General features: G+C 39.8%; 1 protein-coding gene, 1 long non-coding RNA gene and 1 pseudogene across 3 annotated transcripts; 2 read left to right on the top strand and 1 right to left on the bottom strand.

Moving 5' to 3' along the window:
- Positions 1-11,866: 11,866 nt before the first annotated feature.
- Positions 11,867-17,524, bottom strand: LOC131280580 (uncharacterized). Its single transcript, XR_011645613.1, has 3 exons — positions 17,424-17,524; positions 16,289-16,707; positions 11,867-15,092 (listed from the first exon to the last, which is right to left on the bottom strand). It is a non-coding gene; the product is annotated as an uncharacterized lncRNA (long non-coding RNA).
- On the top strand, positions 17,457-113,378 carry OSMR (oncostatin M receptor). Of its 2 annotated transcripts, none has more exons than XM_004449887.4 (18): positions 17,457-17,585; positions 40,326-40,411; positions 45,689-45,861; positions 50,575-50,746; positions 53,030-53,302; positions 55,009-55,138; positions 56,395-56,546; positions 74,885-75,027; positions 75,437-75,590; positions 80,608-80,684; positions 92,512-92,734; positions 100,605-100,790; positions 101,880-101,984; positions 103,532-103,705; positions 104,250-104,417; positions 108,379-108,460; positions 108,967-109,039; positions 109,370-113,378. In XM_004449887.4, exons 2-18 carry the CDS (start codon positions 40,339-40,341, stop codon positions 109,943-109,945), a joined length of 2,934 nt encoding a protein of 977 aa, XP_004449944.1. In that variant the 5' UTR covers positions 17,457-17,585; positions 40,326-40,338; the 3' UTR covers positions 109,946-113,378. The 2 variants fall into 2 exon arrangements, with proteins under 2 accessions (XP_004449944.1, XP_004449946.1); XM_004449889.4 differs by having other exon boundaries at positions 75,440-75,590.
- Positions 77,875-78,585, top strand: LOC139436395 (large ribosomal subunit protein eL14 pseudogene; annotated as a pseudogene).
- Positions 113,379-122,562: the final 9,184 nt, after the last annotated feature.

Genomic DNA, 122,562 nt, shown 5'->3' on the forward strand with positions numbered 1-122,562 from the left:
TTACAAGGCAGCAGAGGGATGAAGAACTTATAGGTCAGGCTGGGAAGATAGACTGCCGAAGAGCAGAGGACTACTCACTCAACCCTTGTTACCAATGCTGGCGAGTCATCTCGAGGCAAAGGAGCTTCTGAGACATGGAATTTCTCTGTCAAACCAGATACACATTTAAAATTTGGGTAGATTTTGCCCCAAGTGTGGAGGATACTCTTTGAAGAAAGAGGCACCCTTGACAATAAGACATGATCAATCTTGTAAATTTTTTCAACACAGTGGATTAAAAATACATATGAAGCACATTTTCTTGTTTTTGTTAGTCATCTGTATTTTGCCTATTCATATCCTGTCAATAACCTTTGCCTTATATGGATATTAAAAACATGATATTCCATGGTTTCCACAACTACTGCCTGTACAAAGGGAATTTGGTTTCCATGTAGTCCTTTCCTACCAGAATTGCCAAATGCCTTGACCCCACCTTCATTCTCTTTCAAACAAGACTGTTCACTGTTTTCATAGTTTTGTGACTGAGCCTATAGATATGTGAGGACTGTCTGCTTTAGATTAAAGCCTTTTAAAGGGGCAGACTGGGTTTGTGTATTTGTTTTGTCCAACAAAATGCACACTATTCAACAAGTGTTGCTATTGACAAAGGTGTTTCAGACATGGCTTTTGCTTCCCAAGGAATAAACCTAATACACTATTCTTACCACAGTTAATATGCAAAACAGGGAATTTGGCAAATATTTATGCTATGAGGAAAGACAAGCACTAAAGTAGAGGGCTGCCCTCTGCTGATAAGAAATTTACTAGCATAACTTCAAATTCATAATCTGTAGTAATTTATACCTCCTTTTCAAGGAATTTTAAGTGTCATCTTTAGTTTCAGAACATCTGTGGAGTTTTATTTTCACTTTTAAAAACTGGTTTTCAGATTATGCATTTCTTTCTAGAGAAATACGTGGTCATCAAAGAAAAAGAGCAATTTCTCCAAAAGTATAAATAATTATTATAACTCTCTTATTTAGAGATAATCACAAATAACATGTTTTAAATTCCCTTGTAATCTATATTTATAAGTGCAAATAGAAATGTATAGTTTCTCTCCAAAATTAGAAATAATAAACTCTGTATCTTGCTCCTTTAATTTATCATTGGCATATTCCTGTCATTAAGTACTCTTGAGGATTAGAGAGGCATAGGGCTCACTTCTCTTCCAGAAAAGTATCTAGAGAACAGGCAGAAGCTGTCTGGAAAACTGTTCTAGGGTTTAGAACACCAGCAAAAAGCTAAACACCACCAAGAACAGAGAGGGGTGAAGGAAAGGAGTATTGACTAGCTGTAAAAATCCTGTGAGTAAAGCTGCAATAGCAGCTGCTGGTGCCCATCCCCCACCTAGGGCAACTAGTCTGCAGCCTGCAGCAGGACTGAGTGGGTTGTAGGGGTCTTCTTTCCCAAGAATGAGGAGGGGGTGCTCACAGTCTACAGCAAATTCAGATTTGGGCCAATGAACTTGGTCTGTTGCATCCCAGGGGTCCCATGCTGCCAGGCTGGGTGGAGCCGTGACCTTGTTTGTCCTGAGATCCTGCAAGGAGCTAAAGAAAACCTGCCTTCTCAAACACCCTCCCTACTGCCCTAGACTGGTTGCTGATGACACAGAGGTAGGAAGGTGCAGCTGGCCAAAGGAGAACAGTTTCTGGGACAGTTTGTGAAGCCTGGCCCACCTTCAAGGAAATTACTTCTGCACCACCCACCCAGGTGGCGTCACAAAGAAAGCATTCCCCCCCACAGCATTTGGGTCTGAGCTGAGAGGTCTGCCAAAGAGGACTATCTGAGGGAAGACCAGGAAAGTGCACACAAAGAAAGGAAAAATAATAATAAACAAAAGAGGTGGGAAGTGGACTTGGCCCAGTCTACAGTCTAGGGCGTCCGTCTACCACATGGGAGGTCCGCGGTTCAAACCCCAGGCCTCCTTGACCCATGTAGAGCTGGCCCATGTGCAGTGCTGATGCGCACAAGGAGTGCCCTGCCACGCAGGGGTGTCCCCCGCGTAGGGGAGCCCCACACGCAAGGAGCGCGCCCCGTAAGGAGAGCCGCCCAGCGCGAAAGAAAGTGCAGCCTGCCCAGGAATGGAGCCGCATACATGGAGAGCTGACATAGCAAGATGATGCAACAAAAAGAAACATAGATTCCCGTGCCACTGACAACAACAGAAGCGGACAAAGAAGAACATGCAGCAAATAGACACAGAGAACAGACAACTGGGGTGGGGGGGAAGGGGAGAGAAATAAATAAAATAATAAAAAATAAACCAAAAAAAAAAACCCAAAAGAGGCAATCTAGCGCCTGTACTACTCCCTATCTCTGAGACCCTTGGAAAGTGGCCTGCATCCCATTACTGAGTCCTTAATCCTGTTTTGAGCAGTTAAACAGGGGAAATCCCAAAGATCTAAAACAAGTTGAGAACCAGCAAAATGGAGGTGGAGTAAGGAGCTCCTAGAGTCAGCTCCTGTTACAGGGCAGTTAGCAAACACCCAGAGCTCTCTGGAGCTAGCTGAAGCACCTGTTTGGGGGCTACAGGAGGCCAGAAGAGCATCCTTTTGGCCTCCTGCAATGTCCTTGGGAGAGTGGAAGGAGGAGACCGCCCGTCTGCAGAGAAGACTCATAAGTAGAGCGCTCCACGCCATGGAGGCTGGTGCCCATCCTCCACCCGAGGCACAAGCCGCCTCAGGAGCTGTTCTGCGGTTGGAAATGAAAGCTCCACTTCCCCAAAACGGGGGAGGAAGAGACGGTTGGGCTACAGTATGATCCTGAGAACAGCTAAAGTTTGAGCCTGTCCAGGTCAGAAAGGGGCTGGGAGCTGCCATCATAACTCTGCACCTGGCATGAGGGGAAGCGGGGTAGACTGAAAATCCCAGTGCTGGTAGGGACCGGCTTCTTCCCATCCAGATCATATTGCAGGTCTAGCCTAGGCCCCAGTGCCACCTCCATCAGGGAGGAAGCTGTGGGAACCTGCACCAGCCTCTCTGGGAAATTACCTCCAAGCCGTAGAGGCTGGTGATTATCCTACTCTGGTGGCACAAGCCGCCCAGGAGCTTCTCTGTGATGGGAATTGGAAGCTTCATTTCCCAGAAACAGGGGAGGAGACGGTTGGCTGCCAATTTCAGCTACTGATTGGGAGACTTGGTTGGCTAAGAGATAACCCTGGGAACAGCTGGGGTGAGAACCAGCCCAAGTCAAAAAAGGAACAGTGGCCACCATTTGGACTCCACCCCTAGCCTGAGGGGAAACCCAGCTGACTGAAACTCTCAGTGTCAGCAGGAATCAGTTTCTTTCATGAAGACCAGCCTGCAGCCCACCTAGGCTTCGGCCTCACCTCTGGCAGGGAGGAAGCTAAGGAGCCCTGCACCATACTGTATAGGTAACAGCAGGTAACTTTGCCTGGCACAGACTGAAAATCAGAAGTCTACCGGGGCAAATGCGATCATCTTGGACCTGCACTGCATAGATTGCTGCCCACACTTGCAGTTCCATCCCTGCCCCAGGTAGGGGAGAGAGGGATGTGAAGCTCCATCAGTCTCTCTGGGCAACTACAGTCTAGGCCTGCACATGATTATTCCACATAGCTGTGACTCTGTCCTTACCCCTGGCGACGGAGAAAGTTGGAAGAAGCTTCACTGGTCCCTGGTGCAATGAGGGCAGCTTGAGCCTCCACAGCTTACAGCACCAACTACATGCTTGGCTCCTACTGCATAACAAGCAAGGAAGAAATAACAGGAAGCCCTAAACTAGAGAGAAAAACTGCACCCAGAATAAATACTCTAGTAAGCCAGATGCGAAGACACCAACAAAAATTTACAATCCACACCAAGAAACAGGAAGCTATGGTCCAGTTAAAGGAAGAAGATAAGCCTCCAGATGACATAAAGGAGTTGAGACAACTAATTATGGATGTTTAAACAAATCTCCTTAATAAATTCAATGAGATGGCTAAAGAGATTAAGGATATTAAGGAGACATTGGGGGAAACGGACTTTGGCCCAGTGGTTAGGGCGTCCGTCTACCACATGGGAGGTCCGCGGTTCAAGCCCCGGGCCTCCTTGACCCGTGTGCAGCTGGCCCATTCGCAGTGCTGATGTGCGCAAGGAGTGCTGTGCCACACAGGGGTATCCCCTGCGCAAGGGAGCCCCACGCGCAAGGAGTGCACCCATAAGGAGAGCCGCCCAGCGCGAAGGAGGGAGCAGCCTGCGGAGGAATGGCGCCACCTACACATCCTGTGCTGCTGATGACAACAGAAGAGGACAAAGAAACAAGACGCAGCAAAAAGACACAGAAAACAGACAACCGGGGGAGGGGAGGGGAATTAAATAAATAAAAATAAATCCAAAAAAAAAAAAAAAAAGAAAAAATTGGATGAGCACAAAGAAGAATTTGGAAGAATACATAGAAAAATAGCAGATCTTATGGGAATGAAAAGTGTAATCAATGAAATTTTTAAAAACACTGGAATCATATAATAGCAGATTTGAGGAGGCAGAAGAAAGGATTGGTGAGCTTGAAGAAATGACCTCTGAAAGTGAAAATACAAAAGACGAAATGAAGAAAAGAATGGAAAAATTGAACAAGGTCTCAGGGAAATAAATGACAGCAAAAGGCATGCAAACATGCATGTCATGGGTGTCCCAGAAGCCAAAGAGAAGGGAAAAGGGGCAGAAGGAATATTTAAAGAAATAATGGTAGAAAATTTCCCAACCCTATTGAAGGACATAGATAGCCCTGTCCAAGAAGTACAACATACTCCCATCTGAAAAAATCCAAATAGATCAACTCCAAGACACATACTCATCAGAATGTCAAAGGCCAAAGGCAAAGAGAGAATTCTGAGAGCAGCAAAAGAAAAGCAATGCACAACATATAAGGGATATCCAATAAGATTAAGTGCTGATTTCTCACCAGAAACCACAGAGGCAAGAAGACAATGGTCTGATATATTTAAGATACTACAAGAGAAAAACTTCCAGCCAAGAATCTTATATGTAGCAAGACTGTCTTTCAAATATGAGGGTGAAATTAGAATATTCACAGATGAACAGAAACTGAGAGAATTTCTAAGCAAGAGACCAGATTTTCAGGAAATACTAAAGGGTGTGTTAGAGCCTGAGAAGAAAAGACAGGAGAGAGGGGCCTGGAAGAGAGTCTAGAAATGAAGATTATATCAATAAAAGTAACTAAAAGTGTCAAAAGAGTGGTGAAAATAAAATATGACAGATAAAACTCAAACAGTCAGGAATAAACTTAACCAATGATGTAAAGCACTTGTATTCAGAAAACTGCAGTTCAATGTTAAAACAAATTTAAAAAGCCCTAAATAACTGGAAGAACATTCCATACTCATGGACTGGAAGACTAAATATCATTAGGATGTCAATTCTACTCAAATTGGTATACAGATTTAACACAATCCCGATAAAATTTCTACCAGCATTGAAGGAAAAATTGAAAACACGATCATTAAACTTATTTGAAAGGGTAAGGAGTCCTGAATAGCCAGAAACATCATAAAAAGGAAAATAAGTGAACCCTCATCTCCAGACTTTAAATCATAATACCTACCCATAGTGGTAAAAACAACATGGTACTGGCCTAAAGACAGACACAATAGACCAATGGAATCAAATTTATGGTTCAGAAACAGACCCTCACAGGTATGGTCAAGTGATTTTTGACTACCCTGTCAAACTCACACAGCTTGGGCAGAACAACCCATTCAACAAATGGTGCTGAAAGAATTGGACATCCACAGCTGAAAGAAGGGAAGAAGACCCCTATCTCACACCTTATCCAAAAACTAACTCAAAATGGATCAAAAAAACAAAAATAAAAGCAAGAACCATAATACTTCTAGAAGAAATTATTGGAAAATATCTTCAAGACCTGGTGGTAGGTGGTGGGTTCTTAAAGGAGATAAGAGAAGGACAGAGAGGACTACTGATGTTTAATGTATGTAGACATTTTAATTAGCTTTACTGTAAAATTGTGGAAATGCATAGAGTGGATGGTAACACAGTAACAGCTTGTTTATAAATGGGGATGTGACTGAAATGGCAGTCTAGTTACGTAAATGCCAATGGACAGAATGCTTGAGAATAATCTAGGAACTGGATAGCACAGTAAACCAAGAGGTGGGTGAGAAGTGTGGTTGATGGTAGAGATGCAAGAGTGTTCTTTGTTAGCTAGAACAAATGTGCATCACTACTGCAGGGTGTTGAGAATGTGGAGAAGCATTGGAAAAATACAGATGGAGTGACGTATGGACTGTGGTTAGTAGTAATAATATTCTTGCATCTATGCAAAAGATGTACTGTGTTGATACTGAGGCAGTATGGAAAATGTGAGCCAAATGTACACTATGGACATGGCAATAATCAGATGATATTATTTTATCTATAGCAAATGACCCACCACATTGTGGTGTGCTGATGGAGGGGTGTTGTTTGGGAGTTCTGCATATGTGCATGATTGTTTTATAATTTTACAACTTCTGTCATAAAAAATATATTTAAAAATAATAATAGGGTAGGTTGGGGGAAAAACACACCAAATGTAAGATAAGAACTATGATTAGTAGTAAGATTTTGACAGTGTTCTTCAATAGTTTGTGACAAACATCTCATGACAATGCAATGTGTTGGTGGAGGGTTGATGTATGGGACCCCTGTATGATGTTATGCATGTTTGTTTTGTAAGTTCACAACTTGTTTATGTATGTTCATATGTAAATGATATAAAGGTAATAATAATTAGATTGGTTAGGGGAAAAATACTTTGTTTAGTAGTAATATTTTGACAATGTTTTTTTTTTTAATTATTTAGAGAATACTTTATTAGTTTCTGTAATCGAACCCATGTAGATAATACCTTACATATTTAATACAGTGCGTTACCCCTATACAAATGGGAAAAAAATTAAATTTAACGTTTCTAGACCAATATGGCTGTGAATTTCTGTACAATGCCAACTAAACATGCTACAACTGGGATACTTTTTCCAAAGTTGACAGCACAGTTAAAGTTTCCAAAAATTCAAATTATATCTATGTATATATATATTTATATATGTATATATATATATTTATAAAAAAAGACCAATAGCAGTATGTTATGCATCAATAGCAGCAACAGGATTTCCAGGTTCTGCAGTCACCTGAACAAAATTACAGAGACATCCAGCACACTCCGTTAAAAAAAAAAGAAAAGAAAAAAAAAATCCCAGAAAACAGCAAGTTCTGTTACTGTTATGGTACCTGGCACCATTTTTTATTAGTTTCTCAATCATTATCTGGAAAGAAAACATTCTAGAATAATGTCATTAAAAACAGATCTGACATATCACGGTCACTACTACATATCATAAAGCAGGTGCAAGATATTTTACATTCACAGAGGTATGATACAGTATTGTCCTACATCTATAATACTAGAGGATACAATTTAAAAAGGCATTATTTGATACTTGATTCTACTTTTCCAGCAGAGGGCACAAAGGATGGTGTGACACAACTCTGGTAAAGAAATGCACCTTCTTAGATAGGATTTTCTATAATTAACGGCACAGTTCTAAGGACATTGCTCTTCATGAACATCAGCTAAAAACTGTAAAAATCAAAAACAAAATACAAAACAAAAAACAAAAAACACTGGATTCATACAAAGATGACAGAGTGGTGGCAAGCAGGATTCAACCTAACTAGTATTTTACCAAATCTGTCATGTTTGAATGGTGAGAGCTCCATGGAAGAAAGGATAGGCCAAGTAGCAATTCAAAGCTTCGGGCCACAACCAAAACACAGCAGCATTTCAAATAGAAGCAATAGCCAAACACTGCCCATTTGAAGTTATTCAAGGATGCTGACCTCAATATTTAATCATCTGTTCACTCATCCAGGAAGAAGGGGAGATCAGTCATTGTACTTTGATTGTGTTCAACTAAATCACCATGTTACAAAAATAGAAAGCTGCCAGAATAAAAAATAAGGCTCCTCTATCCAGGACGAGTTATCTTCAGTTCTTCAAAAATGCTCTTTAATCATTAGTTAAAAAGAAAGAAAAGAGTTATAAGTAGTAGGGTGTGATGTTATATATGTTTGTTTGATGTTATATATGTTTGTTTTGTAAGTTCACAGCTATTATATTTATTGTTTATGTATGTTTATGTATGAGTGATATATTTCAATAAATTTTTTAAAAATACAAAAAAATGGAAAAAAAAAAAACCCCAAAAAACAAGTTGAACAAAGAATCAAAGAACATTGGTAGTACACAGCTACTTAAGAGTAAATTCCTAGGTCAGAGAGAGAAACTGAACATCAGAGGATATGCACCATCATAATCAGATGCCTAGACATCAGCAAAAAATTATAAGTCATACTAAGAAAAAAGAAGATATGGCTCAGGTAAAGGAACAAATCAAAACTCCAGATGAGACACAGGACTTGAAACAACTAATCAATGATTTTCATTCAAATCTCCCAAATCAAATCATGGAGTTAACAGACGAAATGGCTAAAGAAATAAAAGACAGTAAAAAGACACTGGGGGGAGTGAATAGCCCAGTGGTTGAGCACCTGCTTCCCATGTATGGGTTCCCAGGTTCAATTCCCAGTATTTCCTAAAAAAAACAAAGCAAACAAACAAAAACAACTCTCATTGGGGAGCAGATGTAGCTCAGTGGTTGAGTGCCTGCTGCCCATGTACAAGGTCCTGGGTTCAATGCCAAGTACCTCAAAAAGAAAAACACAAAGACACTGGCCGAGTACAAGGAAAAATTTGAAAACTTGAAAAAAATATCAGATCTTATGGGAATGAAAGACACAATTAAGTCAGATTAAAAATGCAATAGAGGGCAAACAACAGCAGATTTGAAATAATGGAAGAAAGAATCAGGGATGTAGAGGACCAACAGCTGAAACTGAAAAGAAAGAAGACCAGAGTGAGAAAAGAATGGAAAAAATTGAGCAAGAGCTCAGGGAGCTGAATGATAACATGAAGCACACCGTGTTATGGGACACTTGGTGATGGCCTCTCTTTTAGTCTGCTCTTCTGGTTTTCTTCTGACTTCTGACTTTTGGTTTCTTTTCTTTATAAGGTCTCCAATAATACAGATAAGATCTTAATTATAAATAATATCTTCAGAAGATCCTATTTATAAGAATTTATACCCACAGGAATGCAGACGAAGAATATGCCTTTTCTGGGGTACATAATTCAATGTACCTCACTCATACACACAAAACTTCAAATTGGGGTCTAATTTCTTTGTTAATAATCAAAAGGTTTTTTTCAATTTTAACTTTTTATTAAGTAATATACTTATATGTGTAACAATTTAAAATAGACAGAAGAATACAGTTGAAACTCTCCCCTCTGTCCCATCCTTACAGATTGAATCATTTCTCCCACAAAATGCATGTTCACGTCCCAACTTCCAGGCCTGAGGGTGTGAACCCATTTGTAAATAGGACCTTTGAAGATGTTATTAGTTAAAGTGTGTGCCCACACTAAATGAGGGTAAGCCTTAATCCAAATGGCTAAAGTCCTTATAAGTCCTTATTGGACATGGAGGAAACCTTGGGGAGCAGCCAGAAGCCAGAAGTCAACAGAACCTAGAGGATAATAGAAAAGACATTACCCTGTATATTGCCATATGATGGAAAAATCCACGGAAACCTAAAAACTATTGGCCAGCCAGAAGGAAGGAAGCCTTCTGGCCTGGGAAACTGTGAGCCAATAAATTCCTGTTGTTAAGCCAATCCATTGTATGACATTTGTTTTTGCAGCTAAAAAACTAACAACATCCACCTTGTTACCTTCTCCAGAAGCAATTAATTTTATTTTTTCCTCTAGCCTTAGATATTTTATTCTTTTCTCTCCTTTTTCACACAAACAGTAGCATGTTTTACATACTGTTAAACTTTTATCCGTTGCCTACAAAATTTAGTGCAGATCATCATGCAATATTAAAGACCTTTTCGTGTATCTGGTTCTAAACCTCTTTTACAAAGAATATTCCACTTGCTTCCAAAAGACACCTCTCCTTCTATTCAATGGGGCCTGGGAACTGTCTTTCCAATAAATCCCCTATTTACCTTTGCTTGGGTCTTTTTTCCAGCCTGGAATGCCCACCACAATCAAGTTGCTCAGCAGTCATTCAAAAATCTCTGGGTCTTCTTTGGCTATGGCAACTCATGTAGCTTCTACTTCTCTTGAGGACACTGGGAAGAGTCACCATCCTTCAGGCTCTGACAAGATTATATTGAGGTGGTGGACCTCCTCCAGATCCTCTGCAGCTCAGAAACCCACTCAGAAGTTGCTTATATCAGCACTTTCTCCAAAGACATCCAGAGGGATAGCACCAACAAAAGAGCAGGTAGAAGGGACATCTTAAAGGTTACAAAATGTCCTAATAAATGAGATTGCTGTTCCCAGGAGAAAACTTGGCCCCTTTCTTCCTGGGGAAGATCTTCTTTTCAACATTTCCTCTAGCTGAGTTTATATAATTCTGTAGCTATCTCCTAGGTGCTTATTTTTCCTTCCTTGGAGCTCTTTACTCCTCACCCTACCATCAGAAGCCATTAAATCCTCTGAACTTCTATAATAGCTCATTGCCTGTGCTTCTTACTAGGTGCTTATCATACACTGCTTTTACTGTTACAGTCTACAAGTGGATGGTAAACTCCTCGAGGGTAGGGATTATAGCACATGCTTTTCTCCAAATTACCCAAAGAATCGAGGAATGGTGCTCAGTGACTCTTTACTGATTGAGCATAAATTAAACACAGCATCCAAAATAAACAAATGGGGCTCCTCTAGCAAGACATTCTTGGACTTTTAAAATGACTTTTTAAAACTAAAACCACCCATGATAAAAAGTGAATCTATACAGACAGGTCAAAAATTAAAAGTACAAGCCTCCCGTACCCCTCCCTCTCATTCTTTGGCCCTCCCCGCAAGAATTACTCTATTTACCAATTTCTTGTAATGCTATTGAAGCATTTTATGCATATATCCCATAAACATACGCAAATTAAACAGAAGGGATGGACATACTATACATACATTTCTGACTCTTGCTTTTATCACTTAATTCCATATCTTGGACAAATTTCCATAACAGCACGTAATTATAATCTTCCTTCTTTTGAAAGAGGACTCATAAATAGTTTACCAGTTTTCTGTTGGTAGATTTTTAGGTTGTTACCATTTTTCCCATATTATAAACATTGTTCTTCAAATGAGGATCTGTGTATGTATGTGTGCTGTAATTTTGCAAGTATGGATGTTTGTAAGCCTACACTTTCAGAGGTAGAATATTCTATTTTTTCTGAGAACAGAGGAGATTTTCAGAAGAGAATACCTAACGTTTTGCTCTTCTCATACATTTATACTTTCATCTGTAGTCTTTATGCTCCAAAAACTTCTAGGAAGACAAGTTTTTATTATTTTTTGCTACAATATTTTTAAAAAATGATTTAATAACATTTCTTTCCCTCTTCCTTCATCCTCCCCCCCCCCCCTTTATTAGAGAATTTGTAGTTTTATAGAACAGCCAGGTATAAAATACAGGATTCCCATATACCACCCTATTATATGTTTCATCTTATTCTGTCTTATCTTGTTTGTGTTGTATTGAATTTTAATGAACATTTCTCCCATACCTGTTCCCACATAGTACCTTTGGGGTATGGAAATTTCCTGAGCAATATTCTAAAGTGACCAAGCATCATATGATTACATTTATTAATGGACAAATTAATGGCTTTTGTGTTAGAATTACATAAATTAATCTACATTGAAAAAGCTGACAAGGATGAATATAAAAGTGAGCACCTTTAAGAAGCTTTAATTTCAACCTAGATAAAATTAAGCACAAATGGGATAGCAAAGATAAAGACATAGCTGACTCTCTCTCCCTCAAATTTTTTGTTTGGCATTTGAACAAAGTTTAGAGGAAATTCAAAAACAAGTGTGAACACTCCTTTTTTTGTGTGTTTAAAACTCTTTCCTTTGCATAATACTGATTTTTATACTTATAACTCTTCATTCTAAAGTGATGTTTAGTCATAATAGATTAACCTTACATGATTTCAGCAGTTTTTAATCAATTTCTGATCTAATGCAACTATATTCTAATCTTTTGAAAAACTGAATTGTTTCCAAAAAAATAATTTAGTGGAGAGGAATATAATCTAGCAAAGGAAAGAATTTATAGTATTTTACTCCAATAACCTAGTCATGTAGCAGATCTAAGTACAATTAAGGGAATACCACTTCTAATCATAGTTGAGGAGTTCCCTTTAAACTGATCATCCTGCATATAACAACTATAAAACACCAGAAAAAAATACTAAAAAACAAAACACTTAAAAGCAGTGGAGAGTAACTGAATCAGACAGTTTCTAGAAGGTAATCAACATTTTGAAGAAGGGAAAAACATGGTGTGAATTTTCCAAATTTTTTGGCTCTAAGTCTGAGACCTGTCCAACTGTGCAATGCATGTTAGTTAAAATTCCTTAGAAAATATACAATATTTCAGGCTTGGCGAACCAGAGATTAGAGTTCAGTGCAATCACATCTTTTGGAACGTGAGAGAAGAAATCACAGAAAGGAGAGAACTAGTGAGAAAGAAGGCCAAATTCTGTGCTTAAGCTCTATGCAAATCACTGATTAATCCCTAAAACATTCTTGTGCCAGAAAAACTCAAAGTACCCAGATAAAACAAAAGAACTGAACTCAGATTTGAGCTTTTACTCCTTGCAAGCAAGATCAAGTTTGCAGTTGGCATCCAACCAAGTAAACTGCCCATTTAAAAAGAAATCAACATTGTTAGAGGAATATAACAGAATCCATAGTCATTCTTTTAGTTTGCTAAATGCAGCCAAAGCAACATACCAGAAATGAGTTGGCTTTTACAATGGGAATTTACTAACTTATGGGCTTACAGTTCCGAGGCTGTGAGAGTACCCAAATCAAGGCATCATCAGAGATGTTGTCTCCCTGAGCTGCAGCCTTGGGGAGATCAGGTACATGGCTGGGCACAACAGAGGTATCTGCTGGTCTCTGTCTTCTCCTTCAGGCTCTGTTCCTTTCAGCTTCTGGCTGTCTCTGGCTTTCTCTGGATCTTATTGCTTTAGCTTCTGGCTTCCTCTCTCAGCTTCTAAGAGTTTTTCTTTCTGTCTTTGAGGTCTTCTTTCTGTGCCTGTGGCTCTTTATTCCTCCATTTATAAAGGACTTCAGTAAAAGTTTTAAGACCCACCCTAGATCACACAATCTAATTAAAGACCTTTAACTGAAGTTATTAAATCAAAAGTTCTCACCCACAATAGAATTCCACACACAGGACTGGGTTAGATTTAAGAACATGATTTTCTGGAGTCCACAAAAGCTTCAAAGTGCCACATTTGTCAGAAACATAATATTTATAATGTTCAGGTTGCAATCCAAAATTACTCAACAATAAACAAACAAACAAACAAAAAACAGAAGAAAATGTGATCTACTCTCATAAGAGGCACAATCAATGGAGACTGACCTCAAGATGACCTACATGTTGAACTCACTGAACAATGCTTTAAAAGCAGCTATTATAAATATGCTCAAGGAGATAAAGGAAAATATGCTCATAATTATAAAAAGAATAGTAACTATCAGTACAGAAATAGGAAATATAAAAAAGAACAAACTAAAAATTCTGGAAATGAAATATAAAATATCTACAAAACAAAATTGAGTATATGGATTTAATATAAAGTGAATATGGACAGGAGGAAGAGTCAGTGAACTTAATGATAGGCTAATTGAAATTACCCAATCTGAGGAACACAGAAAAATACTGAAAACAATGAACAGAGCCTTAGAAGGATTTGGAACTATATCCAGTGGTCTAACATATGTGTAGTTGCAGACCCAGAAAGAGAGGAGAAAGATAATGAAGCAGAAAGACATGTGAAGAAATACTGACTGACCATTTCTAAAGTTTGGTGAAAGACATAAACTAAAAGTCAAGAAGCTCAGCAAATGCCAGGCAGGGGGGATAATAATAATAATTTTTAAAACCCCTTTATACATTATTCTCAAACTATTGACAACTAAAGGTAAAGAAAAAAATATTAGAAGAACCAGAGAAAAATGACACAATTATAAACACAGGGTAATAATGACTCAAACAACTGCTAACTTCTCATCAGAAAGAAAGGAAATCAGGAAACATATGGAATAACTTCTTTAAATTGTTGAAAGAAAAGCCATGAACATAGAATTCTACATCCAGTGAAAATATTCTCCTAGGATTAAAATGAAATAAGATTTTCTGATAAAATAAAACTAAAAGAATGTATCTAATAGATGTACATTAAAAGAAATGCTAAAGGAAGTTATTCAGCTAGGGAAATGAGTCCAGGTGAAAACTTAGATATTTCAGAAGGATTAAACAATACTGGGTAAGGAAAATGTGTAGGTAAATATAAAAGATTATTTTTCCTCTTAATTTCTTTAAAATATATATCACATGGTGGGTTTTATCATGTCTATAGATGTAATACCTGTTACAACAATAGCATAAGAATGGGTGAATGTGGTTAAATGTGAAAAGGTATAATATTAACTCAAGTAGACAGTGAAAATTAAGAATGTATATTGTAATCCATAGAGCAAACACTAAAAAATCATACAAAAAGGAAGAGCAAAAGGCCAAAAGGTAATTAAAATGGAATTCTGAAAAAATTCATGGAACCTAAAAGAATGTAGTAAAGAAAGAATAAAAGAACAAATATGAGAGGGAACAAAAGAGAAAACAAATAGTAGGATGGTAGACCTAAACCAACCTAACAATAATTTCCTTAAAAGTCAGTGTGCCAAATATTGCAATGAAATTAAAATGCAAGAACAGACAGAATGGATTTTTTAAGAAGTTCCAACTATATGTTGTCTATAAGAGATACGGTTTAAATATACATACAAGTGCAGGGAGTGGAGGTGGCTCAAGGAATTAGGCACCTCTGTCCCACATCAGAGGTCCTGGGTTCTGCTCCTGGTGCCTCCTAAAGAAACAAGGAAGACGAACACACACAGCAAGTGAAAAACAAGGGGGTGGGGAGAAATAAATACATACGTACATACATAAATCTTTAAAAAAAATACAACTGTAGACTTATTTTGGATCAACCTTAGGAATAATTTTCAAAGTCCCAAAAGTTCCCATCCAATTCCTCCAAAAGTACTTTGCTACTTACTGTATTAATGGTCTATCCTGTAGTATTAACTACTGTACTGTATTAATTTTCATAACCATATGCCAAGAGAATAAAAGCAATTATTTAGACGAACACATATTCAAATTTCTCCTAATGCCCATGGGTGGGGGAAGATCCATAAGGTTCTCCCCATTGTCTGATTCCTGGAACAAGGTGCAATCACAACGAAAACATCCAGGAGAGGTGAAATCATTGCAATGAAAAGGAAGATTCAAGAGTCATGATTTCACTGAAAATCATGATTTCACTGAAATCGTGAGCATCGATGTGTTCATTCAGGAGACTGAATAGATGAAGGGGGAAATGTCTAGGTTGGAGCCCATGGAAAGAAACCCTAGAAGATGACTGGGAAGTATGTTAGGGGAATGGGAAAAAAGGGAAAGGGTTGTGCTCCAACATTACAAGGAAGTGAGAGCATCAGAGAGGACTGTCAAATGCAGCAGAATAAATATGTATTTTTACCACACAATCTTGTCAATGCTAAGCAAGGATGGACATTTAAGTTCTTAGCTCAATAACCTATAAGACCCTAATGTTACTATAATAAATTTACAGGTGCTATAGCAACTAGCCTTTAGGGGGAAAAAAGGATAAATGGGGAAAAATAGAAAAGTGCACAATATAAATGAGTTTTATATTTTCTTTCTTCCTTAGTTTCCTTCAATTGCAATAAGAAGCCAAAGTAAGGTAAGTCTCAGTTTGTAGAAATTCTTCACCAGTGAGTATTTTATTTGGCATTTCATCTGCTATATGAGACACACATACCCCCCCCCCCCCATGAACTGTTTCAATCAAAATGAAATTAATGTTTTTCTCTCTCAGTGAAATACGGAATCAGAAAGCCTTTTTAATCTTTGGGAACTGGTTTGACCGAGTTTCCATAGTCGTACAAATGGCTACACTAATGGACTCTTATAAAACTTTTTTTTTTTAAGAAATGAGAAGTGTGATAAAGGACCATAAATTTATTTAGATAAAAGTACCTTTTCTTCATTGTCACGAAATATTTACTCAACACCATGGTCTTCACAGCACCATTAGGTATTAAGTGTATGATGTGCTAAAAAAATTCTTTCCCCAAGATGACACTGGGGCAGAACAAAAGGGAGGGGGCCACATTTAAAAGTAACATGTATGCTGATTCTGGCATTATTGTAAGCCATCCAGTCAATTCAAGAAGGGAGTTCTACATTACAATTTATGGAGGATCCTTCTTGCTCACTCGTGGTACTTTCCCCCGTGCTCTTCCATCTACAATCCTTTCGAGGGTCCCAAACACCAACCAGACCAGGCTGAGTTAAGCGGGAGACTGTCGAGCTGCTAAGCATCCAGGCAGGCGAACCTCGCAGACCTGGGTGGCTCCTGGGCCGGTCTGACCTCCTCTGTGGATCCCAGGCTGCAACTGAAGGGGCAAGTATGAGGATGCTTTCTATACCAACTCCAAAAGTTATATATTGTTCCACCATCTAACTATAAACATAGGGCAAACGGATTTCAAACGGATGGCATTTTAAGAGGAAAAGCAAGCCACGTAGCGGCGTACAGGCAGGGCTCTTTCTGAAAGGCAGGCTTCGGGACTGCGGCCGCAGACGAAACTTTTAAGTGCCTGACAGGACGTTTCTCAGGGAGGAGGGAAGTCCTAGAAAAATCAGTCCAAACACCTTTTAATGACCCGAACGCCAAACGAAAAGGAAGGCCAGGAGTTTGGCTGTGGAGCTTGTCTTTTGCCTGAAGATTTTCTGTTCCGCAGGCCAGGGGCTTCTCTCCCTAGATGGAGAAAACTAGCGGGATAACACGTGGCCCAGGGGACTAGCACTCGGTGGTCGCCTCGGCTTCCCTCTGGAGCACCGCGGCGGCCGCAGTGCTCGGTTTCCCCTCGTCCTTCCCAGGCCTCTCCCACTTCCTTTTCCCGGGTCGCTGCCCGCTCGCCAAGCCCCGGTACCCGAGGGGGCGCCTCCCACTCGAGCCCCGTCCGTCTCCCTCCGGCCCCAAAAGGAGGCGAATTCCTGCGGGTCCCAGGAGCGCCAAGAGTTCGGAGCAGGACGGGAAATTGCAAAAGTCCTCACCCAGATTCCCTCCCCCGTGGCCTTCCCGTAACTCCCGCCCCTCGGCGCTCACCCCGCAGCTGATTCATAGCCCGGGCGCGGGCGCCAGCGCCAGGTCGCCTCGGCGCGTCCCCACCGGCGTCCAGACCGACGTCCCCACCGGCGTCTACACCCGCGCCTCCCCCCACCCGCGCGGCCGAAGACGCGGCCCGGCTCGGAGCCCGACGCCCCCGGCGTGAGTACCCCAGAGCGGCCGGCGCCCCCTCTCGCGCCGCCGCCGGCCCCGCTCGCGCCCCGCCTCCCCGAGTTGCTTTTCCCACCCGCGGCGACCGAGACCCGGGAAACTTGGCGTCGCCTTCCCGGAGGGACGCGCCGGAAGCGCGCGCCCGCTGCCCGGCGTTTGCTTTCGCTCGCGGTGTGATCGGCTCCGACGCGGCGCTTTGCGGCGCCCTCGCCTCGGGCCCGCCTCGGTGGCGGGCAACGCTGAAGAGTGATTTATTCCAGAGCGCACCTCGCGGGATCCGCCGCGTTTCCTTCCCTTCTCCTACGGCCACCGTCCCGCCGCCTCTTCCTCTGCGGGCCGGGGAAACTTTACTGCCTGACAGTTCCCATTTGATCGGCCTTTGCCTCCCTCCCGCATCTCTGCCAGGGGAATTCACTGCTGTCCCCAAATGCCGCCCACCCCACCCGCCCTCGCGCCCACAGGACAGAGCCGCCCACAGGACCCGCGGACCCAGCTTTTCCCTGTCCCCGCGCTCCGCGCATTCCTGTTTAGACCCGGGCGCCGGGGCGCTCACGCTCGGGTGAGGAGAGGAACTCCCGGTGACTCGTCGGTGGTGCCTGGGGACGCCCCGCCGCTTACGCTCTCCTCCTGCCAGGTGAACCCAAGCAGCGCCTGGAGTCGGGTAGCAGGAGCCTTACGTTTGTAACTAACACCGCCCCCTGCCCGCCCCCTTTCCTAGACAAGAAACAGAGACCCGGAGGGCTTCAGTGACTTGTAAACAAGCCTTTTCTCCAGCTCAATTAAAAAGTTCTTTAACTTTAGGATCCTCAAAACTTCTTGTAAATTTGGGAGATGATATAGGCAGGGAGAGGATGGAACTGAATGTGATATATTTAATTCAGGCTAGAATGGACTCCGGTGGGGAAGAGAGAAGATTTGGGTCTTAGACCCAGCTCAATAACCGACTTTGGGACTTGGATCAAGTTACTTTTGTCCTCATGGTCTCCGTTTCCTTTTCTGCTCAGTGATAATTCATATTTACTATTCTAAGTGCTTTAGGTATGTTAACTCATATCAGCTCTCCTACGAGGTATGTATTAGTGTTGTCATCTTCATTTTATCAATGAGGAAACTGAGGCCCAGAGAGAGCAAGTAACTTGCCCATGGTCACACAGCTTTCAAGTGGCAGCGTCAGGATTTGGTTTTGGAGTCTCTGATCTTTACTACTATGCTGTACCGCAAACTCTGGTACTCTTTTTTGGAGTAGACCTGGGAGTGGTGCTTGTTTATTAACCAGCGTTATCTGTCTTCTGGGCTGCTTTAAAGGGACTCGGAAGCCCTTGAAGTTGAAGGGCCCCAAACTGTCATAGTCAGCAGGGGTTCCCAAATTAAGCATGTTCCAGAATCATTCCTAGGACTTTTCAAACATACACACCACTGGACCCCAACCACAGCTGCCTATTCAGAATCTTCAGGGGGGTCCTGGGTTTGTTCTTCCCCTAGTAGCATTAAGGACTGCTGGAATGCCTCCCGTGGCAGGGAGCTCACCACCTAACATTTCATTGCTGGACAGAGCTAATTCTCAATGCTAACTTGCCTCTTTTACATTTGGCCCCAACTCTGCCTCCCGGTTTCCCGCGGAATGTGTCTAACCCTTTCACACCAAAGGCAGCTTTGACAGAAAAGGCTGGCCTGGGATACCCAGCTGGGGAGTCCGGTACATAGGGTTTCTTTCCCTCCACGCTTTTCTTTAACCTGAGTGGACAAGGGGTGCACAGTGATATTCCAGGGTCCTCTGATGTTTCTTATAACCCTTTCCTCAGAAAAGGAACAACCCCTAATAGTTTTGAGAGAGGAGTCAGTGATAACGTGATTTGACAAGGAGTGGCTTTCCTAGTGGAAACTGGGGTGGGGCGTTGTTGGTGCCAGTAGAAGGAAATCTCAGTGACTGTTGTCAAGCTCGCTTACAGGAACAGTGAGCACTGGCCCTCCTTACCCTGGGGAAAAAATAAAACGTGTGAAATGGGGGGAAGAAACAGAACAAACAGAAATATGCTAGCGAAAAACTGTCCCTCCACGCAGCTACAGGAGAGAATTCTTTTCCTGCAGCAACTTGTCTTCACAGCCTTCCTTCCTCATGTTTGTTCTGCTGGCTCTTCAGCATTTATTTACTCCAGGTTGTCTTTGTTTTAATTTTATGGTTTAAAATAATACAAGTGATACCTGAATACATTCTCATTAATAAGATTCAAATGACATGGATGTATATGAAATGTAGGATTAAATTAAAAATGCATCACCTCTTAGACCCATTCAGAAGAGGGAAGGTTAAGTTTGGTAAATGCCATTCCAATATTTTTTCTTTTCTATCCAGTTGCATAATCTGTACAGATACATATATTTTAAATATATTAATGAGGTCTTAATTATACTGATATTGTGCAGCTTACTTTTATCATTACCCAAGACTTAGAGATCTTTGCATGTCTGTGCATACTTCTTTTGTTAATGGCTCTATGGAATTCTAAAATAAAAATATAGTTTATCCATCCTCTCCCTTCTTGATAGATGTATGGAGTTGTTTCAAATTATTTAGCATTAATAACAGTGCTTCAAGGAATATTGTACTTTCACCTTTGTGCTCAAATGTGAGTATTTCTGTAGAATGGAATCCTAGGAAAGGTATTGTTGGGTTAAAGGGCTTTTTCAATTTGATAGGTACAACCTTCCAAATTGCACCACTCTTTGCCTCCTTCTCCCACCCAGGATATACTAATTTAAACAGTGCAGGATAATTCCTTTCCCTTCATCCTTCTTAACATCAGCTCCTGTTCACCTCATCCTTCCTAACATCAACTGTTATCTTTTTTTTTTTTTAATTTTAAAATCTGGTAAATGAGTGAAACACAATATTGCATTTTAATTTGCATTTTGCTGATCATAACAGAGTTAATATCTCTATATTTATAGGCCATTTTTGTTCTTCTCTGAATTACCTGTTCATGTCCTTTGCCTTTCTCTTTCTTTCTTTTCTTTTCTTTTCTTTTTCTTTCTTTCTTTCTTTCTTTCTTTCTTTCTTTCTTTCTTTCTTTCTTTCTTTCTTTCTTTCTTTCTTTCTTTCTTTCTTTCTTTCTCTCTCTCTTTCTCTCTTTCTCTCTTTCTCTCTTTCTTTCTCTCTCTCTCTCCTTCTCTCCCTCCCTCCCTACCTCTTTCTCTCCCTCCCTCCCTTCCTCTCTCTCTCTCTCTTTCTTTCTTATTACATTCAGAAAATATGAGGTCCTCATATACCCCTCACCCCACTCCTCCCCCCATAGCAACAATCTCCTCCATCATCATGAGACATTCATTGCATTTGGTGAATACATCTCTGAGCACCGCTGCACCTCATGGTCAATGGTCCACATCATAGCCCACACTCTCCCATGTTTCATTCAGTGGGCCATGGGAGGACATACAATGTCCGGTAATTGTCCCTCCAGCACCACCCATGACAACTCCAAGTCCCAAAAACGCCCCCACATCACATCTCTTCCTCCCATTCCCCACACCCAGCAGCCACCATGGCCACTTTCTCCACACCAATGCCACATTTTCTTCGATTACTAATCACAATAGTTCATGAATAGAATATCAGTAAGTCCACTCTAATCCATACTCTATTCCTCCATCCTGTGGACCTTGGATTGGTTGTGTCCACTCCACATCTATATCAAGAGGGAGCTTAGATTCCACGTGGATGCTGGATGCAATCCTCCTGCTTTCAGTCCATTTTTCTACTGAGTTGATTTTTCATTTTCCTATTTGTTGTTGATGCTCTGTACATGTTCTGGATCTTAATCTTTTGTCTGTAATAGATGTTGTAAAAATTTATTCTAGTTTAAAGCTTTTGTTTTTAACTATCTTTTGTTGTACAGAAGTTTTGAATGTTCGTGGTCAACCCTGTAAACCTTTTCCTTCATGATTTCTGTACTTTGTGAATTTGCCTGGGGATCCTGTTTAAATGCAGATTTTTATTCAGTGTGGACTGAGAGTTTTGTATTTCTAACAAGCTACAAGGTAATTTCAATGCTGCTGGTCCTTTGTCCACACTTACTGTATAGAGCCCTTCACTGGTGTTATATTTAAAATTATGCTGCTAGTGATAGCCTTACCTGTTTCCATAAATGTGATTGGTAAGATTTGTAAATTACCATCTTTTAATAATATATTCTAAAGAACTAGATTATATGTTGTTTTTCCCTTCTGTTTCCCTTCCTTTCTTTTTTGAAAGGTAACAGGGTTAGTGAGAGCATGAAATATAACACAAGTTCTAGTCATTTGGATCTGATATCATTGAGGTAATTGTCTATGTGAATTATTTAAAACTCTTGCTTTAAGATGGAGACAGGTAAAATATATCCACTAGGAGTAGTAAATCTAAAGTCAATGGAAAGAAAAGCTATAATTGCAGGTGGTTTAGCAAATAGAAAAATGTAAGATGCAAGGAACACTTGGAAAATATAAGACCAAAAGAGCTCTTAGAAAACATGGAATGAGGTTCCACTGTTTGAGAACATAGTATGTACTAACTTTTGAGAAGATGTGTATCAACATAAGCCGTGCTTTCACTGAGTAAATTTTTCACACACCATGTTATCTCTTGGTCACTTGTCTCTACTCTTCAGTCTTCCTAACAGGGAGCAAGATGACTTCACATACCTCAGTGTGCCTATCTGTTAGAAGGGATGGCAGTATGTTTTTCTACCCAGGACATTGGCTATTTTCTGTATTTAGAAATGCATTAGTAAAGTACCTTCACTCTCTTAGGACCTAAGAGGTTACATTTTTGTATAGAAAGACATGACATCCTCATAGCCTGATGTAGTACCTAAAAGGTACTGACCTATTATCATGCCTGTTTGACAGCCATGGGCCAGTTTTTTGTTGTTGTTGTTGTTGTTTTTAGATTTATTTATTTATTTATTTATTTCTCTCCCCTTCCCCCCACCCCATTTGTCTGTTCTCTGTGTCTGTTTGCTGCGTGTTCTTCTTTGTCCACTTCTGTTGTTGTCAGCGGCAAGGGAATCTGTGTTTCTTTTTATTGTGTCATCTTGTGTCAGCTCTCCGTGTGTGCAGCGCCATTCCTGGGCAGGCTGAACTTTCTTTTGCGCTGGGCGGCTCTCCTTACGGGGTACACTCCTTGCGCGTGGGGCTCCTCTTTGCGGGGGACACCCCTGCGTGGCAGGGCACTCCTTGCGCGCATCAGCACTGCGCATGGGCCAGCTCCACACGGGTCAAGGAGGCCTGGGGTTTGAACCGCAGACCTCCCATGTGGTAGGCAGATGCCCCAACCACTGGGCCAAGTCCACTTCCTGTGGGCCAGTTTTGAATCCCCAAACACTGTCAACTAGTTTAACCCTAGTCAACAAGTTTAACAGTGTTGGGTTGTATGGTTCAAGTATGGAAATAATGGAATTGCTACTACTTGTATATACCTGTTTTAAAGAATGCTGTATATTGGAGAATTACATAATTTATCCATAATTCGCCTTATCTGGTCCACTTCCATCCCCCTATCCCAACTCCAAATCGATAACTGAATAGTTTGGGTATGCTTTTTGGGTCTGTTTTGATCCTTCAGGAAGAAGACACCAGAACAGAAATAGAAATGCAAGAGATTTATGGGGGGAAGTGTTGGTGAGGGATAAAGGGAAAAAAAGAGCAGAAGTAGGCAGAGAGGGTCGGCCTCAGACCCAGTGCCGGTCTGACATCTATGAAAGGGAAGAGGCAAGAAGGAAGATTAAGAAGGAAGAGCTTCTAGCCACAGTGCAATTCTGAGAAAATTTTGGCCAAGACAATAGGAAGGCCCTGATCACAGGTTGCTCATTAGAGGAGTCCCTTGTCAGTCAGAAAAGACTAAGCTCCATCACTGGCTGGGAGCGGCCTAGGGGAAGTACGGACTTAGGTGTGGATGTGCAGAGCAGCCAAAGGTGCAGCACTTGGAGGCTGTTAGTCAGCTCTGTGCCTTGTAGTATGTCCTTTTAAAGGGAGCTCTGAGTGGCAGAGCTGCAGAGTTGCTACATTTCTCTTCCAGAGATATTTTGGTACATGTATGATTCTGAAATTTGCTTTTTCATTTAATACCATTTGAATATTCTCCTATGTCAGCACATGGATCTATTTCATTTTTACATAGTATGCCTTTGTAGGACCACACTGTAATTACCATGTAATTTTTTATGGACACTTTGGTGGTTTTCATTTTCTCCCTCAATACAAATAATGCATATGTGTGTATATGTATAAATGTATGTGTGTGTGTATATATATATATATACACACACATATATATGCATACATGTATGTATGTGTGTATCCATATGTCTGTTTTTTTAGGAGGTACCAGGGATTGAACCCAGGACGTAGTACATGCAAAGCAGGCATTCAACCACTGAGCTACACTTGCTCCACTATTTATGTCAAATATATATTGCCAAATATCTCAATAAAATTGAACTTTTTCCCATTAGTGGGTTACAGTGCCTAATTCTACAAACTTTTACCAATTCCAGGTATTAAGACCTTTTTAAGCTTTGCAGTCAGATACTGCACAGACATACAGACACATGCACAGACACACCTGATGCTGTTTTGATATGCATTTATTTATTTTTAGTGATATTACTCAGTTTTTTCTTTTTTGTCTATTTGTATTTCCTTCTTTTTTGTGAATTACATATCATGTCATTTGCTAGTTTTTCTACAGGGTTGCGTTGTGCCTTTTTCTTATTGATTTCTGAGAGCTCTTTATGTATTAGGATACTAATTATTTGCCATATGTATTGAAACTATTGTTGCCAGTTTATTGTTAGTTGGATAAATTTATGTAATCATTGTAGCAAATCTTTATTGCTTCTGAGTTTCCTACCAGGCTAATACAGATTATAAACATATTCATCCATGTTTTATTCTAGTACTTCTAATGGTTTTATATCTTGCATTTATATCTTTGTTCATCTGAAATTAATTTTGCCGAAGGCGGTGACATAATAGTGATAATGATCCAATTAATATTAATTGAGTTTACTATGTGTAGGTTTTCATAATCCTATTAAATCCGATTCTATTTTATTCCCATTTTATAGAAAAGGAAATAGTTGCCTACAGGGACCAAAATAACTTATCCATGGTCATAGAGTTAATAAGTGCCAGAGCAGATATTTATCCCAAAGCAGTCTTATATCAGATCCCATGTATTTAATTGTTACAACTTCCTTTTCCCAAAAATATCCAGGCTATAGTTCCTGTACCATTTTTGAGAAGAATATTTCATTTTCCAGCTGATTTGAAGAATCATGTTTAGCATATTTGAAATTCCTACATGTTCTTTGGATCCAGAATATTACCTGGATCTAGGTTTATATTCCTTTCTTTGGTTTCACTTATCACTTAGAGACTCAACGTTAATGCTAATTGGTGTCACAAATTCCAGGAATCTCTAACTGAACATTGTTTGAAACAGGGGTTCTCAACCTTTTTTGTTCCATGGACCCCTTTGCCAGTCAGGTGAAAACCATGGACCCCTTACTAAGTCCACACTATACTGTGTATTATTTAATAAATATATCGCACCTGCACCAACACAAGAATAATGTTTTTTCAAAAATTTCAGTTCAAGTTCATGGACCCCATGTTAAGAACCCCAGGTTTAAAATAAAGATTAAAAAAAAAAAAAGGCATCTGTGCATGAGCCAATTCAGTCCCATAGATCAGGATGGGTATTTAATCTGATTAAAACACTTAACCATTAGCTACTGGGTTGTTCCAAAGGGAGAGGATGAAGAGCCTTCTTCCTGGGGGGCTTTCTTCCTCGTGGTGGTTACTTGAGGAGGAAGAGGTGATGGAATTGGGGTGAAAACCTCGTAGGTAATCAATCTTATGCTGTTAAAGTGGAGTCCCCTTTCACACAGGTTCCTAAATACAAATGGCTGTCCTCTTAAAGAAATTAAGATAGCTAAGTCCAAGAAATGTGGGGAAGCCTCCAAGAAGTGGCAAGGAACTTTTTGATGTGTCTGCAAAGAACTCTTTCACAAGCTGCACAGACCCAAGCAAATATCCTCAATGAACAACCTCTTTGTTTAAAACAGCATTTACACATGACATCATCGTGTATCCAGTCAGTTTTGAAGAGTTTGGCAACCCACTCATGTTCTTGGGAAGCAAATGGGGATTATCATGCTTCTCATTTCCAGTGGGGAAACTTCCCCAAAATAAATATTTCAGTAATGACAGAAAGAGAAGTGTGAGCGAAGGGCAGACTTACATACGTTTTAAAATAAGTATTCTGTTATCATATATCCAATCTAACATTTCCCCTTTTAATCATAGTCAAATATATATTTCAGTGCTCTTACTTATGTTCACAATGTGTGCTACCACCATCCATCACCAAAACATATCCATCATTCCAAATAAGAACCTTGTACATTTTAAGCCCTAACTTCCCATTCTCTATCCCCACCCCATCTTCTGGTAACCTGTACTGTAGATTCTGATTCATTGAGTTTGCTTATTTTAATTGTTTCAAATCAGTGAGGTCATGCAATATCTGTCCTTTCGTGTCTGGCTTATTTCGCTCAACATGATGTCTTCGAGTTTCATCCATGTTGTTGAATATATCAGGACTTCATTCCTTTTTACAGCTGAATAATATTCCATTGTATGTATGTACCATATTTTATTTATCCATTCAGTTTTTGATGGATGCTTGAGTTGTTTTGATCTTTTGGCAACTAATATATTTCGGTGACTAATATATGAACATCAGTGTACAAATGTCTGTTTGAGTCCCTGCTTTCATTCCTTTGGGTATGTACCTAGTAGTACAATTGCTGGGTCATGTGGTAGTTCCCTACTTAGTTTTCTGAGCAACTGCCAAACTGTCCACAGTAGTTGCATCATTTTACATTGCCAGTGGTAATGAATGAGTGTTCTCATTTCTCTGCATCCTCTCCAACACTTGTTATGTTCCATTTTTTTAAATAGCAGCCATTCTAATGGGTGCAAAATGGTATCTCAATGTGGTTTTGATTTGCATTTCCCTTATAATTAATGATGCTGAACATCTTCTCATTTGCTCTCTGGCCATTCATATCTCTGACCATCTTCTTTGAAGAGAGGTCTGTTCAAGTCTTTTGCCCATTTTTAAATTGGGCTCTGTCTACTTGTTGTTGAGTTGTAGGTTTTCTTTATGTATTGTGGATATTAAATTTTCATCAGCTATGTGTTTTCAAAATATTTTCTCCCATTGTATAGGTTGTCATTTCACTTTCATGGTAAAGTCCTTTGAGGTCCACAAGTTTTTAATTTTAATGATGTCCCATTACTTTTTCTTTTGTTGCTTGTCCTTTGAGTGCAAAGTCTAAGAAATCATTGCCTAACACAGTGAAGATGCTTTCCTACATTTTATTCTAGGAGTTCAGTAGTTCTGGCTCTCCTATATTTAGATCTTTGATTCATTTTTGAGTTAATTTTTGTATAAAGTGTGAGTTAAGGGGCCCCCTTATTTTTTTGCAAATGGAGATCTAGTTTTCCCAACACCTTTGTTGAAGAGATGATACTTTCCTAATTAAGTGGTCTTTGCCCCCTTGTCAAAAATCAGTTGGCCATAATTGTGAGGGTTAATTTCTGAGCTCTCACTTTGATTCCATTGGTCTATATGTCTGTCCTTGTGACAATAACATGCTGTTTTGATTACTGTAGCCTTGCAATAGTTTTTAGATTGGGACGTGTGAGTCCTCCAACTTTATTCTTCTTTTCCAAGATGACTTTAGCTATTCGGGGCCCCTACCTTCCATATAAATTTGATGTTTGGTTTTTATATTTCTGCAGAAATGACTGAATTTTGATTGGGATTGCCTTGAAACTACAAATCTCTTTAGATAGGACTGACATCTTAATGATTTTCAGTATTCCAACCCATGGACACAGAATGTCCTTCCATTTATCTAGGTCTTCCTTGATTTCTTTTATCAGTGTTTTGTAGTTTTCTGTGTATAAGTCCTTCACATCCTTAGTTAGATTTATTCCTAGATATTTGATTCTTTTAGTTGCTCTTGTAAATAGAATATTTTTCTTGATTTCTTCTTCTTATTGTTCTTTGTTTGTGTATAGAAACACTACTGATTTTGGGGTGTTGATAATGTACTCCCACCATTTTGCTGAATTCATTTATTAGCTTTAGGAGCTTTGCTTTGGATTTTTCAGGATTTGCTATATATCGGATCATGTCATTTGCCAATAGGAGACGTTTTGCTTCTTCCTTTCCAATTTTTATTTTATTTCTTTTTCTTGACTAAATGCTCTAGCAAGAACTTCCAGTACAATGTTGAATAATAGGGGTGACAGTAGGCATCCTTGTATTGTTCCCAATCTTAGAGGTAAAGCTTTCTTAGTCTTTCACCATTAAGTAGGATGTTAGCTGTGGGCTTTTCATATATGCCCTTTCACATGTTGAAGAAATCTCCTTCTATTCCTAGTGTTCTAAGTGTTTTTATAAAGAAAGGATGCTGGACCTTGTCAAATGCCTTATCTGCATCAATTGAGATGATCACATTATTTTATATTCCTTCATTGTGTTAATGTGTTGTATTATGTTAGTTGATTTTCTTTTTTTATATAATTTTTAAAGAAGCTTTAGATTACGTGTTACATTGAAAAAATAGGGGATTCCAACGTACCTCACCCCCTTTCATCCCCACATTTTTCTCTAATAACAGCATCTTTCATTAGCATGGTACATTTGTTACAATTTGATGGAAACATATTGAAGCATTGCTACTAACTGTGGTCTACACTTTACATTATGGTTTACACTTTGCACTACACCATTTTATAGGTTTTGCAAAAAAGTATAATGGCCTGCATCCATCATTGCAATGTAATGCAGAACAATTCCAATGTCCCCAAGGTAACCCATGTTACACCTATTCTTCCCTCTCCCGCCCCCCCAAACCTCTAGTGACTATTGCCTTTTTTTTTTTTTTTTAAAGATTTATTTCTCTCCCCTTCCTCCCCCCTGGTTATCTGTTCTCTGTGTCCATTTGCTGCGTGTTCTTTTGTCCGCTTCTGTTGTTGTCAGCGGCACCGGGAATCTGTGTTTCTTTTTGTTGTGTCAGCTCTCTGTGTGTGCGGCACCATTCCTGGGCAGGCTGCACTTTCTTTCGCGCTGGGCGGCTCTCCTTTGGGGCGCACTCCTTGCACGTGGGGCTCCCCTACACAGGGGACACCCCTGCATGGCACGGCACTCCTTGCGTGCATGAGCACTGCGTGTGGGCCAGCTCCACATGGGTCAAGGAGGCCCGGGGCTTGAACTGTGTTCCTCCCATGTGGTAGGCGGACACCCTAACCACTGGGCCAAGTCCGCTTCCGACCATTGCCTTTATGTCAGTGTTACAAGTTCTTTCATTATTAGAAAAATAATAAATCTACTTTAGTCCATAGTTGCATTCCCCCCTTATGTCTGTTCATTCCTTAATCTTGAATATTTTGGGATGGTGATGCCCATTCTGTTTCTGATAGAGAGGGAGCTTAGATGCCATAGGCAGATGGATGGAACTGTTTGCTGCAGTTGTAGATACCCTGTGTTTTTTGGGGATGGGCATGATCCATCATGACCCATCATCATCCTTTTGTTAGTTGTCCTGGGTGAGTCTGATGAACTGGTAAGTGGTTGTTGGCTGCAACTCTGAGATTCAGGGCTCAGCCATCATAGAAAGAGCCAGAAGAGTTAAGTCTCTGAGACAAATATATAATGAGTATAATGATTATTACAGGTTCAAATAACAGGGGCATAAGAGCCATGTGTAGGGAAATTATAAATAAGTCTAGCTCTGATACACTGGGGACATAGGTTATCATATATTCCAAGATAAGGTCCACTGACAGGGTGCTGAATTCCTGAGATTGTCTGCCCTGCCTGTAGTGTCTAGATAATTTCAGAGCCCTCAGGAGTTTGTCTGCTTGAGGCAATGTTTACTGTGGCAGTCAGTGATATCCTGCTGAGTCCTGCATAAGCATAACCTCACTGTGAAATCTCTTAGCCATAAAAACTCATTTGTATTTAATATTTCCCCTTTTGGTCAAGGTCTTTTTCCAAATGCATCACTAGTTGGTGCTTGGTAATAATCACTTGGTGCCTCCACATCTTCTCCTGCACTTGTAATTCTATGTTTTTTAAAAAATAACTGCCAGTCTAGTAGGTGTACGATGATATCTCATTGTAGTTTTGATTTGCATTTCTCTAATAGCTAGTGATGTTGAGTATCTTTTCATATGCTTTTTGTTCATTTGTATTTCCTCTTTGCAAAAGTATCTATTCAAATCTTTCCCATTTTTAAATTTATTTATTTTTCTAAAGACAATTTTATATTATATTTGTCATGAACATTTGCACAGTGTGGTAGTTTGATATTATTTATGAATTCCAAAAGAGATCCTAGTGATGTTTGTAAACTGGTCTGTTTCTCTGGGCATGATACCCTTTCATTGTATTAGATTCAGCTGAGACGTGTTATTAAATTGTGTTAAGATTAGAACTTTGATTCAATCATGTCATTAGAGTGCAACTCAGCATTGAGTCCCAGCCCTCTTGGGCCAATAAAACAGACCTTCATATGGAAGTAGACACAGAGAAGAAGAACACAGAGGAAGAGAGACAGCTCATTAGACATGGCAGAGGATCTTGCAAACTCGGGAAGAGAGATGAGCCTGATAGTCTGCAGCTGACTTTGTGAAGCAAGCAGAGCAGCTGAGCCTGGAAAGCATAATTGGATCATGTTCTACCCAAACTGTTATTCTAGATGGGTAAGGTGTGTAGTTTTTCTCAGGGTCAAAATGGATGATGGCCCCAAGTCTATGGGACTTCAAATCTGCCCCTGCCTCAGACGGCTGACCAGCCTGAGGATACAGCCTCTTGGGCTGAGTGGCTGCTGCCATTTGAAACTCTGCCTGGCCAACCACCATTCTCCAGCACTCAGTGCTTTAAAACCTCGTGGCAGGCCATATAATGCTCCTGGCGGAGTTCTTCATTATTTGCCCTGGGGATCCTTCAGAATTGCATCCTGAGTATGTATATGTCAAGGGTCCCAGTTCAGACTGAATTACTCTTGCCTTGGGTACTTTTTAAGAGGTTATCTTTATTTTTGAGATGTAGGATTTCATTATATATGCTGGATATTAGGCTCTTATAGGATAAATTGTTACCAAGGATTTACTTCCATTGAGTAGACTGCCTTTTCACTTTCTTGACAGACTCCTTTTAATTTTTAGGAGATCCCATTTTTCTATGTTTTTGTTGTTCTTGCTCATGCTTTGGGTGTAAAGTTTATGAAACCATCTCCTACTACAAGATCTAGTAGATGCTTTCCTACATATGCTTCTAGGAGCTTTATGATCTTGGCTCTTATAGGTAGGTCTTTGATCCATTTTGAGTTAATTTTTTGATGAGGCATGAGATGGTGATCCTCTTTCTTTCTTTTGGCTATGGATATCCAGTTCTCCCAACACTATTTGTTGAAGAGGCCATTCTGTCCCAAATGAGAGGCCTTGCTGGCCTTGCTGAATATCAGTTGACCATATATGTGAGGACCTATATCAGAACTCTCAATTCAGTTCCATTGGTCAGTATGTCTAGCCTGGTGCCAGTACCATGCAGTTTTGACCACTGGAGCTTTGTAGTGTGCTTTAAAGTCAGGTGGCCTTGTTCTCCAATTTTGTTTATCTTTTTCAATATGTTTTTGGCTATTTGGGGACCCTTGCCCTTCCAAATAAATTTCATAATTTACATTTTACAGTTCAGTAAAAAATGCTGTTGTAATTTTTATTGGGATTGCATTAAATCTGTAAATCAGTTTGGGTAGGACAGAACTCAATGATGTTTAGTCTTCCAGTCCAGGAACATGAAATATTCTTCCATTTACTTGGGTTGTCTTTGATTTCCTTTAACAATGTTGTGTAGTCTTCTCTGTACAAGTCCTTTACATCTTCAGTTCAGTTTGTGCCTAGATATTTGATTCTTTTAGTTGGTATTGTAAATGGAATTTTTTGCTTTATTTCCTCCTCAGATTGCTCATTATTCAGCTATACAGAAATGCTACTGATTTTTGCATGTTGATCTTATATTCTGCCACTTTACTAAACTCATTTATCAGCTCTAGAGACTTTGTTGTAGATTGTTCAGGGCTTTATGCATATAGGGTCATGTCATCTGCAAATAGTGAAAATTTTACTTCTTCCTTTCCAGTATGGATATCTCTTATTTCTTTTCTTTGCCTAAGTTCTTGAGCAACTACTTCTACCACATTGTTAAATAAAAGCAGTGACAGTGGGCATCCTTGTCTTGTTTCAGATCTTAGAGGGAAAGCCTTTAGCATTTCACTATTGGATATGATTTTTACTGTGGGTTTTTTATATATTCCTGTATTAGTCAGCCAAAGGGGTGCTGATGCAAAGTACCAGAAATCTGTTGGTTTTTATAAAGGGTATTTATTTGCAGTAAAACCTTATGGTTACAAGACCCTGAAAAGTCCAACTCAAGGTTTCTTCTTTACCAAACTCTGTTGCCACATGTTGAAGCCTAGCTACTCTGATGACGTCTTCCCGTAATTGATTTTCTTACATTGAACCAACCTTGCATACCAGGGATAAATTCCACTCTATCATGTTGTGTAATTCTTTTAGTATTCTATTGGATTTGGTTTGCTATATTTTGTTGAGTATTTTTGCATCTAGATTCATAAGAGATAACTTGCTGTAGTTTTCTTATATCTTTTTCTGGTTGGCCTTGTAGAATGAATGAGTGTTCCCTCCTTTTCAGATATTTGGAAGAGTTTGAGCAGAATTGGATTTAAGTCTTCTTGGTATGTTTCGCAGCATTCCCTGTGAAGCCATCTGGTCTTGGGTTTCTCTTTGTTGAAAGGTTTGCATACTTGTCAAAAGTTGTGTTTTATTACTCGTATAATACTTATACTGAGGAAGGTTCAAAGGCATCTTCACTGAGAATGAGATTTTGCAAAGAGATAACATTTGAATAAGAAGTTCTACAAAATAAATGGCAGTTTTACTTTTCTTTCCTTCCCTGCCTCTCCCCAGAAAGAAAGTCAACAAAAGACTATAAACTAGGCAATATTTGCATTAGAGTAGGAAGGCCTGAAAATGAATTTATTTTCATTAAAAAAAAATCAGAAAGCAAAGAAGGGAAAATGCAAGAAAATCGGTACAAATTTTTATTCCCTTACCAAACATTTATCAGAAGCAACTATTTTCCAGGACAGATTAACCTGAGGGATAACATACAGTCCTACCCTCCAGCAACGCATAGTTCAATCGGGAAAGATAGAGTTTTGAGAAGTTGAGCCAAATAAAGAACAGATTTGGGAAAGGACAGAGTGGTGTGGATGAAGCAGAAAAGTATCTTTTATTTTGTTTCTGGATTCTGCTACATAATACTTTCCTACTTCCTTTTCTTGTTGGATATTGGGAGTGGCAATGCCATCTGCTGATAGTTCTGGGGAAAGAAAGCCTATTGAAAGAATGAGAAGGTTGGGTGCACTTTTCCGTGTCAGAAGACCTGTGGGGTAAAACCCTACCCCCACTTTGTGGGCCTGAGCAGCAGGGGAGAAGGAGAGGGGCATCGGGCTGAGGCTGAGGGAACGCTGCAGGGAGCCTTTCAAGCACACATAGCCCAGATGCTAGAGGCAATGCAGGAAGGCCTGACCTAATCCTGGGTTTCCATTTTAACCTGCATCTTGGTTAAAGGGGCATCTTGTAGGATGTAGAGCTCTAGCCTCAGCTCTCCATCTTCAGACTTGCTCTCTTTTCTATCTACATCCCCTCTCTGTTGATCTCATCTGATCCTATGACTTTAAATACTATCTGTGGGCACCAAGGACTCCCAAATTTATATCCCCAGCCAGGATCTTGCCTCCAAACTTCAAATTGTCCATCTAGCTAGCCGCTTGACTTTGCCACTTTGATATCAAATGAATATCTCAAACTTTACACTTTACAAACTGGTATGTCCCACAAAATCTGCCCCTCCGACGCTATTCCAATGCTCCATAAATGATCATTCCATCCTCCAGGGGTGCAGGCCCAAATTCTTGGAGCAATCCTTCACATCTCATTTTCTCACCTACCATCTCTCTCCCCAAATCCACTTCTACTGCTCTCACCCTGGTCTGAGCCACCATCCTACTCAACTGGACTTTTGTTATAATCATCTCCTTGCTCTCCCTCCTTCACTCATTCCCCCTTTCGGTAGCTTCTTACTATAGAATCCTGTTAAATATGTCAGACCACATTACTCTGCTGGGTAAAATCCTCCAGTGGCTCCCATCTCACTCAGGGTAAAGGCCAAAGTTTAGAAAATGGGTTACCTCTCTCTGATATGAACTAAGCAAATCAAGCTGTCTCAGAGAGCTAGAGACTAGAAGGTAGGCTTACAGGAAATAGAGTGGGAGAGAAGGTTGTGAGCCGATGCCTACATAGGCGAAATCTACAACAAAGTGGAGAGGTAAGCAGTTGTGCAGTGAAGGGATAGGACGGGGCCATAGGGATAGTGCTGGGTGTGGCTTTGCAGGCTTGAGGGGAGCAAGGGTTGGGAGGATGGGTCAGATGGTCCATGGAATTGGGGGTAGGGTTGGGGGAGAGGTGAACCCTGGAGATTGTCAGGTATGTGGTTGGAACTATAATGTTGAGAAAACTCTTTAGAAAATATAATAAGGAAGGGTTACCAGTTTAAGGTATTTGACAGGGGGCATCTGGCACAGGGTGAACCTGGGGCAGGCTTTTAGGGAGTGTGTGAGTGCTCATCTTGTCATAGTGTGTTATATCAATGGGTGGAGACCCATACAGTGAGTGGGAAGGTGTTGTATCCCCATCCTGGGGAGCCCTGATATTCTCAAACAGAGGGGAGAATGTCTCTTGAGAGTATGGGTAGCTTCCAATGGGAGAGGACAGATAAGTGTGTCATACCCTCAGCATTGTTACTAGTATCTATGAATCTTGTCCTTCAAGTAGTGAAGCTTGGTTGTCACTGTGCGCTCCACGGGTAAGGGGAGAGAGGAATAGAATGGATGGAAGAGAGAGTAACTGGGGGGCAGTGGAAGTGTTCCACAAGAGAGTGCAAGGATGGATACTGGCCATGTTAAATTTCACCAAAATTTATAAAAGTGTATAGTCTAAAATGCAAACCATAATGTAAACCATAATGGAGCCATGGTTAGTAGCTATGTTTCAATATCTGTACATCAGTTGTAGCAAATGTAACATCCACATATAAAAAGATCATTGCTGGGGAAGGGGGAAAAGGGTTTGATGTTGAGTATATGAGAATCCCCTATATTCTATATGTGACTTTACTGTAAACTAAAACATTTTTGAGGACATAATAAAAATTTTTTTTAAAAAAAAGGATGTCGGCTTTGAGGAAGAAATGGAAGAGATTGCTTTGCCACCGTACGTACAGGGCAATACCTATTACAGTGATGAAAGGCAAAATGTCAAAAAAAATTTTAATGATTTTTTCATTTTTTAATACCCCTATTTTTTACTTTATTTTAGTTTTTCTAAATTATTATGTATTCTATTTCTAATCTTTAAACCTATCATTACTCTGTCATTTTCCTACTAATTGAATTTGGCAATATATTAGGCTTCATTTTTTAAGGAAGTTTTGGCTCACAGAGGGGTTCAACTATGGCAGAGGAGGAGGACTGGTGTGAGGTGTCATTGATGGGACATGTATGGATGTGATGAAGTTCTCCAGGGCATGCATATAGGGTATATAGATATGTTCAGATGTTCATTGGGTATTGTCATAGTGGGTAGAGTTACACACAACAACTGAGGAAGTGCTGAGTTCCCATCCTGGGGAGCTCTGTCGCATTCCCCAATGGAACAGCAACAATCCCCTACGTGCAAGAGCAAAGACCAGTGAAGAAGGATGGTCCAATGATGGGCCCTTGATGCTGATACTATGCTTATGAGCCTGTGTGCTTGAAATTTCAACTAGGCCTAGAGCTGCAGAGTGCCTAAGAGTTACCTCCTGAGAGCCTCCATGTTGCTCAAATGTGGCCACTCTCTAGCCAAACTCAGCAGCTAAATGCACTACTTTGCCCCCAGTGTGAGACATGACTCCTGGGGATGAGCCTCCCTGGTGCTGAGGGATTACTACCAAGCACCAGCTCGTGATAAATCTAGAAAAAGACTTTTAATAAAAGGGGGAAATAGTAAAGACAAATGAGTTTATATGGATAAGAGACTTCCAAATGAGTTGGAAGGTCATCAGAGGGATCATGCTTACACATGTCTCAGCAGGATCCCAGAAACAGCCAAAGTAGATACAATCCTAGGTAGTGATGCTCCTGAGGACTATGGAGACACACAGGTTCTGTGGTCATGGCGGATGGCTCTGGAGTTCATTGCCTTGCCAATGGCCCTACTTTGAAATTTGTGCTTCTGATTGTGATGCAGTTGGACCTCTCTACACATGCCTCTTCTGTCACTTTTACTGAACTGTGGTTGGCACTGGGGTTAGTGTGTGCTCAGGAGACTTGAATCTCTGGACTGTCCATGTGCCAGCTGGTCCCTGAGCCTCAGCAGAGTTGTAACACACACTCTCTGGTTCGTTGGACTTACCCAGGTCAGCTAACAAGGAGGTGAGGATGGTCACCACCACACCAGGGAACCGAGAATCTACAACTGCAAGTAGAAAAATTACATCCATCATCCATGTGGGATCTAAGCCCCCTCTCAATTTAGAGGTGGGATGTACATCACCATCCCAGGGTCCTTAGGATGAGGAATAAAATATGGATTGGAGTGGACTTACTGGTATTCTTCTATAGAGTTATTGGGACTCTAGCAATGGAAGAAACTGTAGCATTGATCTGTAGAGAGTGGCCTTGGTAGTTGCTGAGGGCAGAGAGAGGGAAGTAGATGGGTGATATGGGGGCATTTTCAGCACTTGGACTTGTCCTGAATGATATTGCAGGGACAGACGCAGGACATAATATAGCCTGCCATAACCCACTGAATGGACTGGGGGAGAGTGTAAACTACAATGTAAACTATAATCCATGTAGTATATCTGTGCTTCAAAATGTATTCATCAAATGCAATGAATGTGCCACACTGATGAAAGAGGTTGTTGATGTGAGAGGAATGGGTATGGGTGGGAGTGGGGTATATGGGAACCTCTTATATTTTTTTTTCATTAAAAAAATTTTTTTTTTAAAGATACATAGATCACACACTGTATGTGGGTTACCTGGTCTGCTCTCCCTCTTGGGTACCCTCTGGTTTCATCTCCTATTACCTCCATGCTCACCCCACTCTAGCCACACTGGGCATCTTGTTCCTCCGAGATGCCAAGCACAAACCCACCTGGGGGTCTTGGCATAGGGTTTTGTTTTTTTCACCTCCAGGTTTTTCACAGTGTTAGAACCACTCAGGAAATAGTTGGTACCCTCAGAGTAGGGTAATCTGAGGATAACTTATTTACAAGGTGTGGAGTAGGGGTCCACCCGGGGCTTGGTAGCTGCTGACTTGTTGGTGTCTGTCTTTCTACACAATGTCGGCAGCCTCTGTGCCCCAAGGTGCACTGTTCTTGTGGCATTTCTCAAAGGATATGTTCCAGAGGGATGGAGTCCTCTGGAATATTCTCCCAGCTACTCACTCCTGCAAGTTTTGATGCATTTTATTGCTTTTACCAGGATGTTTTCAGATAGGAACTCAGACTCGTATTCCTTCTGCAAGTGAGCCTTCACTCGTTTGTGGTCTGAAATCTCAAGGGTGGTGGTTGTGTAGTCATATCACTGGAAATTGCCCATTTCCACATGCACAGGCAGTGATCACCATATCATGATTGCCCCCTGCCCAGCATGTGTAAAACTCTGGGCGTTAGAGCTGATGAAAATCAGTAAACCTGAATACCTGCTGAAGCACAGCCTCCTCAGACAAACCATACAACACGTGTGTGAGAGATGGCGATGAAGGGCAGGAATTCAAGATAGGACTCTGGCCTGGTGATTCTCAGAACATACCCTATGATACCTAAATCATAGAAATATGTCTTTTGCAAAATCTCTTGTTTTTCCGTTTTAGATACATGACAGTTTCTATTCTTTATTTTAATTTCTGATTGCCCTTTATTGGCAATTGACTTCTAAGATTTAGTTTTAGGTTTCCCTTCCCCTATGACTTGTCTATGGTTTGTGACATGTAAAATATTTGGTTTACTAAGAGAACTCCATATGTATAGAAATATTTTACATAGAATTTTTGTAAAGAGAACACTCGACAACACATACATCACTCTGAACAATCTGGATTTAAACTTATTTGATTTCTTCCCAATGGTGGCACTTTGTATTCCTCAGATGATGTGAATCTTAAGGAGGACGGACCCCCATACCCATAGAGTAGGACTAAAAGGATGTTAAAATTTCACAGCAAGTTTCAGACTTTTCACTTTGAACATTTTTCTTTTTCTTCCCTTTGGCTTAAAGAAAATATTTTTGCTTAAATTAGTTTCTTTCCTCCTGCTTTGGCATTCAGTTGTGACAGGATCCTATTTGCAGTTAAATGTAGAGATTTGGGGGAGGTAGTATCACCCTTTTGGTCAAATATTAAAAGTAGGGCTTAATAAGGGCTGTCATTGAGTAATTTGCTTCTGCCTGAAATTGAGCTCAGTTGCAGGCAGGTTTGGCTCCCCTAAAGTAATTTATTGGTATATTTTATCCACTTCCTGTCTTTACTCTCATTCCCATTTTACTTGTAAAATACTATTTAAAAATTAATACATAGGGGAGCAGGTGTGACTCAAACAGTTGGGTGCCTGCCTCCCACATGGGAGGTCCTAGGTTCGGTTCCCAGTGCCTCCTAAAGAAGATGAGCTGATGCAATGAGCTGAGGTAACAAGCTGACACAGTGAGCAGGCTCAAGAAGCAGGGAGTGGATATGGCTCAAGTGGTTGAGTTCCCGCCTCCCCCATGGAGGTCCCAAGTTCAGTTCCCAGTGCCTCTTAAAGAAGATGAGTGGACATAATGAGCAGACACAGAGAGGAGACAACAAGTGCAAATAGTGAGCAGAAACAATGAGCAGACATATGAGAGAGCTATCTTGGGGGGGGAAATAAATGAACTAAGGCTTATAAATAAATAAAACCAGCCCCACTCCAAACATAGGAAGGGAGGGAGGGAGGAAGGAAGAGAGGGAGGGAGGGAGGGAGGGAGGAAGGAAGGAAGGAAGGTAGGAAGGAAGGGGATGGGTAGTGAAAATTGATCATTCGATTCACTGAATTTCTGGCTTTTGATGAAGTACATATGGCTAGACAAAGGCAATAATTGACTGAATTGTTTCCTTATTCCTCTCTGTGTTGAGTCAGAGTTTAAAGTAGAAAAGCGAAATTTGACACTTCCCCTGACTAACACAGTTATTATTAAATTAAGAATATATTAGCTTTCTTGAGGTCATCTGGACTCATTCTTTGTGCCCTCAGTTGTCTGGTGGTCAAAGTACCCAATGAGTCAGTGTCCAAAGTACAAGCAAGGAACACTGGAAATTACTTTGAACAATGAAAAACCGACCATCTACATTGGTGGAATATACAAATTTTTCCTATGTTAAACTTTAAGGAGGGAGAGAAGGAAGAGTGGAGACCTCCCCCATAGGTAATTAATTTAAATTTAGCTTTTTTCATACTGTGGTATTTGTTCTCTTTCTAAACAGAGTCAGTTTTTTGTATATAACTCTTTTTTTTCCAAGCTTTACTTGGTTTGAATTAATTGGCGTATCATTTATCCATTGCCTCAAAACCTCAGTGGCATACAGCAATGAGCATTTATTGGGCTCACATCAGGGGTCAGCTGATTTTGGCTGCGGTTGGCTGACTGCTGGCTATTCCAGGCTGACCTCAGCTGTGGTGACTCAGCTCTACCTCATGTGTCTCCTAATTCTCCTCTTTATTCCAGTAGGGTTTAGTCATGGTTTTCTAGAGAAGCAAAACTGACAGGAGATATCTGTAAATATTATAACATTTTTTAAATAAGAAATTTCTCCCTTGACTGTGGGGAAGGGCAAGTCTAAATTCTATAAGGCAGAAGGCAGGCTGCAAGCTGGGCACTCCAACGAAGGGTTTAGGTGGATTCCCCAGGAAAAGATGGCTAGAGATGGAAATTCTCTCTTCTGACTGCTGAAATATCAACTCTCTTAAAGCCTCCAGCTGATTGGATGAGACGTCATCGTTGAAGGCAGTCTCCTCAGTTGACTGTAGATGTAATCAGCTATAAATGCATGAAACTCACTGATGATTTAAGTCCATGAAATATCCTCACTGTAACAATCAAGCCACTGCTTGCTTGACTGAAGAGCTGAACACCATCACCTGGCCAAATTGGCACATGAACTTAACCATCACAAGTAGGGTAGCCCAGGAATGTCCTTTTCATGGCAAAGGTGGAAGCGTAGAAGAGCCAGCAGAAACACAAAGTCACTTGAGGACTAGGCTCTTATCTCTTCTTCCCTATTTATGGGCCTAAGCAAGTCTTATGGGGTTTGGAAATGTATTCTTCCTATTTTGTGAAGGACTCCAAAGTCACATGATAAAGGGCCTTGGTATAGGAGGAAGAATGGGGTCCTTTAATGCAATCATCTATTACACTTGACTCAAAGAAAATTAAATTTCCCTTCCTTATAATTTATCTTTTTCAGAAAACCAGAACCTATGGCTCTCTTTGCAGTCCTTCAGACAACATTCCTCTTGGTAATTCTGCCCCTGGAAACTTATCAGAATAAAGGTAAGAAGTGGAAAGAACAGTAAAGAAAAATATCAAAGAGGAAAAAAAATGAGGAAATTGATGTTGTGGAGAAAAGTGAAGCAATTGAATCTATTTTCTTTGAACATTACTTGGAATTGAGTAGCTCACCCGAGATCTTTCATCCTCTCAAAGCAAAGGTTGCCTTTGTCTTGACCTCCCTGACCTTGATGGCTCACACCTGAACCCTGATTTTCTGGTCAAAGCCCTGGCCATTAGGGCACTTGTGAGTAGGACTTCACAGTTGACCTGCTTTACCAGGGTAGCTCCTTCTACACCTCGCTGGGTAAAGACGTGGGACATATCAAACCAATCTTGCCCCCTAGGTTAGAACAAGTTGTGATGTACCTCAGCTACTGTCTTTGAGAAGCTGTTAGCTATAAGATAATATGCTAAATGCTGAAATGGTATTTATGGATAAATATAATTAGTCACTTAGCTACTTCCCCTAGTAACAGATATTTTGAGATAAATTAATTTCATAAGTAAGGTCAATGAAAATTCAATACCTCTAAAATGTTTACATGTAATTAGATTATTGCTTTGAATCCACTTTGAAAGTAGATTCTTAGACTTGAGAGAGGTTTTATTGCTTAATAAAGGTTTCATTGCTTAAGCCATATTTTACAAAGCTTTAAATTTTCCTCTTTTCATGTTTGTTCTTTGTTGTAATCATAAGAGGGAGTACTTGGAGGGATACCTGTAGCATTTCACATATTCTCTTAAAACTCTATGAAAAGATATTTGGAAATAGAATATTTTGTTCTCATAATACCTCACTTCTCCATCTGATATTTTTTAGGTCTGGGCTTATTTCTTTTAGGTTCAGGGTATATGCTACTTATGTTCAAGATAGATGCTACTTTTTCTAGCTTCTTAAAAATCATGATTTGCTTTGATGAGAATTAGGATTCCTCATTTGTAGTAGGTACACCTTTGCTCTATCTCTTGCCTGCTAAAGTTTGAGCACAATACAACTGGGCTGAGTGTGTAGTCTGGAGATAAGAGTGTTTAGCCTCAAGGACAGCTCCTGATTCCCACACAGGCACACCACTCCGACTTCAGGCTTCCCAGGAAATTGCAGGCATTTAACTCCAAGCTTTTGACGCAGCTCATTTCCCTAGTGGAGTTTCAGTTATTTGATCCAACAACTATTTCCTGTGTGTCTTCTACATATAAGGCCTTCTGCTCTCCAAGCAAGCCCTGCTGCTCACCCTTCCAGCTACTCTTGTTTAGATCAGACGTGTATCTACCTGTTTTCCCATCCATAGTCTCCATTTCTGCTTCCTACTTTCTCTGCTAAGCACGCCTGGTAAGTCATCCTGCTCTGTCATCACCTGCATGGTTTGGATTTCTTGTCTCAATTTCTGCTGTATCTGACCAAGTATGTACTAAACCTCCACTCAAACTAGTTGGCCTCCCAGATGGTCAACCAGCCAGGCTCAGGTCTGAGGATTATTTCAAAGAGCCTGGCTTAGCTTCTCCAGACCTACAAGACAGCCAAAGGCCACTTCTAGTTAAAGCTGCACGCACGTCTGCATCAGTCAGGCATCATGTCTGCAGCATTTTTTTTTTATTGTGGTAGAATATATATAACAAGAAAATAATTTTAACTATTTTTAAGTGTACAATTCTGTGACATTAAATACAATTGAGAATGTTCTGTAACTTCCATGATATTTTACATCTGTTTTCAGGACATTTTCATCATCCAAAACAGAAACTCACATTTTGTTGTATTTTCTTCTGATCTTTTGTGTGTATATATACATATAGAGGTAGAGATGTAAAATAAATATATTAATATATATAGGAATAAAAGTGAAAGTTTTCTATGTGTATATTGTTTTCTGTTGTTATGTAATACAACATATGATGAATGTTTTCCTCGGTTATTAAATGTTCTAGAAACAACATTCTATTCAATGGCTATATGGTATCTCATTTTATGAGTGGACTGCAGATTATTTCTTCAGGTGTTATTGGGGCAGTCAGGGAAACAGGATGGAGAAAGTGGGAGGAGTGTCCATGGTTCTAATCTGGGGTTGTCTGATACCTATTCCTGACTTCTGGGCCATGCTCCACTGCAGCATTATAAAAACAGAGCTGGGCCAAGAGCCAAGAGCTAAGAGCTTTGGTCTGGTTGGGAAAGCCACTTCCCTTTTTTAGAAACCTCAGTTTCCTTATTTGAAAAATAATGGGATTAGGTTAGTAATTGCTAAGGTCCTTTCATCTCTCTGACCTCACCTTGGTATTTCCCATGGACAAACCTAAATTGCTTTAGATCAAATTATTTCTGACTGATGTATAGGTCACTGAAGTAGCTGAGTCATTCAGTACAGCTGATAGCACATGTTAGTATAAAGTAGTTCCCTTTTTTCTAAAATAGCTTCCAGAAATAATTTACCTTGGGGGTTTACTCATTCATTCAGCAACCAATCATTGTCTGCAGCTGTGACAGGTGCCTTAATGGTCCTGGTTTCACTGAACTGAGTAAGACTTAGTCCTGCCTTTGGTAAGCTCACCGTCTACAGAGGGACAAACACAAACAGAATATTACAGTGTCTTAGTTTCCTTGCTGTTATGACAAATGACACAAAATGGGTTTGCCTATGCAACAGGAATGGTTTCAGAGGATGGAAGGCTTGCTCCCTCCTGGGGTCAGTAGCATTCTGGCTGGCCGTCCGTCCTTGGGTTTCTTGACTTTCCCATCATATGGCGATGTCCTCTCCTTTCCCGTCCAGGTTCCACTGACTTCCAGCTTCTGTCTCCTCCCCATGGTTTTTCTCACTGTTTCTGAATGTCCTCTGTTTATAAACACCCATACTCAGTTGGGCCACAGCTTAACTAAAATGAACATCTTCCAGAGATCCTACTTATAGTGGGTTCACCCCCATATGAATGTGAATTAAGGCAAACAACATGTCTAAATTTGGGAGACATAACTCAAGCTATCACATACAGCACAGTGTGATCAGTGTGCAAAAAAAGGATTAGAAAGCAGCCACGGGGGAGAAGCCAGGAGGGACCATCCAGGTGGGAGAGGAGCTGTTGCTTGTCAGGCCCTTGAGACCTCCTGGATCTCTGCTATGGAAGATCACTGTCTGCTAAGGGAAAGATGCAGTGCTGAGTTCTGAGGACAGGAATCCATCCAAAGATGCAGAAGGCTCAGCTTCTGTCCTCCAAGAAATTACCATCTGCAGTGTGAGACTGACAACCGAACCACAATACAAGACAAAGTGAAATGAGGTCTAGGAAAGGATGGAATGATTTTGCAGGTACCTCTTTCACTGGTGCCGTTGGCTCCGCAATTATTAAAAATATTTCTCCTTACTCCATAAGGAAACTGCTCTTTCATTTTTCCAAACCTCCTTTTGGTTAACTTAAATCTTTTTGGAAGACTCGCCCAGCTGCTATAGGTTTAGGGAGAGGTGAATAACTGGGGCTGCCTAAGAACTGAGAAATTTCATTCAGAAAAGGGATAACAAAATCACTAACCAAATAACAACAGAGAATTATAACCATATTTTGGGCTTTGTGTGTTCTGGATTTCCAATTTCATTTACCTTTGAGTGAATGGGATCTGGAAAATGATCTACTCTGCCTAAACTCTTGGTAAAAGTCAGAATACCAGTTTATTAATTTTCAGTGAGAATGTGGCAGGAACGATAACTGAGGCTCAGCCTTTTGGTTTCTGTCCACTCAGAAGATGAAATTGATGCATTCTGAAGGTGCATTAGGATCATTACAGTAGAGGAATGTAAATACAGTAGAGTATGTGATTTTGAAAGTAATACATGTTTTCAGTAGAAGATTTATAAAATACAGAATATTGTAAAGAAGAAAATTAGAATTAGTCAAACCCACCACCCAGGAATAACAACCATTAGCATTTTAGTTCCCTTTACAGGTTTTGAATGTAACGTACATACTAAAAAATAAAATTAAAAATTAAAAACATTTAAAAAATTAAAACGGATTTAGCTAAGTAGATATTGTGCAATTTTTAAAGTCACTGTCCTCTGCAAACCTGTTTCATGTGTGAGTTCTATTCTTTTACAGATTTTAACACATCACTAATCTTACAATCTCTATTTCATATGAGATTGTGTGTCTCCAACTAGGTTCCTTTGTTGACCAAGGGATCTTTTTTTTTTTTTCTTTTTTTTCTTATTTTTTTTATTTTTATTTTTTTTTATTGACTTTGTAATAATATTACATTAAAAATATATATGTGAGGTCCCATTCAGCCCCCCCCCCCTCCCCCCCCAACAACACTCATTCCCATCATCATGACACATCCATTGGATTTGGTAAGTACATCTTTGGGTACCTCTGCACCTCATAGTCAATGGTCCACATCATGGCCCATACTCTCCTCCATTCCATCCAGTGGGCCCTGTGAGGATTTACAATGTCCGGTGATTACCTCTGAAGCACCATCCAGGGCAGCTCCATGTCCCAAAGACGCCTCCACCTCTCGTCTCTTCCTGCCTTTCCCCATACCCATCGTCCACCATGTCCATTTTTCCCAATCCAATGCCACCTCTTCTATGTGGACATTGGATTGGTTGTGTCCATTGCACCTCTATGTCAAGAGGAGGCTCAGATTCCACATGGATGCTGGATGCAATCCTCCCATTTTCAGTTGTAATCACTCTAGGCTCCATGGTGTGGTGGTTGTTGACCAAGGGATCTTTTCATAGTTCTTTTTCTTCCTGCCATGTGCCTAGTATGTTGCTGGTCTCATCCAAAGAGTTCAGCGAATTCTTGCCAGAGGGGTTTAAAGTGGAAGGCAGTGATATGTGAAAGACCCTGTCCAGGCATGGGATGTGTTCTCCCTGGTAGCCATTAAAATATCTGTGAAATATTGACTTCCAGAAAGAAATCTTTCAGGTTTGATTTCCAGAAGTATGAGTTTTATAGCAAAAAGTCCTCTTTTTTTAATTCAGCCTTGTTATAAATTTCCAAACTAGTTGTTCAATAAAGGATCTTTTTGTTTTGTTTAACCATCTATCGATGTATTAACTTGCCTGTATGGTTGAGTAAGTCATTCTGTTGGTCTAGGTCTCAATTTTTTTATCTACATATTGATTTATAAATTCCCTTCCTACTTTTTGAGAAGTCTGATTCTAGGATGCACATATGAGCTTTTTCTCCTAAAGCTGAACAATGGTGATACTGTACAGTTTAATTATCTGTGAGTTTTCAGTCATACTCCCAGTAAATGTTATTTCATGCCTTGTTTTGGTCTTTCAGTCTTGCCTGAACCTTTACCATTGACTCCTGAATTACTTAATGTTTCCATCGATTCTGCACAGCAATGTTTGAATTTACAGTGGCGTGTCCACAACCTTGATAATCATCAGGAATTAAAAATGGTTTTTCAGATACAGATCAGTAGAATTAAAACAGCTAATATCATCTGGGTGGTAAGTATGTTTTTGCTCAATATTTTAAAAATCTTTTCCTGATGTCATGATTTATCTTTTGTAACATCAAAAAACAAGTCCAATATGTAAACATTTTAGCAGCTCAAAACAGTTTTCCTAAACAATAACCTTTTCTTGTCTTTACATAAGAGGGTTCATGACAGTGTAACCTGATAACTTTGGTTTGGAGTAGAGGATGGGATGGGTTAAGAAAATAGATGATTTTTTTCAGCTCTGCTTTCTCAACCTCTGAGGGGCCTATTGGACCCATCCCCATGAGTCCTGGCTTCCAGAGATCCGGGGGGTTAATCATCTCATTCCTCCCCCCTCTTTCTTCTCCGCCCATCATAGACATAAGATGTAATAACTTGGCACCACTTTTCTTGCCAGTGCAGTTTCCTGTCAGTTGCTTTGCTTATACTTGCTGAAATGGAAGGAAAGTTTAAGTGTTCTATATCATAGCCAGCAATGAGGTTTTCCATGGGCCATGTTAGCGAGTAATGTACTATGCCATTTGTTGCCTCATATGTGGCCTTTTCTATAAGAAATTAAATTAATAAAATCCCTCGTTTCATGCTCTTTCTGTCTTCGAATTATTTGGGACAGATTCTTCACTTGTCTTGGTTCAAATACAATTGTGTCTGTTTTGCCTGATGGTTTCCCATCTAGTGCATTGGGACACTTTGTTGGTTTCTTTCTGTTACCATTTCTGGTCATAGAACTAGATAATCATTATCATGGGATGTTTTAGTTACAGTGGAACATTTTCCCTTTGAAGCGGAACCTGGGACTTCTCCTGGAGGCAAGAGATGCCCAGGACTGTGCATTGCTTGGCACCCTCATTGGCTCAGCCAGGGTCCACTCTGCTCTTGGGGTGCAGGCCTGTGTACAGGGGATCCAGGATGCTTAGTTCCTATGGTGAAGCATAAGGTCTCTCAAATAAGTCTCCAGTTACTTCCTAGTCTTCCATATCCTTTGTTACATTTGATCTCTGAACAATGGCCTAAGTTAAATAAAATTCTGACTCTGTTTATTCAAGACTAATAGCAGGTCTGTAATTCTGCCCCATAAAAGGGAGTTTCTCACAGTGAGAGTTGTGCTCTTATTTTAAACACTAGTGATGCCATGTGCAGCTGTTCCTCTACTATCAGCACATCTGTTGACCTCATACTGTTAAGTCTCATTTTTTGTATTTTTGTTGGATGAATTGGTTGGAAATATAAAGCCCAGTAAAACATTTAGCAAATGTTGAGGCTTAACATTGCCCAACACAAGAAATTTCAGGGCAGCATTGGAGGAATTTGGTGGAAATCTAGCTCTTGGCACCACTAGAGAAAATAACATTAACCTACACCAATCTGATCCTTTTCTTTATTTTTCTGAAAGATGGTTCATATCTGTTACCATATTTCATGCGTCTGTTTTCTTTGCAAGTTCAAGCAGCTTGCGTAACCTACTAGGGCTTAAGATCCTTAGGAATAGAGTTTTGTCTTGTTTGTTGTATTGCCCTCCACAATACTCAGCACAGGTGAGACTACAACAGATGAGAGCACAGAGACACAGAGAGATTTGTTGTCTTGCTGAAGAAAACAGAGCCAAGACAGTACATCCTTCACCCCAGGACCTGATGGGGGTGGAAGCCACACACGGCTTCCCAGAGAACAGATGATGTCATGAGAAGCTCTTGTCTGAATCGCTCAGGCCTGAAGTTAAAGAGACTTAAGATCCTCCTCCAGTTAAGAGAAGGCCGTGCCTGTACCACCCTCTCCCCCGCCTACGGCAGTTCCCTGTAACACAGGCCTCACTGGCTGTCCTCACTTGTGCTGGAAGAGGGCAGCTTCCAGATTCAATGTTTCCACAGCAATATATTTCCCAAACCAGCCGAAGGAAGAGCATCTTCAGCCAGGTGCTTGCTGCTGGACCAGGGGCACCGAGCTACCCCTTAGACGGTGCCTAGGTGGCCGTCATTTGTACTCATGATCCCACCTTGGCCAAGCTTCTGCCCTTCTCTTCCAGCCACTTCCTTTAAGATTTTGTAAATGATGGGGCGGGGGAGAGAGGGAGGCGGAGGGAGCAACAGCTCAAGCTTGGCGGGAGGCCTCGAGTGTGAGTCAGTCTAGGGATAAAGCCCACGTCTTTGTAATGAGTCATTGACCCCACTTGGACTTCTATGTAAATGTATGTGCCAATTTCTTGTGATTCACTAATGTCTGGGAGGGCCAAATTAAACTTGCCACTTCAGTGAATGAAAATGGCCCGAAGACAATTGGTCACATTAAAAAAGAAAAAAAAATCACTGAATTGATGCATTCAAGGAAAGTTTTATCGCCTCCATTTATAGGGCTTTCAAGACCACAAAGCACAAGTTGACCTTAGGCATAATTCATATAAATAGTGTCTGGGAAAAATAAAACCCACTGCATATTAATGAATTGATTGAATAATTCAACACATCTTATTAGACTGTGGACCCAAGTCCAGGCATTGTACAAGTGGTAGAGATTGCAGTGGTGAGAATACTAGCACACCCAAGGAAAACACACCCAAATAAGTATATTCTAAGTAGACTAAGTACTGTGCAGGTCATACACAAATTGTTGCGGTTCTGGGGTAGGAATGGCCTTGTCTGGTCACTTGGAGAAAGAGCTGTTTGGCCAAAATATGAATAAGAATTGAAGTTAACTTAGCAAAGGGAATGGAGAGAAGGACACTGATGCAGGTGTGAGCCGAGGCCCTGATGAGGGACTTCCAGGCTGGAAAGCAGGCTGTGGACTGGAACACTGAGCCCCCAGGGGCAGGTGTGATGTAAGGCTGGAGGAGGGACTGGGTCAGACCGTGCAGGACCTCCGGGGTCAGGCTCAGCCTTTGTTTTTTTATCCTGAGAGTAATAAGAAGAGCGACAAAAACTGATCTGAGGGTTTTCAAAAGCCAATCTGGCTGCACAGCAGAAAACAGTTGGGGAGCTAGAAAAGGTGAATATGGCCAGAACGAGGGGGGCCGTTTGGCATTGTTCCAGGGAATAGGATTCTGGGGCAGGTGGTAGCAGTGGGGGTGAGAAGTGGATGGATTTGAGAGACATGCAGAGGGTAAAATCCCATCTGTGGATTGCTGACATTATAGCAAGGTCACATTATTAATATAATTCTTGTGTGTGTGTGCTCCTAAGTTAAAGAATATTTAAGCAAAATGTGCTTGAGATTAATCACATCAAATAGTAAAAGTTGCATATATCAGGAGTCTAAGATGTGCACAATTAAACGCCAGCCCAGCCAGTGTAGATGAGTGTTCGCACTCTAGGGCATTGTCTAGTTCTGCCGTGGGTGCTGCTTAAGTTCAGCAGTCTGGAAAGGGGCGAGGCATAGGCAGAAGGAAGGCTTATTTTGAAATTCCCCTTCACCAGTTGAGATGCATGTTGTCCCATCCTCTTCACTATAGGACTTACGTTTGCCCTTAGGCAATGCCCTTGGACAGTGACAGGATGTGGAGTCATTTTCTCCCAGTAGGGCAAGGTATCCATCACTCCATCTCCCAGCTGTGGGAGCAGAAAGCAGGATCCTGGAGGAGGCCCACCAGGAGCATGAGTACCTGGAGTGATAAGAGACACGAAGCAGAATGTATCACCATCTGCTATGTGCAGGCCAAGCCCTTATAGGGACACAGAGACAGAGAAATACAAACAACTAAACACCATATACAAGAAGGCTTCAGGAGAGGGGGAAATGGAAGGAATTCAGAGAAAAGGGCAAAAACCTTCATGAAGAAGATGGGGTATGACCTGGCTTGAAAGATGGGGCTAATTCTCAATGCAGAGGAGACATGGGGGACACTAAAATGGGGAAACTGCATGAGAAAATACTGAGGTGAGAAAGCACAAAGTGTTTTTCAGAAGTGTGGGGTAGACCACTGTGGAGGGAAGATCCCTGTGAGGCAGAGCCATCAGGGAGCTCTGCAGAGGTAGGTTAGTGCTGGAGTGTAGAGGGTCTTGAATGACAAGGTAAAGAATCCAGTGATAGCTATTGAATTAGGGAATGGAAAAATTAAGACTAAAGGCTGCTCCAAAAGACCAAATTATAGCCAAACTTGGCAGGCTTCCCATAAAACAGTGTACAACCTTCTTGTGTGATTGACATCACTAGATGCCAAAGATTCTGACACAGAGAGCTCAAGGAAAGGGATTCTGGTCCACATGGCCACCATATCTGAAAAGACAAGAGAAAGAAAACCAAGGGCCACCTCGTGATTTCCAGCAGGCTTTGGAACTCCCAGGATGTCATGAAGGACTGTCATCTTCTACTGAGATTTGGCTAACTTGATCTGACCCTAGCTAAAAATGAATATAAAAAAATACTCAACAATCTCGCAGATTTTTTTGCTCTAGTTTGCAAGAATTCTCTTAGCAGGTTCAATGTGATGGGTACTGTGAACACCTTCAATCTCTGATTCTTTCCCCCAAGACTTGTGTAGCTTCTACTTTCTCTATCACCTACTGCGCATGAGCACCCTGGAACTGGAGGGGCATGGGCATTGGGAGCTGAATTTTCTGAAGACAGGAGGCTCTGGCCAGCCCACTACTCAGATAGGGAAATTGACTGGTTAGGAATGGATCGTACTTGTGACATTGTAGAGTTAGGTTTGTGCTTTGATTAAGTCTAATCAAGCTCTTTTCCGGGGCAAGATGGCAATATATTTCCATTGTTTTTCCTTTATTTCTAGGGGAATTATAGCACCTCTGTGAAGGGGAACCAAGTTCTGCATTGGAGCTGGGCATCCGAGCTTCCTTTGGAATGTGCAAAACACTCTGTAAGGATAAGGAGTGTGGTGGATGATGCCAAATTTCCCGAGTCAAGGTTCTGGAGCAACTGGAGTTCTTGGGAGGAAATAGATGGTAAGAACTGATGCAGTTAAAAGAGTAAAAAGTTCTCTTTTAATATTACTTGGGAACCAATGGTCAAATAGTGGAAGTTCCCTTTGAGGAACCCTGGGTAGATGCAGACATTACTTCCCTTTGACTCCTGTTAGAACTAAAAGCATGGTTTTAAAACTTGTCACCCAGATATAGACATCTTTGGTTTTACCTCTAAACGTATTCATTGAAATAATTATGCAAGTTCAGACAATTAATATATTTGTTTTCCAAATGTGTGTATTTATTATAGAATGCTGAGTGAACATAAATTGTGCATACGTTTTAACTAGAACAACATAAAATATGTATACCTTCAGAATGGGCCACAAAACTTTTTCTGTCAAGGACTAAATAGTAAATATTTTAGAATCTATAGGCCATATGGTCTCTGTTGCAACTGCTTAACTCTGCCATAGATAATATGTTCAAAAGCAGCCACAGATAATATGTAAACAAATGAAGCATGGCTGTGTTCCAAATAAAGCTTTATTTATAAAAAAAACAAATGGCAGCCCTGGCCAATCCCTAATCTAGAGAGAATGTGGAAATATGGAAAAATGAAAGCAGAACTTCATTAAAGTGATCAGTTATGGATAAATGTGTTTTAAGTAGCCTTTAATTTTGTAATTAAAATTTGGAATGTATTTCTAAATTTTATTGTAATTAAAATTTAGAATGGGTTTTGCAACACTTTCTCAAGCTCTGGTTAAGCTATGGGCTAGTCCTAAGGCCAGGGTACAGATAGAGTGTTTGTCTGTCTAATCTATGTTCCCTACCAGATTGTCTGGAAATTCCTGCCAATAAAAGCATTTCTTCATTAAGCACATATGCACATTTATTAACTCAAACTAATAAAACAATAACCCATGGGTAGCCTAGTAATTACTTTAATAATAATAACAGAATTAAAGGTATAGGGCACTTACTGTATATTCCAGTCACAATTTGAAGCACTACACATATTAATTAATTTACTCCTCACATTAGCCCTATGAAAGGTACATTATTCTTAGCCCCATTCCATAGATTATGAAATTGAAGCACAGTTCCATAGATTATGAAATTGAAGCACAGAGAGCTTGAAGAACCCATGCATGACCATCAAGCCACTAAGCAGTAGAGCTGAACTAGAATTCCAACCAGAAAATCTGGCTCCAGAGGCCATGCTCTTAACCTTTACATCCTACTGCTGAAAGAGGGACACAGGGAAAATAGAGATTAGAAAGAAGTAAGAGAGAAAATAAAACCATTATAAATAGCTTTTATAAATAGCTTTGATAAAATGGACAGATTTCTCAAAATATAACCTCAAAACACACTCAAGAATAAATGAAAAAACCTGCAAAGTCCCCAACCACACAAGCTCAGGCTCTTAACCTTGGTTTCACATTGAAATCACCTGAGTAGGTTTAAAAAAAAGCCCATATCCAGGCTACACCTCATGGGTGAGGTCCATGGTGGCAATTTTTGTGGCCAGGTGGCAGCAACCTGACTACAGTGGGTTGAGGAGTGAAGACGAGGTGATGGAACCTGAACAGCAAGTGTAGGCAGCTTTTTCAAGAAGGCGGACCGTGGAGCACAGGGTAGAGAGGGTGGCAGGAGGAGGCATGGGCAAGGTGGTGGATTTGCTGTAAAAAGGAGAGCCTGAATGTTTGTGTGTGCCAATGGCCCACATAGAAGGAGAGACTAAAGCAAGGAGGGCGGCAGGTGATATTTGAGTGACTGGCATTTCTGCGTAGGTGAAAAGAGAAGTGAACTACAGTGCAGCCTAGAGGTTAGGAGGGGCACTTGGCTGTTAGCTGGGCAAACATGGCAGGTCTCAATCTGGCTTTGCCACTTACTAGGTGAGACAACTTGGGCATGGTCCTACCTGTCCCATTGTGGTAGGCAAGTAAGGATTCCATGAGATAATGTGCATAAGCTCTGAACTCAGGGGCTGCCCACATGGCCAGGACTCAGTAGAGAGCAGCTCCTGCTGATGGAATGACCAACAGTAGCGGTAATAAAATCATCGGTAGTGGCAGTAGCTCTAGTAGTAATGGCAATAGTGCTGATATAAGCAGACCATGGGAATAATGGTAGAAATGTGTTGCCTTCTGTCCACCAGTGTTTACAGGTTAGATGTAGAAATTTAGACTCCTGTCTTCTGAGGAAAGTAGAAGCAGCTAAAGCTGTCTGCTAAGAGTGAGCTAGGAGGTGGCTGGTTTGAATAAGAGAGATTCTCACTGAGCTGGCTTTCTTTTTATTTTTTCTGTGTTACAGTACGGGATTCCCTTGGACATGATACATTCTTTGTTTTCCCCAGAGACAAACTGGTGGAAGAAGGATCCAATGTCACCTTTTGTTCCATTGCTAGGAATAATCAAAATAACATATCTTGTTATTTGGAAGGTGAACAGGTACATGGAGAAGAACTTGATTCAAATGTACGCACATTCAACTTGAATAATGTTCGTTTTCTTAGGATCAAAGGGACAAACTTCTATTGTGAGATAAACCAGGAAGATATAATAGGCGTTGTTCTTTTTGTCTCAAGTAAGTATGCAAATTCTTATGTCCCCCTCCTCTCATTTCCTGTGGCATATACTTGAATCTCCTTTCCCAGAAGACAGTAAACATTTCCACTCATGAGCTCAGTTTCCTTCTGTCTTCCAAGTCTTTTAGCAGAGACTCTGGAAAACATATCTTGAAGCAATACTTCCAGGATTTCCTGTCCTCGTTGACAGTTTTTCCCCTAGAAACCAACATTATTAAAGGGGAGAAAGTTCAGGTCATGATCCTCACCACTGGGAAACTACCCTGCTTAGTCTTGCTGGAATTATCACAGGATCATGAGGGAGGAGAAGGGCTGCAGGTCAGGTGACCCCAGAAAGGCAGCCAGGGTTTGAATTGTCTTCACATCATTGGCTGTGTTAGGAACCAAGTCTCCTAGCCTCTCTGGGCCAGCTTCCTGTGAAAAAAAGTTGGGGGATTAATGAGGTAACACCAGGGCAGTACATTTCCCTGATACGATAGCTGCAAGCAGTAGGATTCAGCAAGCAGAGGCTCTTACTGTTCCTAACCATACATGGGAAATGTCAGGTGCCATCACTGGCAGTTGCTGGAGAGTAGGCCTAGCAGAGAGAGATTTTAATCTGCAGGTAGTTCTGTGTGTGCACTCCCAGTGACCCCCTGTGCTTTGGAGACTCCCCCTCCCCTGTGCAGTTAGGCAGTACCTGTGGCTTTTCCCTCCCTACTTCCCCTGCCCAAGGAGATTTCCAATCTCCTGGACACTTGGCTCATCTGGGCCCCTGGGTGCTGCTGCTGAAGAGCGGCAATAACTCAGCACTTAACCAGTGATTCTTCATTCCTTTGAATTCTTAGTTCCTGGCTGCTGAGGTTATCAGGTTCACAAAGTCTGATGAACTTTCTGTGTCATTGTAAACTATGACTCCACTCATTCCTTCATTCAGTCTGTCTGTCGGTGGGAATATTTATTCAGTGCCTACCAGCAGGTACTGGGGATACAGTTCTCTGCAGAACACCTACCACCCATCCTCATGGTACCCCATAAAATCACAGGGGAAGGAAGGTAGGAAGGGGTCCCAGATGAGGAGGTGATAGGAAGTCTCTCCATTTGCTACAGAAGTGTGACTTCCAGAGCTGGCCACGTGAAGGCATTGTTCAGAGAACTCTGACTTCAGACTCCAAACAGAGCATCTTGTTGACTTGTTTTCATTTCCTAGGGCTACCCCAAACAAATTACCAAGAACCCGATGGTTTAAAACAACAAAAATATGTTTATTCTCTCGCAGTTCTGGAAGCCAGAAGTTTAAAATCAAGTTCATACCAGGGCCGTGCTCCCTCTGCAGGTGATAGGGAAGAACCCTTCCTTGCCTCTGCCAGCTTTTGATGGTTCCCACCGTCCTTGGTGATGCATGGGTTATAGCTGCAGCATTCTGTCTCTGACCCTTTTGCCACATGGCCTTCTCTGTGTGTCTCTCTGTCCCTCAGTATCCAAATCTCCCCCTCTTTTCTCTTATGAAGATACCTGTCATTGAATTTAGAGCCTACCTGAATTCAGTATGACCTAACCCTTACTTGGTTATATCTGCAAAGACTCTATTTCCAAGTCAGGTCTTGTTTACAGGTTCGAGGAGTTAGGACTTGAACGTTAAGCCCACTACACATGTCTTCAAATAAAAGGGCTTAACCAGATCTTTCTTTTGTTTTTGTTTTTTGTTTTCTCTTTGAATGGACAGAAGTAATTGAGGAGCCCAAAGACTTTTCTTGTGAAACTCAGGACTTCAAGACTTTGAAGTGTACCTGGGATCCGGGGAGTGGCCCAGAATCTTTTATACCTTCTCCTGCAAAATACACTTTATTTGAATCGTAAGTTAGCTCTGGTTACATTATTGACAGATTTCACCCTTCCTTGTTTAAGGTCCTTATGGCAGCACAACAAACACTACACTTAAATGCTGCAGGAAATTTGCACAAATATTTCAAAACAGCCCTGCCCGTGTCGGGAGAATCTTTAAATGGTCACAAGTGCACAATACTTTCAGCCTGAATTTTGTTGAAGAAAATGTAATATAAAAGCAATAAGAGGGAAAAAAATTAAAAATATATAAAAACGCTAAGAGGGGAGCAGATGTAGTTCAAGTGGTTGAGCACCTGCGTCCCACGTACAATTTCCTGGGTTCGATCCCTGGTACCTCCTAAAAACAAACAAACAAAAAACAATTCTTGGAAAGTGGATTTGGCTCAACTGATAGAGCATCTGCCTACCATATGGGAGGTCTAAGTTTCAAACCCAGGCCTCCTGACCTATTGGTGAGCTGGCCCACACGCAGTGCTAATATGCACAAGGAATGCCGGGCCACACAGGGGTGACCCCTGTGAAGGGGAGCCCCATGCACAAGGAGTGTGCCCTGTAAGGAGAGCCGCCCTGTGCGATAAAAAACACAGCCTGCCCAGGAGTGGCACTGCACACAAGGAAAGCTGACACAGCAAGATGATGCAACAAAAAGAGACACAGATTCCCAGTGCTGCTTACAAGAATACAAGCGGACACAGAAGAACACACAGTGAATGGACACAGAGAGCAGACAATTGAGGCGGGGGGGATGGCGGGAGACTGAGATGGAGGGGAGAGAAAGGGGAGAGAAATAAATAAAAAAATAAAAAGCATATAAAACTATTCTCGTCAGAGAGCAGATAAAGCTCAGTGTTTGAGCGCCTGCTTCCCATGTAAGAGGTCCTGGGTTCAATCTCTGGTACCTCCTAAAAACAAAACAAAACAAAACAAAACAAAACTCTAAGGAAGAGAGTTAATGGTGAATCTTGATGCAAAAAGAATTTCACCTGATGACCTGAGTCTACCCAGTTTCTGACTCTTTAAGAATACTTAAAATAAATTGAAAGCTATTCTTACCATCCATAAGAGTGAGACAGCAATTCATTGCTGCACATTTAGCCACATAAATCAAATTTCTTGAAGCAATATTTTCATTATTAGTATTTGGTGGTGGTCAATGCTTTCCAGTGGAACATAGCTTGAAAAGTACTGAGTGTGCCCCTGTGTAAGGGGATATGCCTGCTTTAACAGAAGTGTAAACCCTGTAATTGGTTTTTATTTTTTAAAGATTTTCCCAGAAAAAGGAAGTTTGTAAGCACAAAAACTGGTGTACTTGGCAAGTAACTCAAGACTCACAAGAAATATATAACTTCACACTGATAGCTGAAACCAACTTAAGGAAGAGAAGCGTCAATATTCTTTTTAACCTGAGTCATCGAGGTGAGACTAGAATTGTCATAGTCTTTAGTGGCCAATGACACATCTTTGTTTGACACAGTGAGTGTTCAAGTAAATGTACTATGGATATTTGCCTAATCCACGGCTTGAGTGAAAGTTTTAAATTAGAATTTGATTTGGATTAATTATAAACTCTTATCCGTGCCTCACCTCTTCTCTTGGATGCATGTGTGCATATGACCCCTATTATTTCTTTGTTTTAATCACACAATAAGTACCAGTGAAGTCATTAACCAACTTAAAAACTAGAACTTTGACAATAACTTATTTAAGTTCCCATTTGATACTCCTTCTCCCGTTGCTTCCTCCAAGATAGCTACCACATTAAACCGTGTCTGTGCGCTTATTCTCGTCTGGTATGTAATCCTAAAAAGAATAGGTTTTATTTTGTTTAGTCTTAATGTAGACAAAAGATATCAAGCTGCATGTGTAATAATATAGTAATTACTTCCCTAACATGGTGTTAAATTTCTAAGATTTAGGCAGAATATTGGGTGTGGCTGTAGTGCATTCATTTTTCCTACTGTTTATTATTTCATTGTGTAAACATACCCTATTTTATTCATGCACTCTCCTTTGATGGGTTTTCAGGCTGTATAAAGATTTGTTATTATGGACATTGCTAATCTGAGCATTCTTCTGTATGTCTCCAGGATACCTGTGCAGTTGGTTTTCTTGGTTGCACAGTATGTACACATAGAGTATGTGACTGTTCAACTTATGAGATAATGCCAAATTATTTTCCGAAGTGGTTGTACCGACTATATTCCAACCCCGTGGATTCACATTTTCTCTCCAAGTTGGCCTTGTCATGCTTTTTCACTTTTGCCAATTGAATGTAAAATGGTATTTCATGGTGGTGTTGATCTGTACATCCCTGATCACTAATGAGGTTGACCTTCTCTTCCTGTGGTTTGACCACATCTGTTTCCTCTTTTATGAAATTCTTTTTCATGTCATCTGCCCGTTTTTCTATGGGTTGTTTATGCTTTATCTTTTTTATTTGTAGGAATTATTTATCAATGCTTGATACTGACCCTTTGTTGTTGATTTGTTTTGCTAACATCTTCTAACAGTTTAACTTTTACCTCTTTAATGTGTCTATTGGTAAAGAAAAGTTCTCAATTTTTTTAAAAATTAAAAATTTTTACCACCCAAAACAGAATCTTGTAAATATACCAATCTGTTTTTCTAAAGAAATCGTTCCCTACCCCAAAATTGGCAAGATAATCATCTATAAATTTCTACTAAGAATTTAAAATGTTTTTGTTAGACAATTAAATCCTTGGTCCCTCTGGAATTGATTTTTATATACTGAGTGTGGTAGTGATATGACATTGAACTTTTCTTGTTAATAACCATTTTCCCATTTCTATTTCCTGAATAGCTTTCCTTTTTCTACTGATTTGACTAGCAAACTCTTTCCTTATTACAAAAGTGTAAGTCTATTTCTAGACTCTTACTGAGTTCCACTGATCAGTTTGTCTGTTCTTGCACCAGTACCATACACAATTAACTGAAGTTTCAGAAGAATCTTGATAACCAGGTAAGGTGAGTGCTCCTCCCTGTTCTTCTTCAAGAGCTCCTCACTGTCTTGGTGTTATCTTCTTCTATATAAATCTTAGAATTTATCAAATGCAAGAAAATCCCTGTTGTGATTTTCATTGGATTTGCATTTAATCCAGGGATTTTTGACGTTTTTTTCCCCATGAACCCCTTTGCCAGTGAGGTGAAAACCATGGACCCCTTACTAAGTCCACGCTACACTGTGTATTATTTAATAAATATATAACACCCGCACCAACATGTCCCCACACGAATAATGTTTTTTTTGAATTTCAACTCAAGTTCACAGACCCCTTGTTAAAAACTCTGATTAATCTATAAATGCATTTTGGAGAGATTGACATCTCTATTTTACTAAGTCTTCTTAGTAAATCTTGGTATATCTTTATATTTCTTTAGATCTTTGTTAATGTCTCTTCATAAAGTTTAAAATTTTTCCTAAGTATATTTTTGACACATCTGTTGTATTTCCACTACCAAAACAATGACCAAAAACAGTGTAGAATTTTTAAACATATATTTTCTCTCTCACCATTTAAAATATTTTTTTATTATCTACCCCCATTTTAAAAAACCAAACTATATCTGCATTATCAAAATATATAGATCTTACATACTTTACCACCACCCTTTTAAACTTTATTTAATCGTAGATCTATAAGAAACTATATAGGCTTAATACCACCATCAGTCCTTTAGTATAAACTTCTTTAGTCATTTCAGTTATCTGAAGTTCATTCTCTAGTACATTCTTTGGGAAGTACATAGGGAATTATTGGATATAAATGAAAGTCTGACTTTAAGTATGTAAGTTTATATACTTAAAGGTCAGTTTGGCTGGATATATAATCTTTCCCTTACATTCCTAACTCCATTTTCTTCTGGAATAAAGCACGGCTGATGAAAGCCTAATGGTAATGGTAATCTAAGGTTTTTTTCCTTCAGCAGTCATTTGGTCTCTTTTCCTAGATGCTCAAAGGCTGTTTTGTTGTTGTTGTTACTAATGCTGTTTTCTTTTTCTTTAAAGTTCAATGATTTTACTAGAGTTTTTTTTAGCGTTGGTATTCTCAAGAACTTGATATGTTCTTTCAGTATGCAGTTTCAAGTTTGCTTTCTTATTTCAGAAAAGTTTTTTTGAATTATAGTTTTTAAGAATTTGTTGTGTTACCTTTCTTTTATTTTATTCCTTAAGAACTCCTATTATCCATATATTGGAAATTCTTTGCTTTGTTGTTTTGTCATTTTCTTTTGAATTATTTTTATCTCTTCATTTATTAATTTAAATTATTTTTATTGTGGTAACATATCTAATATTTGCCATTTTTAAATAAGCAATTAGTGGCATTAATTTCATTTACAGTGTTGTGGTACATCACCACTATCCATTAACAAAATTTTTTACCACCCAAAAGAGAAACTCAGCTCATTGAACAGTAACTCCCCATTTCCCCTCCTCACAACCCCTGGAAATGAATAATCTACTTTCTGTCTCTATGAATTGCTTATTCTGGATATTTCACATAGGAGGAAATCATATAATATTTGTCCTTTTGTGTCTAACTTATTTCACTTAGCATAATGTTTTCAAGCTTAATGCATCTCGTAGCATGTATCAGAACTTTATTCCTTTTATGGCAGAACACTATTCCAGTGTATGTGTATATCACATTTTGTTTGTCATTCATCTGTCAATGGACACTTGGGTTATTTCCACCTTTTGACTGTTGTGAATAATACTACTGCAAGCACTGGTATACAAATATCTGTTTGAGTTCCTGCTTTCAGTTCTTTTGGATATATACCTAGGAGTGGAATAGTTGAGTCATATGGTAATTCTGTTTAGCATTCTGAGGAACCACCAAACTGTTTCCCGCAGCAGTTGCACCATTTTACACTCCCACCAGCAGAGCATGAGAGTTCCAGTTCATCCACATCTTCAACACTTATTATTTTTCCTTTTTGAAATAATAGCCATCCTAATGGGTCTGAAGAGGTCTTGATTTGCATTTCCATAATGCCTAATAGTATGGAGCATCTTTTATGTGCTTATTAGCCATTTGTGTATCTTTGGAGAAATATCTGTCTTCATTAATATTTGATTTTAAAATTTTAAAACTTTGTCTCCTTTTTATTCCTTTAGTTCCTTCTATTCATTTATGGGGCCATCTGTTGTGTTTATTTGCTCTTGTGCTCTTCCAGTGAGAGCTTCAGTTTTGAAAAGAATTTTTGGCTTGTATCTCTTTCTTTCCTGAGGTCTATCACCTAATATAAGAGGTTTTTTTTTTTTTTAAGATTTATTTATTTATTTATTTATTTATTTATTTATTTATTTATTTCTCTCCTCTTCTCCCCCATCCCCCTGCCCCGGTTGTCTGTTCTCTGTGTCTATTTGCTGTGTCTTCTTCGTCCACTTCTGTTGTTGTAAGCGGCACAGGAATCTGTGTTTCTTTTTGTTGCATCATCTTGTTGTGTCAGCTCTCCATGTGTGCGGCGCCATTCCTGGGCAGGCTGAACTTTCTTTAGCGCTGGCCGGCAATCCTTACAGGGCGTGCTCATTGCGCACGGGACTCCCCTACGCGGGGGACACCCCTGCGTGGCATGGCACTCCTTGCGCACATCAGCACTGCATGTGGGCCAGCTCCACACGGGTCAAGGAGGCCCAGGGTTTGAACTGTGAACCTCCCACGTGGTAGACAGACACCCTAACCACTGGGCCAAGTCTGCTTCCCTATGAGTTTTTTAAAAATCTGATTTATATTGCTTTTAGTATCCTGTACCATTTAGTCTGTTTTGAAATAGTAAGCTCTTATTAGTAATCTCACTGATTTCTACTTTGCCTGTGGTTCTGTGTTCTTTTCCATTCATAATATTATTTATATGTGCCTTTGCACTCATTAATCAGCTTTGCTATAAGTTTAACTATTTTGCTAGTTTTTTTAAAAAACATAATTTTTGGTTTTTAAATATTCTTTTCATTGTATCATTCTTTCTGTGTTCATCGAATTGCCTACTCATTAACTGTTTTCTCCTACTTTCTTGGATTTATGCTATTATTTGTTTTATTTCCTTAAGGTGGATACTTGCTCACAAATGTAAACATTTAAAACTATAAATTTCCCTTGAAGGGAATACATCCAACAAATTTTGGCATGATAATACCTTCACTATAATTAATTCTGAGCAAGACCATCTCTATTGCTGGATTATTTGTGTTTGAAATTTTTAAAATAGAAGAATTTTTTGCCTTTTTGTTATTAAGTTCTAACAAAAATTACACTGTTCTCAGAGATGCCTGTGTGATATATATTTATTGAAATGGTTGAGGTTTATTTAATGGTCTTGAACCTTGCTGTTAAAATGTGGTCTTTGGATTGGAGTATCAGTATCACTGGGAGCTTTGTGTAAGTGCAGAATCTCAGGCTTGACCTCAGACCTACTGGACTTGAATCTGCGTTTTAACAAGTCCCCCAGGTGATTTTTATGCACATTCAAGTTTGAGAAGCATTGATGTAGTATATGATGACTTGTAAATGCACTTCTTGCCTGTTAGGTTAAGTTTGTTGCATTGCTGAGATATACTCTATGCATCTATCAATAATTGAGGAGTGTTAAAATCACCCACTATGTTGGGATAATTATTCCTTTCTCCCTGTAGTTCTATAAATTTTTACTTTATATACTTTGAGGGTATTTTTTTAGGTTCATAGTTTAGAACTATTGTATATCTTCTTTATGCTAATACTTTGACTTCCAATGTCTCTTTTATAATGTTCCTTTTGCTTATTTCAATTGTTGGCCTGTCTGTCTTAATACTGCTGCTTCATTGCAATCCATAAATCACTTTGTTGTGTTTCTCCTGTTATACTGATACTGCTCAGAAATTTCATTATTTTGGCTTGTGAGCTTGAATTCGTCTGCAAGTATTGACTATGATGAAAGGCAATAAATATCAGAGAAAGGCTAAAAGGCCGACCTCAGTGTTGTCAGCTCAAAGTCTACAGCATAGCATGCCCTATGGGGGTGAGCTGAGCATGGAGAGCTTCAGACCCAGAAAAACACAATTAACCCCTCCTCACTGTACCAAACCATCCTTCAAGACAGGACTCTGTGCCCTCCACCTGGTCCCTCTCACTCCTCAGGAAGCAGCATTAGGTGGTCAGATTGTAATCTACTAGACCTGAGGAACTGGGGGAGGGGGTAGGGTAGAGACACCCCCGCCCCAGGCAGTTCAGTTCCATCTGTTTTCCTCTGCTCTTGCCTCTTCAGGGCTCCTGTTCTGCCTGCTCCAGCAGTCTGAATTTCCACTGCTGGAGGGAGGGGGGGAGGAGTGGACTGGCGGTGCAGAATTCCTTAGTTTTCTCTGAATCTTAATGTTCCTATACTTCTTTCTCCATTGATCTAAGAGTTGGAGTCATCATTATGCCCATGTTTAGCAACTCCCTAGTAGTGTTCCTTTTTTTTTTTTTTTACCTCCTCTGTTATCTTCTTTTCCAACTACCATAGATAACATTTGCATTAGGCCCCCAAACAGGCCCTACATTTTATTGCATACTGCTTTCAACTATAACAGAATCATCATAGAGTAATTTTGTTATGTTTCCTTCCCTCAAATAGAGAATTTGACTCTTTTTTCCTAGATCCCAAACAAGGCTCTTTTTTTATATAGGTAGACCACTCTCCTGGTTTTATTCTTACCTCTCTAGCCACTGCATCTCTATTTTCTTTACAGGCTTGTCTTCCTCTATTCAGATACCAATATTTGTAGTTCTTCAAGCCCTGACCCTAGACTTCCTTTTCTCTTTACTTGATCCATACTCATGACTTTACTAAATTCCTATTTACAGATGCCACAAGCTGTCTTTTCTCAGCTATAGATCTATATATCTACCTCCTTGACATCTCCTCTGGGATGTCTCAAATGCCTCTTATACCCAGCTTTTTCAAAATTGAATTCATGACATTGCCCCCCTCCTCAAATTTGGTTCTTTTCTATCTCCACGAATGGTATGACCTACAAATCCACTTTAATGTAAGTCATTTACTTAGAAATCATCTTTGGAACCTTTCTTTCACCATTCCCACTCACTCAATCAACAATTATCTATTTTTTTCTCCTAAGTGTTTAATGAATCCACCTACTTCTTTCGATCTCCACAATTTCTCCCCTAGCCCACTCCACTGCCCTCCTTACTTCAACTATAGATATAGCTTCTCCCCAGGTCTACCATTATCTTGATATTCTGTCCACCTCAGTACAGGTCATCATTGCAGACCAAATATGATCATATCATGTCCCTGCTTCAAAAGCAACAGAGCATTTCTCTTAAGATATAAACGACACTGCTTAACATGACCTATATGGCCCTGCACAGGTTGGCTGCTACTTGCTTCTTTGTCCCTTGTTCTCTGGCCTTAAGTCCTTGGGCCTCTGACTCTCCTACATGTTTGTTGCAAATTGTATTTTATTTTTAAAAAATCAATTTTATCAATACATATTAAAAAGCACACAGTTCATCCAAAAGTTACACTCAATGATAAGCAATTGTTTTTTTAAAAAGATTTATTTATTTATTTTATTTCTCTCCCCTTCCCCCCACCCCCACCCCCACCCCCACCCCAGTTGTCTGTTCTCTGTGTCTATTTGCTGTGTCTTTTTCGTCTGCTTCTGTTGTTGTCAGCGGCATGGGAATCTGTGTTTCTTTTTGTTGCATCATCTTGTTGTGTCAGCTCTCCAAGTGTGCAATGCCATTTCTTTCCAAGTGGGCAGCTCTCCTTACGGGGCTCACTCCTTGCGTGTGGGGCTCCCCTACACGGGGGACACCCCTGCGTGGCACAGCACTCCTTGCACGCATCAGCACTGCTCATGGGTCAGCTCCACACGGGTCAAGGAGGCCCGGGGTTTTTGAACCGTGGACCTCCCATGTGGTAGACGGACGCCCTAACCACGGGCCAAGTCTGCTTCCCCAGCAAATTGTTTTTAATGCAGAATCTTTATACATGTTGTTTACTTTTCCTAGACTGCTCCTCCTTCCCCTTTTACCTTCCTTACCCCTCTATATATTTTAGATGTCAGCTTAATCATTACTTCAGTCAGCCAACTATTTACTCAGAGCCTCCAATGTTGCAGAAACTGGGGTTCCAGCAGTGAAACAGATTGAGTAACTGCCCCTTATGAACTTCCATTTATCATAATATTTGTGTTTGGGGAGGGTAAGAGTCAGGAGTGGAGATGCACAGTAAAGATGTATAGTCAATAGAATAGTTTCAGGATTGGTTAATCCTAATAAGAAGATAAAATTCAAGTAATGGGGTAGAGAATGCCTAGGATGTTACTTCAGTTTTGATGGTTAGTGAAAACCTTTTGGAGTAGACTGAGTCCTAAAGGATGGGAATAAGGCAGTAAACATCTAGGGAAAGAGAATCTGAAGCAAAAGAAAAGAATACAAAAAGGTCATGGGATAGGAACAAGCTCTGGGTTTTTCAAGGGACAGAAAAAAGGTCCTTGTGTCTTTACTGTGAGGAAAAAGAAATTATCTAATCTTATAATGTCCTCTAATTGGTGTGTTTAAACCATTTATATTTAATATAATTATTGATATGGTTAGATTTAGGCCTATCATTTTATTATTTATTTGCTATTTGTTCCCTCTGTCTTTTGGTTCTCTGTTCCCCCTCTCCTGCCCCCTTTTGGATTATTTGAATAATTTTTAGTATTCCATTTCAATTTGTCTATTGGCTTTTTGGCTACATCTCTGTGTTCTTTTTTTTTTTTTCAAGGAGGTACTGGAGATTATTAAACCCAAGACCTTGTACATGGGAAGCAGGTCCTTATCCACTGAGTTACATCTATTTCTCAATGAGAGCTGGTTTATTCGTTTGTTTTGTTTTTAGAAGGTACAAGGGATTGAACCCAGGGCCTTGTACATGGGAAGCAGGCAGTCAACCAACTGAGCTATATCTGCTCTCTCTGTGTTCTGTTTTAGTAATTTCTATAGGGATTACAATATACGTTACTTACTTTTCTCATTTTTCTTAGAATTAATATTTTACCACTTCAAATAAAATGTAGGAGCTTAATAACCATATAAGTTCCTTTACTCTCTCCCACTGAAGAGGGTGATTGCTTGTTGGAGCATTTTGTAACAGCTGTTTTAAAGTCTTTGTCAGACAATTCCAATCTGTATCATCTTGTTATTCGCATTTGTCAATTGTCTTTTTTCATTTGGAAAAACCATTCCTGGTTTTTCAAATGCTGGATAATTTTGAATTTTATCCTAGACATTTCGTGTATTATAAGACTCTGAGTATTTAGATCTTATGGAGAATACTGATAGTTTTGCTTTGGTAGGCAACTGATCTGATTAGGTTCAGGCTGCAAGTTTCAGCCCAACTCTTGTGAGCTGTGGCTCCATTGCCAGTTTAGTGTTCAAAGCCTTTGCAGTGCTTTTCAGATCTGTCACACATGTGTGCCACCCCGTAGCCTGCTTGGGACCTAGTCAGTAGTCTGTTATTTTCTCAAAGTCTTTGTTGTGCTGGTTATGGTCAGATCAATACATGCCTAACTTGGGAGTAAGCATACGATTTCATAAACAGCTTTTTGGAGTGACTTTTCTAAGTACCTCCCTTTCCATGATTTCCCTCCCTGGAACTTTTTCACTTTTTGGAGCTCTCCTTTTTTATTCTCTGACCAGAAATCTGGAACTTTAGTTACCCCCCACTCTAGCACTCATTCTACAACTGTGCCTTCGCTCTAGGACAAGTGTTGGGAACACTGATGGGGAAAAAACAGAAAGTAAATTCACTGCCAGTTCAGTAGTACTTCAAGTCAAATCATGAAAAAAACAAAAAGTAAATTCACTGCCAGTTCAGTAGTACTTCAAGTCAAATCTTGTTTATCTCAGAGAGTATTCAAATCACTGTCCCATCCGTGGTGTACACTGCATTCAGTGGATGGACAGGATAGAATGTGCTTACTCACTCTTTTCTAAAAAAGGAACCCCATCCAATGAGGTTTTTTAAATATTTCAGTTTTTAAATTTCCACTGGGTTCTCTCTTTTTTTTTACCTTTTTTTCAATTTTATTGATACATCTTAATAAAGCATAAATCCATACAAAGAGTACAACCACAGTCACATATTTGTACATTCATCACTCTAGTCATTCTCAGAGCACTTTCATTACTCCAATAATAATAAATGAAAAACAAACAAAACAGATCAGATCTCAATATCTCAATGCTTCACCTGCCATACATAGTTCCTATTCTTTTTCCTTCTCTCTAGTATATTTGTATTTACATTTTGTAAAAACAGTCTTTTATATGCAATATCACCTGTATTCATATTTTACATGAGGTTTTACTATATTATATAGTCCCGTGTTCAGTTTTTAGCTTTCCTCTTGTAATATACATGACCTTAGACTTTCCCTTTCAACCACTGTCATACCTATACAGTAGCACTGCTAGTTACAAATAACATGATATGCTTTATCCATTTCTATTCATTTCCAAAGATTTACAAACAACCTTTTTACCAGTTCTACACAGATTAACCCTCAGTTTCCCATTCTCTACCCTCCTATTTTCTGATGACCTATATTGTAATTATTCAATCTGTGAGGGTACACAATATATTTAGTTCATAATAGTACAATCATATGGTATTTGTCTTTTGTATCTGGCTTGTTTCACTCAACACAATGTCCTCCAGGTTCATTCATGTTGTTATATGCTTCAACTTCATTTCTTCTTATATCTGCATAATATTCCATCATGTGAATGCACCACAATTTTTTTATCCATTCATCAGTTGAAAGACACTGGGTAGTTTCCAGATTTTGGTAATCATGAATAATGCCACTATGAATATTGGCATTTTCTCTGAGTATATACCTAGTAATGGTATTGCCGGGTCACATGGGAAGTCTAGATTCAACTTCCTTAGGAACTGCCAAACAGTACTCCAGAGTGCTGTACCATTCTACATTCGCACCAAAGTGAATTAAGTGTTCCTATCTCTCCACATCCTCTCCAACATTTACAATTTTCTGATTTTAATAGCAGCCAGTCTAATAGGTGTAAAATGATATCTTTGTAGTTTTGATTTGCATTTCCCTAATCACCAGTTATGTTGAACAGTTTTTCATGTGTTTCTTTGCCATTTGTATTTCTTCGTCAGCCAATTGTCTTTTCAAGTCTTTCGCCCATTTTTTAATTTGGCATTTTGTCTTTTATTGTTCGAGTTGTATGATTTCTTTGTGTGCATGGTTTCAGGTGAGAAATCAGCACTTATTCTTATTGAGCTTCCCTTGTCTGTGATGGTTCTCTTTTCTCTTGCTGCCTTCGGTATTTTCTCTTGAGCATTGGAGAGTTTGACAAGTATATATCTTGGAGTAGGCCCATTGGAATTTATACTGTTTGGAGTGTGCTGCACTTCCTGGACATGTACATCCATCTCACTCAATAAGGCTGGGAAGTTTTTGGCCATTATTTCTTCCAACATCCCTTCTGTCCCCTTTCCCTTTTCTTCTCTTTCTGGGATGCCTATAGTGTGCATGTTTGTTTTGTTTTGTTTTTTCTCTCCCCTTCCCCCCCCACCCCAGTTATCTGTTCTCTGTGTCCATTTGCTGCATGTTCTTCTTTGTCCACTTCTGTTGTTGTCAGCAGCATGGGAATCTGTGTTTCTTTTTGCATCATCTTACTGCATCAGCTCTCTGTGTGTCAGCACCATTCCTGAGCAGGCTGCACTTTCTTTTGCACTGGGCAGCTCTCCTTACAGGGCACACTGCTTGCACGTGGGGCTCCCCTACACCCTGCATAGCACGGCACTCCTTGCACGCATCAGCACTCTGCCTGGACCAGCTCCACACCGGTTAAGGAGGCCCGAGGTTTGAACCGCGGACCTTCCATGTGGTAGACAGATGCCCTATCCACTGGGCCAAGTCCACTTCCCTAGTGTGCATGTTTTTATGTTTCTTGTTGGCATTCAAATTCCTAAGTCCCTGTTGGATTTTTTTCTATCTTTTTATCTATCTGTTCTACTATCTGATTTCAGATGTATTATCTTCCACATCACTAATTCTTTCCTCTGCCTGGACCAGTCTTCTGTTGTGTGCTGAGAGTGTATTTTTGATTTCTTGGATTGTGCCATTCATCACCATCATATCTGTTATCTTTTTATGTATGTTTACAATTCTTCAGTATGTTCTCCAGTGTTTTCTTAATATCCTTAATCTCTTCCTTCACCTCATTAAGTTGGTCCATGATCTTTGTTTGGTCAGCTTTTATTAGTAGTTTGATGTTCTGCTTCTCTTCCTGGTTTTTAGTTTGTTCATTGGATTGGGCCATGTCTTTCCGTTTCTTGGTGTGGTTTGTGATTTTTTTGTTGCTGTCTGGTCATCTTTTTATCTTGATGGGTTTATTCAGTTGATTAGCTTTTCCCTCTACTCTAGGGTTTTATTTAGTTGCTGTTTTTGTGTATGTGTTAAGTTTTCTCTTTGACATTTTGTTCTTCTTATGCTATTTCCTTGTAGTCTGTGTTCCCTTGAAGGAAAAAGATTAGGGCCAGAGAAAGCAAAGAGGTAAGAAAAGAAAAACGATAATAGTAATAATGATAGTAAAAGTTAGAAGAAACAACCATGTAAGACCTAGGAAGATAGAGTAATAGGAATAAAAAATTGGCATATCTACAATGAAATGGGAAACCAAATATAGAGAAGTATATAGAATGAATTAAAAGGCCAGAATGATGAGGAGTGAGGGAAGGAGAAAAGAAAGGAGAAAAGAAAGGATGAAAGAAAAAAGTTGATAAAAGAAAGAAAACAGAATAGAAAAATTAAAAATAAAAAACCAGAAAAATTGGGGACTAAAGAAAGAGAGGTGGAATGTAAGAGCAACAAAAGAAAGCAGAAGATAGAAAGATGTAGGAAGAAAGAGAGAGAGCACTGTTAGCCAAAATCGGTATACACAGAAAAGAGGAAATCAAGGAAGAGGAAACACAGCAAATAAGAAACAGGCCAGCTGCACCTTATTTTTAAAAAAGGGAGGAGGAAAAAGAGGAAAGAAAGACAAGAAAACAAAAACAAGCAAAGAAACCCGCAAGCAAGGAGTCAAACAAAAAGTAAGGAAAAACAGCCTTCTCTCTGAGGCCCCTGGGTAGCTTTTCAGGCTGCTGGTGTTGATCAGTCAATTACCTTGAAGCCTTCCCTCTTCAGGTTTTGAAGTGGATTTTGGAAAAAGATAAATTTTTAAAGTAACCTTTTTTTTTTTAAGGAAAAATAAGAGACCCAAGAATAATGTCTATGTTTTCCCTATCCTAAAGTATCAGCTGGATGTTTAATATCCTGGTAGGTCACTACTTTAAGAGGAGCCTAGAATCAAACTAGGGACCTTGTGTATTCAAGGTAGACACTCCTCCACTGAGCTAAACTTTCTCCTTGGGTCAGCTAGCTCCTCAGAAAGCTATCTAGTCACTGTCCGCTGGGCAGATTTGACTCTTTGCAATTGGATAAATTCCTGCTGATTAGGAATCTGTCCTTGCCCCCTTTCTATTCTTATTGCTTTCTCTCCTAGGACAGCAGGATGCAATAGCCTGTGTGAGCATTCCCTTTTGAAATTCAAATGGAACCCTGGTGACTCACCACAGAAAAAAATGACTCTCAACACTCTTTGAGAGCACCACCTACTTCCTAAGTAGGTTCTTGGAAGCTTATTAAGTGCTTTATTCTGCCTGCCTCCCTTAGTGGAGTTGAAATTTTGTGCATTTTTCAGCACCGGACTAGTTAATTGCCTGACTCTGCCTTCTCCCAGTCCAATTTTCCCTATCCCAGGGTGGTTAGATAAACCAGGCTGCCTCAGCAGACTTTCCTCTCCCCAGTTCCTGATACCTACTGGAGGCAGCCGGTATGCTCTTCACAGCTCAAAACGGGGTTCCAGGCAATCAAACCCACAGAAAGGAAATGCCACTCCACCCTACCACCCTTGGAGAATGAGTTGGAGCTCCCCACAGCTTCCTGCCCTGAGGGTGCAGCTTAGCCACCCTGCAGCTCCAGCCTCAAGGGCTAGAAACTCATGGTTTTACCAGGGGCAATCAATCTCTTTGTCACACTCTCTCCAGATTGATGCCCTAAAGCCTCCTGCTTTGTAAATTCCCAAAACAGCTTACTCAGGCAGGATATTGCCCCCACTCAGCTGTTTCTTGCAAGAGAGGTTATGAGTGTGCGCTTAATGCCATCTTGCCCCTTCCCTCCTGATTTCTTTGTATATCATGGATATTAGACCCTTATCAAATATGTGATTGCCAAGTATTTTGTTCCATTGAGTTGGCTGCATTTTCACCCTTTTGACAAGGTTCAAAATTTAAGGTTCAAAAATGTTGAATTTTGAAGAGGTCCCATTTATCTATTTCTTTCTTTTGTTGCTCATGCTTTGGGTGTAACATTGAAGAAACTGTTGCTTATCACAAGATTGTGAAGAAGTTTTCCTACATTTTCTTCTAGGAATTTTATGGTTGTAGTTTTTATATTTGGGTCCTTGGTCCATTTTAAGTTAATTTTTTATAAGGTGTGAGGTGGGGTCTTCTGCCATTCTTTTGGATATGGTTATCCAGTTCTTCCAGCACTTTCATTAAATAGACTGATATGGTCCAGCTGGTTGGGCTTAACAGCCTTGTCAAAAATCACTTGACTGTAGATGTGAGGGTTTATTTCTGAGATTTTGATTCAGTTCCTTTGGTCAATTTGTTTGTCTTTATGCCAGTAGCATGCTGTTTTTACCACTGTAGCTAAGTAATATGCTTTAAGGTCAGGAAATGGGAGACCTCCAACTTGGTTCTTTTTAAAGACATTTTTGGCTATTGGTATTAAGGTGATGTTGGCTTCATTGAATGAGTTTGGTAGCGTTCTTTCCTTTTCAGTTTTTTGCAAGAGCTTGAGCAAGCCTGGTATTAAATCATCTTTGAATGACTGGTAAAATTCACCTGGGAAGCCATTTGGTCCTGGGCTTTTCATCTTTCAAAGTTTTTTGATGACTCTTTCAATCTCTTCACTTGTTATTGGCTTGTTGAGATCTTCTGCTTCATCTAGGACCAGTGTAGATGGTTTGTGTGTTTCTAGGAATTTGTCCATCTCCTCTACATTGTCTAGTTTTTTTGGCATACAGTTTCCATATTATCCTCTTATGATCTATCTTATATCTGTGGGATCATTCATAATGTCCCCTCTCCCATTTCTGATTTTATTTGCAAGTTCTCTCTTTTATTCTTTGTCAGTCTAGCTAAGGGTTTGTTGATTTTATTGATCCTCTCAAAGAACCAACTTTTGGTTTTGTTGATTCTATTGTATTTTTGTTTTCAATTTCATTTATTTCTGCTCTGATCTTTACTATTTCTTTCCTTTGACTTGATTTGGGATTAGTTTGTTGTTCTTTCTCTAGTTCCTCCAGGTGTGCAGTTAGATCATCAATTTTAGCTCCTTCTTCTTTTTTAATGTAAGATGTAAGCATTGAGGGCTACAAATTTCCCTCTTAGTACTGCCTTTGCAGTGTCCCATAGGTTTTGATATGTTGTGTTCTCATTTTCATTCATCTCAAGATATTTGCTGAATTCTCTTGCAATTTCCTCTTTGACCCACTGATTATTTAAGAATGTGCTGTTTAATATCCATATATTTATTAATTTTCCCTTTTTCTGTCCAATATTGTTTTCCAGCTTCATTCCATTATGATCAGAGAAATTGTTTTGTATAATTTCAATCTTTTTAAATTTATTGAGACTTGTCTTGTGACCCAACATATGGTCTATCTTGGAGAAGGCTCCATGAGCACTTGAAAAGAACGTATATCCTATTGTTTTGGGGTGAAATGCTCTATAGATATCTGTTAGGTCTAGTTCACTTATCATATTAGCCAAGTTCTCTATCTCTTTATTTGTTGTCTGTCCAGATATTCATCCAAATACTAAGAGTAGTGTAATGAAGACTCCAACTATTATTGTAGAGACATGTATTTCTCCCTTCAGTTTTGTCCATGTGTGCCTCATGTATCTTGGGACACTCAGGTTAGGTGCATAAATATTTAGTAGTTATTTCTTCTTGGTGAATTGTCTATTTTATGTGTATAATGACTTTCTTCATCCCTTTAACAGTTTTGCATTTCAAATCTATTTTGTCCGATGTTAGAATTGGTATTCCAGCTCTTTTTTGGTTACTATTTGCATGGAATACCTTTTTCCAACCTTTCACTTGTAATTTGGTTGTGTCCTTACATCTGAGGTGGGTCTCTTGTAGACAACATATAGATGGCTGTTATTATTTTATCTATCAGTCTATGTCTTTTGATTGGGGAGTTCAGTCCATTAACATTCAGTGTTATTACCGTATAGACATTATTTACTTCATCCACTTTGTCCTTTGGTTCTCTGGTGTCATATTGTTCTATTGTCTGGCTTCTTATTCTTTAGTTTACCCTTCCTAATGAAATTCATTTCTAAACTCTTCTCCAAATCTCTCACCCATGTTTTTTCCTTTCAGGCTTCAGCACTACCTTTATTATCACTTATAATTCTGGCATTTTGGTAACATATTCTATCAGTTTTTGTTTGTCTGTGAAGACTTTGAACTCACCCTCATGTTTGAAGGACAGTTTTGCCGGATACAAAATCTTGGCTGTCAGTTTTTCTCTTTCAGTACCATAAATACACCATACCACTTTCTTCTCTCCTTCGTAGTTTCTGATGAGAGGTTGACACTTAATCTTATCGTGTTTCCCTTGTATGTGATGCTTTGCTTTTCTCTTGCTGCTTTCAGAATTCTCTCTTTAGCACTGATATTTGTCATACTGAATAGTAGATATCTCAGGTAGGTCTGTTGGGATTTATTCTATTTGGGCTGCATTGTTCTTTTGGATATTGATATTTATGTCTTCCATAAGGGTTGAGAAGTTTTTGTTCATTATTTCTTCAAATATTCTTCTATATTCTTTCTTCCCCTTTTCCATTCTCTTTTCCTTCTGGGATACCAATAATGCATATGTGCATTTCTCATTGTCATTCAGTTCCCTGAGACACTGTTCTATTTTTTCCATTTTCTTCTCTTTCTGTTCTCTTGTCTTTTCCAGTTCAAATATTCTGTCTTCAAAATCACTAATTCTATCTTTGAGCAATTTTGAGCAATTCTGAACAATTCAAATCTGCTCTTATGTGTTTCTAATATATTTTTGATCTCATCCTTCATGTCTTTCATTCCCATAAGGTCTGTTACTTTTCCTTGCAGGCTTTCAAATTCTTCTTTATGCTCACCCAGTGTCTTCTCAATATCCATTATTTCTTTAGCCATCTTTTCTTTAAATTCTTTGAAATGATTTAAGAGAGTTGTGTGATTATCACTGATTAATTGTCTTAAATCCTGTATCTCTTTAGGATATTTGGTTAGTTCTTTTGACTGGGCCATCTTTCCCTGTTTCCTAGTTTGGCTTGCAATTTTTTGCTGATGTCCAGGCATATGAATATGTTGGTGAATTTCTCTGATGGCCAATTTCTCTGTCTTGCCTATTTTTTTCCACAGCTCTTCTTTGACTTTTTGTTCAACTTATTCTAAGTCTTTAAAATTGCCTGGCTTAAGTAATCAAAATCAGGTCAGTGACTCAGTAGCAGGGTGCAGATTTTTCTCCCAGAGATAGTATATAGAGAGAACAGAGAACAGTTTTTGTCCATGCAATATCAGACCAGCCGGTGGGGTGGTACTCGTCAGCACACCTTTCCACAGAGGTGTTTCATTCTGGGCTTTCCTGTGTCCAATCTCCAGAGTGGAGATTCAAAGCATGCTCTGCTAGCTGAATTCACTGAAAAAAGTACCCCAACTCCCCCTCCTTTCTCCCTTGAAACAGCTGACAAGGAGGAAGTTATGTGTTCCCCTCTCAGTTGGCTGCAGTGAGCCAGGCTTCTACCCCAGCTGAATATCTTGAGAGTGGGGGAGAGGGGTCCTTCCTGGCACCACAAGGGCTTGGTAACTAACATTTGTTTGAATTCTTTTTCTCTCTATTCCTCACCCTTCTGGGAGTTGTGTAGCACCTGTCCTGGTCTGCTGACCCCCAAAGCAGGTCCATCAGGCAGCTTTTGGCTCTTTCTCTGTTGTTTTTGTGAGAGCATTGAGCTCTGCCTCGTAGTCCAACACCATCTTCCCACAATTCCCTTGGTTCTCTTTTTTATTGTTTCTATTTCTGTGATGGGAAAATTTATCCTTATCTTCATTTCTAGTGTTTTAACTTTTACCTCATGGATTTGTTTAATAATTTCAGCATTGTGGATCATTTGAGTTGACATCTGTTACTGTTTTTTCCTTGGGAAATGGTAACATATTTCTGGTTCTTTGTATGATGAGTAATTTTGGATTGTATCATTGACATTATTAATATTTTGGTTAGCCTCTGAGTTCTGTTATACTCCTCCCTCAGTGGGTCACTTTTCCATGTTTTGACTTCCCTCCACAACCTGCCTGTTTTTGTTTAGTTTTAATTGCTCTCTGGTAGTTGCTTTTTGTATTATATTCAGAGTTTCTAATTATGATCAGTGAGATATAGGTTTGTTCACTACACATCACCGTAAGTCCAGTTTTGTTTGCTAAAAATCTCAGACATATTTTAAAAAATATTTGTTGAATAAATAAATGAATAAATAAAGTCCTATTTGCCAGAGTCTTCTTGGACCTGTGCTTGAATTTTTCTTTCTTTCTCACTCTTGTTTTTTTTTTCTCTCTGCAGTTCATCCAATGCCTCCACTTAATGTCTTCCTTGAAAATATAAGGGCCACAAATGCCACCATGACCTGGATGGTGCTCCCTGTTGGGAAGATTTCCACATTTTTATGTCAGGTTGAACTTCATGGTGCAGGAAAAGTGATCCAAGTAAGAACATGGCTTAAATTTTCAATTTTCAAAAAGCCCTTTATGCCCTGAACAGAGAATCTGCTAAATAAAATCACTTTACAATCTTGTTTTTTAGTAGGTTCATATGGTGGGGTCATTTGTTAAAAAATGTCCATGAAATTATTCATAGACTTTTAGAGTTGGAAGGAGGGTCTTCGAGAGATTTTTCAAAGAATTGGTTTTACTCTAAATCAGGATTTGCTGTTGGCCTAATTTGGCTTTACAGTGAGGTATACTTACCAGTATTCTTTTGTCTTCTTCTTCATCATCTTTTTATCTTATCTCTTTCTTTTTTTTCATTCCTCCCTTCCTCCCTTCCTCTCTTCCTCTTTCCTCACCCCCCTCCTCTCCCCTCCCTTCCCTTTCCCTCTCCTCTTTTCTTATCAAGCAGCACAATATTTCTGTCAAGGTAGATGCTGAGTACTTCTTAAGTAAACTGGAACCCAACACAGAGTATTTGGCCCAAGTACGCTGTGCTGATGCCACCCACTTCTGGAAATGGAGTGAATGGAGTGGTCAAACATTCACCACACTTGAAGCAGGTATGTTCAGTTTCTTGGCATATAACCCAAGGATCTAAACTGACTCACAGGAAATAGGTTGGCTTCCTTAAAAGCTCTTAATTATACCAAAAACAAAGGAGAGAGTATTAAAACAAGCTGGGTGCCATCTTTCAAAAAAAAATCCAGATTAAATACCAAATGAGACATGAGTGGACTGTCAGCCACCTAAAACATGACGTTAGTATCATTTCTACTGAACATTTGCTTTCTGACCTTTGAGTTTGCCAAAATGGTTTCTAAGCTAGTCTTGTTGCTGGATTCATACTTGATCTGGGCTATATAAATTAGTTTTAACCTTTAATCTAGGATTGGGGACAAATCAAAGTATCAATGCCAAGGAAAGCATTAGTCTCGTACTAAGAAACTTCAGGCTATGTTTGGAAATGCAATGATGTTTACTAACTTAGTAAATCATCTGTTCCAGCGATGGCAGATTGTAAACCTTCTCCAGCATGTTGACAATGGCAGAAGTTCCTCAATATTGTCTGCACAGAGTCTTTTTCTCCCAACCAACTAGATCTCAGAGCTTAAATAGGGCTCAGGAGATTAGATGACCCAGCCCTGCTTCTTTCTCCCTCCAAGTCAGAATAGTAAAGTACTACCATCACCATTTGACACTTGAGGGGACTTGGGCCCATAGATTGAAGGGGCTTGTCTGGTTTACAAAGTTAATAAGTGACAGAGACATAATAGCATTAATAATAGATATAGCAGCTAACATTGATTGTGTGTTGAGTATGTAGTAGGAATAGCTCTAAGTGCTGTCTCTGTTTTTGTCTTTTAACCCTCAAAGCATGCAGTAGGCACTAGAATTACTCCCATTGTATAAGTGGGGACCTTGAGGCACAGAGAGGTGAAGTACTTTAACTGGCTGAGTCGGGACGTGACTAAGCTAGGGCTCACACTCAAGCAGTCCAACTCCAGGGCTTGACGGTCAACAGAGCTAGATCCTGTATTCTATTTCTTGGTGATGATATTACAACTCTGAAATCCTCAAAGTCAAGTGCTGACTATTATATGCCAAATGAAGGGTTATATGTCTTTGTTTTTTTTCCCATTTACTGTTTATGTTTGCAGGCTGGCAGAACTCTTTCTCTTTCGTTCTAGGAGGGAAGATAATTTTAAATCAATGATTCCAACTGGAGGGTGACCAGGGCAGCTGATAGGAATCAACACATGGAGGTGGTGACTAGACAAACTCAGCAGGGCTCTGGTGTTCCCATGCATCCTCATGCCCCCTTAAATTCCAATCATTTTTCCTCGGGGTACAGCCCCCTCAAGAATCCCTGCTGTGGAAACCCTGCTAGGAAGGTGGTTTATTCCCCAGTTGTGTTTCATTCAAGAATTTTTATTTAATAATATTGTTTTTCTTTGTTTTTATTTTTTATTTTTTGGCAGATCCATTCCAACATTCTTAATAAAATGAAATGCAAAAGGATAGACTTTTTAGTAAATTGTGTTTATTTTCAATTATAGTATAATAAACCTGAAATCCTTAACTTTGCTCTCAGTGATGACAAGAAAATGAGATGAATCTACTGATGATGAATCTATAGATATTTTTACCTCTGAGAATGCTTTGCTTAATGCTGGGAAACTCAGTATTTATTTGTATTATGATCATATTTATGTATAATCATGGTGACCAAGCGTGGAGTTAAAGGATACTGTGATAAAAACGATGTTGGCTGTGATGCTATCAACTGTATTACACCACGCTTTCATTTCAAGTAGGAATGTACAGAGCAGCTCAAGGCTTTGCATTGAGCTTGAAGTCCAATGTTGAGCTTGAGTATGTCAACAAGTTTTTAATAATGTATTGGCTTCTCTGATAGCTTAATTGTTTAGCAAATTGAAATATGCTTCAATAGATTTTTAAAAATATATATGATCACCTTTATGTTGATTATAAAATGCTGACAACTGAAAGAAAAAAAGGACTTACTTAAATTTCAATTACTGGGGGATGATAGACTTACATTTTATACAAGAGAGATAAATCTTTATGTTATATTCTAAAACAATTCTTCTTGTGTAGAAATGTTTCTCATTGGATCACAAACAGCTGACCTCTCTCACGCACAACTAAGAACATGGAAAAGTAGCTTTTCAATATTTGAAACAAGATGAAAACCAGACAACAGCATTATTAAATTTTGTCAGTTCTATTGCAGAGGCTATCTAATACTTTTGCTTTTAGTAGCCAAAATTTTAAACCACTTTAGGATGAAGAATGCATATTAAAAAATAAAAGCCATGTAGGAGATGCTATTTTAAGATTCAGAAAGCCAAAACAACATTTCAACACATTTCTGCTCACTGGACACTGCCAACATGGTGTTCAGGTGCTTCATGGAGGTTGGCTGAGTGGCTCCTTTGGGCCTCATGCCGGGAAGCTGGTCATGATTGTGGATGAGATTGAACAGAATTGGGCTTTGGTTGATGGACCTTGCACTCAACTGACTTCATCCTTGGACTCCCACCCAGTGCTGGCTAGAAGCATGTCTGACAGGACTGGGAGAAGGCAAATATCAGTACAAAATGGGTGGCCACAAGATGTGCCAAGAAGATTGAAACCAGAGAAAGGAAAGCCAAGATGACAGATTTTGGTAGTTTTAAAGTCATGAAGGCAAAGAAAATGAGGAACAGAATAATTAAAGCATGAAGTTAAGAATCTTCGAAAGGCAGCTTTCCTGAAAGCTTTTCCTAAAAAAGCATCTGCTAAAGGAATTGCCACAGCAGGCGCTGCTAAGGTTCCAGCAAAAAAGATGACCACTGTGGACAAGAAGGCTTCAGCCCAGAAAGTTCCTTCAAAAGCTCAGAAGGATCAGAAAGCACCATTCTGAAGACATCTGGCAAGAAAGTACAAGAGGCTGTTATAAAAGTAATAAAGGGAAAGTGGATGTGGCTCAAGCAATTGGGCTCCCATCTACCATATAGGAGGTCCAGGGTTCAATACCCAGGGCTTCCTGGTGAAGGCAAGCTGGCCCATATAGCAAGCTGGCCCACGCAGAGTGCTGCCCCATGCAGGAGTGCTGGCCCACACGGAGAGCTGACTCAGAAAGATGACGCAACAAGAGGAGAGATAATAAGAGATGCAGGAGACCAGGGAGTTGAGATGACGCAAGAGAATGATCGCCTCTCTCCCACTCCGGAAGGTCCCAAGATCAGTTCCCAGAGTCACCCAATGAGAATACAAGCGGACACAGAAGAACATACAACAAATGGACACAGAGAGCAGACAATGGAGGGAGGGGGGTGGAATAAATAAATCTTTTAAGAAAAAGTAATAAAGGTTCTTTTTGAAATGTAAAAAAAAAAGTCAACACTTTCACAAAATGTGGTTGAACAGAGAAATGGTTTAAGACTAGATTGCAAAAATGAGTTATGTTTTCATGACCCAGTTGCAAAATGACACCAATACCTGTGAGTCCTTTTCTTGTTTTTCTCCACAGAAGTCCTAAAATAGTGTCATCTGTATCTTCTGCAATTAACATTCTGTGCTTGAAAATGTTAAATTCTCTTGGGGTTTTTTCCCATTGTTCTATTCTTGTGAAAGTCTTTTTACATGACAGACCTCTGCTGGGAGAAAATTTGGTTCCTTGAATAATACAGAGTATGAAGCAAATCTTATATAATAAAGGACAAATTTTAAAACAGCAATTTTTTTTTTGATGGTATCAGGGCTGGAGAATGAACCTGGGATTTCATGATTATCCATTTTCCAAAGGCTATAGAGTAATGGTTAAGAGCCTGACCATGTTGGGTTCAAATCTTGACTCTATGCTTACAGCTGTGTGATTTTGAGCAAGTAGCTTAAACTTTCTGGGCCTTCATTTCCCCATCTGTAAAATGGGGAATATAATAGTACCTATCTCATAGGGTTTGCTATGAGTATTAAATGAGTTAATACATGGAAAGCACTTGGAACTGACCTGGCACCTGGTTATGCTTATGTAAATGTCAGCTAGTATTACGTATAGATGAGACGCTCAAACTGTTTTATGTGCAAGTGCCCATAATTGATTTGGATTCAAACACTGACCCTTCCTACCAGTAGGCTGACTGAGCGAGCACAGATTTAGATGGAAAAAAGAGAAGAAAAAATTAGTTTGCATAGAATTCTGAGCAAGGCCTGGAGACAGGAAAAGAGTGGAATATGTGTGCAGGCTGTCTTTTGGGTTCTTCTTAGCTTTGTGTTTATTCATCCAAAAAAGTGTTTATGGAGCTTCACTGTCAGGCACTGGGCCAGGTACTAGATGTTCAAAGTCAAACGAGACAAGGCCTCTGCTCTCAGGGATCATACAGTTTATTGTTAAGAAAGACAAGTGTGCAGAGCATTCCAGAACAGTGTGGTGGGAGCCATGGTGGAGGGAGCTGTGCAGAGGGCTCCCTGAGCGTCCATTGCAGGCAGCTGGCCCAGGTGCAGGCCGGGAACAGGGGAAGGAGGAGGAGGTCTGCCCAGAGAAGGTGCTGGCCTGCTGAGGGCCAAGCAGGTGTCCCCAAGCTGTGCCTCCAGCAAGAGGGCCAGCCTAGCGGTGTGACACCAAGGAGGCCAGGAAGAGGGCAGCGAGCCTGTAGGTGGCTCCCCACTTGCATCCTTCTGTTGCAGTTTTCACAGATGGCACAAAGAAGTAGCAATGGTCTGCTGCTCCAAGAGATTTTTTTTTTTAAAGACCTAGAATTGGTCTGAGAAATGATTCCAAGAATCTTTGCTGGTTTTCAGAAGCTCTGCAGCTTGATATTCATAAAAGCTTTCAGTTTGATGTCCTGTTCAGAGGCAGGTGACCCTTTTTAAGCACCTACTCTGTGCACCTAGAGAGGTGTGACTCGTGTCTGAGCACTAGTGGGTAGAAGTGAGAGAGAATGACAACATGAGGAACAGGTCTCAGACAGGATAGGTAGTCATCATTTCCTTGAGCGAACTAAAGAGAGATTGAGTGAACTGCTTTATATGTGTACTATGACCCAAGAACTTTCCTCTGGTTAATTTCAGCTCCTTCGGAGGCTCCTGATGTCTGGAGAAATGTGAAGTCAATGCCAGGATATTATATTGTGACTTTATTCTGGAAGGTAAGATGCCCTTCCAGAAATGATACCTATTGTACAGTCTTTGAGCTGGGAGGGATCATAATGCTAATCCAATAGGATTTCTTATCCAGCAGAGGAGTCTCTGCTAAATATCCGTATCCCTAACTCCAGAAAACTGGTGAAGGAATCTACTGTGTCCTTGACAGCTCATTCCACTGATGATCAGTTCTGATTGATAAAACCTTCCTCTCTGTAACTTCTACTCAGGTCTACCCCTAATTTTATTTTTAATTAGAAAAGTTGTAGGTCTGCAGAAAAATCATGCAGAAAATACAGAGTTCCCATATATTCCCTTCATGCACACAGTTTTCCCTATTTATTAGCATTTTGTATTAGTGTGGTACATTTGTTACAATTGATGAAACAATATTATTATAATTATACTATTAGCTATAGCCCATCCATAGTTTACAGTAGGATTCAGTTTGTGTTGTATAGACCTATGATTTTTCCTAATAATTTTATTCTAGTAACACTATGTACACTGTAAAAATATCTCCTTTTAACTATATTCAAGCATAAAATTTAGTGTTAATTACTTTCACATTGTTGTGCTGTCATCACCAACATCCATTACCAAAAGTTTTCCATCACCTCAAACAAACTCTGTACAATTTAATCATTAACTCTCTATTCTTATGCCCTCCCTAGTTCCTGGTAACCTGTATTCTAATTACTGACTCTATGAATTTGCTTATTCTAATTATTTCATATTGGTGAGATCATACAATATTCACTCTGGCTTATTTCACTCACTATGATGTCCAGAAGGTTCATCCATGGTTGTCACATGAATTGAACCTTTCTATAGTTTAAATAATATTCCATTGCTTGTATACACCACATTTTGTTTATCCATTCATTTGTTGACGGATACTTGGGCAGCTTCTGTCTTCTGGCAATTGTGAATAATGCCCCTATAAACATCGGTGGGAAAATACCTGTTTGAGTCCCTGCTTTCAGTTCTTTGGAATATATACCTAGAAGTGAATTTGCCAGATCATATGGTAATTCTCTACTTAACTTTCCGAGGAACCAAACTGTTTTCAACTGTAACTGTACCATTTTACAGTCCCACCAACAGTGAATAAGTGTTCCTGTTTCTCCAAAATCTTTCCAACACTTATTATTTTGTTTTTTTATTTGTCTTTTGCCCATTTTTAAATTGCGTTTATCTTTCAGTTATTGAGTTGTAGGAATTCTTTATTTATTATAGATATTAAACCCTTAATGGATAAATGGTTTCCAAAATATTTTCTCCCATTCTGTTTTATTTTCATGTTGAAGTTCTTTGATGCATAGAAGTTTTTAATGTTGACGAAGCTCATTTATCTATTTTTTCTTTTCTTGCTCATGCTTTGGGTGTAAAGTCTAAGGAATCATTGCCTAACACAAGGTCCTGAAGACTCTTCTCTTTGTTTTCTTCTATGAGTTTGATAGTTCTTGTTCTTATATTTAGGCCTTTGATCCATGTTGAGTTAATTTTTGCATATGGTGTGAGGTAGCAGTCCATCTCATTATTTGCATATGGATAACTGGTTTCCCCAGCACCATTTGTTGAAGTGACTATTCTTTACCCATTGATTGGACTGGGGACCCTTGTAAAAAATAAATTGACCATAGAAGTGAGGGTTAATTTCAGAACTCTTAATTCTATTCCACTGCTCTATATGACTACCTTGTGCCAGGAACATGCTGCTTTGACCACCGTAGCATTGTAGTAAGTTTTAAAATAGGAAAGTGTGAGTCCTACTTTCCATCTCTTATCTGTATTGTGGATGATTTCTTCAGCTCTATAGTCTACTTCCCTTTTCAGCTTTGTCTGTTAACTGCTTAAGTTGACTAATGGGTTTTTAGTTTCAGTGATTACGTTTTTCATTTCTAAAAGTTTTTTTCCCATACTGTTTTATGTTCTGCTGTATTCAAATTCCTTCTTTCATTTGCTTTATTATTCAACTCTCTGAATTTCTGGGGGTCTAATTCCCTATCCACTCCCAAAACTTTATTACATGTTTCTTACTTCTGCTTGCCATTGGTCATGCTGGATTATTAAGTAATTTTATATTATGAGTTCATCTTTATCAGTGCTTTAGCTGTGGGGACGGTGGTGAGTGTGTGTTCCTCCCATGTGGTTTTCTTCTGCCAGGTATTGTAGAGAGGTCACCACTCTAGTAGCTATTTATATGTTAATTTTTGGCTTGGGGGCTCCTGGATCCTCATGTGGCATTGATCCAGAATTGAGTTTCCAATGAGGGTAGTTTTGGGGGTTTTTTTCTCTCCTTACCGGTTTTGCCTGTACTCTGGTTTTGTTTTGTTTTTTTTCTACTCAGAGTCTAGACTTCAAGAGACAAGCTTCCATATCATCTCCATATGCTAGTTGAGAGATACTTTTCTATTCTACCCTTTTATTGTGCATTATATGGGGGGAGGCTGTGAGAGTCTCAGTTTCAGCTCTTTTCTTGACACAGTCTCAAAGTGTTTTACTTGATCACCATGTGCACATTAACACCCAATTCCCTAGATTAGTCAAAGTATAAGCAATCCCCACCAACCCAGGTTTAGTGGCCACATCGGTATACTCACTCAGTGCTCTTTTTTCCAGTTACCTCTTTGCTGGTCCTTCGGTATTTCAGTTATTTGGCGTGAACTTAGCTATTCATTTATGGGGATGTGTTTTATCTGGCAATTCTCCTCTTGGCTGGGCAGAAGTTAATTTCTATTGCTACCCCCAAACCAAATGATAGCTGAATGTTGACGTCAATGGCAGTGGAATGTTAGAGCCTCTGCAGATCTAGCCGAACTCTTAAGTGATAATGGATTGCACTGACCTTTTACATCATTCTAAAAAGAAATTATATAAGTGATCCATGATAACTTCTTGCGCCATAGTAGGTAACCCCTCCACATGAATGTCTCTATATCTGTTCAGCTTCTGACGTCTAACACCCCACCAACCTTTGTCAACCCACTTGGCTGCCATCCTGCTTTGGGCAGACTCCTAGATCCCACCCCTAACTTTTGCAGGGTCCAGGGCAAAAGGATAAATGGAGGACCACATTCTATACACAAAACTTATACTAATATTTAAATACCCATAATATTAATATTTAAAATTATGAATCAGGTTAAAAACCTGTAATGTAAGTATATTTTATCCTTGGCTTTGACTGATAATGATCAGGTTTTTATGAAAATGCCAGGTTTGTATCTGGAATTCTCAGATTCCTTGTGGCAATGCTGGTAGACTTAGCCCCAGTTAGAACCCACCCTGCTTTTTTTTTAATGCAGATTTTTAAAGATGTATTTACTTATTTATTTATTTCCCCCTCTCCCCCCACTCCCCCCCCTTGTTGTTTTTGCTGTCTGTGTCCATTTGCTGTGTGATTTTCTGTATCTGTTTCTCTTTTTGTCTTCTCTTTTTGTCTTTCTCCTCTAGGATTCACCGGGATTCAATCCTGGGGACCTCTGATGTGGAGAGAGGTTCCCTGTTAATTGCACCCCCTCAGTTTCTGATTTCTGCTGTGCTTCACCTTGACTCTCCCCTTTGTCTCTCTTTTGTTGCATCATTATCTTGCTGCGTGACTCACTTGCGCAGGCACTGGGCTGCCACACGGGCACTTGGCTCACCACACGGACACTTGGCTCACTGTACAGGGCACTCGACTTGCTATGCGGGCACTTCTTTGGGCACTCGGCTCACTGTGGTGTGGGCACCCAGCTCGCTGTGCGGCCACCCACATGGGCACTCGGCTCACCATGTGGACACTCGCTCCCTGCGCAGGCACTCAGCTTGCCACACAGGCACACTTTCTCTTCTTTTTTCACCAGGAGGTCCCAGGAATGGAACCTGGGTCCTCCCATATGGTAGGCGGAGGCCCTATCACTTGAGCCACATCCGCTTCCCCCACCCTGCTTCTCTTCCCACCTCCAGTTTAGTCCACTCCTCAAGGATCCCCGTGTACTCACAAATGGACACATCACTTTGAATGCTTAAGTTCTGCCCACATCCCATGCAGACATCCATTCTTGCCAGTACCCAGGTCCTGGGGTACACTGGCCAGTGGTATGGCCTGTCCTGGGAGAGGAAGCCAAGGAGCAGGCTTGGAAGTTGAGACTATTTAGGCAGGAATTCTAGGGCCTCTGAAATCTGGAGCATTGTCTAGAAAAGGAAACATAGACTCTGGTTATAGGGAAGAGTTTAGCTGATGATGGGGAGGAGAGGACAGGACTGCCATCTAAGGATGGTCCTGTTTCTTCTTGTAGGTCTTCTCCCCTTGGGCTATTCCGCAAGTCTTTTTATTTTTTTAATTCAGCAGTTTTACTGAGATATACTCACAGATCATACAATCTATCCAAAGTATATAATCAATGACTTTTAGTATAATCACAATGTTGTGCATTCATCATCACAAAAAATTTTAGAACTGTTTCATTACTACAAAAAGAAAAACCCCACACCCCTTAGCGTGCCTTCCCCAGCCCTATATAGCCACTAATCTGATTTCATCTTTTTTTTAAAGATTTATTTATTTTTTATTTATTTCTCTCCTCTTCCCCACCTCCTGCTGCCCCCCCCCCCCAGTTCTCTGCTCTCTGTGTCCATTCGCTGTGTATTCTTCTGTGTCCACTTGTATTCTTGTTAGTGGCACCAGAAATCTGTGTTTCTTTTTGTTGCATCATCTTGCTACGTCAGCTCTCCATGTGTGCAGCACCATTCCTGGGCAGGCTGCGCTTTTTTTTTCACTCTGGGCAGCTGTCCTTATGGGATGGATTCCTTGCATGTGGTGCTCCCCTACACAGGGGACACCCCTGCGTGGCACGACACTCCTTGCGTATATCAGCACTGCACGTGGGCCAACTCATCACACGGGTCAGAATTTGAACCTTGGACCTCCCATGTGGTAGGCAGATGCCCTATCTGTTGGGCCAAATCTGCTTCCCCTGATTTCATCTTTATAAATTGATTTATATTTACATTTTATATAAATGGAATCATATAATATTTTAAGCAATATATTTAGTTTATAGTGCACAATCATACAATATTTGCATTTTGTGTCTGACTCACTTCATTCAATATAATGTCCTCCAGGTTCATCCATGTTGTCATATGTTTCAACTTCATTTCTTCTTACAGCTGCATAATATTCCATCATGTGAATACATCACAGTTTGTTTATCCATTTATCAGTTGATGGACATCTGGGTTTTTTCCACCTATTGGCAATCGTGAATAATGCCTCTGTGAACACTAGTGTGCAGATATCTGTTTGTTTCTCTGCTCTCAGTTCTTCTGAGTATATACCCAGTAGTGGTATTACAGGGTCATATGGCAAATCTATATTCAAGTTCTAAAGGAACTGCCAAACAGTCCTCCACAGTGGCTATACCATTCTGCATTCGCACCAGTAGTGAATAAGTGTTCCTGTCTCTCCACATCCTCTTCAACACCTGTAGTTCTCTGTCTTTTTCATAGTGGCCATTATGATAGGTATGAAATGATATCTTGTAGTTTTGATTTGCATTTCCCTAGTCATTAATGATGTTGAACATTTTTTCATGTTTTTTTTTTCCTGTTTGTATTTGTTCTTTGGACAAATGTTTATTCAAGTCTTTAGCCCATTTTTTAAATTGGGTTGTTTGTGTTTTCATTGTTGAGGTGCAAAATCTCTATATATCATGGATATTAAATCCTTATTGGATACCTGATTTCCAAATATTTTCTCCCATTGTGTCAGCTATCTTTTCACCCTTTTGACAAAATCCTTTGAGGTGTAAAAGTATTTAATTTTGAAGAGGCCCCATTTATCTATTTTTTCTTTTGTGACACATGCTTTGGGTTAAGGTCTAAGAAACCACCATCTACCACAAGATTTTTAAGATGTTTGCTACATTTTCTTCTAGTAGTTTTATGGTCCTGGCTTTTACATTAGGTCTTTGATCCACTCTGAGTTGATTCTTATATAGGGAGTGAGATAAGGTCCTCTTTCATTCTTTTGGTTATAGATATCCAGTTCTCCGAGCACCATTTGCTGAAGAGAATGTTTTGTCCCTTTAACATGGACTTGATAGGTTTGTCAAAACCAGTTGACCATAGAGATGAGGGCTTATTTCTGGGTTCTTAATTCTATTCCACTTATCAATGTGTCTATCTTTATGCCAGTACCATGCTTTTTGACTACTGTAGCTTTGTAATATTTTTCAAGGTCAGGCAATAAAATTCCTCCCATGTTGTTCTTTTCTAGAATGCTTTTGGCTATTCAGGTGCACTTTCCCTTCCAAATAAATTTGCTAAGTGCCTTTTCTATTTCTGTAAAGTAGGCTGTTGGAATTTTGATTGGTATTGCATTGAATCTATAAATAAATTTGGGCAAGATTGACATCTTCACAGTATTTAGTCTTCCAATCCATGAACACAGAATGTCTTTCCATTTTTTTAGGTCTTTATTGATTTCTTTTAGTATTGTTTTGTAGTTTTCTGCATATGGGTCCTGTACTTTGGTTAAATTGATTCCTAGACTTTGAGTCTTTTTGTTGCTATTATAAATGTGATTTTTTTTTTCTAATTTTCCCCTTAGATTGTTCAGTACCAGTGTATAAAAACATTAATAACTTTTGTGTGTTTACCTTGCTTCCTGCCACTTTGCTGAACTTATTTATTAGCTCAAGTAGCTTTGTGGTAGACATTTCAGAATTTTCTAATATATGATCATGACATCTACAAATAGTGAGAGTTTTACTTCCTCTTTTCCTATATATATATTTTTTCTTGTCTAATTGCTATAGCTAGAACTTCTAGTACAATGTTGAATAACAGTGGTGACAGTGGGCATCCTTGTCTTGTTCCCAATCTTAGAGGGAAAGCTTTCAACCTTTCCACATTGAGTATGATGTTAACTGTGTGTTTTTAATATATTCCCTTTACCACATTGAGGAATTTTCCTTCTATTTCTATCTTTTAAAGTGTTTTTATGAAGAAAGTAGGCTGGATTCTGTTGAATGCCTTTTCTGCATCAGTTGAGATGATTATGTGTTTTTTTTTCCTTCAGTTTGTTAATGTGGTTTATTATGTTGATTAATTTTCTTATGATGAATCAGCCTTGCATACCAGGAATAAACCACACTTGATCATGTTGTATAAAAATTTTGATATGCTGTTGGATTCAGTTTACAGGTATTTTGTTGAGAATTTTTGAATCTATGTGTATTACAGAGAGAGATTGGACTGTAATTTTCTTTTCTTGTAGTGTCTTTATCTGGCATTGGTATTAGGGTGATGTTTGTTTCATAAAATGAGGTAGGTAATTTTCCCTCCTCTTCAACTCTTTGGAAGAGGTTAAACAGGATTGGTGTTTTTCTTCTTGAAATGCTTGGTAGACTTCACCTGTGAAGACGTCTTTGTTGGGAGATTTTTGGTGACAAATTCAGTCTCTTTAAACGTGATTGGTTTGCTAAATTCTTGTATTTCTTGTAGTGTCAGTGTAGGAATTCTTTCATTTTAACTAGGTTGTCTAGTTTGTTGGCATACAGTTCCTCATGATATCCTCTTATTTTTTTTTTCCAAATTCTACTCAATTTATTCATTTTTTAAAAAGATATTACATTAAAAAAATATGAGGTCCCCATTTGCCCCCACCACCCCCACTCCCCCACTCCCCCCCAATAACACTCTCCCCCATCATCATGTCACATCCATCGCATCTGGTGAGTACATCTCTGGGCATCGCTGCACCCCATGTCCCGTGTTCCACACCATAGCCCACACTTTCCCATGTTCCATCCAGTGGGCCATGGGAGGACATACAACATCTGGCAATTGTCCCTGGGACACTACCCAGGACAACTCCAAGTCCTGAGAATGCCTCCACATCTCTTCTCTTCCTCCCCTTCCCCGCACCCAGCAGCCACCATGACCATTTTTTCCACATCAATGCCACATTTTCTCAATTACTAACCACAATAGTTCATATGATATCCTCTTATGATATTTTTTATTTCTATGGGCTCAATCATAAACTCTCCTCTTGCATTTCTGATTGTATTTATTTGCATCTTCTCTCTTTTTTTCTTTGTTAGTCTAACTAGGAGTTTGGCAATTTTATTAACCTTCTCAAAGAACCAGCTTTTGATTTTTAAAATTTTCTTTACTGTTTTTTTTGTTCTCAGTTTCATTTATTTTTGCTGTAAACTTTATTATTTCTTTCCTTCTGCTTGCTTATGATTGGTTTGCTGTTCTATTTCTTCAGTTGTTCAGTTAGATCTTTGGTTTTTAGCTCTTTCTTCTTTTTTTATATAGGCATTCAGGGTTATAAATTTCCCTCTCGAGGCAGCCTTCTCTGTATCCCGTAAGTTTTGATATATTGTGTTCTCATTTTCATTCATCTCAACATATTTACTGATTTCACTTGCAATTTTTTCTTTGACCCATTGATTATTTAGGAGTGTGCTGTTTAGCCTCCATACATTGGTGAATTTCCCATCTATTATTTATTTCCACTTTCATTCCATTATGATCTGTGTAATTGTATAATTTCAATCTTTTTATATTTACTGAGAGCTTCATTGTCACCTAATATGTGGTCTATCCTGGAGAAAGATCCATGCATGGGCACTCAAGAAGAATGTATAACCCAATGTTTTGTATATGTCTTTTTTTTTTTTTTAAGATTTTATTTTTTCAAATTTATTTCTCTGCCCCTCCCCGCTCCCCGCCCCCTCCAGTTGTCGGCTCTCTGTGTCCATTCACTGTGTGTTCTTCTGTGTCCACTTGTATTCTTGTCAGTGGCACTCGGAATCTGTGTCTCGTTTTTTTATTGCGTCATCTTGCTGCATCAGCCCTCCATGTGTGCGGCGCCATTCCTGGGTAGGCTGCACTTTTTTGCGCTGGGTAGCTCTCCTTACAGGGTGCACTCCTTGCGCATGGGATTCCCCTACACAGGGGACAATCCTGCATGGCACGGCATGCCTTGTGTGCATCAGCGCTACACGTGGGCCAGCTCATCACATGGGTCAGGAGGCCCTGGGTTTGAACCTTGGGCCTCCCATGTGGTAGGTAGATGCCCTATCCGTTGGGCCAAATCCACTTCCCTGTGTATGTCCTTTAAGTCTAACTTGTTTATCGTATTGTTCAAGTTCTCTGTTGCCTTGTTGATCTTCTGTCTAGTTGTTCTATCTAATGATGTGAGTGGTGTGTTGAAGTCTCCAACAATTACCATAGAGATGTTCGTTTCTCCATTCAGTTTTGTCAGAGTTTGTCTCGTGTATTTTGGGGCACCCTGCTTAGATGCACAGATATTTAAGACTGTTTTATCTTCCTGGTAGACTGTCCCTTTTATTAATACATAATGGCCTTTATCTTTTAACTTTTTTGTATTTAAAGTCTGTTTTGTCTGATATTAGCATAGCTACCTCTGCTCTTTTTTGATTACTATTTGCATGGAGTATTTTTTTCCAGCCCTTTCACTTTCAGCTGGTTTGTATTCTTGAGTTTAAAGTTAGTCTCTTGTAAGCAGCATATGGATGGCTCATGTTTTTTTATCCATTCAGTCAGCCTCTATCTTTTGACTGGGAAGTTTAATCCAGTCACATTCAGTGATATTACTGTAAATGCATTTTTTACTTCTACCATTTTTTTCTTTGGTTTTCATGTGTCCTATCTTATTTTCATCTGCCTTTTCACTCTTTTGGTTATCCTTTGTGCTGTTCTTTCTTCTGTGTTCTCCTCCAAGCCTCTCTCTCCTGTCTTTTTCTTTCAGGCTCTAAGGCTTCCTTTAATATTTCCTGCAATGGTGAATTCTTTTTTACAAACTCTCTTAGTTAGTGTTTGGTTGTGAATATTTTAAACTCACCTTCATATTTGAAGGACATTTTGCTGGATAAAGAATTCTTGGCTGGTGGTTTTTCTCCTTTATTATCCTAATTACATCATACCACTGTATTCTTGCCTCCATGGTTTCTGATGGGAAAACTGCACCAAGTCTTACTGCATGTCCCTTGTATGTGATAGTGTTCTTCTCTCTTGCTGCTCGCAGAATTTTCTCTTTCTCTTTGATATTTGACATTTCTTTCTGATATTTGACATTCTCTTTAATATTTGGAGTAGGTCTGTTCATATTTATTCTGATTGGGGTACGCCGTGCTTCTTGGACATGTCAGTTCATTACTTTTACGAGTGTTTAAAATTTTTTCACCTATTATTTCCTCAAATAATCTTTCTGCCCCTTGTCCCTTCTCATCTCCTTATGGAACTCCCATAACACATATGTTGTTGCATTTTGTGTTTTCATGCAATTGCCTGAGCCCCTGCTAAGTTTTTTCCATTCTTTTCTCTTCAATTTCTGCTCTTCTGCCTCTGGTACCACTTATTCTTTCTTCCATCATTTCAAGTCTGCTGTTGTATGCCCTAATGTGTTTTTTATCTCACCTATCATGTCTTTCATTCCCATGAGCTCTTTTAGTTTTCTATTCACATTTTCAAGTTCTTCTTTGTGCTCATTCAATGTTTTCTTGATGTCATTTATCTCTTTAGCCGTATTGTCTTTCAACTCATTAATTTAACTTTGGAAATTTGTATACATCATGTTAACTTTTTGTCTCAAATCCTGTGTTTCTTTTGGGACTCTGATATATTCCTTTTCTTGGGCCTTGTCTTCTATTTCCTTAGTATGGCTTGTAATTTTTTGCTGCTGTCTACGCATCTGATTAAGATGGAAAGTTTATTCAGATGTTCAAATTCTCTTTTTTTCCTAGGGATTTAGTGGCAGTTGACTGTGTGTTATTGCTGTTCTTTGATTCTTGTTTCAACCTGACAGCCTTCTCAGTTCAGTTCCTGGTTGGAGTGTGTTCACTGCAAGATGGACCAGACCTGATCAATGTGATAGAGAATCCTGCCTGGAGGCTAAGAGCCTTGCAATTCAAACGTTCTTAGAGGCAGTTCTCCAACTTTCCCTGGCAGCCTCCTCCCTTTTCCTGGGTAGGAAATAATTCCACTCCCCTTTGCATCCTCAACAATCAGTCCTGGTTAGCAGAGAAGGAGATTGGGAGGGTCGATCTCTTTAGTCTCTTGCTGGTTCCCAACGCATACAGTGGTGTAGCCCCACCTGGCCTGAAAGGGCTCATGGGACACAGCAGACCAAATTTTTGGGTCAAAAGCTGAGTCAGCCTTATACTGTGTCCCTCTCTCTCCCCTTTCCAAAGGAGGTGGATCCCTAGGGCCCCCTATGTCTGTAGCAGCCACTGGCCAGAGGCCTGAGTATTCAAAAATGTCTTTAGTGTGGAGGAGAGTGCTGGCAGTAGCAGCTTTGGCTTTTCACTCAGTTTTGCTGTTGGAGTTCTTTTCCTTTGTCCCTCTCTCTTCTAGGCAATGTCTAGCCTTCCCCTGGTGTCCTAAACCCTAGAAGATTTTTTTCCAGCCTGTTTCTGCCTGACCTCAAGCTATTTTTCTGGGAGGGAAGAGGATCCTTATCTTTCCAGTTCACCATCCTCCTGGAAGCCCCCAGGTCCTTTTTTCTCAGCTAGAGAGTCTCTCCTTCTTTAATTCCTGGGATGGTTACCCTTCCTTTGATATGTTGGGCTCTGAGTATCTCATCCCCAATAACCCTCTTCTATACTCAACTGCCTATTTTTAGATTAGAATGCCTGATTATTTTCTTTATTAAACTGTTTGGATTTGCTGGTATATGTGTGTGTATGTTTCTATCTGAGGAAAACAGCTGAGAGATAAGAGGGATGAAAAAGGAATTATACAAACTCCTTTCAGAGTAAAATCCATTTTGAAATGATTATCAATATTTTCCTCCTTTTTTTTCAGCCATTATCCCAATTTCATGCCAATGGCAAGATTCTGTTCTATAACATAGCTATAGAAAATCTAGACAAAGCATCCAATTTAGATCTCCTCTCCATTCCTGCACCAGCAACTGACAAAGAAGTAACCCTTGCCCAGTATTCCTATCAGATTCACATCACAGCCAATAACAGTGTGGGCACTTCTCCTGCTTCCATCATTGTCATCCCTGGAGACCCTGAAAATGGTGAGCTTTGCTCTGTTTTGTTTTCATTCTCTAAGAAGATGTTGATGATGTCATTAGGTAGAGATGATACATTGGAAAGATGATAACTTGGGAAGACAAAGTCTAGCTGCCATACACTGTTAGTCATTCTCTTTGGGTTCAAACATGTCAACAAGCATTAGCGGGGATGATCCTCCTCAGGGTGGGAAGAATGAGATTTCAGCTGGTGCACATGCCATGCCTGCCCCTGGGATTCATCAGCATACTTGGTAAGTTATCCCAAATTTATTCAAGTAAAGGTAACACTGACAAACAGTCCTCACTGAGAACTGGGGTTGGTATTTAATTACTTTGTAGATTGTAGGAGATCATTTATTGTGTTGTAAATCACTTTGTTAGTCTTTCTTCTCCATAAAGGGCCCATTAACATTTCCAGTGATCACAATAATTGGCATCATCCTTCAAGAGGGGCTTAGCCAAAGTGTCAGAATAAAAGATGATAAATGGCTAATCTCTTGGCCTGTGAAATACCAAACAAGGTGGAAATGGCCTTACATTTAAGATCAGTAGTGATGTTAGTTTCCTTCTTAGGAGAGCTGTAAAAAGAAGCTGGATCAGTAACGGCCAACATTGAACGCAAGTTGCACATTCGGACCTAATGAAATTAGTATTTGGCATAATAAGGCCATTCCCTGAACCTTGCGATAATGTCGCCCTGCAATTAATGCTGTTGAAATTTTCAGACCCTGCATATGGGGTTATGGCTGGTTATATGGTACCTGTCATTCAAAGTAGGCTTAAATCTGGGGGGAGTGGACTGGATTTGAGGTGTTTTGTTTTGTCTTTTAAGAACTATCTAGGGAAGCGGATTTGGCCCAACGGATAGGGCATCTGCCTACCAAATGGGAGGTCCAATGTTCAAACCCTGGACCTCCTTGACCCATGTGGAGCTGGCCCATGCACAGTGCTGATGCACGCAAAGAGTGCTGTTCCACACAGGGGTGTCCCCCACATAGGGGAGCCCCACGTGCAAGGAGTGTACCCCGTAAGGAGAGCCACCAAGCGCAAAAAAGTGCAGCCTTCCCAGGAATAGTGCTGCACACACGGAGAGCTGATGCAGGAAGATGATGCAACAAAAAGAGACACAGATTCTGGGTGCCGCTGATAAGAATACAAGCAGACACAGAACACACAGCAAATGGACACAGAGAGTGGACAACTGGGGGGGGGAGCGGAGAAGGGGAGAGAAATAAATAAAAAATAAATCTTTAAAAAAAAGAAAAATTATCCAGTGCATCAAATGAGAAAAATAAATTGATCGTTTCAGAAGAGGAAAACTATGGAGTTACTTAGCTTACTTTTGCTTTGTGAAGAACTGTATTAGAGAAGGAAGTGAACAGGTGTATTCTGTTTCCATTAGGGTCATAACAGGAAAAATGGGCATTTTGTTCAGCCTGTGGGTGCCGGTAAACAAAAGAAAGACTGGAGGCCTAGTCCACAGCAGTCCTGCTGAGTGCTACTCTCTGATTTGGAGTCTTCTCTAATTGTGGGTTCCTATTCTACCTGCTGTCCCCATCCCCTGGCCCTCAGTCTGCCAGACCTTCCTTCCGAGGCCCTGTCCAGACTTCATTAAGTGATCCACATTTTTCAATCACCGATGTGGATAAAGTACTCTGTGCTATGAGAAAAACCAATAAGGTTAAGCCAATTCACACTAGGGTGTGAGTGACTGGGGAAAAGATCCTCTACTCCTTCCGTCTATCCTTACCCCTGAAAACCATATTTGCAGTTTCAAAGAAGCAGCTTGCTAACTGATAGGACTCTAATTTGGGGGTATATTTTAGTCCATGTGAATAAGTGAAGTGAAAAATATCAGCCTCAATATGAGATTTGTTTCTTTGTTAGGGAACAGCAGGGAAGCCATGTAGGTAGGAAGCACACTGCCTCTCTGGAGCCCTTCACCTTTTATCTAGAGCTGCACATTTCTTTAGGTGCACCCTGCCGGATAATAATTTGGTGCCCTACAAAATTCAGTAGCACCGTGTTTTCGCACTAGTGTTCTTTGGGTATTTGTTCAACTATAATTAGGATTGCCAGATAAAATAACTGGATACCCAGTTAAATCTGAATTGCAGATAAACAACAAATACGTATTTAGTATAAATATGGCCCAGGCAATATTTGCTTCTCATTGATTGGTGTTCTGAGCAGCTGCCTGTCAGGCCCACTGCTTGATCAGTAGAGCAGATCAAATTAGATCAGACCCAGGCTTGCTCAGATTAGAGCTTGGCCTCTTCTCTAATAACAGTCAGAGGCTGTGAAGTCTTAGGAAATGGGAGAAATTCTCATCCCTTAAAGCCTAGATGTGACCCTACCTGAAATCAGTAGAATTGGTAATCCATTGAGAACATATCACCTTGTTTCCAATTATTGAGCTTAGAAAAACTCCTTGGCTTATCAAATATGTTACAATGGTAGCCTTCCTCTTATGTTGTGTGCACAACCTTGCGTAATCCGATTTAGAGCATATCTGAATTTTTTCAGGATTTTTTCTCTGCCTCAATTCCTACCTCTAACATCTCAGAAGCACTATTTAGTTCAAAGGCAGACAACATTATTTTGGAGGAATTAAGCTACATTATTTATCCACTCAACATGAAACATATTTTTTGAAAGCAGGTTGGGTATTTGGCATGGTTCTGTAACTTTTTTTCAGTAAAGGGGCAGTTGCTAAATATATTAAGCTTTGCATCTCATAGTTTCTTTTAAATATTTTATATATTTTTTGTCTTACAACCCTTTAAAAACCTTAAAACCATTCTAAGCTTAAGAGACATGTGGAGTGAGTTGCTGTGCCATGTGTTGTGGCAGCACAGACTCAGGCAACTCAGAAGCTTTCAGCAAATGACCGCTTTAATATTTACACAGCACAAAGGGTCCAGAATAGCAGGGAAGAGATCCCATTGTGGCCATTCTCCCAGGGAGGCCAACTGCTCAGATCAGGGCCTGTGGATGGCAGCTCCTCATGCCTTGCTTCGTGCGGGGAATACATACAAATCTATGCTGTTCGAGTGTGATATTTATCCATCCTGGGGGAGGGGTGTCAGCCACTGAGAATTCCTGTCTTGATTAGCATCTGGGGCTGCTGGTTCCGGTTTCTAGGCTTAAGGTCTGGTTGGGCCTTTTTTTTTTTCAAATATACTTTTTAATTTTTTTTTTTTAAAGAAACTTAGATTACATAAATGTTATATGAAAAATATAGGGAATTCCATGTGCCCTGCTCCCTAGCCCTCCTCCCTTTTCCCACATCAACAACATCCTTCATTAGTGTGGTACATTTGTCACAACTGAAGAACACATCTTGGAGCATTGCCACTAAGCATAGATTATAGTTTACATTGTAGTTCACATTCTCCCCCCCCACATTTTTGTAAGTTATTGCAAGATATACAATGGTCTGTGTCTGTCATTGCACTGCCGTTCAGGACAATTTCCAAGTCCTGAAAACACCCCCAAATTATACCTATTTTTCCCTCTCCTACCCTCCGAACCTCCAGTGGCCACTGCCTCCACATCAATGATAAGAGTTCGTCCATTGCTAAGTTCACAATAAGTCTATACTAGAATACCAGTAAGGCTACTCTAGTCCATTATTCATTCCCTGATCCTGAGGATTCTGGGATGGTGATTCCCACTCCACCTTTCATTGAGAGGGGGCTTAAATCCCACGGGAGTAGGTGAATGGACCTATCTTGCTTGCAGTTGCAGACTCTCTCTGTTCCTTGAGATGGTTGTTGTCCATCATCATCTCCTTGTTAGTTTTCCTGGTTTGAGTCCAATGAACTGGGGAGTAGGTGTTGTAATTCTTTTGAGACTCAGGGCCCAAATGGTACATGAACAGCCCAAAGTTTAAGTCTCTTGGACATATACCTATCAACTCTAGTACTAACTATAGATTCAAATAGAAGGGGCAGAAGAGCCACATGTAGGGAAACCACAACTGAGTCTAACTGTGTCACACTGGGGAGCATAAATTTCAAAGTAGGGCCCACTGGCAGGGTGCCAAATTCCTGAGCTGTCTGCCCTGCCTATAGCATCTGGATGTCTTCAGAGTCCTTCAGGAGCCCCACTATTTGAGGGAATATTTACTTTGGCAGTCAATGAGATCCCTGAGACATGCGTAACCTCTGGAATGACCTCCTGACTCACTTTGAAATCTATTAGCCATTAAAATAATTTGTCTTTATCCTTTACCCTTTTTGGTCAAGGTCTTTTTCCAGTTGCATTGCTAGTTGGTGCTTGATAGTAATCCCTCGGTGCCAGGGAGGCTTATCACCGGGAGTCACATCCCATGCTGGGGGGAAGGTAATGCATTTATATGCTGAGTTTGTCATAGAGAAAGGTCACATTTGAACAACATGGAGGGTTTCAGGAGGTAATGCTTAGGCACCCTATTATACCGTGCTAAGTTTTAATTTCAAAAGTAAAAGTTCATAAGTACAGTCATCACAATCAAGGGCCTGTCAATGGTCCATCCTTCACTAGTCACTATTGCTGTACTCAGAGGATTCTTGTTGTCCCTTAGAGAATGTGGCAGAGCTTCCCAGGATGGGAATTCCACATTCCTTTGGTTATTCATGAATCTCCACCCACAGTGACAATGCTCCATGAACATTTGAACACATTCAGATGCCTTACAGGCATGCCCCAGGTGAACCTCCTGCCATGCATCCCCCATCTCTGACTCCCAGAACCGATGATCCTCCCCTGCCACAGCTGCAACCTTTCTGTGATCCAAAACTTCTTCAAAATTGAAGCAACAAAATAACCAAATACAATTAATAGGAAAATGATATAATAATGATAGTTTTAAAAATAACGAATAAAATACAATTTTTAAGAAGTTTGAAATGATAAAAAAATATGAAATTTTTAAAAATGTTTTTGACATTGTTTTTCATCACTGTAGATCTGTTGTCTTGTATGTACAGTTACCTTTTCTTCTGTTTATTCAACCAGTATCTTGTTCTTTTCATTTTTGTCTTCAAAGATGCTCTAGGTCACAGAAAAGTCGTGTACAGATTATAGGCAATTCCCATATATGCAACATCTTCCCCCTAATCCCCTTTCCCCCATCGATAATACTTTACAAGTGGATGGTACTTTTGTTAAAATTGATGCTCAAATATTGAAACATTGCTACTAACCATAGGCAGTGATTTTTTCTTTTTCTTTTTTCTCCCCTCTCTGCTTTTTTTCCTTTCTCTCTTTCTCCTGCCCCCCCCCCTTTTTCTTTTTTATATTAGTGCTGCAGACAACATTTCTTATTTGCTGTGCTTCCTCATCCTCAATTTTCTCTTTTCTGTGTTTACTGATTTTGGCTTCCAATGCTATCCCCTTTCTTTTACATCATTCTCTACTCCATCATTTATTGTTTCTCTTACGTTCCACCACTCTCTGTTTAGCCCCCAATATTTCTGACTTTTTATCTCTAATACCTCTAATCTGTTTTCTATCATTTATTCATTCTTTATGTTATTGTCCTCTCTTTTTCCCTCTTTCCTGATCACACCGACCTTTTAATACATGGTATATTCCTCCCCATATTCAGTTTAATATCTCATTATAGGTACTCCACTTTTTTAAGATTATAACTATACACAGCTTCCATGAGTTCTGTATCTATTCTCCTAGATATCATATGGTTCTTCTGCTAATATTCACTATCAATACTACTATTATAGTCTTCTTTTCTTACCTCTTTTGCTTTCTCTGGACCTAATATTTTCCTTCAAGGGAACAACAAGGAAATAGAATAAGAAGAAAAAAGTGACAAAGAGAAGACTTAACACGTACACAAAAAAAACAACAACTAATTAAACCCCAAGGCTAGAATAAGAACAAAATAAACAGAATAAATGCAACAAGATAAAATGATGACCAGAGAGCAATAAAAAAACTACAGACCATACCAGTAATCAGGAAAACATGGCCCAATACAATGAACAAACTGAAAACCAGGAAGTGGAATACCAAACAAGTAATTAAAGCTCTCAAAACATGTATCATGGACCAATTCAATTAAGTGAAGGAAGAGATTAAGCATATTAAGAAAACACTTGGAGAGCATACAGAAGAAATTGTGATCATTCACAAAAAGATCACAGAGATGATGGGGATCAATAGCACAATCCGAGAAATCGAAAATACACTCTCAGTGAATAAGAGCAGATTTGAAGAGGCAGAGGAAAGAATTAGTGATGTGGAAGACAGTACATCTGAAATCAAACAGATAGTAGAATTAATCGATAAAAAGATAGAAAAAATCCAGCAGGGACTTAGGGACCTGAATGACAATGCAAAATGCACAAACATACACATTATAGGCATCCCAGAAGGAGAAGAGAAGGGAAAGGGGACAAAAGGGGTATTGGAAGAAATAATGGCTGAAAATGTCCCAAACCTATTGATGGTTTGCATTTTGGACCATACAATTTTATAGATTTTTTTTTTGAAGATTTATTTTTTTTATCTCTCCCCTTTCTCCCTCCCCTCTCCCCCCATTGTTTGCTCTCTGTGTCCATTCACTGTGTGTGTTCTGTGTCTTCTTGGATTCTTGTCAGCAGCACTGGGAATCTGTGTCTCTTTGTTGCGTCATCTTGCTGTGTCAGCTTTCCATGTGTGCAGCACCACTCCTGGGCAGGCTGCACTTTTTTTTTGCATGGGGCAGCTCTCCTTATGGGGCGCACTCCTTGCATGCATCAGCACTGAACATGGGCCAACTCACCACACAGGTCAGGAGGCTCTGGGATTGAACCCTGGATCTCCCATGTGGTAAGGGGATGCCCTATCAGTTGAACCAAATCCGCTTCCCACTTTTTGGTTTTTATGAAGTTTGACATGGTTTGTAACCATCCTTGCAAGATCATGTAGAACAAGTCTATCACCACAAAAATGTCCCATATTCCATCCATTCTCTTTTTCCCTCCCCTTCCCCTTGGGACCCATGGGAACCACCAAGATTAACTAATTGAAGGACAAGATTCATAGTTACTTGCAACAACATTGAGGGCTTGACATACTGCCTGCCCTCCCTTATTAAGCACTGCTTATGCTCTCAAGAGACTCCCACCCCTCTAATTGAGATCATAGCAGGACTCCCCAGGATAGGAACTCCCACTTATTGTGTGTGTCTCCACCCACTGATACAACACACTATGACAAGTTGAACACTACACACTTCCTAGAAGCCTGCCCCAGGTGTGTCCTGTCCTGCATGTCCTCACATCCAACATCCTAAACCAGTAACCCTGCCCTGCCATTTTTGCCAAAAGAACATTGCCAGTGTTGAAGTTTCAGCTACATACCCACAAATTGCCAGAGTTCATCTGCTCCCTTCCCTGACCTTCCCCCCAATTCCATGGACAGTGCAACCCCCCCAACCCTACCCCCTTCACAGGGCAGCACTGCCCAACCCAGTAGCCTCACTGCACCACCATCATTTGGTTGGGCCTTTTTATTAGACTCAATGATTCTCCCAGGATGTGGAATGGAAACAGCACAATAGAAGAGGAGGAGGGGGTAGGTAAGAACTGGGCAATGGCCACTAAGCCTGTGTCTGTGACTTAGGGTTTGTCATAGAAAAACTGTATCAGAGGCTGGTTTGTCCCACAGGCTGTAGTTTGGCAACCCCTCAGAAGGTTGGGATGAGGGGCATTCGAAGGCCAGCTGTGAGTTTAGGCTGGAAAGTGAGAAGTATGGAGACTCCTGTGGCCACTGAGGTGGTAGGAAGCTTACCTGTTAGACACAGTGGATGCTCCAGCTTCTTTTCTTCAAGCATTCTTAAAATATTTTAATTAATTAAACCTGAAGCATTGTTCTATTTGTTTAGATACAGAAGAGGTCAAAGTAGAAAGAGTTAAAGGCACAGAGGATGGATTCTCTATGTCTTGGAAACCTCAATCTGGAGATGCCCTGGGTTATGTTGTGGAGTGGTGTGATCATCCCAAGGACCTGCTCTGTGGTCTCCAGTGGAAAAAACTGGGTGCCAATACCACAAGTACAGTCATTAGCTCAGGTGAGAAAATTCTCCATGTTACTGTCTTGTTGTATCCAATCTGCAGCTAGGTTTATTAGGCTTTCTAGACCACCTAGGATTCAACTAGGATTTACAGACCACCTTACCTATGCTTTGACTTTGCTGATAATTCTGAATGACAAATCCAGCATGGGTGATAGGCATTGATATTTTATAATGTTGTGCTCTAAGGGTTGGCATTTAAATCTACTTTCACAGAGAGCATCTGGACCTGAGGCCAGCACTGGTTTTCCATGGCTTTGTTCCTCTAAATCAGTGAGCTCAAATGAAGGGCAAAGGAACGATATGTAGCAGTCATCCAGAGAGCTTTTATGAAAACAGAAGTGGATTGACTTCCTGGGAGGTGTTCAGGACATAGAATTGAAGGGAGTCCGTCATCAACCCCTTCATTTTCAATACAACATATAGACCTTGAACTCTAACCTCCCACACTGGATTTGTATTTTGAAGATTGCTAGTTTAGCAAAGGCAAAGGAATCCAGGTTTGTGGCTTGAGCTGGGTAGGGGATTGAAAGGAGTGTTGGTGTTGCCATCTAGTGGCCCACGATAAGCAGTGTGGGAATTGTCAGCATCTTAAGGGTGACAGAGGCCCCTGGAGGGCATTAGATCACCATGGTGAGCAAGGAGACGAGAGCTTGGCAGAGTCCTTGGCAAGAGCCGTTTCCATGGAATGATGGTACCGGAAGCAAAATGCAGCAGCAGAGGTGAAGGCAGGGAGTGAGGAAGTAGCAGCAAGCTTTCAACAAGACTGCTTTGTAAGCAACTGGAGGAGCATTTGGAATCAAAGGAGGGTTTTAAATGATTTTACGTGTCTGGCCTAATTCCTAGCTTCCTGTGCCTGGGTAAGGACATTTGGGAGCTCCGGCTGACGTAGATGACAGTCCCTGCAGCTTGGTGAGAGACAATGCTGTCAGGTCTTGGCAAGAGGACTCCAAGGCTTAACTGAAGTGGGGAAGATGGTGGGGCGAAGTGCAAAACCCCTGAGGATGAAATTATTTATGAAATTATTCATAAATAAAGAATATGTCATTCTGGATAATTGAAAATCAGTTGACTTTTCTTCTCTAGATGCTTTTAGACCAGGGGTCAGATACTGCTTCAGAATTTATGGCATATCTACAAGAAGGATTACTTATTTATTAGAGAAAAAAACAGGATACTCCCAGGAACAGGGTAAGTTTAAAGCATTTAATGTGTCCGTTTGCAGGCTTGTTCAGAACAATCCACAGACTGCTTCCTAGCTTTGGGTAAGGAAGATTTCAACACCTTACCAAATTTTCAGTATCCCCATTTCTTCCAGTAATTGCTTTTTTATTACTTTTAAATCATATAAACATAAAACATTTTTATTGAAGATAATTTATAAAATGTTGTGCAAATGAAAACAAAGTCATTGCTAATTTTACCACCCAAAGGCAAGTATCCAGAGTTAATATTTTATCTATATCCAGGTAATCCTTTCTTGGTGTATACATATACACATTAAAAATAAAAATGGGATCTTATAAAATAATCTAGTCTCTGTTTATAAACTCCTTTTTTGACTCATGTCATTAAACATTACTTAACCATATCATTTTTATGATTACAAAGTGTCCCACTGTATGCCTATGTGAAATCACTTGTTGGATATTTAAGATGATAATGGTATTTTCAACTATAACCTATCAAATTCATTTTTCAGGTATCTTGCAATCCCAAATGCTGAGTCTCTCTTCCCATGCCTAATCTCTGATGTGTTATTTGAATCCCCACCATTTCAGCTAAATTTTTGTCCCTATCCATGATTATTTTCTTTTAATAGTAAAGTTCTAGAGGTGGAAAACTTGAGTCAAAGGGCTTGCACTTTTAAAATATTTTTTTTCATTTCTTTTACCGTTTTTAAGATGTTTAGTGTATTTTGTGAAATTGCCCACTAGAGATTTCCCATCTCACCATCAGTGTAGGGATTTTTGATCCTCCTATGTGGTTTCTTCTTAAATGTCTTTGGCCTGATTTCTTCTTAACTGTCTTTGGCCTGTAGGGTTTCAAGCCCAATGAAAGTTGTGTGGTTGCACCTTTGATTGCCTCACATTAATCATACTAATCGTGGAAGTTCTTTTGGTGGGATCTGGCCCGGACTTAACAGTTAGCACTTTCCAAGGCAGACAACAGCTGTGTGTTTTGTGTGTGTGCATAGACTCGAGTGTGCAAAGTTGGTGTGGTGAAATAACCTCAGGGAGCTTATTTCAATAAATGCTACTGGATCTTTTCAGTGAGCTTTGGATAACTTTGCATTGCCACAACCTGAGAGCTAGAGTTCTTCAGTTTCTCCCTTGCCTCTCTGAAAATCCTCCTTTTCTTCCTTTCTTCTTCATTTCATTAGGTTCTTTGGTTGGGTCTTCTCTCAAGTGGTGCTGAAAATTCAAGAACAGAATTAGCTCTAAGACTTTAGTCCCTTCTTTGTTGTATGACTTTGTGCGAGGTACTTAGTCTCTGAGCATCCATTCCTTCATCTGTGAAAGGCAAGGCTTGAACAAGAAGATGGCCAAAGTCCTTTCCAGCTCTCACAAATATGTCACGGCTTACATCCTCCAGATGGAAAGATAAAATTCCTTATTTTGGCACAAGCTCATATGGCTAATGGAGTCAACTGTGGTTCCACTTTTAGTTTATATGAATGTTCTGACAATATCTTCCAAAAACTGCCTTTTTTTTCTTATCCTGACTTCATTTCCTAGCTCCTTCAGACAGCCCTTCTGTGCTCGTCAGTAACTTGACATCCCACTCCTTCACTCTGAGTTGGAAGAATTATTCTACTGAATCCCAACATGGTTTCATAAGAGGGTACCATGTCCATCTGAAATTCAAGGTGGGAGAGTGCAGCACAGGATTTGAAAAGGTCCATAATCCAGGTAACATTTGGTGTTTTTTGATTACGTTTTCATGATCACTATTGGAAATAATTTTAAAATGCTGCCATTTCTGATGGTAGCCAGGCCAAATTCTATTATTGCATGATCTTAGGAACAAAGGGCATTTCTAAATAGGAGCCTGTATTTTAACTTACTTAAAAATCAATGTGGCCTGGTATTTTTAGAAGCACTTGGCGCTCCATCAGCTCCTTAAGAAAGCCACCACTTGTGAAAATTTCTTGCTAATCCCTTTTACTTGTTTCTTTGACTTTGTTAAATGTTAAAATCTATTTTCAAATCTCTTGCCAGCTCTTATTGATGAGCTGTTTTGATTACCAACATCCTTGTATAAATAGATATTTTGCTCCTCCTGTCATCTCCTGAAAATTTTCTTAGTGTCGCCAGTGTTATGAAATTATGATTTAATTTTTGGCTGGTTTAAATATATTGACAATGCTGAGTCAACAGGAATATCAGTGCTCAACTTTCTGAAACGAGCTCTGTCACGCTCCTCATTTTTTTAATATATTTTTTTAATTCACAGATGATTCAGTATTTTGCAAATACAAAATTGAAAACCCAGAACAAAAGATATTCACTGTGGAAAACCTACAGCCAATGTCCTACTATGAGTTTTTCGTCACTTCATACACAAGTGTCGGAGATAGTCCCAGCGGTCCTTTGTTGAAGGTCAGAACTCCAGACAGCTACTGTGAGTTTTTCCAAATTAAACTTCTCCTTAGGGCTTCCAGGAACCTAACAGACACAAACCTTGACTTAGGCTTATCTACAACAGGAATTTTTAAACTTTTTTCTTCTCTCAACCTCTCAACTTCTCTTTCACTCTCTTTCTCCTCTCCCTTTTAAAGTGAAACCCTTTGTTTCACAAAAAATATTACATAGAGACCTACTACATAAAAGAGATGTGGTGGCGGACTTGGCCCAGTGGTTAGGGTGTCCGTGTACCACATAGGAGGTCCGCAGTTCAAACCCCGGGCCTCCTTGACCTGTGTGGAGCTGTCCCATGCGCAGTGCTGATGCGCGCAAGGAGTGCCATGCCACGCAGGAGTGTCCCCCGCATAGGGGAGCCCCACGCTCAAGGAGTGCGCCTCATAAGGAGAGCCACCCAGCGCGAAAGAAAGTACAGCCTGCCAAGGGATGGCACCGCCCACAGGGAGAGCTGACACAACAAGATGACGCAGCACAAAGAAACACAGATTCCCATGCCGCTGACACAACAGAAGCGAACAGAGAAGATGCAGCAAATGGACACAGAACGGACAGGGTGTGGGGGGGGAGGGGAGAGAAATAAATAAATACATTTTTTAAAAATTAATAAATAAAATAAAACAGATGTGGAGCTAATATGACTGAATCACAGGCCCCTGAGGCGATTCTCTAGAGTTCAGTCTCAGAATAGGTTGAGCATCATGGATAGCATTTTTTTTAGTGTTGACTTCTGAAGAGCCACAGAGCTTGTCTAGAGAAGGGTAGTGGTGTTTTCCTCAGCAGAGTTGCCCTGATCATCCAATCTTCTCAACTAGGTCCACTCAGTGACTCTCTAATAGCTTCCTGATTTTCCCAGCTTTGCAGGGCAATTAAAGGTGTTGGGTTGGAGAAGAATGGGGCAAAGGCAGGGCAGGGGCTGGGCTGGAATAGCTGGAGTTTGTGTACAAACTCTGTGTTTGCAAATTTGATGGGGGAAAGGGTGAGATGGGGGGGTAGGTATTTTCAGAATAAATTTGACTTAAAAGATAGAGAAAGAAGAACAGAAGGGAGAAGAATAGCAGGAACTGGTTAATGGCAAAAATTATTCTCATGACAAATCCAGGCACCCAGCAAACAGGAAGGTGGCAGAAGAAAGTAGCTACTGGTGGTGGAGGGAGGAGAAAAGAACAGCCCCAATGAGGGACTCACAGAAGTTCCACAATGGACAGGACTCTAGATGATGCTCCTCTTTGAAAAACAAATAGGGGGAACAGATGTAGCTGAAGCAGTTGGGTGCCCTCTTTCCACATGGGAGGCCCCAGGTTCAGTTCTCCGTGCCTCCTAAAGAAGATAGGCAGACACAATGAGCAGATGCAACAAGCAGGGAGAATATATGTATCAAGCAGTTGGGCACCCATCTCGCACACAGGAGGTCCTGGGTTCAGTTCCCAGTGCCTCCTAAGAAGAGAAGAAACAACGAGCAGAGACAACAAGCAGAGACAATGAGCAGACAACAAGCAGAGAGATGAGGGAGCCATCTGGGGTGGGGGTGGAGAATAAGCTGAACAGCCTTGCCTGAAGTTATCACATGGCAGAGTCAGGTGGGGCTGCAGGGATGGGGTGGGTCCATTTGGAGGTTCTGCTGCCCCTGGAGGGTCCTGAGCAGCAATCAGGACCCACTCAACCACAAGGGCAGGTTACGGTGCTTCTGGCTTAGTGGGCTGAAACATGATCCCAGGTCTCCAAACCAAAGGACAGAGGTCCCACAGTCACATTAAGATTTGAGCCAATGATTTACATTATGTGAACACTCTTGTCATTTGGAGTTAATTTATTTTTAGGCTATTTTTCTTTCAACTTTGTAGTTTACTTGGCTGGTAAATATTCATATGTATATGCATACACAGCCCTGCTTATGCGCACGCGCGCACACACACACAAATATCAATTATCTTTATCTTAGGTCTATTTTCTAGGTTTCATTTATCTCTCTTTTTCACATTAAACCTCATTAGACTTGGCTTGTGGCTTTACTGATTATTATCAGAAAAAAAAAAACAGAAATACAGCTTTAGTGACAGAAACCTTACTTGGTTTCTTAATGGAGAGAATATTATGTGACAAGCATCCATTTAGCTGTACATCAGATCTCACTGAATGGGAATAAGAAATACTGGCTTGTGCTAATTGAGGCTGGGGTGATTAAACAATAAAAAGGAATAGAAATGCAAACTTTTATAGCACTGAAATGGAAAAATTATGCATAAATGTTCATTCTCAGTACCTTTAAAAATAATCTTTTACATTGGTTTTAGCTTTTTTCCCAGGCTTGCTCTCAAATACATTATAAATCCATAATTTTGCCAAATTTTAAAAGCAATTGTAGTAGTCAGGAGTATTGATCTTACGAGCAAGGTATAGTCAGGAAGAAAGTTTCCTTCCCCTTTCTTTAGGTCAGGCTTAATTTTTGGCCACTTGAGGAGCCTACTCTGGCACTTTGTCACTTTCTGTTGTGCTTTCCTCCAGGTCCCGAGTCACCTCAGACATCTACCCAGACCTGCCCTCCCTTACACAGCTCTAACATTATTTGCCACATTCCTGTCCCCTAATTAAATTCCATTCCTTCCAGGACTGCCAAGTGTTGAGATGAGGAGGGCAGAAGGGAGGGCAGGGAGGCCAACGTGTTGAACAAAGTCATATTTGCATGTGAATGACTCTTGGCCCCCACCTTCCCAGAGCAACTTACATTTGTGAAAGAGGGTGTTTACTAACAGCCGAATTATTAATTGGGGGAATTTCAAGCAGTGGGAATAGGAAAATGAACATTTAAGAAAATAAAGCACCAGTTGACATCTCTGAGAAATAAAACTGGAATGATTATTGCAGATTAAGATATATTCTAGTGATTTTATCTTACACTTGGAAGGGTGCATTGGTCATTATTTGATGTGCAGCAGAAATACTTGAAAGCTCAGTATTACATACAACAAATGTTTATTTTTATACTGATGGGTCTACAGCAAAGAATAGGGAATAATGATCCGATTTGTCAGAAGAGGTAACATATTGGAGTCAAAAGGCGTTGACACCAAATTACTCCCTCTGTTGGTTGGTTGTCTTCCCGCCACCCAATCAGAAGGAACTCCTATTGCATCTTACATAAATATATATTTGAGGAATAATAACCATGTGAAATTACTCTCAACCTTAACTTTTTATTTCTTTGAGGAGGGGAAAGTACTCATTAAAAATATCCCTTTCTTTATAGAAGAATGTTCTTCTATTACGAAGTATTAAGAATATGGTGATACATGGGAAAATTACAACTAATGTGACTTATGGACGATAGTTAGCAGTAATATTGTGATATTTTTGCAGCAATGGCAAGGAAGATATGTCAATTCTAAGGATCAACACTAGGGGGATATTAGGGAGTATGGGATTTTTCCTTTTGGAATAATGAAAGCATTCTCAAATTGACTGAGGTGACGACCAGCACAACTCTGATGAACATGAGAGCCACTGAAGGTACACTTTGAATGGACTGTCCATGGCATGGGACTGTATCACACAGGGGATACTGTGGTGGATAATAGTAGTTAATAGAACAAATATGAGAACTTTCCCTCATGAACTATAAGAAATATATAATACTAATACAGGGTGTTAATAATAAGGTGGATCGGGGGAAAATACACCAAATATAAGATAGGGACTATAGTGAGTAGTAATATTTTGATGCTGCTTTTTCAATATTTGTAACGAATGCTCTACAACAGTGCAGGGTATTGGTGGTGGGGTGATGACAGGTGAGGCCTATATGTTATGCATATGTTTGTTTGTTTTATAAGTTCACAACTTTTACTATTCACTTACTATTTATGTACATGTATGAATGATATACTTCAATGACATTTTTTTAAGTGAAAAAAATGTATTCCTTTCTTTTTCTTTTTCTTTCACAGTCCGTGTACTGTTACCTATCATACTCCCCATGATTTTCTGTGTTTTGCTCGTTATGATGGTGTGTTCCTTGAAAAGTCAGTGGTAAGTGTTTGAGGAAGATTTTATCCAAGAGAGTCAGAGAAAAATCTAGAAAGGAATTTAATAAGACAGAATTGATATTGAATAATCTGAGAAAAGTGCTGGAAAGGAAAAGGACAAAGGAGGTTTAGGTGAGAATATATAATTCATTTCACAATTTTATTTTTCAGATCAATACCTGAGTAAAATAACCTTTTAAAATAGAGATTGCGAAAGTTCTTCGTAACAATAATAGTGGTAGCTAAAATTTATGTCACTACGTGTTTGTCAGTGTTCTAAGTGCTTTACATATAACTGATTTCATCCTCATAACAATACTTTAAGCACCATAATTATCTCCAGTACCAACAAGAATATTAAAGCATGGAACAGTTAAGTACCTTGCTCAAGGTCACACAGTTATAAGTGCTGGGGCCAGGAGTAGTACCCAGGAATCTGACTGCAGAGTTTTCACTCTTAATTAGTTTAGTATTTTACAAAAGTTGGTCTAATTTTCACTGTTATTGCAGGATGAAGGAGAAATGTTATCCTGAAATTCCAGACCCTTACAAAAGCAGTGTCCTGTCCGTAATCAAATCCAAGGTAAAGTGTTGAGAAATTGTATGTATACTATGCATTTATTAAAGGCCAATCCAGGGTTTGGGGGTTTCATTATCATACTTTCCTAGACCTCCTCAGGAAAATATAACAAAGCAAAAACCACCTATGCTGCCACAGCCATGAAATAGGTGCATTGAGCTTTGGTTTCTTCTGTCAAGGGAAATCTTTAGTTTTTCAACACTCTCTCCCATTAACTTGTGACCAGGATGAAACATGAACCTCTAAGTTCATTTCACAAATTTAGTTTACTTTGATAAATACACACATGCACATTTATGTTTATATGTACATATTTTTTTGTTTCCTATCCAGGCGCACACTCACCTAACAATAATGAACATCAATGACTGCATTCCAGATGCGCTTGAAGTTATAAACAAGCCAGAAGGGAGAAAGATACACTTCTTTGGCACTGGGAATTCACTCACAGAAACGGAATTTCCTAAGCCTGTCTACCTTTACATCCTTCCAACAGAAAAGAATTACTCAGGCCCTGGACCCTGCGTCTGTTTTGAGAACTTTACCTATAGTCAGGCAGCTTCTGACTCTGGCTCCTGTGCCCATATCCCAGTATCTCCTACAGCTTTACCAAGTCCTCTGGGAGTATTGAACCCACCTGAAAATTTACTACAGACACTAGAAACAAACTACATAAACTCCCTGGAAGAAACTCCAACTGGAGAAACTACTTTGAATTACATGTCCCAATTAACTTCACCATTGTCTGAAGACAAGGAAAGTCTCCCAACCAACCCACCAGTGTCAGCACCTCATTCAGAGTATAAAATGCAAATGGCATTGCCACCGGGTCTGGCTTTACCTCCCCCAATTGAGAATGGCAGCCTCTCCTCCGTCACCCTTTTACATCAAAGTGAACAGTACCGCTAACCAGCATATGCATTGCGCTCCTTCATGCTGCCAGGCAAGGGCTTAGTCCCAGTGAGATCTCACCAGCTGCAGATCTGATTTATATAAGCCCCCTAAAATCTTACTAGGTTTCAAAGGCCAGAAGCGATGGAAGGCCATGAAATAGCTTCACAGATCATGTGAAGATATTTACCTTGCAGCTGTTTATCTAACAGTAGATCTGGCACTTGGATGGTGATAGGCATTGGCCACTCCACAAACCCCAGTGCCCCAGAAGGTCTGTGGATAGCAAGATTACTAGGGCATAAGTTATCAATGCAAATTTATCCTGAATGTGTTCAATGAAAAAGTCACAGATGTTTGAGACCCAAGCAGATTTTTTAAGACTTGCCTTGAAGTGATATAGGTCACTGACACAGTAAAATTAACTTTGGCTTTAGGGGGTGAGAGGGTAAAGACCTCATCTAATACCTAAGATGTGTGAATGAATCAGTAAGATTCCCACAATTCTCCCTCTTTCTAGCTTATCACAGTTAAACAATGGGCTTGGCAAGGAACTCCTGACTCAGTGTGAAGATAATAGCGCCCTTGCTTACTAGATGCCAGTCTTCTACCACAATTTTTGACAACTACCTCAGTGTAGAAAAAAGTAAAATACATCATCTAACAATTCCATTCCAATTTTATGTTCCTCCCCCCTTCCAAAATTTTTTTATATAAATAACCTGTTTTCATGTAGCATTTTTTGGGCTGTACAATACGTTGTCTGGGCCAAGATAATACCCTCATTGTCTCATCTTTTTTCCTATTATGCTAAAATATCAAAATGAAACTTCATTGTTGGATATAATTTTGATATAACAATAAGAATAGTTATATGGAGTGGGAAATTCTCTATTGGCTCAGGAGCAGTTTTGTTCCTGGTACATAACAGGCATTCAATTCGTGCTCCTTCCTCTTCCCTCAACATGTCAGCCTCTAGTGTTTATCTACCACATCTTAAAGTAAGCATGAATGGGAATTCCTTTTTGTTTTGCTGTTTCTGTCAGTGTGGTGGAAATGACTCTGCCTAGGCTTATGCCTCTGGTACCAAGTGCCTCACACTGTTCCATTTAATACTATGAAAAGAGATGAAGTATTCATATTCTCAAAATAATGTGACTGCCAACTGGCCTAAATACACTGACAGAAACCAGTGCTTCTGTTCAGGCTGTTCAACTGTTTCCCTACATATATTAAGCCTTTTGCTTAAAAAACTGGTTATGTGTTCTTAACATAGTATAAATGAGTATCTTCATTAGTCCAATAGTTCTGAGAGCTTTTAGGGCCAGTAAGAAGCCCTTGCAGCCAGTACTGTCATTTACACTCCTTTATTATGATGCAGTTACATTTTTTCATTTGAAACTTGTATACAGAATTGTCAATGACTGTGATGACTGATTTGTAAATAGTATCTTTTCTATGGATTTCCTTTAAAAAATGATCCACAAAACCTTAATCATTTTCGTTGTAACAAATCTTAATTTTAATATTTCACCATCACATTATTTTATGTTTTACATAGCTCAACAAAATGAAAAGCATACAGTTATTCAGTATACCTGATAAGTTACTTCATGAGCTTACTAAAAATGTAAATTACTAGGTCCCACTCCAAACCTCCAAATCAGAATCTCTGGAGTATAGGGCAAAGAAACTGTATTTTTAGTCAGCTCCCAGACATTCTGATGCACTAAACTTTGAGAATTACTGGCCTACGAAGAAATCTTCTGAGTAATTGTGGGAACATGGCATCAGATTAGCCAGATAAGGCTCAGCTCTCACAAAAACAATGGAGAAAGAACCAAAGGCTGCTGAGACACCTGCTTTGGGGGTCAGCAGACCAGGACAGTGCTTCACAACTCCCAGCAGATGAGGGACAGAGAGACAAAGAAACCAAAACAACAAACTGTGTGTTCCTCAATCTCCCAGACGGGGAAGGGCTCCCTTCCCCACCACAGAGATAGTCGGTGAGGGTAAAATCCCTGGACATTTCAGGTGACTGAAAGGGGAGCAGACATCTTCCTTCCTGCCAGCTGTTACAAGGAAATTGGAGGGGAGTCGGGGGGCTTTACTTCAGTGAATTTGGCCAGCAGAGTCCACTTCGAATCTTGGTTCTGGCGAGACAAAAACAGGAAAACTGAAGGACACCTCTGGGTAAAAGTGTGCTAATGAGTGCCATCTGCTGGACACTCTGGAAATTACATGGACAGAAACTTTTTTAGGGCTTTCTTTACCCTACCCTTGAGAGAACGTCTGCCCCCCACTAGTAGTCCCTGGCACGATTTTGGTAACGTAAGGAAGGAAATTTTAAAGACTTAGGTTAAGTTGAGCTAAATATCAAAGAGCTCTGAAAAAATAATGAGAAATTGGCCCTCAGAGTAAATTCACCAATATATCAGATGACTGGGCATCAGCAAAAAATTACAATCCATACTATGAAACAGGAAGATATGCCCCAGCCAAAAGAATAACCAAATATCCTGAAGAAATTCAGGATTTAAGACAATCATTGATTATCACACAACTCTCCTAAATTATTTTAAAGAATTGAAATATGACTAAAGAGAAAGGATATTAAGACAACACTGGGTGAGCATAAAGAATAACTGGAAAGTCTGCAAAGAAAAGTAACTGACCTTATGGGAATGAAAGACATAATGATGAGATTGAAAATACATTGATGATGTCCTGCCATGGCCCACTGGGTGGACTGGGGGAAGAGTGTAAACTACAATGTAAACCACTATCCATGTGGTGCAGCAGTACTCCAAAATGTATTCACCAAATGCAATGAATGTGCCATGATGATTAGAGGTTGTTGATGTGGGAGGAGTGGGGTGAGAAGGGTGGGGGGTATACGGGGACCTCCTATTTTTTGAATGTAACATTTTTTTTTTAAATTAAGAAGGAAAACAAAAAACATTGATGAACACACGTCCTAGATGCCTGTCCTAGATGTGCCCTGTGCTGAATGCCTCCCCCATCCAACACCCTAATCCAGTAACCCTTGTCATATTGCCAAGAGTTTTCTCAACATTGTAGTTTCAACCACATACCTGCCAACCTCCAGTGTTCACCTGCTTCTTTCCCCAACTCTCCCCAGTTTCATGGACCATCTGACCCATCTTCCCCATCCTAGCCCCCTGTCAAGATTGCACTGCCCAACCCAATAGTATCCCTACACCCCTGTCATATATCTTCACTGCACAACTACTCACTTCCACCTTATCATAGATTTTGCCTGTGTGGGCATTGACTCACAAACTTCTTCTCCCTTACTATTTCCTATAAACCTGTCTTCAACTCTAGCTCTCTGAGTCAGTTTGATTTTCTTAATTCATATGAGAGGTCATAAAATATTTGTTCTTCAATACCTGGCTTGCTTCATTAAACATAATGTTCTCAAGATTCATCCATGTTATCCTGTGTTAGTACTGTATTCCTTCTTACAACTGAGTAATATTCCATGACACATCGGAGGAAGTTCTCCTGGGCGTACAGATGAGGTATTTAAATATGTTCAAATGTTCATGGGGCATTGCCACAGTGAGTAGAGATTCACATGACAACTGAAAGAATACTGAATTCCCACCCTGGGAAGCTCTGCCACATTCTCTAATGGAAAAGCAACAATCCCCAAGGACAGGGGCAATGACCAGTGAAGAAGGATGGTCCATTGATGGGCCCTTGATATTGATGACTATGCATATGAGCCTTTTGCTCTTGAAACTGCAACTTAGCCTGGTATTGTAGGGTGCCTAATAGTTACTCCTAAGAGCCTCCCTGTTGCTCAAATATGGCCACTTTCTAAGCCAAACTCAGCATATAAATGTATTACCTTCCCTCCACCATGGGACATGACTCCTGGGGATGAGCCTCCCTGGTACCAAGGGATTACTACCAAGCACCAGCTGGTGATGCAATTGGAAAAAGACCTTGAGTAAAAGAGGGAAATGGTAAAGACAAAGGAGTTTATATGGCTAAGAGACTTCAAAGTGATTTGGGAGGTTATTAGAGAGGTAACGCTTATGTATGTCTCAGCAGGATCTCATAGACAATCAAAGTAGATACTAAGTCAAATAATGGGACTCCTGAGGGCTATGGAGACACCCAGGTCCTATGGCCATGGCAGATAGCTCCAGAGTTTGGTGCCTTGCCAGTGGGTCCTACTTTGGAGTTTGTGCTTCCAAGTGCAGGACTCATTGTGACTTCTCTACACATGCCTCTTGTCCCTTTTATTGAACCTATAATTGGCACTGGAGTTGGCAGGTGTATGTCTAAAAGACTTGAATCTCTGGGTTGTCTGTGTGCCAGCTGGGTCCTGAGCCTCCACAGAGTTGAAATACCTACTCTCCAGTACATTGGACTCACACAGGACAACAAGGAGGTGAGAATGGACAACGACCACACCAAGGAACCGAGAGTCTACAACTGTAAGGAAGAAAGTCCCATCCATCAGCCATATGGAATCGAAACCCCCTCTCAATTAGAGGTGGAGTGGGCATCACTATCTTCAGGATTGGGGGATAAAATATGGACTAGAATGGACTTACTGGTATTCTACTATAGACTTATTGTGATTCTAGCAATGGAAGACATTGTATCATTGATGTGGAGACAATGGCCACTGGAGTTGCTGAAGGCAAGGAGAGGGAAAAAGAAGTGTAAAATGGAGGCATTTTCGGGACTTGGAATTGTCCTGCATGACATTGCAATGACAGATACAGGACATATATATCCTGCCATAACCTACAGAATGGAGTGGGAGAGAGCATAAACTGCAATGTAAACTATAATCCATGCTGTGTGGCAATGCTCCAAAATGTATTCATCAATTGCAATGAATGTACATTAGATGCACTGAGAGAAGTTGTTAATGTGGGGAAAAGTGGGAGGTGTTGGGAGTGGGGCATATGGGAATCTCTTATTTTTTTATGTAGCACTTTATGTGATTTAAGTATCTTTTACAAATAAATAAAAAATATTAAAAAAAAAGAATGACTGGTGTATCAATTAAACAAATGGATAACCAAAATGAGTATAGAAAAAAAAAATAGTATAAAAACCATATATGAATCAGATAGGTTCATATATAACCTAATTGTATACTAAAATTCTGAACATGCTTTCTGCAGAGCTATATAACAAGAATACATTATCAGCCAGTGCCGCCTCCCCACCCCAAAAAATACATTAGAGGCACATGTTTGAAGACAAAATTAGTGATTTTGAAGACAGAACATCTGACCAGGAAAAGACAGAACAGAAAGAGAAGAGAATGTAAAAAAGGAACAAGATCTCAGGGAGTTGAATGACAATGTGAAACACAAAAACATATGCATTATCGGCATCCCAGGAGAAGACAATGGAAAAGGGACAGAAAGAATATTTGAGGAAATAATGACTGAAAACTTTCCTACCCTTATGAAAGACACAAATATCAATATCCAAGGACAATGCACCCCAAACAGAATAAACACAAAGAGAACTACCCTGAGACACCTATTCAGAATGACAAATATCAGAGATAAAGATAAGATTTTGAAAGCAAGAGAAAAGAAAAACATCACATATAAAGGAAACATGATAAGATTTAAGTGCTCACCTCTCATTAGAAACCCTGGAGGAGAGAAGAAAGTGGTATGATGTATTTACCACACTGAAAGAGAAAAACTGCCAACCAAGAATTCTGTGACCGGCATATCTGTCCTTCAAAAATGAAGGGGACTTTAAATTCTTCACAGACAAACAAAAACTGGTAGATTGTTATCAAAAGGCCAGAATTACAAGAGATACTTAAGTGTGTGTTATGGCCTGAAAGGTAAAAACAAGGGCGACAGACTTAGAGAAGAATGGAGAAATGAAGACTATCAGAAAGGGTAAAAAGATATAGTCTGACAAGCCAAAGGTCAAAATGAAGTAGTGCCTTTACAGTCACAACATTGAATGTTAATGGATTGAACTCACCAATCAAAAGACATAGACTGACAGAATGGATTAAAAAATATGAGCCATCTATATGCTGTCTACAAGGTACTCACCTCAGACATAAGGACACAACCAGGTTAAAAGTGAAGGGTTGGAAATTGATATTCCATGCAAATAGTAACCAAAAAAGAGCTGGAGTAGCGATACTAATATCAGACAAAATAGATTTTAAATGAGAAAATGTTCTAAGGAATGAAGAAGGTAATTAGATATTGATAAAAGGGGCAATAAAATAAAAAATAACTATTCTAAATATTTATGCATCTAATTACAGTGCCCCAAGATATATAAGGCACACATGGGCAAACTGAAGAGGGAAATAGATGTCTCTACAATAATAGTTGGAGTCTTCACCACTTTCAGCATTGGATGAACATCTGGACAGAGTATAAATAGAGAACTTGACTAATATGGTAAGTGAACTAGACCTAACAGATATATCTATAGAGCATTTCACCCCAAAACAGCAGGATATACATTCTTTAAAAGTGTTCATAGGGAAGCGGACTTGGCCCAATGGATAGGGCATCCGCCTACCACGAGAGGTTCAAGGTTCAAACCCCAGGTCTCCTTGAATCGTGTGGAGCTGGCCCATGTGCAGTGCTGATGCACGCAAGGAGTGTCGTGCCACACAGGGGTGTCCCCCGCAAAGGGGAGCCCCACGCACAAGGAGTGTGCCCCATAAGGAGAGCTGCCCAGCACGAAAGAAAGTGCAGCCTGCCCAAGAATCCACCACACACGGAGAGCTGACATAACAAGATGACGCAACAAAAAGAAACACAGATTCCCAGTGCCGCTGATAAGGATAGAAGCGGTCACAGAAGAACACACAGTGAATGGACAGAGAGCAGACAACTGGGGGGGGGGGGGAGGGGGGTAGAGAAATAAATAATCTTTAAAAAAACAAAGTGTTCACGGACCCTTCTCCAAGATAGACCACATGTTGGGTCATACGACAAGTCTCAATGTATTTTAAAAGACTGAAATTATATAAAACAGTTTCTCTGATCATAATGGAATGAAGCTGGAAATCAATAACAGATGGAAAAAGGGAAAATTCATAAATACATGAAGATTAAACAACACATTCTTAAACAATCAGTGGGTCAAAGAAGAAACCGCAAGAGAATTCAGCAAATTATCTTGAGATGAATGAAAATGAGAATGCAACATATCGAAACCTATGGGATACTGCAAAGGCAGTGCTGAGAGGGAAATTTATAGCCTTCAATGCTTACACTAAAAAAAGAGCTAAAATTGATGATCTAACTGCACACCTGGAGGAACTAAAGAAAGAACAAATTAATCCCAAATCAAGTCAAAGGAAAGAAATAGTAAAGGTCAGAGCAGAAATAAATGAAATTGAGAAAATATAATAGAATCAACAAAACCAAAAGTTGGTTCTTTGAGATCAACAAAATCGACAAACCCTTAGCTAGACCAACAAAGGAAAAAAGAGAGAAGACATAAATGAAATCAGAAATGAGGGGGGCATTACCAATGACCCTATAGAAATAAGTGAAATCATAAGAGGATACTATGAAAACTGTATGTCAAAAAAACAGTAATGTAGATGAGATGGACAAATGTTTGGAAATACAGGAAAAACTTCCACTGACTTTGAAGAAATTGAAGACTTCAACAAACCAATCACAAGTGAAGAGATTGAAACAGTCACCAAAAACCTCCCAAAGATGAAAAGCCAACACCAGATGGCTTCATAGGTGAATTCTACCAGTCATGTAAAGATGTACTAATACCAATCTTGCTCAAGCTCATCCAAAAAATTGAACATGAATGAAAGCTACCAAACTCATTCTATGAAGCCAACATCACCCTAATACCAAAACCAGATTAAGATACTACAAAAAAAAAAAAAGAAAGAAAATTATAGCCCAATATCAACAAATCTCAACAAAATACTTGCAAACAGAATCCAGAAGCACATTAAAGGAATTATACACCACAATCAAGTTGGTTTTATCTCAGCTATGCAAGGGTGGTTCAACACAAGAAAATCAATTAGTGTTATAAATCACATTGATAAACTGAAGAAAAATCACATGATCCTCTCAACTGACGCAGAAAAGACATTTGACAAAATACAACACCCTTTCTTGATAAAAAACTCCAAAAGATATGAATAGCAGGAAGCTTTCTCAAATAATAAAGTGCATATATGAAAAGCCTACAGCTAGCAGTGTACTCAATGGTGAAAGACTGAAAGCTTTTCCACTGAGATCAGGAAAAAGACAAGGATGCTCACTGTCATTATTATTATTCAATATTGCGCTAGAAGTTCTAGAGCAATTAGGCTATACCAAGAAATAAAAGACACCCAAATAGGAAAGGAAGAAGTAAAATGTTCACTATTCACTGATGACCTGATCCTATATCTAGAAAATCCTGAAAAATCCCCAACAAAGCTACTAGAATTAATAGATGAGTTCAGCAAAGTGGCAGGATACAAAGTTAATATGCAAAAGTCAATAGTTTCTATACACTACTGATGTGCAATCTTGAGGAGGGAATCAGAAAAAAAAAAATTCTACTTATAATAGTGACTAAAACAATCATATATTTAAGAATAAACTTAACTAAGGACATAAAAGACCTGTATTCAGAAAACTACAAAACATTGCTAAAAGAACGGAAGATGACTTAAATAAATGGAAGGACATTGTGTTCATGGATTGGAAGTCTAAACATTGCTAAAATATCAATTCTACTCAAACTGATTTACAGATTCAACACAATCTCAATAAAAATCCCAACAACCTTTTTTGCAGAAATCAAAAAGCCCAAAATTAAATTTATTTGGAAGGGTAAGGGACCCCAAATAGCAAAAAAAAAAAAAAAAAGTCTTAAAAAAGAACAAAGTTGGAGGGCTCTCACATCCTGACTTTAAAGCATATTACTTATCTACAGTGTTAAAAACAACATGGTACTGGCATAAAGACAAATTGACCAATGGAACTGAACTGAGAACTGAGAAATTGACCCTCACATCTGCAGTCAAGCAATTTTTGACAAGGCTGTTGAGCCCCCGCAGCTGGGCCAGAACAGTCTATTCAAAAAATGGTGCTGGGAGAACTGGATAGCCATATCCAAAAGAAAGAAAGAGGACCCCTATCTCACAACCTGTACACAAATTAACTCAAAATGGATCAAGGATTTAAATATAAAAACAACAACTATTAAACTCCTAGAAGAAAATGTAGGAAAACATCTTCAAGATCTTTTGCTAGGTAGTAGTTTCTTAAACCTTATACCCAAAGCACGAGCAACAGAAGAAAAAATAGATAAATGGGACCTTTCAACATTCCACACTTTTGTACCTCAAAGGACTTTGTCAAAAGGGTGAAAAGGCAGCCTACTCAATGGGAGAAAATATTTGGCAATCACGTCTGATAAGAGCTTAATAAAATGATACATAAGATCATATAACTCAACAATAAAAAGACAAAGTATCCAATTGAAAAATGGGCAAAAGACGTGAAAATAAAACTGTCCAAAGAAGAAATACAAATGGCAAAGAAACACATAAAAAATGTTCAACATAACTAGTGATTAGGGAAATTCAAATCACAAGTACAATGAGATAGCATTTCACACCTATTAGACTGGCTGTTATTAAAGTCAGAAATCTGTAAATGTTGGAGAGGATGTGGAGAGATAGGAATGCTTATTCACTGTAGGTGGGAATGTAGAATGGTACAGCCACCGTGGAGTACTGTTTGGCAGTTCCTACGGAAGTTGAATAGAGATCTGTCATGGGACTCTGCAAAACCACTGCTAGATATATATTCAGAACTGAGAGCAGTGACACGGATATCTGCACACCAATGTTTTTAGCAGCATTATTTACAATAACCAAATGTTGGAAACAACCCAGGTGTCCATCAATTGATAAATGGATAAATAAATTGTAGAGTATACACACAATGGAATATGCAGCAGGAAGAAATGAAGTTGTGAAGCATATGACAACATGGATGAATGTGGAGGACATTATGCTGAGTGAAGGGAGCCAGACACAAAAGGACAAATACTGTATGATTGTCCTATTATGAACTAAATATATTATGTGAAATACAAATGTGAATTATGAATATGGGTAGAATTGCATATATAAGACTGTTTTTCTTTGAAGATGAACAAATGTAGGTTAATACTACAAAATGTTAATACCAAACAAACAAAAAACCCCCACAAAAAAACATTATACTAAGTGGAGGAGACCAGATACAGACTCCTACATATTGTGATTCCATTTGCATAAAATGTAAATATAAATCAATTTATAAAGATGCAAGGAGATCAGTGGTTATGTAGGCCTGAGGAAGCAATGCTAAGGAGTATGGAGGCTTTCTTTTTGGAGTAATGAAATTGTTCTAAAATTTTTGAGATGATGAATGTACCACATTGTGATTAAAGCCATTGATCATACACATTGAATAGCCAGAACCAACAGCTATGTACAGTGGGAAAGCATAGAGAGCTTGAGAGGTGAAGAATTTTGTTTGTTTATAATTAGTATTGTTGAAATAATGAAAATGCTCTAATAATGACTGAAGTGATGAATGTACAACTATGTGACTATAGCAAATACCATTTATTGCACAAGTTGGATGAATTGTATGTTTATTAATATGCATCAATAAAATTGATTTGTTAAAAAAAAAGAAACCTTCTGAAATATGGTAATACACCAATAGGGAGTGCTGGGCTAGATAACTTTGTGCTTACAATATCAGTATGTCCTACAGTTTTGGTTATGCACATTCCTCTCCAGTGTTTTTAACAACCAAATAAATTTGTAGTTTCAATGCTATATATATGTCATCTTAACAACTTCAAGAAGTTGTCATTCAGAAACTTTGGGATTTGTATGCATGTGTTTTGTTTTAAAAATACTTATGGAGAATTTCAAACATATACCAAAACAGACCTAACAGTTTAAACATCTAGCCTCAGCAGCCGCAAATCCATGGCTGATTCAGCCCCATCCGTACCCCTATCCACACTCTCTCATATTTTGAAGCAAATTTCTTCAGTAAATATTTTTCTCTAAATGCACTTATTTTTTCCTAACATAATCACTCCTTTAAAAAATAGCACCTAAAACGAAATTGGTAATAAATCCTTAGAAGTATCATGATATTTGCTCTGTGGACAGCACCGGCATTAATGGTTTCTGACTACCTGTCAGCCTTTGGAATGGTTCTCAGTTGGGGGCAGGTCCTGTGTCTGTGAAAGCTGGGAGTAGCAACCTTTTCACACAAGAGTCATCATGTGGTGCTAGCTGGCATTTTAACAACTAATCTAATTAATAGTGAACTTGATTACTCAAATTTGTTATTTTTTATCTCCTTCCCCTCCCCCTGCTCTCTGTATCTATTTGCTGTGTGTTGTCTGTTGTATTCTCATTAGGCGGCTCCAAGAACCCATCCTGGACCCTCTGGAGTGGGAGAGAGGTGATCATTCTCTTGCTCCATATCCCTAGTTCACTGTGTCTCATATTGTCTCTTCTCTGTGTCTTTTTTGTTGTTGCTGTTGTTGTGTCATCTTGCTGCGTCAGCTGTGTGGGTTGCACCACTCCTGGGTGGGATGCACTACTGCTCAGGGCTGCATGCCTTGCCCGGGGGCACCCCTGTGCCGGGCAACACTCTTTGCACACGGCAGCACTCCACATGGGCCAGCTTGCTACATGGGCCAGGAGGCCCTGGCTATTAAACCCTGGAACTTCTATATGGTAGGCTATCAGTTGAGTCACATTTGCTTCCCTATTCTTATTTTTAAAATCAAGTTGAATTAGACTGAATATCTAATATTTCTTCTAAGAGCTCTGTGAAAAGACAAGCTGACTTTCATCTCCAAGAACTTACAAAAGATACTAAAAGCACTATGCATGAAGTAGAACTTTTTAAACTCTGGAAGAGATACCACAGAAGATTAAAACCCTTTAGAATTAGCAATTAAAATCATGTTTACAACATAACTTTCAGATATACTGAATTTAAAGGACTAACACTGTCTTAGTACTATAGGATAAGCATTATAGCAAGTTTTAATATATTTGTTTGATTTTTTGAAATCAATGCAGAAATATTGTACTTTATTTCTGAGTATTTTTTAAAAATACCAAAGATTCTTTGAAAATGAAACATTTTTAAAGTTCAGCTATATTATGACTTTTTTTCAAAGACTGGCTACATAATGACTATAAAAGTGCATTTTAAAGTTTATTTTGGGGTTAACTATATTTTTGTTGAATATATATATAGCAGGTGAATGGAAAAAATGATATACAGAAATATCTGTGACACCCAAACTATCTGAATCAACAAATATCTTTCTCAAAGTGAGACACACATTTTACATATTTAATAAACTATAACAGACCCTAGCTTTGACCATGAATTTTATTCTCCAGGCTTGGCAGTTCCTGGTGGTGTTTCCTTTTGCCAGTAGGTGGCTGTAGATTAATCTATCTGGTCAGGTCAGTTAATGCGTGCTGAATACCTCCCACAGAAAGGCCACCATGGTCAATGTCACCAGCACTTACTCTGTATATTATTTCTTAAAAAAATTCAAAGCTGTTCAGT

The sequence above is a fragment of the Dasypus novemcinctus genome, chromosome 2 (genome assembly GCF_030445035.2).
Source record: "Dasypus novemcinctus isolate mDasNov1 chromosome 2, mDasNov1.1.hap2, whole genome shotgun sequence".
In the NCBI taxonomy this organism is placed as follows: Eukaryota; Metazoa; Chordata; class Mammalia; order Cingulata; family Dasypodidae; genus Dasypus; species Dasypus novemcinctus.

Coding starts and splice junctions, on each gene's coding strand:
- OSMR (XM_004449887.4), top strand. CDS start 40,339: ATGGCTCTCTTTGCAGTCCTTCAGACAACATTCCTCTTGGTAATTCTG. Junction 75,028..75,436: donor GTGCAGGAAAAGTGATCCAA/GTAAGAACATGG, acceptor TTTCTTATCAAG/CAGCACAATATTTCTGTCAA. Junction 104,418..108,378: donor CAGAACTCCAGACAGCTACT/GTGAGTTTTTCC, acceptor TTTCTTTCACAG/TCCGTGTACTGTTACCTATC.